Genomic DNA, 144179 nt, shown 5'->3' with positions numbered 1-144179 from the left:
TCGCGAAAGTCATCCGAGATCAAGGCGATGTACTGCGCTTCTTTCATGGCCCTCTCTTTGGATGCGACAAGCGTGGGGCAGTAGTGGTGGTACACAAATAACATGTAAAACAGCTTGCAACGAGACACTCTCCAGCCGCCAAAAGATTCAAACTCGCTCTGCCACAAAGAACTGGCTGCCACTCGTCGAGCCGTCTCGAGGCTTAGAAGCGGCACATGGTATGTTCCTGTGGAATAATTCAACAGTGCCCCGAGGCTCTTCTGACAAGCGGCGTAGGTGTGGAATAACTTGGAAGTAGCTGGGCTCCATTCGTGCTTAGAGAATATGTCTTTCCAAAGAGCATCAGCCAGCGGGAAACCAACGATGGCCGAGGGAACCACTAGCTCATCGCTTGCGTTAAAAGTAGATATGGTGTACGCAGGCACAGGTATCACAACGGTGTCATTGATTACATCGATTTGTCTCATACTCGCTGCCTGGTACAGATCGTCTGTAATGCCCGGCAGTAAATCTTTCCTCTCGTTTGACCACCCTGTTTGGAACAAGGTCAACAAGTTCCCCACGAAATCACCAGTAACACTGGGAATTTTTTTGTGGGCGGGCAGTAAATCTGTTGGCAACAAAAGTCGGAGGTTTTTCTGGTAGTTCAGTAGCCTGGTGTGATCAGTTAACGGCATAATGCTCGCGGTTTGCGCCGCAATCTCCGCCAGGATTATCTTGAAAATACGATGAAATACGGCGGCATGCCCCGGGCTGTATGCTTCGATAGAATTCACCAGTGTCAGAAGGGAATGCTCGTACATAATGCTCTTGCAGTACACAAAACGTAGGTTGTACCGAACGCCGACGCTTTCCTTGAGCATTTCGAGTAGGAAATTTGTGACCGCCTTGAAAATGAAAAAGACGAGCGTCGCTGTCCGCCGCCTTTCGTCCAGGAGCACACTAAAGGTCTTTCGAAGCGCATCCACGCTGCTGTGGTAGAGCATTGCAGGAGGATCGCTGCCGCTAACGTTCCTCACAGCCCAGCTCCAGTCGGCCAACGTCAGAGACGATGCCAGTTTGGCCACGTCATGGAAGTTCGCCAGGACAGCGTTTCCAAAAGTGAAGTCTTTATACTCCACACCCTTTCCAAAAGTGACGTCAAGATCGCGCTCCAAATCTTCTATATTCTTCAGGGTGACGCTTAGGTTCAACATACGGTTAATGGTATGAAGACAGTCCTGGCGTAACCGCTGGTACCGGTCCGAGAGGTCGCCTCTTATGCTCGGCACTGTCCTTGTTAAGAGGAGTACAGCAAGGACCCCCGGCTTCCTCAGGAGGTGCATGTCCTTGAAGTATACCCCGCGAGGAAAGCCACCACGGCCGTACAAAGCGACGACAGGATGGGAGATTATGTTGTGCCTCACTGCCATCTGGAGCAGGAACAGCAGAAGGTCCCGTTCGGACCTCGTCACAGCGGTGTTCGGCAGTAAAGCCCCAAGATACGTGGCCGCGGTTGAGCCCCCTAGTTTCTCTATGTTACCCATCGCGCTTAGGCAGGACTGGAACAAACGGTACACCGCTATCCCTGATTTGCGGGCAGGCGGCCAGTACAGTTCTCTGTCCGAGCTGAAAACGGGGTCACCCAACGCCGGCGGTTCTCGTTGTTCGCGATATACGCCACAAACGTAGTCGTACAAGAAGATGCATGGGTTCAGGGAAAAGTTGACGTGGTAGAACAGCCACTCTGTCTCACGGAGGCAGCAGCTGGGAGGGTCAGTGACGGAGGCGCGCTGCCTCGAACTGGACAGGCCAAAGACAGTCGCCGCCACCAGGAGCAGGAGTGCGGCCACCACGAACTCTGCGACGATTGCTTGGATCGTGCAAAGGGTGGCCTTCCTGGGAACTTGGACGGTAGACGCGTTCTGTGTGGCGTTCGCCGGGCTTGGTGGTGCATATTGCTCAGCATCCTGCATCAGATAACAGGAAAATCGCCGGTTTAGCTATGGTGACAGCGCTTATAACGGAAACCGTACTACCTCCTTGGATTGCTCACCTGCTAACCGCTTTTTTTAACACAAAGGTGTACTACAAACGTCGAGCGTTTTTCCATGGATGCGGAAGTTCACCTTCCTTTGAACACAACTGCGACACACCCTTGCAGCGCATAACGTGACGCACCATACCCGATTTCGGCGCTGCGCACAGGGGCTCGCTTTCAGTTAGTTTAAATTAAAAAAAAATGCCCCCATTTCCCCGAAGGGAATCGTGAGGAAGTGCGAATGCATTTCTTGCGCCGAGAGTACACGGCGTAGTAATTCTGACATCGCCTTGAGAGGCGCCCAGCCAGCGAACGGTCTAAACTGGAGCAGAGCGAGCAGGAGACTGTAGCGAGAGAGCGCGCGCGAGCCGACCCACGGAGGTCTGGCGGTTTATCGCTGCATATATAGGGGGGTACGCCGCGCCGAGCGCGCCGAGCCAGGTAGCTGCGAGAGGAGGCGGGCGCGCGAGAGAGAGGGGTGCGCGCGCAGCTGCAGCCAGCGAGGAGAGAGGAGGAGTGAGCGAAGGGGGAGGGACGCGCGCAGCGGCACACGGCAGCTGCCGGGAGAGGAGGTGGGGTGCGTGACGTCACGGCGCGGGGGAAGGAGAGGGATGCGCGCGGCGCACACCGCCGCACCGCGAGGAGCGGTGAGGCGTGGCGTCACATGGGTGAGTGACGTCATGCGCCGTTGCTAGGGACGCTCCTCTCCGCTCCGCGCCGTTGCTAGGGGAGAGGAGGACTGCAGACGCCGCCGCCGCCGCCGCCGCCGCCGGCGGTGGAAGGTTTACGGTCGCTTATAAAGTGCATTGCACTTAAAAGCATAGGCGGCTGCGGCGGGAGCGGCTGCTCAGCTGATAGGCAGCCGACCACCCCCGTTGCCTCGCTGTCTGGCAGCTGCTGGCACACGTATGCGCTGCTGGGCGGGCAGCGCACCGGCGGTGCTCGTGGTTTTGCCATCGTCCTTTGTGTGTCTGCGCTACCAATTCTTGTTGATAACTGAGGAAGAAGGCCACGGCGGCGTTTTTGTAGCGTGAGCTACATTGGCCGAGGTTGAGCAGTTTCGCGTGGCTCCTGAAAAGCCGTGCTGCGCATGCGAGAGGAGCAGTGACGTCACACGGCGCACAGAACGTTGTTTGCTGGCCGGCGTCTCTCATACACCCCACGCGCCGAACGTCTTCGCCGACCTCCGTTCCGCACTTGGCGGCTCGGTCCACTTCATTATCATGCGAGGGGCGGCCAAGTGCGGAACCGATGGCTCGTGCATTGAAGCAACACCGGCGTGCGCCTGTGGAACCAGCTTAGCTCTGGGGTGATTGGTGATGCTGCGCCGGAGCCGCTTGATAAATATACATGTGTCACATAATGCGTATACCGTGAGCGTGTCATTGAAGCAGCAGTAAGCATGATAATCAAGCTATCCTAGAGAACCAGTAAGGCTAACAATAATCAGCTGAACCTTAGCTCAGGCTACGTATATAATGGCAGAGCCCAGCTAAGTCACTGCTAATTTTCTGGTGAAGGCGGCAAGCGAAAGCCCCCATGTGTACAGGATTTCGGCAAACGTTTAAGATCCCGAGGTGGTCGAAACTCTTCCGGAGCATTCTACTACAGTGCACTTCATCGCCTGTGTAGAGTCGCAGCGTTAAACCTCATAATCAGTCAACCAAGGCTGAGAAAGAGCGAGCCATTAGGCTTAGAAAACGCCAGCTGCGGGGCCACAACCGTAGTCATAGGCAGGCTTTGGACAATCAGTATTAAAAAGGTCAAATAAAGGCAAACCGAATTGAACCAAAACTCCACTAAGATAAGCATTTCATTGCATATCCAGGGTTAGCTGAGCTAATCCTCAATCATTTTTACTTCTTTCCGTTGCCACTTAATCATTGTTTTGTGGCCTAGAAGAATGAAAACTTCTTCAGAAAGGACGGGCGATGAGATTCCGTGCGAGACCTGCTCGTTAGATACGAGAATAAAACGAAACCATTTCAGCCGTTCCACTGCTAGGCTGGGACACTAGCGGAGTCGTAAAGCTACAACGAGAAGGCTCCTTAGATGAACAACCATATACATTTTATCCCGCGACAACAATTGCTCTGCCGCAGTAACATGGATCCGGAAATTCGGTACGTAATAATCAAAAACAGTTCCTTCAAGCTCACATAACAAAGGCCACCGTCAAGCGTGTTGAAATAGGCAAATCCTCCCGCCAGACCCGTTTCGAGCATCAAAGTGTCAGCCCATGCTTGATTGTCTCCCTTTGCCTCCTCACAGGGGGCGCTGCGAGTTTGAGCCACGGGCATAAAATATTGCTCGGGCACTTCAACCTGTTGACGTGATTTCGAAGGAGCAAGTGTAGTGATGCTTATCAGGGACTGTTTTCTTCTGCATCATGTTGGCGTCTCTGCGTTCGCTTTCATTTTTTTCTTGCCTTTTGGTATGAACCTGCTCGCCAGGCCGACTGGTGACCCTGTGAGCGACAGCCTCTCGGTAGTCAAGGCTGTTTGTGACATGGTGACATTCTTCTGCTCACTCGTCCTTACGCTCACTTGCCACGCGGGCGCCGTAGGGTACCCACCGTGGTAGCTCAGTGGTTAAGGCGTTGCGCTGCTGAGCACGAGGGCGCGGCTTCAATTCCTGGCCGCGGCGATCGCTTTTCTGATGGAGGCGAAAGGCAAAAACGCCTTGTGCGTACGAGATTTCGGCGCGCGTTAAAGATCCCCAGGTGGTCAAATTTCACCCGGAGCCCTCCACTACGACGCGCCTCATCGCCTGCGTTGTATCGGCGCGTTAAACCTTACAATCAATACGTCGAACTAGGCTAAACTTTCTTCAGCCGCTGGAAATATACTGGAATATCACCATGAACTTGTTTTCTAATCTTGAGACGACGGTTAGTGCTCACACTAACCCAATTGTTTCATTTTTAAATGCAGAGCATTTGTATAACTCACGATGTCACCCGTGCGTCGGCGTCCGCAGCAGCCAGCCTCCCCCTACACTATAAAAAGAAAAAGAAATAACAGTTACCGGCGCCTGGTTTCGATCTCACGACCCTGCGGGCGGAACGCAAGTTACATGGTGCTCTACCCACTGCGCCACAAAACGACACAGAATCAAAGGCTACGAACGCGCCTTATATCCTTGACTCATTCAAACTACGTCGTCAGCGGCGTGCGTTGGCGACTCAGCGGCGTGCTAGCGGCGTGTTAGCTGCGTGGTGTACACGTGATAGCACCAACCGCCCAAACACTAAACGTTACCGCAATACAACCACCCCCTATAAAGCGGGTTGGCGCGGGCTCCACTCCAGTCAACTCCTGCGCTCTCTTCTCTTGCGTTCGTCGGCGGTCACAGTTGATAAGCGATGGAAGCAAAGGCGCGCTGCCGGCGCCGAACGCAAGCGTCGTAAGCGTGCCGCCGACGCCGACCTTCGTGAACGAGAAGCCGCGGCCAAGCGTCAACGTCGAATGACGTTACCTACTTACGTCTCTCTCTCTCTCTCTCTCTCTCTCTCTCTCTCTCTCTCTCTCTCTCTCTCTCTCTCTCTCTCTCTCTCTCTCTCTCAAACCCAACTACCACCACCAACAACTACCACCACCATCACCACCAACCCTACACCACCTAAACGACCCGAATGCTCTGCATTTACTCTTGTCCCTCGCGCGGGGGCATGTGACGGAAGATTTTTTTTCACTACTACGTACATACTATATACCTGTTCACTATGCGACGTGCAGACATTGCCCCGGCATTGACTGCGTGCATACCATTCATTCCGCTTGCGTAAAATCCCTGGCCGTCAGAGGACAAGCACACGATGACCTTCCCGCCACCGCTACGATGGTGGATGCCTCACGTACGCGCACGGAGCGCTTTCTCTTCTCACGCAACCCGCTGAGGGTATCAGAAGGCGCCCGAAGAAGCCCCACGATCGCCCTCTCCGCCCATCGCCGACCATAGCTCATACCACAAGCTACGTGCAGCACTGTAGAGGCTACACTGTTTTAACAGCCCGCCCACTGAGCACGCCTAACTCACCGCGAAGGGGGCCTTGAAAGAACGTTTTCTTCTCCCCTCACGGAAGGTGGAACCGAGAGGCGCCGGCGCCTTTTGTCGCTTCCTTCACCGTGAGTTAGGGGCCCACCGTGGACGTACTGTAGCCAACAATGAAGCCCCACATTGCTGCACGCACATTGTGGTATGTACTTATAGTCCTGCCGCACGAGCAAGCCGTCGTATGAGCCATCCGATCGCGCGCCGATGCATTCCGTCAAGATATCGTGACGAGTTGATGGCCACCTCCCGCATCTTCCAGCAACGCGGATCCGCGGGCCCGCAGCTGGCCACCGTAATGACCTCCTTGGCCCAATAGAGCCCACGCACCCCGATTCGAGAGTTCCAGTCCCGGCCCAGCAGCGTACTATCGCGCCCAATTTGACCCGCAACAGGCGAGCGGCCGCCGCCCCCCGGGAGGCGGTGGCGCCTTGCAGCGCAGCACTCGAGAAGTAAAGGGAGAGGGGATCCGCTCTTCCGATAATCATTAGCAACTCCCGAGTGCTCTGTAGCCTTTCGCGCTGTGAATGCGATGCGCGTGAAGCTGGCCGGTGTATTTCAGCTTGGCGCAGCCTTGCGACTCCAGAATTGTGACGCGTGATCGTTTTCGTTGCTATTACTGCGAAATGAACGGTAGCTTGGATATTGTTATGGAAAGTATTTTTTAAAAAGCTTTGTTGTTGACCAGCTTAGAAATTAACATTAAATTAAAAATTAACGATGGCACCTTTAGGGATCCATTCAAGTTGGCAACACCGCGGTCAGTTAACGATTTCTTGACACTTTTTGCGGTGTGCGCAGGGGCCAGGTCTTCTGGAAGAGGTAATCGCCGTCAGGTAATGGGCCGTCTAGGGCATATGGGATCATTACATATTCCAGGATTTCGAAATTCTTCTTTACAGTTACGGAGCCTTCGATTAGGTGTAGTGCGCCAAGTCCATCTCTAGACATGACGGGCTACACGTTTTACGGTGGTCCGTCCGCTTGAGGCCGCTTCTTGTATGTATTCCGTCTCGTAGCGAGTGTTCACAGGACGCCAGACGCGATGTTTCTGGTCCCATCTTGTGGTAAACGTCGATTCGTCCGAGAACACCGCCGGCTTCCAGTCGTCAACGCTCCAGGTGCTGTGCTCAGACGCAAAACTGAGACGTGCTGCTTTGTTGTTGTTGGATAGAAGAGGCTTTTGCACGGCGACACGGCTCCTCAGTCCGGCTTCTGTCAACCTTCTTTTCACAGTAGTCAGTGAAGCTAAAACACCTGCTAGTTCAGCCTGCTGCAGCGCAGTGCCAAACAGATTAGCATAAGCCGCGGCGACCAAAACTTCGTCTTAAATGGTGCTGGTAACGCGAGGGCGACGATCATGAGGGGGGTTACAAATTCTCCCTTCGTTTCTATAAGCGTGAATAATTCGGTTCACTGTGTTCGTTGATCGGCCGGTTAATGCAGCGATTTCTCGCTGCGTAAAAGATCTCAAGCATAATTACAATGCAGCCGAAAAGGGCATTGAAAGGGGCGTGTAAAAACTGGCATCAGTGCTTTGTGCTCTCATCTCGTTTTAAGCGTGAAAGTGACCCTGTGAACAATATAAAGCAGTAGGCGATAACGGTTCCTTGGAAGATAGCGTCACGCATATTTTCTTTTCTTCTTACCTTATTGTTTGTAACGGCACTTATAGATTTTCATTCTGGTAAGGCAAGCATAGCGGCGCAGTGGCCATCAGTGACGTAGCCGAAAGCATAATAGTGCACTTCGTACCTTGATGCATTGTCAGTATTAGAGGCAGAAGCAGTAAGTAAAAAAAGGCGGTCAGCCAGTGTTTCAGATATCTTTGCGTGGAAGATTGAACGTTATCGATATTTCGCGACACCCCGTTATTGCCAAACTGGAAGGCTTGCGCAAATGCGCATAAGAGCATTGCAGCCAATGATAAAACTTATCGCTGGCGATACGGTAAGCCACCCCGAAAACTTCTGAGGTAGCGACCTTTACCAGTCGCAAAGAAAAAAGAAGCCAGCAATGGTACACACGGGGGATACCGATGGGTATTGGAACAGCTGACCCCTCTCCCTTTATTTCTCGAATGCTTCGCTGCAAGGCGCCACCGCCTCCCGGGGAGCATCGGGGGCCGCCGCTCGCCTGTTGCGAGTCAAATTGGGTGCGATAGTACATGCGCCGCCCATGCACCCTGGCCCGAGAGCGAGGGATCCGGCCTCCACAGCACAACAGCAGCCGCAGTCCTGCCCCATCCTCACACAAATCAAACCACCTGATGTACGCCGATGCTGCTCCTTCCTGAGGATTGGCGACGGCGCCGGCTGCGTCCAAACTATGGTCAATTAAACTTGATATTGAGAGAGAGGGGTTGTCCCTGGAGACCGAGTTTATTAGCTTCCTAGGAGAACGTTCCTAGGAGAACGAGCTTACGATGATGATGATTATCCACAGATGCTAATGACGGTGGGCGGCTGACTATAAGTGATCGAGGAGCATACCCCTTGGTGACCAGGATGGATGATGATGATGCCGGTTTCGCGGCGAGTATTCTGAATGCACATTCGTGGTACTCACATTTTGCCCCCGTGGCTGAAAGCGAGCGCCAGACCACAGAAGGTTTCGTTTGGCGACGGTTCAACGGTTTCAAGGGGGAGACATGCACTATCTCTGTCTCACGATAGTGAAGGTGGGGGATGGATTAATTGGTGACACGCAATATTTGAATGGAGAAATCTGGTCAGTGACGACGCAGGGGCCAATGTGCCGGTGCAGGAACTTCTCGCAGTGTTCTGGTGTTCAAACAGGCGTCCAAAGCACGACATCTTCGCCTTTCGAGTACTAAACGGCGCATTGGGTTTTCTGTGGGCATATCTGTATCTGTGGGCATTGGGCGTATCTGTGTTTTGTTACGCCATACGTCGACAATGGGCGATCCGATCAGAGAACTGCTCATGAATTGGCTAAGTCGCGGAGAGTGAGGCAGAGAAGAAAGCGGTGTCGAGGGAACAAGAGTGATGGCAGCCGAAAGCGAGAAATAAGTGCAAATAACCAGGTGTGCGCTAGACAGCGGTATTATAAGCAAATGTAACGAAGCGCAGGATGACGTTCCAATGTCGGTGGTCAGGGAAGACGTACATGGAGATCATATCAGACAGCGTGCGGTGGAAGCGTTCAGCAAGTACATTCGTCCACGGATGGTAGCTGGAATTTTTGTGGATAGTGTTGGCAGTGCGAAGAACTTCTGCAAGCCTTTGTGAAAGAAATATCTCGCCGCGGTCACTGAGCAGAACCCGAGGCGCTCAATGTCGCAGGATGATGTTGCGCAGGAAGAAGTCGACGACTTCGTGAGCACAACAAGACTCTAGGGGAGCGGTCTCTGCGTACCTGGTCAAGTGATCTTCAGCAGTCTCTACACAGCGGCACCCAGTCGATGTTGAAGGTAACAGCCCGTACAGGTCAATGGCCAGTGTGCCAAATGGAACAGACGGGCAAGGATATGGGCTGCAGTTAACCGGCAGGAGCTGATGTACATCGCTTGCGGTGTGACACAACGCGCAAGAGGCGTCGTACTTAACGGCGGTCGTAGAGAGGCCGGAACAGAAAAATCGACTCCGAACCCTATCATAAGTCTTCTGGAACCCAAGGTGGCCAGTTGTCGTGAAAAGCCACGAGTATGCGAAGACGGAGCTGACAAGGAACGACAAGCACCAATTTATGGCCCGCAGGATGATGATTCGCGCAGTAGAGCACGCCATCCATAATCCAGAAGTTGTTCGGTTGGTGTCGCGACCGGCTGTTGGGTGCCATGAGTAAATGTGACGGCCGTGGCTAAGAAGATACAGCTTTCGACGGGGAGGATAGTGGGCATCGCGAAAGGGCATTCGCGTCCGGATGCTTTTTGTCGTACTTGAATGTAACGGTGAAGTCAAGTCAAGATGTCGGAGCGGCATTGGCAATCTTCCCCAAGAGCAGGATACAATTACACGAAAAATACACCAGAAAGTGACAGTAAGTATGGCCGCCGAGAGAGTAGAGTTCCTGAGACGCGTCCTGCCGACTGCGCGTGTTTCTCCCCTTTTCTTCCGAAGATCTCAAAATGTCGTTTGAAAAAAACACGCCGTGGTGGCTCAGTGGCTAAGGCGTGGTCTTGCTGTGCCCAGGGACTCGGGTTCGATTCCCCAACTTGGTGGCCGCTGTCCTGATAAACGCGAGATCGCTCCTCTGCCGAAATTTCGGTGCACGTTGAAGATGCTCAGTGGATCACAATTGATCCGGATCGCTCCACTACCACGCGGCTCATAGCCAATGTGCAGCTTCGGCGCGTTAAAGCTCGCAATAAAATCAAATTCTTAAAACCGTATAGCTACGTCTCCTATGCTTTCCTCGCCGTTCTGGAACAAAAAAAATGGCTCCAGTCCACGCTGTGAAGGTGGTTGGAAAGCAAAGCTTTAACCGACACCCACAACAATTACCCATGCGACGTCACTTGAATGCACATCCGTCGATCTACAAAGAGTGAAACCCGAGATTCTGCCAGCCGTTGCGTGGGACTCGCGGGGGCAATTACCTGAACACAGCAGCAGCGTGGGCCAGGGCCGGGATAGAGCGGTGGACGCCGCCACTGTAGCCCGGCCGTGATTCGGCGGGTAGAAAATGGAGGAGCGTCTTTGGAAGGTTGAGACAGCAGAACTCAGCCATCGTGATGTGCTACCTTTGGGCTACACCACTGCACTACAAAAGCCCATACACTGAAACAATTCCGCATGTGAGCTTAGTGATTCCCATTTATACCGATTTAAACTATTTAATTTAGTAATTTTGTCAATTGCGAGAAAGCTGAAAGAACTTTTACAATCACTATTCATTAGGAGTAGTTGCAACTTTCACCTTTCGCAATAACTCTTAAAACACAACCGAAGTGGTATTCACCAATTTTGAAAACTGAGTCGCATTCGTGGCAAGCAGTGCACAAAAGGCAGCGTTTCTCTACCGGCCAGATATCGGTATGTGGTTTGTACATTTTCTTTTCCCGCTCTGCAAACCAATCCTTAATGTATGTTTGCTCTACCATGGCCACCGCGATCACCCGCACGCATTTTGCTCCGGCCGTACCAATCAGCCGGAGAGAGCGTAAGTTGAAAAAGGGGGCGTGGCCGCGTCTTCCGGTGCGGCACGGCGCGATTTTCGTAAATTTCGCAAATTCGCAAATTCGCAAACATTGGCAAATTTGGTACTGTGGATGAAGCCAGAGGCCCAAGCGGGCCTAGAGGTAAATCAGAGGGCAGTAGCCACAATGGCCCTAGGGGCTCACAGCAAAACTACAAAGGAAGCGGTACAAGGGGATATGGGCTGGTCGTCTTTCGAGGCCAGGGAGGCGCAGAGCGAGATAGTTTGAGCAGCGACTTCTTGACATGGAGGACGAAAAATGGGCCGCGAGGGTATTTAAGTACCTGTATATGAAGAGCGTGGACACGGGGTGGAGACGGAGGGCCAGACAGCTGACCAAGCGGTACGGAAAGTCGGTAGGGGAAAGTGGGGTTTACACAACAGTTAAAAAACAGGTAAAGGCAGCAGAGACCACGAAGTGGGCACACAGAATTTAAGCGGAAAAAAACCTTGAGACTAATGGGGCAGAGAAACGGAAAATTAAGGACGAATTCTATGGCAATACGAGAGGCAGTGGTTTGCTCTTAGAGGCACGGGCAGGGTGCCTAAGAACTCCGGCATACACGGGTAGCTACAGGCAGCAGGATGAAACATGTGCATCCTGCGGCAGTGATCGGGAAACTATAAACCATATCGTCAGGAGTTGCACAGAGACACGACCACCACGGGGTGAGGTGGAAGCGATGCTGGTGGAGGCTTTGGGGTTTGGGACGAGGGGGAACCTCAACTTCAAGGCCATAGAGGTGACGAGGAGGTGACTGGAGTGGTGGTGGAGGAAAAGTAGGGAAGGGATGAGTACGCAGGCGGAGTAATCATACGGGTGAGAGTTTAGAACAGCGGGGGAAGAAAAAAGGGGGTGCGGGCGATGAGTTTAAAACAGGGAATAGGGGTAGATGGGAGGGAGGAAGCCAATGTTTTAGGTTATATGGGAGTAGGTCAAGTAAGCGTAATAAAACAGGCAAGTCGGTTGCTGACAACCGACGCCCAGATTTAAAGGGAGAGCCACTAATCATCATCACCACCATCATCATCATCATCAACTATTCCGCTGCAGCTTGGCACAAGCGAGGAAACGGGCGTTTTCGCAGCTTGCAGTTACATTGGGTCGAGCCGAAATGACAGGTACAAGAATTTAATCAACAAATTTATCATGGTTAACTTAATAATATGAGGCGCGCGAGTTCAAAGTTTAAGCAGCAATCATACGAGCGAAGCCCAGTCGGTTTTGGCACTCTCTGCTGCGATTTCGCGTGCATATTTAATTTTCCGTTGTTTATTTACACGCGGTACCTTTCAAAAACCCATCACGTCCTCACCCAACATTATTCACGAGAGTGGCGACTTGCATAAGCGTCTGTCGCAGAAATGCAATATTAAGATTGTTTCTGGTTAGTATGCATGTCACGATAGATTTTTGGCCGCGGCTTTGTAAGGAAAGCTTACAAAATCGTAAGCATGCTAGTCCGACACAAACCAACTGTGATACATTCAGACACCACCGTTCATTGCAATTTAGTGCCAGTGAGTATTTGCGAGGTTTTACTAAGCGCGCTTTGTGAACTAGTATAGCATATTTGCGGAGCAGTTAAGAAAAGCTCATCATGGTATGTAAAAACTACACGCTACATAGCAGCATATAAAGCTGCATAATTATCGCGGGATGCGCGACTTATTATTGCGGGATGCGACTTATTCTGCGACTCTATTTTCAAGTTTCATTGGTCTGCGTTTGCAATTGAGAAGGCCTTTTGCTTTTATACCTGTGCCCGCAGATGGCTTAGCTTGATTGGTGTTTGTTTATAAATTCCAGGAATAAATGCGGAAATTTTGGTTGCCTTCTCTATTTTCAAGGTTCATTGAACTAATTAGGTCAATTGACGCTATTTTGTAGACATTAAACATCTTATCGAACGTGCCAATTATGCACTTCTATGTAAAGGCAGGGGTTCAAACGGTTGGTCGTTTCCACGTAAGTTTTGTACATTTTTCCTTAGTTCTTTTGAATGCTGTTTTTTTTAGTCTTCCTATATTGGAGGAGGTGTATTAATTTTCAATTTTTTTATTTCGTAAGCTTGCGTTTATAATTCATTTTCTGCTTTTTGTTCTTTTAGGATTCCGTACGAGCAATCGTCTCCATTCACACGATTATAACGAGTAATCACACATGTTAACTCCGCCAATTATTCATTTTTAGCGCAAATGTAGGGCGTTACCCTTTGGTCAGTTTTCATGATCTTGTTTATTTCTGTTCGCGTCGTTAATTTCGTCAGGGCTTTTTATTATTTTCTTGATAGATATGATAGAACTCAATAGATATGATAGAACTTAGATTTCTTTCGAGGTTTCGTATTTTCTTTTTTGTTTAGAACATCCCGTTCGGTCGATTATCTCTATTCACGCTGTTATGCATTTCTGCGCAAATGGAGGGCGTTACAAGGTTCGTCTGTTCGCGCGATTATTTATTAGCGGTATTTTCGCTGCTCCTTTATTTTTGTGTGTTTTGTGGGGGAGCTTATAAGGTTTGTATTTTTTAATTTGTTAATATCGCTTCTATAATTCTTATTTTCCTACTCTCTGTATTTTGTTTCTAAATCACGTTCCACTAATTATCTTTATCCACGCTTTGTAGTGGTCAATTATATTAACTCCGCCAATTTAGATTTCTGCGGAAATGCAGGGCTGCACATAAGGTGCCGTACATGGGGCACTCGACGGTTGTGTATACGTTCGCTCTAGATTCAACCAACAACGATAGGCTGCTCTTTTTATAGATGCGATCGTATTTCCCATGGCATAAAACGATTATTACAGTTATATGTTCGCTTTCGTTCCGCGGAAGAGTACGAGGGAGCAGTGGTGGGGTCCCTTTATGAATGAATAAAGATCGGGGGGCTCGACCTGCGCGGTGGCTTGTGCCTCGAAGCTGCCTTTTCCAATGAAGGACAAACCCATTGCAGGTGTTCTGTGTCAGAATGGTCGCAGGAGCTGAGCACAAGTGCAGCCAATAAATTCGCAAATACACTCGCGCCAGAACCGTTGACATGCCCCGAAATGCCGCATGAACAGCGGCCCCATGGGCTGAACGATGCATTCGATCCTTAGGAGCGCACTGCCGCGTGGCGGAGAGCGGGGGAACCAGCACCCTTACAACATTTTGCTGGGGCGCGCTGCGATTAGGACGGCCGGAGCAAAACGCGCACGGGGGAATCAAGGAGGCCATGGCCGTAAGACCACTTAATTCCGTCTGTAGCGGGTTAAACGCAAGGTGTAGTCGAACAAGTTAATCAAGCCGTGCGAAGGGAGCGCGCAATGGATGCGAAACGAGCCAAATCAGGCAAAAAACAACCGTCGATAATGCTGACGAAAAGGCCGTGCCGCCGCCGCCGGCAGCGAACAGGCACTTCTGCGCGGGGAACGCTGGGTAAATTCGCCGCGCTGTCTACAGAGTGCTCCGTGAGTGAAACCCTCCGACCCCTCCCCCCCCCCCCCCCTCGCCACCGCCTCCGCCGCGTTTGAGTTTGTTGTCCCGCACTCCACGAAAGAACCGCTCGGTGGTGGAGCTAGAAAGCTTGCTTTATAACGCCAGCTGTGGCCTTCTTCCTCAGTATACAACAAGAACTGGACGCGCAGACACACGAAGGACGAAAAGAGAACCACGAGCGCCATTACCGGGCTCCCGGCCCAGCAGCGCATGCGTTGTGCCAGGAGCTGCCGGGCAGCGAGACAGCGAGCGTGGTCGGCTGCCTATCAGCTGCGCGGTAACTCCCGCCGCAGCCGCCCTGTTCTTGAGCAAAGCTGACTGAAAACGAGGCCTTGTGCGCAGCGGTGAAAGCGGCCGTGGTGAGTAACGTTATGCGCCGCAAGGGTGTGTGCTCCGAGAAGGAAACCCTCCCACCTCCCTCCCGGAGCGGCCTCAGCCTCGTTCTGAATTGCTGACCCGCACGCTACGAAAGAACTGCTTTGCTTTACATCAGTTTGCTTTTCTCCAGTACTCTGGCTGGAAGAGGTCCTGTGAATTCTCTGTACATGTACAGCGAAACAGGTACAGTGAAACAAATGAAATGCGAGCACGAAAATATTCTTTCCATGTAAGTCAAAAAGACAAGCAGCCTAATTACAAAAACAACGGTGAGAAATGTGGCTTTCCGGATAAACCAATAGTGCGCCATTAGTGGGTCTCCACAAACACTATTATTCAATTCTTCGCGTTGTGGTTCGTACTTCTGTGTTCTTATTTCGTTGGTCCATGACTGTACGTTTAAAATACGTATGCACATCTCACCGTCATCGGCAGTTACATTATGTTTTGTGGCGCGATATCTTAATTGAGTTACACTCGTGCATTTCACCGTCCCTATCCCGAATATATCGCGAGGTTTTACTCTTGCGGCCCCTCCCCTTTTTTATCTCTTTCATCTTACTCTGATACCCCCATCTGGAATAGCAATGCCTAACGTCAGTGGAGCGGATCTCTTTGGAATTTTATTAAAGATTTTCTCTTTCTCTTTCTGCACTGATGTCTCTCTTTTCCGTTTATTATCAGCCTATTTTCCACCGCACGATGAAGTTCTCTCGCATTGATTTCCAACTGCTCCAACTGGACGCATCGGAGGGAGCTCATAACTGGGCGCTGTACGAGTAGAAAATCAGGCGCATGAGGACGCAGAGCAAGTGCGAAAATGAGCTACCGTTGCATTCCTTTTTGGTTGCTGGGTAGCGGATGGGCTCACTGGCTTGTTCTGGTCCTCTCTTGCCCGGAGGTCATGGGCATTCTTTGGGGAAGCCTCGGCTTGCTTTCTTGCCTGCAAACGAACCCGCGCGACATGACGCAATGAGACATTCCTCGATGACCTTTACCTTAGGCAGCACACCAACAAAAAAAAAACACATGACCATTACGATACTCTCTAATGCGAAATTTGTGCGCAGCGCCAACTGCGGTCTTCTCAGCCACAGCGCGTGTCTGTTGCGTCTCAAGAAGCTATAGCGTGAATAGCGAACGCACGCCGGCGCTCGCTGCTCTGCCGCTATATCCCAGCACGTAGTCGCCGCCGAGCATGTTGTTAATCGTGTGGGAACCTCCCCTGCAAAAGTCACGTGGTTCAAATGAACCACGTAACGAGGACGATCCTGAAAGACTGATGTACGGGCATTAATCATGCCGTGCTAGGCTTCTGTGGCGCCGCCTCGCCATACTGCCTCCCCCCACACTTTCGCCATACTTTTATCCTCCGCTTTCCTGCGGGCTCATAATCGGTGGCGTCTTCGTACTTTCGGTTATCTCGTAGCGCGTCGCCGCCGAGGAGCGTTTACCGCCGCCTCGGCATTCCACCCTCCCCCTCACACTTTCACCACATTTTCCTCTTCTGTTTTCCTTCGGTGTTCGGTGTTCCCTTCGTTCGCTCGGTTACTAGACCGGCTACACCGCCAAACCACAGCAGCGGACGGGTAAGTTCTCCGCACTAAAATGCCCTTCCGCTGCAGCTAGACGACGCGAGTTAACCTGGCGATACGTGACGCAGGCGTACGCTTACCGTGATCGGGGCCTCGCGCGTTTCCGGAGACTGCTGATGCGCCGAGTGGGGTCGCCGGCGGGGTGCCCCGGATTGTGTGCCCTTGTGTCTGACTTGGGGGCCTCTGTCTGCGGACATTGCGGTGACAGTAGGGCAGTTGGATTCGTAGCCGGAAACCTGCGAAACAGGTTGACCGTTGATCTTGTCGGCTATAAAAATGGACGAGAGAGTTGCGGCTTGCAGTGGGTAGGTGCCTAGAAGCGCTACGATGGCGTCTATCGCGTGTTCTCGGTCTCCTCGCGCACCCTTCTCGTGATGTCTCCTCTTCCTTCTCTTTCCCCACGCAGGATGATGATAATTACTGTGGTGATGACTTTGGCTTCGATGATAGAGCCCTGTTACCAGAGAAAAAGCTTTGGTCATACCAAGTCCTAATTTGAGTTGGGAACAGAATTCGCTTGAAGAAGAAGGAGAAGAAGAAGAGAAAACAAGGCACCGGAAAATGTATATGGACATGGATTACAAAGCCCTTAGAAACCAACGTGAGTTGGTGCACACAACTGCGTTTGAGCAATTCAGCAACTCAGCCTTTTCCCGGGGCTCGCAGTTGGATCCCCCAAAAAAAAAGAATAAATTACTTGAATCTTCCCACTGACATCCTGTCAACCGAGGCCCCCTAATCAAAGGTGGCGAAATTATTTCCGCAAGAGAATATCATCGCTGTTACTATTATCATTGCTCTCGTACAGCAACGACAACGCAGGAATATTGCCCTCTACCAGTTCGAGCGGGCCGTGCGACTGCATGGGCAGGGACGCGATATTCCAATCCGTGATATATGCACAAGCTACGCACTTCCTGTGTGAAGCATAATGTCCATTGAGTGGATTGATATGCCACATAGGCGGAAAGTTTTCGCTTTCCCGGTGACTACGAAGCCGAGAAAAAAATTCAAATGTGCCGGGAAGAACGGGACCACAGGGGGAAAGGCCCGATGAACATTTCATTAGTCGATTTCACCGTCATTTCTCATAACTTCCATTTTCACTCCTACAATTTTTTTACCCAATTACACCTGGTCCAGTGGGAAGCAGAAGGCCCGAGATCAGTTTCTCAGGCCTGTCCTCTTCTCCTTTGAATGAACGTTTGCTGTCTCACACCGAGGTATTGTTCAATATGGTGGTTTGGCCAAAACAAATTTCTCGGACCCGCCGCGGTGGGTTAGTGGCTAAGGCGATACGCTGCTCAGCACGTGGTCGCGGGTTCGATTCCCGGCCGCGGCAGTCGCTTTTTCTGATGGAGGCGAAAAGCAAAAATGTCCATGTGTACGAGATTTAGGCGCAAGTTAAAGATCCCCAGGTGGTCAAAATTAAACCCGGAGCCCTCCACTATGGCGGGCCGCGTCGCCTGGGTTGCGTCGGCGCGTCAAACACTACAATCAATAATCAACTTCTCGGAACATAATCCGTGACGCCCGACAACAGTCCGTGCCTCCTATTCGAACAACCCTACTGGAACAAAGTCAACACGTTAATGACGTAACCACTGGTTATATTGAGACTTATTGCAGTGCTTAAGAAAATACCGGGGGCATCGAAAGCCTAGCTCAAAAGCCTGGCGTGGTCATGTCATAAGCAACCCTCCCCCAACGCCTTCAAACGGGCATGTGCTGAAAACCCCCGAAGGTGCATGTGCAGAAACCCCCCAAGGAGTATGTCCTTAAAAAAGGTACGAAGTGTGCCAATGGTGAACTTCACGGGGAGATAAAGAGCAAAATGGAGGGGGCAAGCATGGGGAAAGGAAGACGAAGAAGAAGACAGGCTACGCTTCTGGACTGATATCTTTTTGCTTAGATTAGGAAGTTTTTTGCCGATCGGGAATTCTTTTGCACAAACGGTAGGCTATTTTCAAGACGATTTCCTGAAAGTAGAGGGGTGCTTCAACGATTGGTTTTACCGCCTGTACTTTTGAGCATCCTTAGGAGCGACATTTCTCTACTCCCTGGTGTAACAACCTACGTTTATGCTGATGATAGAGTGTTCTTTGTGGCTGCAGTCGACATTCATTCGCTATATGACAGTTTTAAGGCCCATGTATCTCTGTTGGAGACATGGCGTGACAGATTTTTTTTAACGTAAATGTGTCGAAAAGTGCTCTACCTGTCTTCCCGGTGGCAGGAACAATTTCAAGCCATTCCGCAGGTAGATTCGCTGATGTTCCTTGGTATTACATGCACTTCTTCTCTTGATTGGCATACACATATTAATGCATCAGTCACTAAAGCGGAGAGAGCATTTCGTCGCATGAAAAGGCTATGTCGAAAATGAGTAGGAATGCGCGGGGACCCACTTTTGCTGTTCTACCGATGCTACGTACGGCCAGTCATGAAGTTAGGCTGCATCTTGTTTTGCAATTGCCCTATTTACAAACTGCGATCGTTACACCTGTTGGAGAGGCGCATCCTTCGATTTTGCCTTGGCCTACCCCGGTTCGTCTGGAACCGGGTTTTGTACTTGGAGGCACGCATTCCTGAACTCAATGTCCGATTTCTCTTGCTGACAGTACTTACCTGCGCATGTACGAAGCCCCCTCTGGAGCTGCTAAGCCTGTGTTTATATATATTTGTGATTCGATTTTTTTTTTACTTCTCCGTGGCGGAAACGTATTCCACCCAAGGGGAATTCGTTCAAACATATCTTGATTGCATTTCGGTTAACTTATATGAAGTTATCCATTATCTACTATTGAGCCAGAAACTGAGTTTTTGTTACAAAACCCTTTCCATTTGGCTGCAAAGCTTCTCACACGCCATTTATTAACTGCTCTTTTAAATGAGTATCTATACAGGTATCCGGCTTCTCCGGTGATTTAAAGTGGTATACATCTCATAGGGCGAGAAAGCAGACATAGGTATTTTTTCAGCCTCTAGATTGGAGTTATTGGCTACGAATCCCGGACTATAAAGCCATTTTTATGGCAGAATTTTTAGCAACAGCTCTCGCCCTATGTAAAGTACCGCAGCATGTATCAGGATTCATCGTACTATCCAATTTGATGTCAGTTATATCGGCAATAACTTTTTCTTCCGACTCTCCCTTGTAGAGCACATTACTGCTTTGTGTTCCAAGGTGCTCAAGGTGGTACGTTTGGCTTGGATCCCTGGCCATACGGGCATGAAGGTGAACTAGCTAGCGGATCATTTAGATAATCTCGCTCTTAGAGCTCCCATTCAATTCGGCGTACCGAATCTGGCTGTTTTTTTTGCATCGTCCAGATTACGACGTATTGGCATTTAGACGCTACTCGTTCAGACGCACGAGTTTCAAGAGTCGTTTCAAGAGTATCAACATTTAAATTTCGGGTGGAAGGTTCATTTTTGTGGTTCTCACCAATGCGAAGTGACCTTCACCGAGCGGCGCTGCAGGATTCCAAGTCTGAATTTCTATCTGTTTAAAACAAGGCTTTCACCTATGGAACTATGTGTGCGGTACCAAACAATCGAACATTTTTTTCTCGCCTGTCACCGCTTCTCGGCTGCAAGACAGCTACTTTTTTAGCACCCAATTGAGTGTTTGGAGTTGACTTTATCGGTCCCACTTATCTTATCTATTGGCGAAATAAATTTTGTGCACGCAAAAAGGGATATATATATAATTGTATTCAAGGTTTTGTTTCAGCTGCAGATCGCTTGAATTGCTGAAGGGTAAGAAATAATGGGTAATTCGGGTTTTACTCAAAAAGAAGTTTCATTTTACGGCCTCACTCTTTCCGGCAATAAATGAGTATTCTGAGGTCCTCTGGAATTTCAGCAATTGATTTAGCCTTGGCTGATCCCCCCTTGTGGGTACGTGCCAAAGCTTTGAGGGTATCATCATCATCATCATCAACTGACCCCAGCGTTTTCAAGCCCTTGCGACGCCTCAGGCCTACTGGCTGCAGCAGGGGGAGGAGGAAATACTTTTCTTCAAATTGCTGCACGGCCCAAAGGGCGGTTCACGGGAGTGGTTCCTTCTTCACTGGAGCCCATATGCAGTCCATGCCACCTTTTCTCTGCCCACCAGCTGAAACTGGGTGGGCAGGGAGGGGCTGGACAGCAACATCTTCCATTGCTTTTGTTGGTTAGTTGACGAGAAAAGAGGAGGGTGCTCAGGACTAAAGTCGCACACCCCGATTATGTGGCGGAGTGATCCTACTTCTCAGCAAAATTTACATTCAGCGTCGTAGCGATTTGGGTTCATTAAGTGAACTCGCGTCGGGTTTGGGAAATAGCCGGATTGCATAGCCGTAGGGTACTTTGTTGTTCCCTGGAAAGGTCAGGGCGAGGCGGGGGTAGTGTCTGTCTCTGACGGCAGTGACGCTGGGTTGTGTCCCTGAACTTGACAAGCGGGGGAGTTTCCGAGTGCAGCTCAATAACCGGGTGGGTAAAAGCGCAGGATTGTTGGTGGGCGTATAGGCCTCCTTCGCTGGAGTTTTGGCGACATGCAGCGCCCCTAGCGGACGATGCCTCTGGGTAGTACAATAGCAGACGACCCTCGCCGCCCTCCATGTGTTTTCAATTACAAGCCAGAGGGAAAGTTGGTTGTGGCGCTTTGTGGCGTGTTTAAATGACTGCATACTGTATGAAATAGCCCTTAAAGTAGTTGCAGAGTCTAAACAAAATAAAATCCGCTAAAAGAAGCCGATTTGTAGGCTTTCTTTCGAGCGAGCTGTCGCGGTCGTCGCGGCGTGGGACAGTACCGCCTGCTCGGGTGGTTTAACTGTTTGACGACAGTTACAGTTTTTTTCTTCTTGCGTGCGGTCGACAAAGGAAAGTTCACGAGTAGCATAAACACAGAACGCTGTTCATCCTATATCCTGAGGTAACTGCAAAAGGTTGCTTCAGCGGGAGCATGCAAGCGAACGCAATTGAGAATTGCGCAGCCGACTCAGCTGACACTGCTGGTCTGGCAACGCCTTTGAAACGAGTGGAAGTTTTGTTTCGTATTTTCGCAAACTAAATGATTCTTGCGTAACGTTTTACGCCGCACGATTTACGAACGGCAGGGTACATGTATACTGGCGAGTAGGTGGGGCAATAGCACCAAATAAACAAATTAAGCGCTATTAAAGGACGCAAAACATGCACCAAATCACACGCCCGCTGCCTGCAGAGATGTGTACTTCTATAACATGACATAACACAGTATAACATAACACAGCCGCATACACGGCGCGGGGCCCCGAATATTTACATACGATCATCACCGACTGTGTTGGTTTTCTAGTGCAGGGGTCGTCGAATCTTAACGCCGACAGGCCAGTTTTGACTTCATTTGGAGTTACACAGCGAGAAAAGAACAGAGAATTGGCGTCCTCCAGTAGAACTGCCCCCCCCCCCCCTCCCATCTTCACACTTCGCCAAATTATTGTCAATTATTATTAGAAATTCGCTGAATTTTTTCTCTTTAAATTCAAACCCCCCTCCTGCTCCCACCCGATTTGCCGTCCAGCCCTCCGCTGTGTCGGCTGCAGGGAACTCGGCCGTTGCTGACCCTCATTCTAGGCTATTAAGTGCGAACTCGGAATGTATGCTGCAAGAGCGTAATTAAGTAAAGTGAGAGCAAACAAGAAATGCGAGCGGCCTCTTAGCTCGCCTGACCACTTTGTTTTACGGCCACTAATTTCGGAATCGCAAAACAGATTTCAAGCTTCTGAAGTTCGCGGCATTTTGTCACTGAGACACGCAACAAAACGGCAAGCTAACGCTGCACCATGTATTCGTAACGGCGACGCAAACGAGCACTGTTTAATGAAAGTGCACGCATAGTGTGCAGGTAGGCAAACGAGCGGCGCACCGCAGCAGGCGAGCCTGCGGTCCGCCGGATTCGCTGGTTAAAGCACGATCATCGCTGATTGCGTCACTCTTCTTTTTTGATCGGCTGTTTTTTGAGAAGTCTTTGTCACCTAGAGTATTAGTTTAAACTAGAAATTTCACTTAAAATTTCACTTCGTACGACCATCGATCGGTGAACCTGCGAGTAGCAGACGCCGTCACGGTCCCGCCACTTTCGTCGGCGCTGTAAACGTGTTTAGCGCTGCAAAGATTTTTTCCCTAATGCCAAGTTGATCGCTGAAATAGATCGGACGCGTCGGGAATGAGCTGGTGACCACGTCGCAAAATAATCGGGAGCGTCGAGCTCATTTTGCTTCTGTCAACACGGGATCCTATGGGACCCGCGCAGCTTTGTACTACCCGGAAGTACTGCCTGGAAGCCGCTTGCGCAGCGCCCCCCGGGCAGCGCAGGAGGCCTATAAATAAAACAAGCTGCCAATCTCTGAATTTTTTCAAGCTTTTCTTTATTAGTGATAGTGTGGGGGTCCCAGACAATGCTCCTGTATTCCAGGGTGGGTCTTACAAAGGATTTGTATGCAATGAGTCTAAGCGACGAGGGGCATCACCTAATTTATGCTTCAGAAACCCTAACTTCTTTCTCGCGGAGGAACATATGTTATTTATATGTGTTGATCAGTTAAGTCTGGACGTCAAGGTTAACCCCAGGTACTTATGTTCCTCCACATGTTTAATCTGGTGATTGCCAAGGCTATACTTGAAATGAAATTTATTCTTCTTATTTGAGATGCACATGTGAACCGTCTTGTCGAGATTTATAAGCATATCCCATTTATTGCACCATTCCGTTATTGCATGCAAAGCATGGTTAAGAACTTCCTTGTCAGCGGCAGACACTATGTGGCTAAATATGATGCAATCGTCGGCAAACAGCTTGAGGCGTAGAGGGGGCTTTACAATTTGGCCAAGATCATTAATATAAATGTTAAACAGAACCGGTGCCAAGACCAAGCCCTGTGGGACGCCCAAGAAAACATCTAGAAAACGAGAACAGGCACCGTCAATTTCTACATATTGCTTGCGGCCAGTTAGGTATGAAATGACCCAATTGACGTCTTGTGATGGGATGCCTAAGTTTTTCATTTTTGTTATTAGTTTCGAATGTGGAACTCTATTGAACGCTTTCGAGAAGTCTATTAGAACTGCGTCAATCTGTCCGCCCTCGTCAAGCACCTGTGCCATCTCATGGACGGTAACTACTAATTGAGTTCCAGTTGAAAACCCTCTTCGAAAACCGTGCTGTACGTTAGTAAGAAGATTATTATTGTCAAGAAAATCATTTAGGTGAAAACCGTGCTGTACGTTAGTAAGAAGATTATTATTGTCAAGAAAATCATTTAGGTGTTTAGCAATTACGTGTTCAAGAACTTTACAAACTGTGCAAGTGAGAGATATGGGTCGGTAATTACAATAATCGGTGACAGAGCCTTTTTTAAAAATTGGTTTTACTCGGGCAACCAACCATTCAAGTGGTAGGCAACAAGTTTCAAGAGACTTAGAATACAATTGTACCAAGAATCTAGCCAGCAGCTCTGCATATCTTTTAAGAAATGCGGTGGGAATGTTATCAGATCCTGCGGAGTTTTTAGGATCTAATCATAGGAGCAGCTCAGTAACACCTTCGACAGTAACATGGATATATTTGTTGCTATCGTTGACGTAAGGCACATTGCCCAGCGTGGTTGGCCTTGAGAATACGCTCTGGAAATAGGAATTACGCTCTGGAAATAGGAATTATACCGTTAGTTGGGCCGACCTCTTTAGATTCCGTAAAAATATTTCTTTCTCTCTCTAGACTGATTTCAATATTTTCTGTTTATTATTAGCCTGTTGGCCAATGCATGATGAAGTCCTCTCGCATTGACTTCCAGCTGCTCCAACTGCGCGCATCGGATTGAGCTCATAACTGGGCACGGTAACACTAGAAAATCCGGCGCATGAGCACACAGCACAAGTATGAAAATGAGCTACCGTTGCATCGCGTTTAGGTTCCTGGATAGATGCCGGGCGTACTGGCGTGTTCTGGTCGTCCCGGGCCAGGTGTTCATCGACATTCGTTGGGGATGCCTTCGCTTGCTTTGTTGCCTGCAGACGACCCCGCAAGGCATGACACGATTATACATTCCTCAGAAACCCTTACCACATGCAGCGCACGAAGTAAAGCTCAATTCATCCGTAGTTAGGCGACGCGACGTTATCTGGCGATACGTGACGAAGGCGTATGCTTACCGTCATAGAAGCCTTGTGAGTTGCCGGAGGCTGCCGAAGTTCTGCGTGGGGTCGCCGGCGGGGTGCCCCGTACCGCGTGCCCTTGTCTCCGCTTCGTGGGCGTCTTGCTGCGGACATCGCGGTTGCACCTGAGCAGGTGGATTCCTTGTCGAAAACGTGGAAAACTGGTAGACCTTTGATCCTGACGGCTATAAAGGACGGGGCAGTTTCGGCTTGCAGTGTGCACCTGCAAGCGATGGCAAGTATCGCGTTGTAGCAGCCTCCTAGCGCATCCCCTCTTGTTGTTGTTGTTGTTGATCCTGATAATTAATGGCGCATACCCAATCAGGGGATCGGCCAAACAACAGAGGATTGTAAAAATGAATGGTACTCTTATCAATTCACGACACACCTAGGAAGGATAATTTAGATCAGTTGGTTTTGAGAAGAAAAAAAAGAAAACTGGAAAATTAAGGCGATGATGACCAATCTCAATCATAAAGAGAATCGTTTAGAATTTTCAATGTAGCGCAGGAGAGCAGAGCATACATCCCGGCGGCAAAACCCCGTTTCGAATGCCCCGAACGATAGTATAGCCGGCCCTGTTAGTGATATCCCCAAACTCGTGGTGCCTCCTCTTCCTTCTCGTTACCCCCGCAGGATGATGACAATTACCGTGGTGATGACCTTGGCTTCGATGAACATGTCTGCTAACCCCTTAACAAATAGTCGGCCAAATAAAGACCGTGTTTGAGTTTGAGTTGGGAACAGAACTAGCTCGAACAAGAGAAAGAGGGAACAAGGCACCACATAAGATATAGCGACCTGAGTTACAAGGCCCTTTAAAGCCAATGTGGTGCACACACGTACGCTTGTGCAGTTAAGCGAAGCGGACATTTTGCGTGGCGTTCAGTTGGAACCCGAAAAGAAAGAATAAATTACTTGGAGATGCCCAATGACACGCCTCCGTGTGGGAGCCACAGTAGCATTGGGAGATACTGGCACTTACTATTCTTACTCCTGTCGCAGAACAGCAAAAACGGAGAGATTGTCCACTGTGGTTTCGAGGGAGCCGTGCCTCTGTGCAGGGGCGTGATATCCCCTCCCGCAATAGGCACAGGCCCCGCACTCCCGGTACAATGCAGAATGTCAATTACGAGAGCCTATATGCCGTGTCCCGCCCCTAACGTGACCCAACAGACATCGTGTTTTCAGGTCTATTCCAGTGTTTTTCTTTACCCCTTCTTTGAGGGTGCGCACCGCTCTTTCAGCTAATCCGTTGGACTGTGGATGATACGGGGCAGTTGTGAGATGTTGCACGCTGTTTCGGGCCATAAACTCGCGAAAGACAGCGCTCACAAATTGCGGTCCGTTATCTGAAACGATAGTTTTTGGAAGGCCAAAGCGTGCAAACATTGACCTTAGGGCATCAACCGTTGATTGCGCTGTGGCAACTTTCATAGGAACTGCTTCCATCCATTTTGTTTTGGCGTCCACCACAAGCAATACCATCTGGCCGTCTATCGGACCGGCAAAGTCTGCATGTAGTCGGCTCCATCTTTCGCCGGTGTCTGGCCACGCCAAAGGTATCTGGGCGGGTGGCATCGCCGAGGCATGCGTGCATGTACCGCATGATTTGACGAGCCGTTCTATGTCACTATCCAAACCCGGGTACCAAAACAGGGTTCGGGCCATGCTTTTCATGGATGTCATTCCTGGGTGTGTCTCATGCAGCAGACGCAACATGCGTTTTGCCACAGCCATGGGAAGAACAATGCGATGTCCCCAATACACCAAATTGTGGCTAGTGGTTAGCTCCGTTCTCAGGTTAAAGTACTGACGGAGGTGTTCGTGACCCTGTGGGAGGGAAGACGGCCATCCCTCTGCAATCCACTCTTTCACCTTCCGGAGGATGGCGTCCTGATCAGTCAGTTGTGCCACGTCCTTGCGTCCTTGCTCACCTTGCTCAAGTGAGCAAGTTCCTTGCTCACTTCGACCCTGATAAGCCACTACGACTCGAGTGTGACGCGTCACCTGTAGGCATTGGGGCTGTTTTGTCTCACCGTGTCAACGGTGTTGACTACCCCATCGGATTCCGGTCACGGACACTTACAAAGGCCGGGCGCAATTACTCCCAGTTGGAAAAGGAAGCACTGGCTCTTTTCTTCGGCGTCGCGCGGTTTAAGGACTACTTGTATGGACACCGATTTGTGTTAGTGACCGACCACAAACCGCTCACTGGCTTATTCAATCCAAGTAAGGCGATTCCACCGATGGCTGCAGCGAGAATCCAGCGTTGGGCCTTATTTTTGGGAAATTATGACTACACATTACAGTATCGCAAGGGCAGTGAACATTCAAATGCCGATGCCCTCAGTCGTCTGCCATTGCCAGCCACGGAGCCGCGGGACGACTGCCCCGACGACTGTGTTTTGTATACCCAAGGCCTGGAAGAAACGGCGATATGCGCTCGCGACGTGGCACAACTGACTGATCAGGACGCCATCCTCCGGAAGGTGAAAGAGTGGATTGCAGAGGGATGGCCGTCTTCCCTCCCACAGGGTCACGAACACCTCCGTCAGTACTTTAACCTGAGAACGGAGCTAACCACTAGCCACAATTTGGTGTATTGGGGACATCGCATTGTTCTTCCCATGGCTGTGGCAAAACGCATGTTGCGTCTGCTGCATGAGACACACCCAGGAATGACATCCATGAAAAGCATGGCCCGAACCCTGTTTTGGTACCCGGGTTTGGATAGTGACATAGAACGGCTCGTCAAATCATGCGGTACATGCACGCATGCCTCGGCGATGCCACCCGCCCAGATACCTTTGGCGTGGCCAGACACCGGCGAAAGATGGAGCCGACTACATGCAGACTTTGCCGGTCCGATAGACGGCCAGATGGTATTGCTTGTGGTGGACGCCAAAACAAAATGGATGGAAGCAGTTCCTATGAAAGTTGCCACAGCGCAATCAACGGTTGATGCCCTAAGGTCAATGTTTGCACGCTTTGGCCTTCCAAAAACTATCGTTTCAGATAACGGACCGCAATTTGTGAGCGCTGTCTTTCGCGAGTTTATGGCCCGAAACAGCGTGCAACATCTCACAACTGCCCCGTATCATCCACAGTCCAACGGATTAGCTGAAAGAGCGGTGCGCACCCTCAAAGAAGGGGTAAAGAAAAACACTGGAATAGACCTGAAAACACGCATATCTCGGTTTCTGTTCCGATATCGCCGAACGCCTATCAAGGATGGCAAGTCCCCGGCGGAGCTATTACTGGGATATTTTCGTCCGAGTCTGTGTGCGCTTCCGCTGTCATTGCATATGAGCCCTGGCGCCCTTGTCCGCACATACGACGTAGATGCCCTCGTTTGCCGCACCGGTGGCACTCCGCGCGACGGTGTTTGCATTCGTCCTCTGAATGCGATTCGCCACCACATCTTCCACAAGTGTGGCGCTTCTGCTGTTTAGGGTGTGACTTCCATGGACGGGCCGTCTGTCGGGCAAGATGTACCGCATCTGGCTCTGCAGATTGCATGCTTTTAGCGTTCTGAGCCGCTTCCTGTGCTGATACAACAAAGTCTTCTGCCTGCTCCAGTGTGAGCTTTCGTTGCGTCAGTAAATTTCTCCGCACGTCTTCATCCCGCACACCGCAAACAATTCGGTCTCTTAACATGCGCTCCAGTGAAGTTCCGAAGTTACACTTCTCTGCTAGCCGTCGAATTTCCGCAATGAAATCCTGGGCACTTTCACCTTCTTGTTGCGAACGCCTGAAGAAAGCATAACTGGCAGCAATCTCGTTGACTTGGGGAACGTAGTGATCTTCCAAATATCCAATCACTTCCTCGTAGCTGAGCTCATCGACCTGTTTCGGGTGACATCGTGCTTGCACCACTCGCACCGCACTGTTCGTTAGCGAAGCTATAAGCAGTGCTCGCTTCTTCGTCGGCTGCTCGATGCTATGAGCTTCGAAGTAAGCTTCCAGGCGAACCCGGTACGTAGGCCACGTACCTTCTTCGTCGGTGAATTCCGGTGGCCGCCCGGCACTCATTCTTGCGTGGGACTACTCGCCTAGCGCAACTGCGATCCTCGCCGCCACTGCTATATCGCTGCCTTGCGAATACTACTGAGAGCACCAGCCACGAACGACATGGCAAGATGGAAGCCGGTCTTTATTCCACGCAGCTCAAATCCCGATGATGATGATCCCTTAATTGTTGGTGATGATGATGATGACATATCAATATGCCGTGTCCCGCCCCTAACGTGACCCAACAGACATCCAACCACCCTTATTCACAGTAATAATGCGTAGAATTAGGCAGAGAGAACGTCTTGAAGAAACACTGAAGTGAATTTGTCAAGCTTTTGTTTTTGCTTGCATTGTGTAGACTGGCTCAAATAAAAACACTTTGCAGCGTTTATACGGCCGATAAGGCGATATTTATTTTATAAATGCTGAACGAACAAAAGCAATCATACGAGGTCTCCGGCGGCCGCCACTAGCAAAGCAGTGTGGCCCATTCGCGGTGCTACTGTGATTGGACAATGTCCAAGATTACAATTCCAAGCGATTTCGGTTTGGCTACTGTGAAACAACGTGCTTGGCATCCGACGTTGACGTTGGCTGGGCATGCTAGATATATCAGCAATCGGCATACCACGCTGATGTCAAATTGTCGGCTGTAAAATGGATTAAGTAAGCCTGCCAGCACCGCTTTGAATCTTACCGATCACCAGCCGAGGTATACGCAGTGGATGAACGTCCTCCGATTCACAGGAGACGTTAACTTCCGAGTCACCTCACCCCCGACTTTCTAGCTTGCCTGCCTCATGCCTGTATCGTAAGAGGCGTGTTCGCACCAAGCCAAAGGTCGGCTGATTCGGGACTGTGCCCGCACGCACGACTCTGACCGCAACAACACGCCTACCAGCACTCGCCAGGGCGTCAGTGTCAGTCTGCACGCGTTCTGCGAACTCGCTCGAGGTTCTATGAATTAACAGCGCAAAAATGGTGTATTCGGCAGAGAAAACATTGCCCTAAAACAAATAGGCTTTAAAATAACGCTGTAAAATTCCCCGCATTTTTCCGAGGGGAAGAATGTGAAAGTGCGAATGCACGAGTTGAATTTGCGCGGTTCGGTAATGTTGGCGAAAGAGAGATCACACACACACACAACTACAAAGAAAGAAAGATGCATTTATTCACAGACACCTATTTGTGTTGTCGTTGTACTTGATTGCTAGAGCGGATCTCAGCTTTGAAATTTCGTGTCAGTACTCCTTTAAGCGGGTGCATTAGCCCTTCTCACGCCCGATTCCTGGCCAATCCCCCACGTGGGTATGTGCCATGTCAGCGGCCAGGCAGCGCGCGCCCATCTCCCCCCGTTGCCAAGGAAGACGAGGAGATTCCTGGCCAATCCCACACGTGGGTATGTGCCATGTCAGCGGCCAGGCAGCGCGCGCCCATCTCCCCCCGTTGCCAAGGAAGACGAGGAGATTCCTGGCCAATCCCCCACGTGGGTATGTGATGCGGACATCGCCGGTGGACGCAGGTTCAGGGTCGCTTAAGAAGTGCATTGCACTTAAAAGGGGAAACATGCGCTCTCGGAGGCTAGAACGTTGTTCGAATAGCAAAACAACGAATCAAATGCTCCCGAACGCTCGGCCAAAGTCATACTTCATAATGAAGTCGGCCATGAGTCTGCCGTGTCAGATATGGCAATAAAAGGCATTTTGTATAGCCTGTTAGTATTTGGTTTAGTTTTAGGATTCCAAACAACTACCATGAATATTACTTAAATAAGGCTCGTGCAGTGAGCATCCCCTGAATTCCCACAAATATCTCATCTTTGGCAACTGCATTAGGTAGGCACAAAAGCGATCTCAAATTTGTGGTGGTGCTGCTAGCTGGCCGATGTGCTAGTTCATTCTGCCCGAAATGAGCTTCCCACACCTTCGTTTTACGCTGTAACTGAAAGTTTCGGTTGCTTTTAATTCCTTTCTAGCGATATAAACTTCGCTGACCGAAACATTGACATTTAGTGAACTGCCTGGGTGTTTCGCTATATTCAAAGACACGGTACCGTACGTGTATAGCATACAATAACGTGCTCCGACGTAGTTTCAGCAGCGAAAACAATAAGCAGGCTCTGTGATTTTTGTCCTAATCTTCGGATGGAGCGAATTGCGACCCTCTGACGCAAAGCATCAGTGATTTTCCAATCTGATAGATCTGTGACCACGCCCCTAATCAAATCCATTCTGCAATTTCTGGGGTGGGGCTCATAAGCGTGAACTTGGATCTTTGCAATGCTAGTAATCTTTAACTGGCGCTCAGTGAAAAGAGTATAGCGTGTATCAATAGCTTATAGGTTCAATTTGTTATTTGGCCGTACTTGGAGCACACCACCAGAAGCCGCGGTCTCCAAAGCACTTTTCACAGCAACAGGATTGAAACGCCTGACAAGCTTTGAAGGGTCTATCGGTTTTGTAATAACAACGAGACCACTTCTTGGAGGGTGTGAAGATACGTGATTGTCGGCCACTTGCTGACATTGTGAAGAGTTGCGACCGCGGTTATTAGGAGTGTACAGAATTTGCCGGATTCCTCAGAGTCCGAGATCGTGTCTCTGTTTGCCGGTGAAAAAGCGGTGCATGATCCTTCTGGTAGCTGCGGTTTTGCAACAGGTGACGTTTGATTCAAAGCTACAGAAGCCACAACTGAGCTTACGTCACAAGGAGGTAACAGTAGCCCACTGGAATCGTAAATTCGGCTGGTAGGAGCGCAGACCCCGGCTGAAGAGGTGGCAGCAGTGAAGCGGTAGCCTTTGCGGGCTGGTGGTCATGTCCAGCAATTGAGGATTTACTGTGAGACAGGCTAAGCAGCGCGCTTGCTGGCTGTACGCCTGCGCAGGCTGCATATGCCATGCTCACGGTACCGCCTCAGCAGGCTTAGATCTTGAAAAACAGCTTCAAATTGAAAATCGGAGAGACGACAAAAGAGGCTGGCGCTTCTCCTGTTCTTCCTCCTCTTCCTTCCCAATATTTTGAGCATTCCTAAGTTATCTGACCAGCATAGAGCAGTAACTTTCGGCAGAGGCACTTCGCGAACCCTAATCTAAGTACTGGATGTGTTGGTTGAGTAGGGTTTCAAGCATTTGAGATTTCTAAAGAAGTTGAAAAAAGTGTTGCAGGGCCTCTCTAAGTTAGCGCGATGAAAACATTTGCACAAATAAGCCTACATTATGAATTTGTTTTCGTACAGATGCGACAGAGAAACTAAAACACACCACTAAAAAATCAAACACATAAAAATATCCTGCATTTTTCTCCGAAACCGTTTGTACCCCTTTCAACCGTTTCGAACCGGAACGGAATGGTGCTCCGGAACCGAACCTGGAACTGAACCCTAAAGGCTTGAACCCGATCGCTAGAACCCTACTCCTTAACTCTGGTTCGACACTCTGGTCAGAAGATCCCTCGCCTGCCAGGCAACGTTAAGATTAGCCGATAAGCATCCAAACTGTATGTTCAAAGCGCGCCTGGACCCTTCCGTGTGGTTGAATTGTGCAACACGTAAAATTTATAGAAGTCAACCATATGTCCATAAAACAGACTAGAACTGAATATTTCTTTTTCATATTAATGCCACACAGTCATAATTTCTCAATGTATTGATCTCAAATAATTCAAAGTGCCCAGAACGCGACAAATTTTATAATGGTCATTTCGAGCAAACCGAAGGCAGTAAGTAATGACTCACTGAAGTCATCACTAATGCTCTGTGACACGGGAGGCTGTTAAAATTTTGTGCGGACTGTCGTCGGTTTCACAGCTCGTGATGAAGCACCAGTACCCCTCCCACACCCCTCCCTGTCCATAGCACAGAAATTGGCGAGCTGAAAGTTGACGCCTCGAATATACGGCATTTCCGTTTTCCGCCTCCATCCAAAACACAGCCTCCGTGAGGGCAACCGAGACCATTACATAATTTATGCAGTTCGACAGCACACAATCAAGGGCACAATAAAAAAATATGCCACATTTTAAAAAACCCGTCATCGAGAGAGACAGAGAGAGAGAGAGAGAGAGAAAGAGAGAGAGAGAGAGAGAGAGAGAGAGAGAGAGAGAGAGAGAGAGAGAGAGAGAGAGAGAGAGAGAGAGAGAGATGACTTTATTTGATGCCCGAGATGTGATGTGAAGGGTAGACGACGTGGACAGTCTCCCTCCCTCATCCGTCAGCCAGGATTCCTTGGATCCTAGCGGCGGCTTCGGCCATCCGGACTGCTGTCAGTTGTGCCTCCGGTTGGAGCTGAGCGGAACAGTCTCCCATTGTTCTGCAGTCTTAATTTTGTAGCTTCTAAGTGTATCTACATCAGATTTGCTATTACAGCCATTTGATTCGAGCATTTTTTTTCGAACGCTGTTTGGTCCAGAGCCTACCCCTGTGCAGGTGCTGCGCTTCTCAAGGAAGCTCGCGCCATGAATACAACCGAAAAGCCCCAAACAAAAAAAAAATCATTCACTCCTTCGTATAACGAAGAATTTGGTTAAACGCGAAGATTTTTCGTAACTAAGTCTTCGGTTGTCGTCTGAGTTTGGACTGAGTTTCGATCATGTGGAATCGTACTTGTAGTGCCCTTCTGGAACGAATTTATGTTGCCCCTGGAAAGTGCTCCATTGTACGTGATTATGTTATTAGGCCAATACTTTTTCCTCATCACTGCATGGTCTATGCACAGATCGGTCCATGGGGCTGGCTCGCTCCTCGCATCCCTAGGGAACTGTGGAAACTAAACAATAGTAGGCTTCGAAGGACTATTTCAAGGCACAATAGCGGCTTGATTGATAGATACATTGGAACTTTCAAGCCATAGTATTTTCCAAAACTGGAACCTTTTTAAACAAGGCATTCAAAACTTAGCTATAGAGGCGTCAGCTCGGTCATCCTTTTTGAAGCGACTTCACATGCACGAACTCCGCAGTACCTTGATGCAATTACATCAGGCTCAAAGAACTGAGGCCGGGACATTTTTGGATGAAATAAGTAATGTTAAAGCTCAGATGCAGCAGCATATGAATGAAAAATATCGGGGAGCCCTTGTTCGATCAAGAACGCACAGGTTTTTGCAGGAACCACCAGCACGATGCGAATTTGAGATGAAAGTCAGTCAGCACTATAAAACGTTTTAGTAGAAATGGAGTATGGTAGCCAAAGGTATTTTGATACCCGCAGTACACTTGCGGTATTTTGTTCCCATTATGAAAAACTCTTTAATGGCAACACGGGTACCCGTAGTACGCCTGATTCCAATGTTTTCGTCCAGACCTTTCCTAAGGTCAGGGACGATCCGCGGGCTCTTGCAGAACAACAAATGACGGTGGAAGAAGTGAAAGTTGCCATTTCAAAGCTGCAAACCCATCAATCAGCGGGACCTGGTGGCCTCACTTCGGAGTTCTACTAAAAATTCACGAAGCGTTCTGGCACCTGCCTCTCGCACCTGCCTTAGTGGGGATTTACAAATGCCTATGACCTTGACGTTCTGCTTCCTACATATTAGCAAGGTTATACCGTAGTAATCCCTAAAAGTGATAATGCAGACATGCAGAAAAGTTTAAAAGCGTGGATGGCTACAAGACGATGTCCCTGTGTAACACGGATTACAAGATATTCGCGAAGCTGCTGGCACGTAGGCTACAGATCGTAATCACAAGTTTGATATGTTCGAACCAGACTTGCGGGATTCAGGGGTGGAGCATTCAGACAAACATCCCTATTGTTCGTTCAGTATGGGAGTGCGTATCCGATTATGCTCGGCAGGTCCCTCGTTGAAATTCTTGCTAAATCATTTGACAAAGTTAGCCATCCTTTCCTTTTTGCTGTTCTGGAGTCAGCTAGGCTTGGGGAAGCCTTATAAAAAGGCATATCTCTCTGTTACAAAAGCTCTATGACCCGGTTGATCATACATTTATCCCCATTAGAAACCCCCATTAGAAACTCTGTACAGCAAGGTTTCCCGTTAGCACCCCTTCTATTCGGTTTGTGCATTGAGTCCCTGTGTCTTGGTATTCTCCAGAGCAGTGTCATTGATAGTCTCTCCCTGGAAAACTATGAAGTCAAAGTTGTAGGTTATGCGTATGACCTTGCTGTTGGACTTATTGCGTCGCACATAGCAAAGTATCCAAGATGAAGAAGAGGACACGACACGATGACGCCAAGGAACAACGAAGATGAGAAAGACGAGGATCAGCCGATGCCATTCTATTTGCTAGTATTAGGAACCCAGTCTAATGTCAAATACAGCTAAACAATCGTTTTCAAGGTGTCGGACTCATTTATCGGACAATTGCTTTTTTTTTCTACGGACAAGAAAAGTGATCTGGAAGCAATGACGATGACAGAGCGGATTCGCGATCTATGTGGAGCTAAGGTGAACCTTAAAAAATCGAGAGGTTTTTGGAAGGGCTGGTGAGGTACGCAGCCGCGTCAATATGGAGGCATAAAATGGGACTCTGAAACAATACCGTACCTCGGGGTTCCTCTACATCACATTGGAAACAGTGGAGCTCATTGGTCTTCTGCGCTTACTGTAAAAGGCAAGCATGGATGGGACGCGTGTTGTCTACATTTGCGCGGGCAGAACTGTGAAATGTATTTCTCGTTTCCAAATTTGTTTATTTTCCTCAGGTCTTTAGCTGTGCACGAAATAAGCTTCAAGCATTTCATAGAGTGTTCGCTACCTTCCTATGGCGGTCACATTGGGAGCCCATGCAGCGCCATAACCTTTTCCTTCCTTAACCTCGTGTAGCGCCAACAAAACGACAGAGGACACAGGGAGGCGAGGGGCACAAGCGCTTGTGCCCGTCGCCTCCCTGTGTCCTCTGTCATTTTGTTGGCGCTACACGAAGTCATGGATTACCGATACCACTACCCAAACCCAAACTCAAATAAGCTTTTCCTCCCGTTGAGGTCTCGTGGCGTTGTTTGGTGCAATTGTTTGTACATCAGCTCGTCCCGCGGTTCATTTTCAAAACGGCTGATCATTCGTTTTTATGGTTTTTATTCAGCATAAATTGAGAGCTCACTTGCGTTTTTCATTTGCTCTACCCACCCCGAAAATCCTAAGCCGCCTTTGGGCTTTCTTAAAGAGGTTGCTCACACTTTCAAGTCTGTTATTGTGTGTTTTTCTCTCGACTACCTGTACGGTCTCCCCAAGAAGAAATGGAAAGGCGTTTTAATTGAACGTTTATTTCCGGTGCCCATTTACCGCTAACCACATCTGATGATTTTAGATAATGGTGTGTAGAAACGAATAAAGAAAATGTGCATCTTGGCAGCTACAAAAACATTCTTGTTTAAGTTGCACACACCCACGTTCCTTTTTAAAACATGGCTGAATAGTAAAGGTGTATATGTGCCTTGGTGTGTTAACTGTCACTACTGTAACCAGCCTCAGAGTATTGATCACTGCTTTGTTTTATGTCGGAATGCTGTGTTGTTTGGGATGTTCTGCAGCGGACTCTTATAAAGAACATAGACATCACCCCGTACAGCATGCCAGTGATCAAGAAATGTGCCTCGCCCTACGACCTTTTTGCGCTGATCGGATTATTTAGCGTATGGATATGTCGCATGATTGACCGCCATGCGAAGGAACCGCGGGGAACTAAGCAAAGTTTTCGCGAACAATATTCGCTTGTGTACAGTGTTTATGCGACGCAACCACAGCCGCCTGACTGGTTGCATCTTCTTGAGGCGTGTATGTGCCTAGCTGACTTCCAAAATGTGTCATCGAACTTACAGTTATTGTAGTTAGGGTGTGACTTTAAAACTTTTCGATGTCGTCTTTCATGCAATAAAGAAATAAAGGAAACGGAGCCATCGAATAGACGCCAGCTTCACAACGCGAAAGACCTGCAGGCCCAATTCCGGCCAAAGCGTGTATTTCTTTCCCTTCAGACACGATCAATCATCGCCATCGCCAGAGAAAGTTGGCTTTCCTGCATGGCGTTTTCGCGCTACAGACGCAATCAGTGAGAACACGAAAGCTACGATTTGTAAGTCCAAAATATTTTTTTTTGGCCCTGTCTCTTCCGATGCATATTTTTTCTGTAGTTTGCGCTTTCACCAGATCACTCATCAAGTTACGACGAAGCTCTATCCCACCCCAAACACTCGTAACTGTGCTGTCGATATAATTTAGCCTTAATGGTGCCACGATGGCATGGAATTGAGGAGGCACAAACTTTCAAAGAGTTTCTGTCACCGCCAACGGCTGTTTTGGTTTGATAAGCGAGAGGCTGGGCCTGCTTGCTGTGTGTGTGTCTGATTTTAATACCTTGCATCGGCTGCTGGCTGATCCCCTATTCCCTAATTAAAGCCCCCTTCCATCTGGAACCGGCTTTGTGTCGCTACAATATTTTTGAAGTCCTTGTTTTTCCAATTGCATTTTAATTTATAAACTCCACCATTTTAGCAGACCACAACAGCACAAGGTTTGCATCAAATACTACCACGTGATCAGATTACGGCAAACTGACTTCAACCTTCTCTGCAATATCAATATGTAATAGCTTACCACCTGCTGTGAAATTATACGTTAGCGTGTCGTCATTTAAACTATCCCTAAAAGACAATCTTTTGTCGTGTTAGTCTTTTCTCACTTTCTCATTTATTCCTAATTGGAATTGGATATGCCGATCTTTTATTGTGAGACGTGGACTTATTCCTGTTTTGATTTTTATTGTAGTTTTTAATTGTGATAGTATACCCTTTGGCATACTTTAGAGAGTCCTAAAGCTATAGGCTCGCAGCAGTTTCCCGGAGGACCTCCAGAAGAGAGCAATGGTTGCGCCCCAAAATCGTCGCTCGAGATCGAGGGGTCTCCCCGGATGCAGGCCTGTGCCGCCAAGGTGTCGTGATCTCGCTGCAGTCAGGGAAGGCACTTCAATAAGAGGATTCGTGCAGCGTGTTTGGCAGGAGCAGTACAGAAGGGGACGTTGTTAGCAAACGGGGCATGGTATCACGGTGGCCAGTTACATGAAATGAATTCATCCATTGTATTATTTTGAAACGTCGTACATTGCTGCACTGTTCCTGCCACGTTTGTTGTAATTATTAGCTCTGTATGAACTCGAGGGTCCCGGTACAGTCACTGACATGGGGACTATTGTGTGTGTTGTTTTTATTTATGCACTTCAGACGCACCTCAACTTCTTATTCATCTTAAAACGGTACGACTTCCCTTTAGAAATGGATGAGAGCCGCAGCAAGGTGCTTGGACTTTTCTGCCAGCCATTTTGCGAACGAGCTCTGCTCTTTACGATTTTCGGCTCCCTGCGATACCGAAAGCGAAATGCGATGCCGTTCCACGAAGTTTGCGAGCTCAGAGTGATGACCTACTTAAGGTAATCGGGGAAAATAACGTGGTCTTCCACGGTAAAACAACGCCAGTAAAGTCTGAAATCTGATTCTGTGTACGGCATCAAGCAAAACTGCCTCGGGAGACATGTTTTGCGACGTCATTTTGATTGTTTTTACTAATGTTGCTCGTCCGAGTCGCGGAACTTAAGAGTTGCGAAATAGCCTCAAAATCAATGTACTGCATTTATACCGAAAGCGCCGGCGCGTGCACCCTTTGTCTAAATTTTCTAGGCCAATCCTAAGCCTTCTGGACCACAAAGGCTTCAAAGAATAAGCTTTATCTTGAAATGAGACAAAAATATTTTATGACAGGAAAAAACGTGTTTTCTCTTGCTTTTCGGCATCAAAAGCTTCAGCCACGCACGGGACATCAGCTTGAACATGGAATTTGTTGCGGCCTGCGCGTTTCCAGCTTGGCCTAGAAAATTTTGATAAAGACCGCGCTCAACGGAAAACGAAATTTCGTGCCCAAGGAAGAAAAGCTTCAGCACAGGCCGCAAACAAAAGCCACTTCAGCAGTTACGGGGACTGACCATGAGAAGCAGGAAGTGCCCCGTCTTAACGCATAATCAGCAGACAACCAAGCAAAAAAGACCGAGGAAAGAAGAATATCATATGACACTTCAACAGCTAATGAAAAACTGTAAGCATTAGCCGTAGAATTGCCTTGTGTTCTGTGGCTCCTGCAAATGTAAAGGTTGCCGCTACCGATACCATCGCCGGAGTGGCTGGACCTGCATAGACGCGAATATTTTGTTAGCTATTGTTACCAACGTGCCACTGCTTAAACAAAAGAACTTCGAATAGAAGTGTAATTCTTTTCTCCAACATCATCGGAACGCCTTCAGTAGAAACATTTAGCTCTCTTGTTCCAGTCTGCAAGTCGGTGTCGTGTTCAAGGGTGCTTGACACTTAAACGCATCGCGAAAGTCTTCCGAGATCAAGGCGATGTACTGCGCTTCTTTTAGGAACCTCTCTTTGAAATAGAGAGGTGCGGGGCAGTAGTGGTGGTACATCAATACCATGTAAAAAAGTTTGCAACGAGACACTCTCCAGCCTCCAAACGATTCAAACTGGCTCTGCCACAAAGAACTGACCGCCACTCGTCGAGCCGTCTCGATGCTTAGAAGCGGTACATGGAACCTTCCTAAAGACTTGGTCACCACTGTCCCGAGGCTACGCTGACAAGCGGTGTAATTGTCCAATAACTTGGAAGTATCTGGGCTCCATTCATGCTCAGAGAATATGTTTTTCCAAAGAGCATCAGCCAGCGCTACACCTATGATGGCCGAGGGAACCACTAGCTCATCGCTGGCGTTGAAAGTATATATGGTGTACGCAAACACGGGTATCACAATGGTGTCGTTGAAAATACCGATTTTTCTAAAACTGAATTTCTTGTACAGATCTTCTGTAATGCCCGGCGTTAACTCTTTCCCCTCGTTTGACCACCCTGACCGGAACAAGGTCAACAGGTTCCTCACGAAGTCACCAGTAAGACCGGGAATTTTCTTGTGCGCGGGCAGTAAATCGGTCGGCAACAAAAGTCGCAGGTTTTTGTGGTAGCTTAGTAGCCTGGTGTGATCAGTTGGCGGCATAATTCCCGCGGTTTGCGCCGCAATCTCCGCCAATATTTCCTTGAAAATACGATGAAATACGGCCGCATGCTCCCGGCTGTATGTTTCGATAGAATTCACCAGCATCAGAGGGGAATACTCATAAATAATGCTCTTGCAGTACATAAAACGTCCCTTGGACCGAATCCCGCTGCTTTGGTTGAGCATTTCGAGAAGGAAATTTGTGACCGCCTTGAAAATGAAAAATACGAGTGTCACTTCACTTCGCCTTACGTCCAGCAGCACACTGAAGGTCTTTCGAAGCGCATCCACGTTGCTGTGGTAGAGCACTGCAGGAGGATCACTCACGCTAACGTTCCTCACAGCCCAGCTCCAGTCGGCCATCGTCAGAGACGGTGCCAGTTTGGCCACGTCAGAGAAGTTCGCCATGACAGGCTTTCCAAAAGTGACGTCAAGATCGCGCTCGAGAGCTTCCATATTCTTCAGGGTGACGCTAAGGTTCAGCATACGGTTAATGGTTTGAAGACAGTCCTTGCGTAACCGGTGGTACCGGTCCGAGAGGTCGCCTCTGATGCTCGGGGCCGTCCTTGTTAAGAGGAGTACAGCCAGGAACCCTGGCCTCCTCAGGAGGTGCATTTTCTCGAAGAACACCCCGCGAGGAAAGCCACCACGGCCGTACAAAGCGACGACTGGATGGGACATTATGTTGTGCCTGACTCCCATCCGGAGCACGAACAGCAGAAGGTCCCGTTCGGACCTCGTCAAAGCGGTGTTCGGCAGTAAAGCCCCAATATACGTGGTCGCGGTTGAGCCCCCTAGTTTCTCTGTGTTACCCGTCGCGCTTAGGCAGGACTGGAACAAACGGTACACCGCTATCCCGGATTTGCGGGCAGGCGGCCAGTACAAGTGCAGATCATTTTGCGGGTTGGAATCGAAATCACCCAACGCCGGCGGTTGTCGCTGTTCGCGATATACGCCACAAACGTAGTCGTGCAAGAAGATGCATGGGTTCAGGGAAAAGTTGACGTGGTAGAACAGCCACTCTGTCTCGCGGAGGCAACAGCTGGGCGTGTCGGTGACGGAGACACGCTGCCTCCAACTGGACAGGCCAAAGACAGTCGCCGCGACCAGGAGCAGGAGTGTGGCCAACAAGGACGCTCCGAAGATTGCTTGGATCGTGCCAAGGGGAGCCTTCCTGGGAACTTGGACGGGAGACGTGTTCTGCGCGGTGTTCACCGGGCTTGGTGGAGCATATTCTTCAGCATCCTGCATCAGATAACAGGGAAATAGCCGGTTTAGTGATAGTGGCAGAGCTAATTATAGAAACCGTACAACCTCCGGCGATTTCTCACCTAGTAACAGATATTTTCTGAAGCAAAGCTATACTACTCTCGTCGACCGGTTTCGCCAGGGATGCGCAAGTTCACCTTCATTTGACCGCAGCTGCGACACACCCCTGCAGCGCATAACGTGACTCACCTTGCCCGTTTCAGCACTGCGCAGGAGGCCTCGTTTTCAGTCACTTTTGCTGAAAAGAGCAGCGGCGGCTGCGGCAGGAGCGACTGCTCAGCTGATAGGCAGCCGACCACCACCGCAGCCTACCTGCCCGGCAGCTGCTGGCACACGCGTGCGCCGCTGGGTGGCCAGCCCGGCGGCGGGCGCTTGTGCTTTTGCCTTCGTCCTTCGTGTGTCTGCGCTGCCAATTGTTTTCGAAGACTGAGGAAGAAGGCCACGGCGAGATTTTTTGTAGCGTGAGCTACACTGGCCGAGGTTGAGCAGTTTCTTGTGGCTCTTGGAGAGCCGTGCTGCCCATGCGCGAGGAGCAGTGACGTCACACGGCGCACAGACCCGCGCCCAACGCCTTCGCTGACCTCCGTTCCGCACTTGGCGCCCCGGTCCACTTTATGATCATGCGAGGGGTGGCCGGGTGCGGAACCGATGGCTCGTGCGTCGCAGCAACACCGGCGTCCGCCTGTGGATCCAGCTTAGCTCTGAGACGATTGGTGACGTTGCGCCGGAGCCGCTTGATAAAAATAAATGTATCACAATGTGTATACCGTGTACATGTCATTGAATCAACACTAAGCATGATAATCAAGCTATCTTAGACAACCAGGACAGCTAACAATAACCAGCAGAACCTTAGCTCAGGCTACGTATATCCCGGCATAGCCGAGCTAAGCCACTGCTAATTTTCTGATGTAGGCGGAAAGCGAAAGCCCCCATGTATGCGGGATTGCGGCGCACGGAAAAGATCCCCAGGTGGTCGAAATTAATTCGGAGCCCTCTACTACATCGCCTGTGTATCGCCGGCGCGTTGAACCGTTGAGCCGTTAGGCTTAGAAAACGCAAGAAGCGGGACCACAAATATAGACAAAGGCAGGCTTTGGACAAATAGTATTAAAAAGGGCAAATAAAGGTTAACCGAATGAAACCAAAACTCCAGACTTAGCTAAGCTTTTCTTTGGATATCCAGGGTTAGCTGAGTTAATCCTCAGCCGTTCTTTATTCTTTTCGATACCACTTAATTGTTTCGTGGCCTAGAAGAATGAACACTTCTTCACAAAGGACAGGCGATGAGATTCTGTGAGAGACCTGCTTGTTAGATCGGAGAATGATCATTTTCAGCCGTTCCACTGAGAGGCTGGGAAACCAGCGGATCTGTATAACTACACCGACAAGACTTTTGAGAGGGACTACAAAATACATTTTATCCCGCGACAACTACGGCCCGGCCGCAGTAACATGGATCCGGAAGTTGGTTACGTCAAAATCAGGTCCTACAAGCTCACATAACAAAGGCCACCGTGAAGTGTGTTGAAAATGACAGATCTTTCACCCCGAACCATTGCGAGCGTCAAAGTGTCAGCCCATGCTTTATTGTCTCCCTTTGCCTCCTAACAGTGGGCGCTGCGAGTTTTGAGCCACGGGCATAAAACATTGCTCGGGCACTACAACCTGTTGACGTTATTTTGAAAGAGAAAGTGTAGTTATGCTTATCAAGGACTTTTTATGTTGCATCGTGTTGGCGTCTTTCTGTTCGCTTTCATTTCTTTGTCTTTTGGCATGAACGTGTGCGCCAGACCGACTGGCCACCCTTTGAGCGACCGCCTCTCTGTAGTCAAAGCTATACGCCTCGAGCGCGGCCTGTAGGGGCGCCACTGAAATCCCCCTAGCGGCCCGTTTCAAAAGCAGGCGCGGGAGTCCCCGGCCCGCTCCCCCCTGTCGCCGTTGCTTTCGGGACTCTTTCAAGACAGCGATTTACCGTTTGTCCGCGTTCGAAATACCGAATAACGTGGAGCGGGCACTCTGTTTGCAAGCGTGGTGTGTTCACGAGAGTATAAACGTTTATGACGCGATCTTAGTGAGATCTATATGAGCGCCGGGCGTGTGTCACAGGCTGGCGTCCCGAAGCCAGCATTTGCATGCACCTGATTGCAATTCCGCTGCCCTAAAATTTAGTAGCAGTGTCTTGGTAAGCAGTGTTTCCTCCGATGTTCATGTTGCGGCCATACACACTATGATGTAAATCGACTTATGATGTAAATTACAAAATCCAGCGGAGCGCTCCACTCATACCTGACAGCACGCAAGTTACGCCTGCCAATATCACATATCAGATAGTGATCAGTACCATGAACAATCCAATGCGGCATAAATTTCAGAAACGGTACCAAAGAAGTATGATGGATAATGCAAAATTACACTCCGGAGTCAGCACACGACGACAAATTTAATGCTGTGTCGTCTTGTGCCGAGGTGAGCGCTCGCAAAGATTCATCTGTTACATTTATCCTCCACGAGAAGCGCGAAGATGGGCTTATAGAGTAATCCGCGTCCGTGACCAAACTCTTCGAAACATCGTCATATGACACAGGGAGACTGCAGAATCTAGCATAATCCGAAATCAGAGACCCTTATCAGATACGACACTCTTCCAACAAGCCCGTGTGTACAAGACTTCGGCGCACGTTAAGGATCTCCAGGTGGTCAAAATTAATCCGGAGCCCTCCACTACGGCGTGCCTCGTCGTCTCCGTTGCGTCGGCGCGTTAAAACCTGCAATCAATCAATCAACTCTTCCAACGACACGTCGTATCGCTTGTGAACTGCCTACCCTGTATTCTTCAAAAAATGCGTCCGCCGAGTGATCAGCCGTTCGTTGAAGGTGAAAAACAAACGAAAAGTGAACACACAGCTTGTGTGTGTGATTACTAAAACGTTCATTCGTTGATTTCGCCACGAATTTGTAAGCAACGATAGCTGAGCGTCGTCCTCCTCCTCCCCCCCCCTCCCCCCAATGTCTAGCGAAATAGTGCATTTCGCATCTAGTTGGTCTGGTAAATACTACCTTGCTCAAACAAACGTCTTTAGCATTTCAGAGGCTGCACTCAGTTTTTTTGTTCATTCCTGTACGACTATTCTATTTATTCCTGACTTGCAGACCATTCATTTTCCCGTGGTTTCATTAACATATACCTTGGTTCTTACTATAAGGCATGAGTGGGCACAAATCGGACAATGCACAGCCTTTGAGTGTACTTAACATTTCCGCGTGGCTTATATTCCCATAAAAGGCACACGTTTTTGTCAGCGATTGGATTATCACATCCCCAAAACATTTTTCTACGACGTACATATTCGAAGCAAAGCCGCATTGGTTGTCTGCGCTGCAAAACGAACCAACCACTTACAGTGCCAATATCACGTCTAAACGAGGCGACAATAATAGAATTCACTTGTGCTGACGTGTTCGAAGGTGACCTCGGTGATATGCTGCTGCCGTCGCCGACGCCCGCAAGAGGCCAAGAAGAGCGCAGAACCGCCTCCCCGGGTAGCTCTTGTTGGCGTTAGGGCGCTCTACCAAGAGACGCAGCTGTTTTTTTTAAGTGCCCTAAACGTGCAGTTAGCTTACAGACGTCACCATAACAAGTTGTTTAGTGCGCGGAAAGGCAAAGAGAAGCGAAAGAGAACCAAAACACTGCATGACCGCCTATCAGCCACGCAGCGCTAATCCCGCAAACGCCGCGGAGAAGCGGCGGCAGGCGGCGCAGCGATCGCGAATCTCGAGGCGTATATGTGATGAGGTAAGCACTTGTCCTACTCTTTCGTCCTTACGTTCTCTTGTCACGCGGCCGCAATAGGGTACACGCCGTGGTGGCTCAGTGGCTAAGGCGTTGCGCTGCTGAGCACGATGTCGCGTCCCAGCCGCGGCCGCCGCTTTTCTGATGGAGGCGAAAAGCGAAATCGCCCGTTTCTACGAGATTTCGGCACACGTTAAAGGTCCACAGGTGGTCAAAATTAATCCGGAGCCCTCCACTACGGCGCGCCTCATCGCCTACGTTGCATCGGCGTCTTAAACCCTAAAATCAATCAGCCGCAGTAGGGTAAACTTCCTTCAGCCACTGGCAATAGACCGGGATATCACCGACCATTTCATTTCTAATCTTGAAACCGGGGATCAGTGCTCACACCAACCCAATTACAATTCATTTTTTTCACTACTACGTACATACTACTTGTTCACTATGCAACGTTCGGACATTGCTCCGGCCTTGACTGCGTGCATACCCTTCAATCCGCTTTCGTACAATGCCTGTCCTTCGGGGGACAAGGCCACGCTGACCTTCACGCGCCCGCTACGCTGGTGGAGGCCTCACGTACGCGCATGGAGCGAGCGACGACCGAACGAGCCTCCTTTGTTCCGTAGCGCGCTTCCTTTTCTCACGCAAACCGCTGAGGGTACAGAAGGCGCCCGAAGAAGCCCCACGATCGCCCTCTCCGCCAATCGCAAACAATAGCTCATACCACAAGCTACGTGCAGCACTGTGGAGGCTACACTGTTGTAACAGTCCACCCACTGAGCGCGCCTAACTCACGGCAAAGGGGGCCTTGAAAGGACGTTTCCTTCTACCCTCACGGAAGGTGGAACCGAGAGGCACCGGCGCCTTTTGTCGCTTCCTTCATGGTGAGTTAGGTGCCCTCAGTGGACGGACTGTAGTCAACAATGAAGCCTCCACAGTGCTACACGCAGATTGTGTTATGAACTTACAGTCCTGCCGCACGAACAGGCTGTGGTAGGAGTCATCCGATCGGGCGCTCCTGCATTCCGTCAAGAGATCGTGACGAGGGGATCGCCGCCTCCCACATCTTCCAGCAACGCGGATCCACGGGCCCGCAGCTGCCCACCGGGATCACCTCCTCGGCCCATAAGAGCCCACGCACCCCGATTCGAGAGTTCCAGTCCTGGCCCAGCAGCGTACATGCGCCGCCCGTGCATCCCGGCCCGAGAGCGACGTATCCGGCCTCTACGGCACAACAGCAGCCGCAGTCCTGCTCCACGCTGATGCTCCTCCTTCCTGAGGTTTGGCGACAGAGCCGGCTGCGTCCAAACTATGGTCAATAAACTTTATATTGAGAGAGAAGGGTTGTTCCTGGAGACCGCGTTTATTAGCTTGCTTGCTCCGAACATTCCTAGAAGAAAGTGCTTACGATGATGATGATTATCGACAGATGATAATGACGGTGGGCGGCAGACGGCGAGTGATCGAGGAGCATACCCTTTGGTGACCAGGATGGATGATGATGATGATGCCGGTTTCGCGGGGAATATTCTGAATGCACATTCCTGATGCTCACATTTTGCCCCCGCGGCTGAAAGCGGGCGCTAGACCGCAGAAGGTTTCGTTTGGCGACGGTTCAATGGTTTCAAGGGGGAGGCATGCACTATCTCTGTCCCACGACAGCGACGGTGAGTGGAAGGATTAACTGGTGACACGCAATAATTAAATGGAGAAGTCTGGTCGGTAACGACGCAGGGACCACTGTGCCGGTGCAGGAACTTCTCGCAGTGTCCTGGTGTTGGAACAGGTGTCCAAAGCACGGCCTCTGTGCCTTTCGAGTACTAAATGGCGCGGCGGGTGTCGTCATATCGGCCATTTCGGTCCTGCTGGCTCGCATCTTTGTTATGTTACGCCATACGTCGACAATGGGCGATCCGATCGGAGAACTGCTCATGAAGTAGCGAAGTAGCCGAGAGTGAGGCAGAGAAAAAAGCGGTGTCAAAGGCAAAAGAGTGTAGGCAGCAGAAAGTGAGAAAGAAAAGCGAATAACCGGTGGTGCGCTCGACAGCGGTATTATAAGCAAATGTAACGAAGGGCAGGATGACGTCCCAATTTCGGTGGTCGGGGCTGACCTACATGGAGATCATATCAGAGTGGTGGAACCGTTCAGTAAGTCCATTCATGTGTGGAAGGTAGCTAGAACACGTTTTGTGGATGGTGTTCGCAGCGCGAAGAACTTCTGCAACTATTTGTGAAAGAAACATCTTGCCGCGGTCACTGAGCAGAACCCGAGGCGCTCCATGTCGCAGGATCATGTTGCGCAGGAACAAGTCGGCGACTTCGAGAGCGCAGCCAGACTGTAGGGGAGCGATGTCTCCGTACCTGGTCAAGTGATCGACAGCAGTTAGTATCCAGCGGCATCCAGTCGATATTAAAGGTAAGTTCCCGTACAGGTCAATGTCAACTGTGTCAAATGGAACAGAAGGGCAAGGAGCCGGCTGCAGCAAACGGCAGGAGGTGATGTATGTCGCTTGCTGTGTTGACACAACGGGCAAGAGGCGTCGTACTTGGCGACGCTCGTGGAGAGGCCGGGGCAGAAAAATCGACTCCGAACCCGATCATAAGTCTTCTGGAACCCACGGTGCCCAGCTGTTGGTCATCGTGAAAAGCTACGAGTATGCGAAGGCGGAGCTGACACGGAACGAAAAGCACCCTTTTATGGCCCCAACGATGATGATTGGCGCGGTAGAGCACGCCATTCATAATCCGGAAGTTGTTCAATTGGCGTCGCAACCGGCTATTGGGTGGTCGCGCCGAGCCACTCAGGCGGTCCAGTAAAGTTCGGCAATGAGTATCGGCCCGCTGAAGCGATGGCAGCTCGGTGGCCGCCTCTATTGGAGCATATGGTTGTGGGGTGCCATGAGTAAATGTGGCGGCCGTGGCCTGGAAGACACAGCTTGCGACGGGGAGGATAATGGGCATCGCGAAAGGGCATCTGCGTCCGAATGCTTTTCCCAGGACTTGAATGCAACGGTGAAGTCAAACTGCTGCAAACGCAGCATACATCGGCCAAGGCGCCCAGATAAGTTCTTCATCGTGGATAGCCAACAGAGGGCGTGATGATCCGTAACGATGGTGAAATGACGACCGTTGAGGTATGGGCGAAACTTTTGTATAGACCAGACGATAGCTAGGCATTCCTGTTCCGTGATGATGTAGGTCTTCTCAGTTGGCGTCAGTGAGCGACTAGCATACGCTATGCCTCCTTCCCGAAGCTGAGCATCGCGCTGGAGAAGAACGGAACCAATGCCACACCCCCTGGCATAAGTGTGCAATATCTAGGTGATGGGTCGTCAAAATGACATAGGACGGGGTCAGAGGTAAGTGCATTTTTCAGAGCTTGAAAAGCGGCTTGGCAATCATCCCGACATTACCGCGTAAGAGCTGAAGCAGGGGAGATGCAAGGATGGCGACGTTGCGTATCAAAAGCCGAAGATATGAGGCCAGGCCAAGGAAGCTTCGCAGGTTTTTTTGTTGAAGGGGTCGAGGAAAATTAATAACGGCAGCTGTTTTGTCAGGATCCGGGCGTATTCCGTCTTTGGAGATGACGTGTCCGAGCACTTTAATACTCTTGCTGGCAAAATGGCATTTTTTGGTGTTAAGTTGAAGTCCTGCGTTGAACAGACAAGGAAGTACCTCGTCAAGTCGCTAAAGGTGCTGTGAAAATGTGGACGAAAAAATAACAACATCGTCTAGATAGGATAAACACGTTTTCCATTTTAGGCCACGAAGCACAGTGTCCATCATCCGTTCGAATGTAGCCGGAGCATTCCAAAGGCCAAATGGCCTTATATTAAATTCGTCAAAGGCCATCGGAAGTGCTAGATGTGGTTTTTTTCTTTGTCAGCTTCATGCATCGGGATTTGCTAGTACCCGGCCGAAGGTCCTGGCTCGAAAAGTACTCGGCCCCTAGCAGACAATCTAAGGCATCGTCTATACGGAGCACAGGTACACGTCTTTCTGAGTGATCTTATTGAGTGCCATGTAGTCGACGCAGAACCGTACAGAACCGTCTTTCTTCTCGACAAGTACCACTGGGGAAGACCAGGAGCTCGTCGACGGTCGAATAATATTGCGCTTGAGCATGTCATCCACGTTGTCTTCGGTGATTTTCCGTAAAGCCGAGGAGACGCGATATGGCCTGCGGCGGATCACGGCTGACTCATCCGTTTTAATTCTGTGCTCCGCTGCAGATGTTTGGGGAGGCTACAGGAGTGTGCATCGAAAGACGCTTGGCGCTTTCTTAGGACGTCCAGTAATAACTTTCTCTGATTAGGCATTAGGTCATGACTGATAGTGGACACAAGACCCGACATATTACCAAAGGAGCCGAATACGTACTTGTTGGAAAGGGGCTCGTCACCGGAAACTACGGACGCAGGGGCACGGTCGGCAACTGAAGCTATAGTGGTTCCTTCGGCCAATACGACCGCCCCATTCGTAGTGTTCAGCCCAGCAAACACCGCACACCCGCGCAGAAACCGAACAAGGCAGGTTGGGATGGTGATTCACGGATGTATGAATAGTGTAGAGGGCACCACCACAACATCAAAAGCGTTAATTTCGTCCCAGGATGCCGACAGAACACCCTCAACACCAGCTTCCAAAACATGATCACCTTTCAGCTTGAGTGTGTGCTGTGGAAAATCTAGACAACTGAAATGTTCAATATCATCAACACGGACGGCGGTTTCACGGCAGGAAAGAACGGCAGAAGCAGAGGAAAAAAATTTCCATCCGACGATAAACTGTTGAGCACAGGGCGAAAGAACAGCAAATTGAATAGAATGGTGGAGTTCTCCAATTAATACGCGCACGGTACAATAAGCGGAGGGCCTGATGCCTTGATTTTTTGCGGCATGTAAACAGGGATCGACCGCCATACGGAGTCTTGACCTTTCGTAGACGGGAACCCAGATCACCATGAATCACACAAATACTGTAGCTCCGGTATCCACTAACGCTTCCACTTCAATTCCTTCGACGAGAACAGATAGCTGGTTACACGCAAGTTCGGGAGCAGTTGTAATCGGTCCAAAAAAATGCAATTTTCCCTCCAAAAACGGCATCGTCTAGATTTCCTGCTGTTGGTTGGAGACATAGGAGTTGGAGACAGGACGGAGAGGCGTCAAAGCACGACGGAAGGGTGAAGGGGAACGGCGTCGTGTCGGGCGGAAACCCCGAGGGAAGTTCCTGGCGTCATGAACGGGCGAAGGTTGGCGCGGAGGTGGCGAGTGCAGGCGCTGACGAGGGGCGTATGCAAAGTAGGCGTCGCGTTCATACGGTGCGTAGCCTCAGGGCTCGTCTAGCTGGCGTCGCCAACAAAACTGCGAAATGTGCCCTCTTATGCCACAGTAATAACACACTGGCCGGTCGCTAGTCGGACGCGTTGATCGCCACGCTTGGAATGGAGGCGGTGGAGGCGAAGGCGCAGAAATAGCCGTCAAATAGCCATGAGTAGTCGGAGGGGAAATTTACTCCATGGGGAGGGATGGTCTCGCAACAGCTTCGGGGTACGACTGTACATGCGTAGGAGCAGGACCACAAGGCTGTGAACGTCAGTCATGCACGCTAGCTCCTCTTTGATCAAGTCACGCAGCCCATGGGCGTCTACGTGGGTGTTCTGGGAGCAGGTAGTGTCACGCTGCTGTAGCTCCTCTCGTATGATTGTTCGGATCAGAGTACAGAGCTCGGAATGCGGAAGGGAGCAGGAACGCGAACAATCATGTTGGAGGTGAAAGGACCGCAGGTGGTCCCAACGCTGACAGATCGTGCGTACATCAGCAATGGTGGTAGGGTTCTGAACTGTCAGAGCATTAAAGACGACAGCGACGATACCTTTCATGATGTGGCACATTTTGGCGGTTCCCGACATATTCTTGTCACCTTGATGGCACAGTGGGATGACATCTTCGTTGTACGAAGAGTACGCCTCGTTCGGGAGCTCCACACGGACCGCCAGTTTCCTTTTCGCTCCATCTGACCGATTTGAGGACGTCCCAAAAATACGACGCAGTTCTTTGTCAAAGCTGGTCCAATCAGAGATGTCTCTCTCATAGTTGAGGAACCAGGTCTTCGCCTCTTCGGTCAGAGAAAATGAGACGTTCTGAAGTTTGAATTTATTGTCCAATCCGTTGAATGCGCTTACCCGGTTGTACTGATCAAGCCACTTTTCAACATCATCAATGCGGATACCAGAGAAAACCGGAGGATCGCGCTCGCGGCCGGTGAGGGTAAACGCACGCTGGGCCGGGGCCGCAGCGTTGCTGCCTGGCTGGCTGCTCTCGTGCTGCATGGGGGTGGTGGGCAGAAGCAACCTCCAACCTGAACAGAGCTTCAGTGGTCCGACCGCGAGAGATAGACGGCAGGATGTAAAGCACCCTCCCCCATTTGAGGGAGACGGGTTGTTCCTGGAGACCACGTTTATTGGCTTGCTGACTTCGAACGTTCCGAGGAGATCGAGCGCACGATGATGATGATTATCCACAGATGATCTCGGTGACCAGGATGGATGATGATGATGCCGGTTTCGCGGGGAATATTCTGAATGCACATTCTCATGCTCAAAATATTTGGTAATGCAGTCTAGTCCACTTATAACGATATCCAAGTGCCAAGGAATCCCATCGTTATAACCGATATTTGTTATAAGCGGGTTGCGAAATAAAAGACGGAACAGAGCTCAAAACATTTTATTCGCATGCCAGCAAGGTCGCACTACTACTAATTTGCGGAAAAGAAGCCACAGTCGGTCACCTTTGTTTGCCGCGTGTGAAGCTAGCGCAAATCTTTTCCAAGGGCATCTATAGGTGCTTCACCTAGCTGAGGTAAATGTCCTTGGCGCAAACAAAGTCCACGAGGGACTGTGTCACCCATTGGGCTTCCTACGAGCACACTACCTTAATAGGCTGCGCAACGGCGTCGTTACAGCCATCACTGTTGCACTTTTGGTGCCCAATATAACCGGATTATATCGTTATATCCGATATCGTGGCACTGGAGCATTGTAATAAGCGGTATATTTTACCATAAAAAGAATACAAAACTTGACTGTGCGATAGCTGTTCATCGTTATATCAGATATATTGTTATAAACGGTATCGTTATAAGTGGACTTGACTGTATCCGTTCGCGTCTGTGTGCCTTTTCCTGTTAACTCTGCATGGAACCACCCAAACGAGAGGCACTGACAGAGCCCGTCAAACTTTGATACAACATTGTTAATTATGAATTAATGACTAGGCTTTAGTACCTCACTCAGCTTCATTCCACTCATGAAAGACCATTTTAACCAAAAAAAAAGCGCAAGAAGTGTCGAAAAACTTTCAGATTTCGCGCTAATGTGACGTGTCATAGGTAGGAGTAACGTCATGTGGGTCAGCACCGAAAGCATTACTTTCAGTGTTGCTTTCGCAGAAAAAATATTCCGTGATGCCATAGAAAAGTTGCCGGAAGGTGGGTGGAGAGTCGCCACTGCATGGCACGTTTTGTTTAATACCTAGATTATTTTTTCACAGTTTACAATAAAATTGGCGTCATTGTTGTCGGGAGAAAGAAGTATTTGTAATGAGCCAAACTTTTATTTTGTCTTGATGGCCCCTTCAAGGGCTCCTGTCACCTACTACGTGTTCCTCTTGTGTCAATGTACTGTTGTGCCCGAGCGCCCGGTCCAAACCGCCCGTGGCAGACGTGCTCCAACTTGAAAGCGTAGCAGAGTCTCCTCTCCTTTCCCCTTCGCAACAGCTGGGACGAATCATGCCTCTGCCAAACGGCCCACGGCTGTTGCGCCTGGAGACGGCGCCGCTGAGTCACATTTCCTTTCCCCTTTATGGCGGCTAGGATGATGCAACCGCTTCGCCTCCATTCATCGGATTCAAACTTCGGCCAGCGAGAGTCCTGATTGGAGCGATTTAAACCACTCTCGGCTGCAGCAGACTCCCTGGGTTATAAAACCAGCCCGCGGAAGCACAGCGAGCGCGGCACTTTTTGGAGGTACCGAGTGGAGACGTGCTGTCGCCTTTGTGCGAGCTATGTAACGATGTTTTTACCCTTGTACATACTAGATATAAATGTTGTTTCAACTCTTCGTCGGCTTCAGAGCTTCATCGCTCTGCGCTGCGCCGCGTAGATAGCGGACGGAGCAAGGCAATGTCGGAACATCGGTGACTGCGCTCGGACGGCCCAGTAGCAACAGTACCTAATTTGCAGTTGCCTGTCGCCATGTATCTTTCCTAAACACTTGATTTCAGTGACTAAAGGAACCTAGGGTTTGCAATAGCACGCATACAATGTTTTGTTATAACACCCTAAATGCGAATAACAGGGAAACCGCACTGCGAACAATTTCTATTGCAACCAGGTACCTATCAATTCAAGATATTTCCAGAATGTTGCCAGGTCCTCTCAGGACTGGGAATATATACACCGGGATACAATGGCCCACTACTGGAGCCCCTCCCCCGACCTACTAAAGAATTTATTAATGTACAACCCTTGCCGCGTAATATGCACCCTGAACACCAAAGCGGACGGCGTAAGGCTCGCGCGGAGGCCACTTCACGACAGTATACAGTCAAGATGCTGACGCGGTCTTCACAGACGCGGCAGCATACCCCTCCTACCCAGCATTCGCCTTGGCAGCAAGCCCCGTCCAAGGAGGACAGGCTTATCACTGCCTCTGTCAAAAAACTCACCAGCTGAAGCTGAAGAGGCAGCAATCGCACTAGCCATCTCCTCTACCAGGCCTCCTACTGCAGTCACGGACAGCCAACAGGCCTGCCGGCACTACCAGGCCGGAACGGTGCACCCTGAGGCCCCCGGAATACTGCTCCGCAACCCCCCGGAGCGACAGATCCAGATCGTATAGACTCCAGCCCATCTGGGAGTGAGAGGGAACGAGACGGCCCACGACCTTCCGCAAAAAATGATACGCCTCACGAGGAGTGAAGACGCCGCCTCGGAGAGATTTACTCCCCTGCTTGCGTACACAAGGAGATGACCGAACATCTACGTCAGGCCCGACGCACCCTTCCCCCGCCCTACCGACAGCTATCTATCGAGCAGGTACACCACTACCGTGCCTTGCAAACAAACACCTTTCCCCAGCCAAAAAGAGTCTGCCACTGCTCCGAAAAAATTACGTCCCCTAGCTGCCCCTTTTGTGGAGCGACTGCACTCTTTTTCACATGGTCGGTGGATGCCCCTCACAGCCTCTTCCCAAGCCGAATCCTCACAACTCTCTCGAGCTCTCGGGGCGTGCCCTGTCCAGCCTTTCCGACGAACTTCGGCTGGTGGAGCGGGCTGCCGCGGCTGGCAGGGCATATGGGGTACTCGACTGAGGACTTCACCTCCTGAAGAGTTCGCGCCACTTTTTCCCACAATAAAGATGTTTATCCTCCTCGCCTGCTACAAATATTTTTTAAGTTTAAAGGTGTACCTAATCTGAAATTTATTAATGAGATATTGAGAAATTAGCAATAAAAAGGCATTTTTTTACCCTAAGGTGTTTACGAGAAGGCAATATAGGCAGCCAACATGGAAGGTGCGTATTGCAAGCGTCAATATTACTATAATGAATGTCAGGTGTCCTTGACTTGTATTGTGCGTTTTTCGTAGTTTCCAATATAAAGGTATATAAAGGCGAATTAGGATTATTATAACTTACCATATAGAAACACGAATTACAATTTCAGGAAACACACGCCCACCGAGTGGGAAACTAACCCACAACCTTTTTTACGATTGTGTGTTTTTATCAACTTTCTTTCATAGCGTTTCAAAAAAATAACAGTTATCTTTATTCGTTAACAGTCAAAAACGTTCTCTATGCTGGCTTTTGTTTAAGTTCTCTACCGTTCGCCTTCCTTTGTGTAGCAATTAAAGAAGCCCTTAATTTCTGCTTATATGCATAACGAGGAAATTAGTTGTGGCAGCATCGGCACCAAAGGAGGGTTTTTCGCAGGTCTACTGCTCACGCTGTAGGCGATTAAGTCATGGCCCGTGGGTTAAAAGGAACGTTCTCTTCACCCCAAGATGTCGGAGCGGCATTGTCAATTTGACCCAAAAGCACGATACAGTTACACGAACAAATACACCAGAAAGTGACAGGAAGTATGGCCGCCCAGAGTACAGTTGCTGAGACGCATCCTGCCGACGACGAATGTTTCTCCCCTTTCCTTCCGAAGATCTCAAAAAGTTGTCTCAAAAAGACACGACGCGGTGACGCAGTGGCTAAAGCATGCTGTGCCCAGGGAGGCGGGTGCGATTCCCGGCCGCGGCGGCCGCTGTCCTGATAAAGGCGAGAACGCTCCTGTGCCGAAATTGCGGTGCACGTTGAAGATTCTCAGTGGGTCAAAACTGATCCGGGTCGCTCCACTACCACGCGGCTCATCGCCAATTTGTAGATTAGCAATGTGCAGTTAATTAAGTTTGAGAATTGGGAGAAAGGAGAGGGAACCTTTACAATCGCTATTTATTGGGCCAGGTGCTACTTTGGCCTGTCGTATCTTTTAAAACACAACCGAATTGGTATTCACCAATTTAGAAAACTGAGTCCCATTCGTGGCAAGCAGTGCACAAAAGGTAGCGTTTTTCTAGCGGCAGATGTCTGTATGTGGTTTGTACATTTTGTTTTCCCGCCATGCAAACAAATCCTTAACGTATGTTTGCCGTACGACCACTTAATTCCGTCCGATGCGGGTTACCTTGAAGGTGCTCTCGAACAAGTTAATGAAGCCGTGCGAAGTCAGCGCGCAATTGACGCGAAGATGCGCCAAAACAGGCCCAAAACAAGCGTCGCTAATGCAGACGACAAAGACGTACCGCCGACACCACCGCCGGCGACCAGGAACTTCCGCCCGGGGAACGCTGGGTAAATTCGCCGCGCCGTCTACAGAGTGATCCGTGAGTGGAACCCTCCACTAGTGCACTGCACGGGCTCAGGCCGACCCGAAAGCCCGAGCCCGGCACGGCCCGTGGGCCAGGCTCGGGCCGGGTAGCACGCAGTTTCTCGGGCCCGGGCCGGGCTCGGGCTTGAACCAAAAGTTGTTCGGGCCGTGCCGGTCCGAGCCGGCCCGGGCAGACCCCGAGGCTCGGCGATCCTGTACTGCAAATTCTAAATTCGTGACAATAAAAAGTTTTCTTGTTGATATCTAAGGTTAAGTGAAAACAAAAAAAAAGCCAAAGGCCAATTCACTACGGCGCCATTAAAAGATGTGAAAAAAGTACTATTGCATTTAGAAAGCCTTAACATCAATAAAAAAATGTTTTGGCCCCATCAGCATAGGTGGGAGAAAGCGCGCCAAAAGACAAGGGCACTCCAGCCACAGGCTACAACATGACTGTCTTTTTTCTCTGCTTTTCAAAATAAAACAAAAAACAGAAAAAAACGTGACCTGGACTTCGCACTGTGTGCAGAGTTTGAAGGATCCATTTTCGAAGCAAAGCCCATAATTTTTCGGGTAAGAATTATTTTAAAATCATGATTAAAGGCAAGAAAGAATAGAAGTGCAGATGAAATAATGCAGCCGACTTAACTAGAGGAAAAGACAAAAAAAGAAGTGCTGAAACCTGACGTATCGTCTGCTCAAACAACGAAAGCCGCAATATCTGTTGAAGAATTGCAACACTAAAAAATTATCCTTTTGCCCGGAATCATTTAAGGTATCCTCGGTGTGCCTTGATTTCGAAGACTGGCAAATGAAGTGGCAAATGAAGTAAACGAATAACGTAAGTGCAGCTTGTAAGAGAGAATATTTGTGTTGTACAAAGTTCGGTCCAACTTTAAAGGAAAATTAAATCCAAAGTAGTCGTATTGGCTTTTTGCTGGCGCTTTTAGGGTAACAGCAAACTTCTTCGAGTCTATGTTTATAATGTGTCGATGCGAGCTAGTTGGTACTTCATCATGTAAACAGAATATTTGCCAGGCACAACTGGAGGAAGGAAAACTAACAGGAAAGAGGCGCCTTTTTTATTTTGTTAGATTCTGTCGGGTTCGGGCCGGGCTCATATTTTAGAAATTTGTCAGACTCGGGCCGGGCTCGGGCTCAGTTTTTAGAAATTCGTCGGGCTCGGGCAGGACTCGGGCTTACATTTTAAAAATTCGTCGGGCCCGGGCCGGGCCCGGGCCGAGTCTCTGTCGGGCCAGGTCGGGCCGGGCCTAAAAATTGCGGCCCGTGCAGTGCTCTACCCTCCACCTCCCTCTCCCCTCACCCCGCCGCCGCCTCCGATGCGTTGGGAGTTTGTTGTCCCTTACGCCACGAAAGAACCGTTGACTGGTAGAAGAACCGTTGGCTGGTAGAGCTAGAAATCTTTGCTTTAAAACGCCCGCCGTCGCTTTCTTCCTTAGTCTCCAACAAGAATTGGTAGCGCAGACACACGAAGGACGAAAAAGAGAACCACGAGCGCCGCCGCCGGGCTCCCGACCCAACGACGCATGCGTGTGCCAGAGCTACCGGGCAGCGGGGCAGCGGGGGTGGTCGGCTGCCTATCAGCTGAGCGGCAACTCCCGCCGCAGCAGCCGCTGCCCTTTGGGCAAAACTGACTGAAAGCGAGGCCTTGTGAAAGCGGCCATGGTGAGTCACGTTATGCGCTGAAAGGGTGTGTGCTCCGCGAATGAAACTCTCCCCCCCCCCCTTTCCTCCCGGCGCCGGCTCCGCCGCGTTGGGAGTTTGTTGTCCCGCACGCCACGAAAGAACCGTCGGCTGGTACACCTAGAAAGCTTTGCTTTAAAACAATTTGCTTTTCTCCAGTACTCTGGCTGGACTGAACCCTGTGATCATGTGGCCCTGGCTGGTCCTGTGAGCCCTCTGTACATGTACAGTCATGTACAAATAAAATGCGAACATGAAAATATTCTTTCCATGCAAGTCAAAAAGTTGCCTAGCCTAATTACAAAAACAACGCTGGGAAATGTGGCTTTCTGAATATATCAATAGTGCGCCGTTATTGGACCTCCCCAAACAGTCATTTTCAATTTTTCGTGTTGTAGTTCGTACTTATGTGTTCTCATTTCATCTGCCCATGACTGTACGTTTTAAATATGTATGCACATCTCCCCGTCATGGGCAGTTATATTATGTTTGTTGTAGCGATATTTAAATTGATTTACCTTCGTGCATTTCACTGTCCGTATCCCGAATATTTCGCGAGGTTTTACTCTTGCTGGCCCCTCCCCTTTTTTATATCTTTCGTCTTACAGCTGGTACCCACATCTGGAATAGCAATGCCTAGCGTTAGTGGGGCTGACCTCTTCGAATTTTATTAAAGATTTTCCCTTTCTCTCTCCACACTGGTGTTTCTATTTTCTGTTTATTATCAGCCTATTGGCCACCGCACAATGAAGTCCTCTCGCATTGATTTCCAACTGCTCCGAATGCGCTCATGGGAGGGAGCTCATAACTGGGCACGGTACGAGTAGAAAGTCAGTCGCATGAGCACACAGCGCAAGTATGAAAATGAACTACCTTTGCATTCCTTTGTGGTTCTTGGGTAGCGGACGGACTAACTGGCGTGTTCCGGTCGTCCCTTGGTCGGTGGTCATGGACATTCGTTGGGGATGCCTCCGCTTGCGTTGTTGCCTGCAGACGCACCCGGGCGACATGACACAATGAGACATTCCTCAATCACCTTTACCTCACGCAGCACACCAACAAAAAAAATCACATGAACATTACGATACTCTCTAATGCGAAATTTGTGCGCAGCGCCAACTGCAGTTTTGTCGGTCACAGCGCGTGGCTGTTGCGTCTCAAGAAGCGATAGCGCGATCCGCGAACGCACGGCGGCGCGCGCAACTCTGCCGTTATATAGCAGCACGTCGCCGCCGCCGAGCATGTTTTTAATCGTGTGCGAACCTCCCCCGCAAATGTCACGTGGTTCGAATTAGCCATGCAACGAGGACGATGCCGAAGGACTGATGCACGTGCATTATTAATCAGCGCATGCTAGCCTTTTATGGCGCCGCCTCAGCATACTGCCTCCCCCTCATACTTGCGCCATAATTTTGCCCTCCTGCCTTGTGGGCTCATAAGCGGTGGCGTCTTCGTTCTTTCGGTTATCTCGTAGCGCGTCGCCGCCGGGGAGCGTTTAACGCTGTCTCGGCATGCCGCCCTCCCCCTTCACACTTTCGCCGCTTTTCCTCCTCTGTTTTCCTTCGGTCTTCGGTGTTCCCTTCGTTCGCTCAGTTACGAGGCCGGCGACACCGCCAAACCACAGCAGCGGACGGGTAAGTTCTCCGCACTAAAACGCCCTTCCGCTGCAGCTGGGCGACTCGAGTTAACCTGGCGATACGTGACGCAGGCGTATGCTTACCCTGATCGAGGCCTCGCGAGTTTTCGGAGACTGCCGATGTGCCGAGTGGTGTCGCCGGAGGGGTGCGCCGGACTGCGTGCCCTTCTGTCTGACTCGGGGGCCTCTGGCTGCGGACATTGCGGTGACAGTTGGGCCGAGTGATTCGTTACCGGAAACCTGGGAAACAGGTTGACCGGTGATCCTGCCGGCTATAAAAATGGACGAAGGAGTTGCGGCTTGCAGTGGATTGGTGCCTAGAAGCGCTACGATGGCGGCTATCGCGTGTTCTCAGTCTCCTCGCGCGCCCTTCTGGTGATGTCTCCTCTTCCTCCTCTTTGTCCTCTCAGGACGATGATAATTACTGTGGTGATGACCTTGACTTCGATGATAGTGACCCCGTTACCACAGACGAAGCTTTGGCCATATCACGTACTGACCCTTTCAGTCACGAATTATTATATTCACTGCAAAAAAATTCCATACTTGGAGGTTTAGCTGTGTCAAGTGTCTAGAGGTAAGAAAAAAAATTACTCCCACCTCCCCTCGCAGGAACCCTTGTGTAGATGCGACGCATAGGGGGTTCCGTTGTTGTTTCCGTTAGGTTGATTCTCCCATAGCGTGAAACGTGCCGTGAACCACCTGCCGCGGCTATGACGAAACACAATCCAACACAATCTACTTTAATCCAATCCAATCCAAATCAAATCCCATCCAATTCAATCCAATCCAAGCCAAGCCAAGCCAATCCAATCGAATCCAATCCAATGCCCCTCGCGAGAGAGTGTTCGCTATCGGAGAGGAGAGGGGGTGAGCGGCGGAGAGCGCAGCTCGCGCGGCAAGGAGAATGGGGGAGGGGTGTGGACGGACAACGACAACGCCGTATGGAGGGACAAGGCGAGTGAATGAGATGCCGTCGCATCTAAAGGTTCAGTCTCTCTAGAATACGTATCACACAAATGGCGTTCCGTCCTCATACGGAGACACCATTACTCAATCCTGCTTTTCCTTATAAAAAAGAATAAATGTTCTGAGGCAGTTTACAGACAAGGAGGTGAAATAATTTCTGCACGTGAAAGAGGTGCTTTAGCCTTTGTAAATGATTTACGCCGCAGTAAAAGAGAACTTAGGACGGCAACACACCAGAGCTTCACAAAATGTGGTGGCGTCCATTTTGAAACGATGTTTATGAGTGCGGTTCCGCCATTCCACATCACATGGTGCTACCTTTCACTTCCGTAAGTTTCGAACATCAGCGGCACTGCTCTGCAGCATGAACTCTTTTCGTTTTCACGAGGAAAACGACGAAGAAAGTCGCGCCTCCATACGGAGACACGGTGACTGAAAGGGCTAATTGAGTTGGTAACAGAATTCGCTTGAAGAAAAAAGAAACTCCCATCTCCCCTCGCGGGAACCCCTGTGTAGATGCGACGCATAGGCGGAGCGGCGAAGGGACCGCGTTTTATAGCGCGCATAACGTTGAGGGGACTGCGTAGGCCGGTCCCAGTCGATGACGACGTTGGCGTACTTGTAAAGCGGCGTGGACTCTAGGTGTTTGAGCCAAGCGTGGATGTTGCTTCGCCGGAGAACGGCACACCGGTTATATGCGCAGCGCGCCCGAAGGAGAGGAAACCGCGGAAGAGAGAGTACTGCACATGCGCCGGTCCCAGCGCGTCTACCGCGGCTATGACGCAACACAATCCACTTTAATTCAATCCAAATCCAATCCAAGCCAAGCCAAGCCAATCCAATCCAATGCTCCTCGCGAGAGAGTGTTCGCTATCGAAGAGGAGAGGGGGTGAGCGGCGGAGAGCGCAGCTGGCGCGGCGAGGAGAATGGGGGAGGGGTGGACAACGCCGACGACGACGACGACGACAACGACGACGACGCCGGAGGGACAAGGCGAGTGAATCAGATGCTCTGCATCTAAAAAGAGGAGAAAACAAGGCACAAAAAATGTATATCGACCTGTATTACAAGGCCCTTAGAAACCAACGTGACTTGGTGCACACCCCTTCGTTTGAGCAATTCAGCAACGCGGCCTTTTCCTGTAGCTCTCAGTTGGATCCCAAAAAGAAAGAATAAATTACTTGAATGTGCCTAGCGACATCATGTCAACCGAGGCCTTCTTATACATGGTGGCGAGAGTATCTCCGAAGAGAATATCATCGCTGTTACTATTCTCGTTGCTCTCGTACAGCAACGACAACGGGGGGATATTGGCCCATACGGGTTCTAGCGGGTCGGGCGACTGCATGGGCAGGGAAGCGATATTCCATTCCGCACAAGCTACCCACTTTCTGTGCGACGCAGAATGTCAATTAAAAGGATTCATATGCCGCATAGGCGGAAAGTTTTTATTTTCCCACGATAAGGAAAAAGAGACAGAAATTCAATTGTGCCGTGAAGAATGGAACCAATTCGGGAAAGGCCCGATGAACATTTCATTAGTCGTTTTCACCGTCATTTCTCATACCTTCCATTTTCACTCCTTCCTCTTTTTTACCCAATTACCCCTCCTCCAATGGGAAGTAGCAGGCCCGAGATCAGTTTCTCAGGCCGACCTCCTCTTCTCCTTTGAATAAACGTTTTCTCTCCCGCACCACGGTGTCGTTCAATGCGGTGGTTTGGCCTAAGAAAACTTCTCGGAACACATAGTCCGTTGTCGCGACTACAACGCCTTCGTTAAGAAAAAGAACTGTATTTACATCACATCACAAGCAGAACGCGCCCGACCGCCGCCATTGTTCCTCGTCGTCCTCTTCTACCCACATGTGCCATCACTTCTTTGTCTTCGGGGGAAAAAGTTCCAATAACCTCCCTCCGCGGCGAAAAAATAGTGGTGCGTAGGGGATAGTCCTAGCCCTCCGTCTTTGCGTCTGTATTTCCACCAGCGCTGTCGCTTCCTGTATGGTCCGTTTCCAGTCGTTTTGAGCGAACGGTAGCCCCGCTGACGGTTCTTGCGCCTGTATTTCCAGGTATGCCGAACAGCAGGAGAAGCCTTCATTTGGTTGCCGTGGCCCTTCTTCTTTCTTCGAGAGTGGAAGCTGTCTTGGTCGTGGCGATGACCCCGATGACTGCCAAGCAAGCCATGAGCAACGACAATCGTTTGTTTCACGTTCGTGTATTGGTGCAGAGAGAGCTTAAGAGCAAATCTTGCGGTAGCATCAATGTCTTTTTTATCCCTCCTCTTGACTTTTCGTATTTGTTTCACCAGCGTTCTGTTTGGCAGGTCTTCCTTCAATGCGCCTACATTTAGGCCAGATGGACGCCACAACTGCGTTGGGGACACGTAATTAGTTCCAATGGCTCCAGTTCTGGCTGGGGTGTCGCTCGTTGACGAATCCTGTTCACTGTTGCTTTGTCCATCGAGTTCAAGTACGACGTCGGGATAAGTGCATTTCTCTGCACGCAGACCTTGCGGTTTCTGTTCAAGTTGAATGGTAGCTGCCGGCGTCGTTTCGTGTATCAGAGCTCGGCTTCTAGAGTCCTCGATACGAGCGGATGCAGTCAGAGAGCCGATATACTGACATGTTGGCCCGTGATGCATCACCTGGGCAATTGGAGTTGTGTGTGCTGGCTCGGGAAAGAAGCTGCGACGCAACTTCGCCATACCTAACACAAGTATCATAAAGTTCGCTTCGTGGGAACTGCATCGCTTGCCGTAAGATTGATTTCCATGCCACGATGATGTCACGAAACTCAAATGCGTCCATAAACTCTTGCTCAGCGTGGGCACCAGTTAAAAATGGTTCGATGTTTCGTTCTGTGTTCCGTAGTTGGTCGGACTCGTAGTTAAGGCGTTGGCTAATGGCACAAATTTCTTCGTCCGCTGTGTCCCCTTTCAAAATGGCAGCCTTCACTTGGGAGATCAGTCTCGTTATAGTAGAGCGTTGAACACTTCGTTTTCGGTATAGCTGATCTCTAGTATGCTTCGTTCGTGATTCGGTCATGATGAGAGCGGTTTCAGTTCTTTTCAGGCATTGGTCGCAACCGTTGAGGTTCATACCATCGTTCGTTGATCCCGGGTTTCGGCACCACTATGTCGTGACTACAACGCCTTCGTTAGAGAAAAGAACTGTATTTACATAACATCACAAGCAGAACGCGTCCGACCGCCGCCATTGTTCCTCGTTGTCCTCTTCTAACCACATGTGCCATCACTTCTTTGTCTTCGGGGGAAAAAGTTCCAACAGTCCGTGACGCCCGATAATAGTTCGTGCCTCCTATTCAACAAAGTCAACAGGTTACGTACATGGCCACTGGTCATGTTGGTAATTGTTCGTGTACTTGGAAAAACACCGGCATGCAATGAAACCGGAAGAATCCTGTGGTATACCTCAGAAACCTGGCGTGCTCAGTCGGTGGCAGTATGTTGGCTGTTTGCACCCCAATCTCCGTCAAGATATTTCTGAACTATCGATGAAAAGCGGCGTCATGCTCCAGGCTGTACCTATTCAGAGAACTGGCCATAAGAGAATGGTCGTAAATACTGCCCCGGCGGTACTGGAGACGTTGCATGACCCGGTCGCCGGCACCTTTCTCGAGCAGATCGATACGAAAAGTTGTGACTGCCTTAAAAATGGAGAATGCGAGCACCACTGCCCGTTGCCTTACGTCCAACAGAACACCGGAGGTCTTTCGAAGCGCGCCCACGCTGCTGTGGTACAATTTCGCGGGAGGCTCACTACAGCTAACGTTCCCCGCAGCCCAGCTCCAACCGTCCACTGTCCAAGGCGACGCTGCAGTTTAGCCACGTCAGAGAAGTGCGCCTTAACACGTTTCCAATATCACGTTAACGATCACAATATTCCATATTCGAGATCTTCGACATTCTTCAGGGTAAAGCGTGCGTTTATCATGTGGGTAACGGTTTCAAGACAGTGCCGGTGTAAGCGGTGGTAGTGGCCCCAGAGGTAACCTCTAAACAGGAAGTGCCCGACCGCGTATCTGATAAATCTGGCCGCCTGGACACGTCGTAAGTTCACCTCCTTCTCGCGTCTTATAGACGAATCGAAGAATAAATGTGTTGGTAGGGTACGTACCTAAAAGATATCAAAGTATCCTTATTTTCGACAAAAATGGGTATGGTCCAAAGAGAACACGTGCAGAAAAGAAAAAATGGTCGGGTTAGATAGAGGCATTGTAGCCAGGTGGGGTGAGGAAAGTTGTTAGTGTTAATTCAGCGGAGAGTAGTTGTTTTGTGCTTGAGCAGGTTTAGCAGAGGAGGCGGGAGAGGTTGTCTAAGGATGCGGTAATGCTGTGTGATGTCTTGGAGGGCGACCAGAGGTAAAGTCCAGGCTGGCCTCGGCAGCCCGGAAAAAAAATTGGCTGTGGCTTAACTCAGGTATGCCTGGGTGTTCGTAGCGAGAGGTACGGTTAATGTTATTGCTTAGCTTGGTTCTATGTACGGTTACATCCAGTGGCGCAACTAAGGGGGGGGGGGGGGGGTGCAAGGGGGTACAAGTGCCCCGGGCGCCACTTGGGAGGGGGCGCCGAGCCGAGTCCTCCCAACATGTGCCCGAGGGAAAAAAGCGGCACCGGGTTACCACCGCAGTAGGGCGGCACTGCCGCAAACGCCGCTGCTGAAGAGAGTGCCAGTTTGGGCTAGTTGGCACGACATTGCAGCAAAAGAATAGTGCTGAGGAAGACAAGGACGACAAGAGGGGGTCACACATGGGGCGCAAGATACTGCCAGCAATGTCCCGGATATGGGTGGCTCCGGCTAATTTAGCTAGCTGAGCGTTTGCCCCTGGGCGCGTGCTCATGTCTAGCTATCTATCTGACATCACAACTGCATCAGTGACTTTGTCGTATGTGTAAGTCTTCTTATTAATCAGCAAGCGATCACTTTTTGGGGTTTCGCAGATTCAAGCAGCTTCCTTCTAGCTTGTCATGTAGCCGGCGAGAAGCCTTCGCCAATTGAATAATCTAAACCCTTTAGCTCGTGTGCAGATGACAAGATTAGCGAGCGTTCCCATTGTCTTCTAGAGACCAAAATTAGCACATCCTGAGAAAGTCCTCAAATAAACCTTTCTATGACACCAAGCGCACTGACGTACTGAGGATGTCCTGAGGATATCGCAAAAGCAGTGAGGACGTTCGGACCTTTTGAGGATGTCCTGAGGACATTGTGTGTTGTCTGGGTTGTCTTTAAAAAAAGGTCAGTTTGGCTATTACAGGTCTGATTTTCCCTTGATATTTTCCAAGCCTACGAACTCGCTCAAACTGCGAACTGTTAATTTGAATTTCCAGTTTGTCGGAGCACAACTTACGAATTTTCTTTACAGGCGCAGTCCAGTCCTCTTTAGGCTCATCTTCTATCCCGAAAAATAGTAAATTACTTCGCCTGAGCCCATTTTCTGCGTCCTCGCATCTTGATGTAATTGTAGTGAGCTCTGACACATCCTGCAACATCATTTTTTCTTTTAACTCATCATCGGGCACAGATGGTTTTTTTTTTTTTTTTTTTTTGACCCCAAGGCTAACTCAAGGGCCGCAACTCTAGAATTCAGAGCAACGATTTTATTAGCAGTAGAAGCCTGCTTATTCTTCATGCTTTGAAAATCTGCCAGCAGTTCAGCTTGTACTGCCAGAATTTTCTCAATAGACTGAAGAGCAGCTGCAAACTCCTCCGCCGCAGTTTTCGACATCGGACCGGGGTTAGATTCCACACCCCCACAAACAAGGGGAGTATGTCGAACGTCGCAGAGTTGATAGAACAGAGGAGCGAAACGGAGCGCTTTAACATGTTGCTGCAAGAGCAGTAGCTGATGTTTGTGCATACTCGATGCAGTGCCGTGCCTGAAGTGGACGTTCGCTGGCTGGTATTTGTCCTCGAGTCAGCGGTATCCGTCGTTGTCCCACAGCGCTGCTGCCAGTTGCGCGCGAAGTTCAAATTGCTGATTTGTGCTGGAAGTGCGATCCGGGCCAAGGCGGTGTCGCGTCATCAGGGCGCAGTCTGCACGTGCCGGTAAGCGCTGAGCAAACTGAGTATGATTCCCCAGGATGTATTTGTGTTGCCCGGGTTTGGAGGTCGATATTGTTGAGGCAGGGTGGACGTTCAGTAGGACACAGTTGCGAAGACTGCGTCGCTTCCTCGCGTCCTATCCTGGCGCCACGTGCTGCAGTTCACGGAGCGCTCTGAAATGCAGCTGTTAAACCCGGCTCGTCTCTGAATGTCTCCTTCGGGTGCCAGATGACGTAGCCCAGCTCAGTTGTTTGCAGTCTAGCGACGATGCAGCTGCTGCTTCACCCAACGTTTATAGAACCAAGGTCAGTTGTAAAACTTCGAAGTGTTTCCCGGCGCCGCCGCACCAAGCCGCATTGAAGGCGCTGCAGTCGCACCCGGCTCCTGAGCGGAGCACCGGCTGGCTGAGGAGGCAGCTGAGGTCAGCACGTTCTGAGGGATACACCTGCCGTTGGGCGGCTAGCGTCTCCGCGCGTGCGGGCTTGCGTGCGCGTGCGTGCGTGCGCACTCCAGTTGTAGATGGTTAGGTGAGCACCATGCCGGCGTGTTGTGTCCCCGGTTGCACGGGTGGTTACAGGGGAAACCAAACCCAAAGGCGCTTTTCCCGCACTTCAAGTTACTTCGGCCTTCGTGTAGATATATGGTACCGTGCCAATGCGTGTCTCGACCGAAACCTCTCAGCCAAATCGCGCGTGTGGCGTGAATTTTTACCCTGAGGACATAGCAAAGAGCTACACCCACTTCATTAACAGTGAAAAAGTAGAAACTGAGTGAGGAAAGTGGAGCCTCGTCGAAGGAGCCGTCCCGAAAATATTTCCAAACCTGCTTTCTTACCTATCCAAGCCGCCGGCAAATAGAAAGAAATTGCCACGCCGAAACATGCAGATTGTTGCACAGACCTCGTCTGCACAGAAAGCCAAAACAAGCGCTAACGGTGCAGCCGAAGAAAGTGCTGCAAATTTAGACGTGCTGGCAGCGAGCAGTAAACCTTCGTTGGGAGACATGGAAGGAGTTCGTTTTCAATTGGCGAGCTGGCGAAAGAATGTTGGCAGAGATTACAATAGAAGTTATGTTGGTTTTTTGTTGTTGTTCTTCAGAAAATAGAGGGATAGCTTCTTTTCGTTTAAAAGTTTCAGTCGGGGAAGAAGTAACTATTTCGGTCAGCTGCTGTCTCCGCTGCAGTGCCTAGAAGCTCTGTCAATAAATCTCATTTACCGGCACGAAGTAGACGAGATTATAATAGCGGTATTTGCACTATATTTACAGAGCTACTAGGCACTGCAGCGGAGACACAGAGTTGGTTGGTTGGTTGGTTGGTTCCTTATGTTATGGCGCGTACCCACGCGGGGGATTGGCCAAGAAGCTGCCAGTAATAATTAGGCTGTGACCCGGTTTATTTTAGAAAAAAAAAAGGAGTACGAGAAAAAACATTGAGAGTAAAAAAAAAAATCTTTGGATTGAACAGGATTGTCAGGAAAAAAAAAAATCTTGCGAATGAAGGCATAGCTATCTAGCAGGGCATCCGGCCTGTCGCCGCAACAAAGGAATGAAAGGCGATCACGACATCTCTGTGGCAATATCCTATGACGGAAGCACCCAGGGAAAGAATAACGGTTAAAGATAAAGGGAGATTCAGCCGATTAAACGTGTATTCAAGGTGTGTGCGTCGCATCGAGGAAAAGCTGCGGCAATTTAAAAGAAAGTGTTCTATTGTTTCAGGGGCATTGCAGAAAGGGCATTGAGGAGATAACGCCAGACACAGAGATACGGTTTGTGCCGGGCGCACTGCGATCGTCGTCTTCGTCTTGATTTCCTTCTCGGCCCCATCACCACGCGAAGCTGATACTTGACAGCCTATTCTTTTTGCCAAGAGGGATATCCCGTGAAAATATCTCCTTTCCTTGAAACTAAAAAAATATCCACTTTTTGGTTCTTTTATTCAACCGATAAAGCTTTTTTAACGAAATGATGACAATGTTTGCCAGCCTTCACTAATGTCTCTGCATAACGCACCAGCCACATTTCCTGCCTAGAGGGTTAGAATATGCAGCCGCCTCAACAAGAAACGTAAATTATGTAATGTGAAATGGCAGACGATGCTCCAAACGAACGCGGAAGTGCAGCCACAAAGCCGCGGGGCCTTTGAAATGCAAGCGGCTACTGCGTAATGGTTGTCGCCGATGGAGCGCCGTAGCTCCGGTGACATGTGGCTAGACTTACCACTTACAAGCGTAAATAAAAGGTTATAAACACGGTGATCGGCATATTTCGCGATTAAGCTCGCAACGGCAGTACAGATGCAGCCCGCGCTGCTTTCGCTCGTGCTTCCCCAGCGGCTGAAGGGAGCCGGTTGCGACGGCGACGCCACCTGGCGCTGTGGGTTGCTCGGGCGCCGTATTGCTGGTATGGCGGAGGCGGAGAGTTTTAAAGGGACAGACAACCGATTTTTGTCGCGTGTATGTTCTCTAGCTCATATGAAAGCCAGCGTTTTATATAGCCCGGTAACTACAAGCAATTTTTAAACAAACTGGCGGAAATAATTTTAATTTGGCAGCAAACTTCCTGAAATCGGAAGGGTGGCGGTTCGTAGTGTCGAAACTTGACACTACATTATGTGTCCCTGTCACGTGACCTGCAAACCTAGCAGCTACTGTAACTGCTGAAACGTTTATTTACATATTAAAAACCTTTTAACACAAGTATTTGTACAAGCTTAAATAGTATATGTATTTCTAAACATTACTTTGAAAATCCTAAAGACACGCCGCCCGCCGCCGCTGGGTTGCTCTCAGTGTGGCTAACTGAGCCACCATGCCCAGAATCAACGGCAGCGTTCAGTAAACAGACCCAGCGAAGGAGCTTTGACGATTCTGTCTGAATCAGGGGCGTTTGTTCTGCCAAAATATTTGATTTCAGTCTCCAAATACGCCAATGGCAGCTTAAAAAAAAAAAAAAAAACGTCGCGCCCGGGGAGAATCGAACTTCCCGCCTCCACAACGTAGCCAGATTCTACCTATCGTCTATCCTAACAGATGGCGCATTCGTGCAAAATAGACCCTTGCATTAAAAAAACACACAAAGGAACAGGAAAGCCTGCGATTCAAAGTTTTTTAGCTGGGAACAAGTTTTTAAATATCGTTTTTTATTTCGCATACATACAAAAGTATGTTGCCGAGCTACTCTATGTCATGGTTGCCAGCATTAGTTTTGGTAGGGACACATGCGGCTCGTAGATCAAAAAATTCGATTTAAAAAGTTCTAGAGCGTTATCTGCAAAACCGTTTCTCGTCAAGGTGCTTTAAGTGATGCCCTTTCATTTGGGATAGAGAATATATACTCGACAAAAATCGGTTGTCTGTCCCTTTAAAACTGACCTTGGTTCTGCTGCAGAGTTAGAGCTAGTGAAACTCAACAACGTGTACTGTTGGGCCCAGAGTACAGAGTAGAACCGTTGGCCTGAAAATTAATATGCAGAAAACCAAAGTAATGATCAATAACCTCGGGACAGCACAGCGGTTTCAGATAGGTGGCGAGGCAGTGGTAGTGGTAAGCGAATATATCTACTTAGGCCAAGTTGTGACCCCGGATCCCAACCATGAGGCAGAGATAATCAGAAGGATAGAATGGGGTGGAGTGCATTCGGCAGACATTCTCAGATGGTGAATGGCAGCCTACCACTGTCCCTGAAGAAGAAAGTGTATGACAGCTGCACCTTACCGGTACTCACCTACAGGGCAGAAACTTGGGAGGCTCACTAAGAGGGTTCAACCTAAATTGAGGACGACTCAGCGCGCAATGGAATGGAAGATGATAGATGTAACATTAAGGGACAAGAAGAGAGCGGAGTGGGTCAGTGAACAAACGTGTGTTAAGCACATAGTAGAAATTAAGAAGAAATGGACGTGGGCAGGGCATGTAATGAGAAGGCAAGATAACCGTTAGTGGATCCCTAGAGAAGGCAAGCGTGGCAGGGGGGCAGCGGAAAATTAGATGGGCAGATGAGATCAAGAAGTTTGCAGGGATAAATTGGTCGCAGTTAGTGCAGGACCGGGGTAGTTGGACATTGGGAGAGGCCGTTGCCCTGCAGTGGGCGTAGATAGGTTAGTGATGATGATGATGATGACTGTTGGGCAAGTTGGTAGATCATTTTAAAATTAGCTATGGTGCGAACAGAAACAAGGACACAGAAAAACGACGGGATGAGCGCTGACTTCCAGCCGAATTTACTATGAGAAAGACTTGCACCTTATGCACACGCACTTGGCACAACCTACACCGATACCCAGTTATGTCATACCCGATGTACTGCACATGCCAGAAAAAAAAATTCTCTCTTATTGGGACAACGTGATTGATGCCCTGCTCACACACTTACTGCCCAGTCTTTCAATTTCGTGTGTGCTTCAACTATTTCTTGCATAGTTCTCGCGTAGTTTCTGGTTCGCGCTGTAGCTATTTTTTTTTTGTAGTGTTGTAGTGAATTGTGCCCGCCACACTGAGTCTGGTTCGTGCAGACTGCGCCATTGAATCGCTCCTAGAAGGACGTTTATTGACACACCCTCATGAAAACGCTCAATGGAAAGCGCTGGGAGGAGGCATGAAGCTCTGGGATGCAACGGTCATTGAGGCAGGTTGCGCCGTGTTTAGTGTGAAGACTCTCGTGACTCGCGACATACTTGTCCACGGCCATCCTGAACACTGCTTGGCTGTTGCAGGTCCTCTTAAACAGCATTCTTTCCTTGTTCATGATTTTCGTTTTTTAGGCTCGCCTAGCAGCGCGTTTGAGTTATATGGACTCGGGAGGCAGCCAGTTGCACGCATTGCTTGCCTGTGCATGCGGGACCCTGTGGTGTAAAGGATATCCCCGCAAAGTTGCACACGAGCACCTACCGTTAAAGATTATGCAGGGCGTGGTTTCAATCCACAGCCCTCCGCGTTACGAGCCCAGCCTGTTTAGCATGCGCCATTCTGCCGGGAAAATACCCTGGACGATGGCCAGAACCTGCCCTTGCTATTGAAAGTGTGGCAAGAATGTGTCTACTTTAAACACGATCCTCACTCGAGGCCTACTTCACCCACTTGGCCCCCTTGGAGCAAACATACTGCAGGATCGAGTGGCGAGGCGAACTAATTCCACAGAAGTCGGTCGTCCAACTGCAGTGGCACTGCATTCACTGGAATGGTCGTCCCCAAGACTGCCCTGCTCACCGACACAACAGCCCACCACCTACCAACAGGACACAGAGGCACCCGACACAGTCCACTTGCTTTCAACCAGGCCTTTTTTCTCTTCATAACATTGCAAAACTTCTCTTCTCACATGCAAAAGAGCTCAACTATACTCTCCGTGGTGTTCAGCACTGTTGGCATCCCTTAAGTCCACTCCCAGTTGAGATGAGCTACATGCCTCACGAGGGCCTCACTTGTGTGTGGGTAGGGGGTTTCGGGTTTTAAGCCCCTACTGGCATCAGCATGAAGTGCCCAGCATACAGACTCCCCTCGTCATTAAGAAACTACCCTGCACCTACCCCAGCTAGTAAAGCCACCAAATGCACTCGCACACTAAACAGCGTGGAGGGAAGACACCACAGTGCTATCGTGCATTTCCTTTTATTTGCTATGCCACCACACTATTTATGACGAACTGCCCAGTTGTTGGCGTTTCTTACTGTTGCTTGTGACACTGTGTAGCTGCAATTCAGTCCTGTGTCTTCCCTTTGACCCTGCACACTGGTGCAGTGCTGCAGAGCTTGATGGGCCTGGGCAAGGCCCCTTCCAACTGTGGCCAAATTTTGGCCAAACTGTGGCCAAACCTCATTTCTAATCCTCAGCCTCGCAAGTGATCCACCAGCTAAACAAGGAAGGGGTGAGTCCCACATTGTGCAAGAAAAATAATATTTATTCATCTATCTTCTTGATACCGCCAGCGGCCTGTTGATTGCCAAGGCAGGAGTGTTTGCAAAATTTGTACACTAAGAACTTCACGTACACGTTGAAAAAAACAAACAACAACAACAAAAACAAAATTAAATGAGCACTATTTTGAACGCAAGCATAGAAATCTCTCTCAAGACTAGTACATGCAGAACAAGAAAAAAAAATTTGCTCACATAGCATCATCAACACGTTTACAACTTTGATTGGACCCATGTGATTGGGTATAAAAGAGAAGGGGGAAAAAAGATAGAACAGCAGCCACAACAACAATTGTGCCAGCTAGCACAGCTCGCAATAGAAATCCGTTAAAAATCGCAGCAGTATTATACAGGCTCTGAATCGCCCATACATAAAAAGTGGTTTATAACAGTACGGGCGAATTAGGAGACACAAAGCTGTGAATGAAATGAAAAAAAAAAAAAAAAAGAAAAGAAAAAGGAAAGATTGACATATAAAAAGGAAGAACAAGGTCAATAATAGCATTCAATATTAGACATGACACTTTTGGTTTCAAGAATGGCACTCTGTCGTCCAAAACCACAATGATCAGGAATAGAAAGAAGACGGGGGACAGTCAACTTGACACCTGGAGTGGCAGCACGCAAACAAGGGTGCACACAACTTGTTATAGAGCACCCGACAAGAGAAAAGGCACTTTCAGTTCAGGAATTTGAAGCAACGGCAGAACAGATAAGTCAAGAAGGAAGCCCTGACCATGTGATATAAAAGCGCGCTCCAAACCCCGTTCTCCTTGTAAAATAAAAATGGTGCGCATTTATTTTAGCATCAAGGACACAGTTGTGCTGCTTCTAGCGACAAAAATTGAGCCTATTGTGATCCCCTATAACGTTTCCAGATGCATTTTATTTTTTCTACTGAGGCTAGTGTTGAGGGATCGGACCTGCTGATGGAAATGACACACGAGCCTTAGCCCTTCTGTTTGAATGCTCTTGACGGATGCAGTGCCTTTTTTTTTTTTGCGCTTGGGTCTGAGATGACGCCGCGTGCATATTCTAACAAACGACCAAGCAAAGCATCCCTTTGGGCGAGTTAATAATCGGTAAACTCAGACTGGAATACTCGCGCTGCTTAGAGCAGTACAAAACGCAGACGGAGACAAGGAAACATGACACAGGCACAAACTATCAACCGTTTGTTCCTTGGAGTGCACAGCAACCAAGCATTCGAACCTAAGTTCAGTGAGTGACCCACCGCATCAACCAGAATAGGGGTCACGAGCCGCAAGGGGGCCGCAAAAGGGCCTTCCGCAAGTGCTGCAAGAGGGCCTTCAGTAAAGACCCCACAATCACGCTGGTGGCCATTACCTGCAAAGTGACTGAGCTTGCACACCAAGAAGTCTGAAAGGCGGTTGGCGCATTTAAAGGCCAACTGCACTCGAAATTTACACCTCTTTAAGGGGGGACGTGGCTTTCAAAATCAACTTTTTTATTTCTTTGTGGATTTTGATGAAAATTGGCACAGCAACTGGAAATGCTTCTGTGATAACACCATAAAAATTTGAAGTTAATATATTGATAACTTTTTTATGTATGAAATTTTCTTTCTGTTCCGCTTGTACCGAGCTTGAGCGGCTTATAAAACACGATAGAAAACTTGTTCGAAGTGCTTTGCATTCCCAAATGAATGGACGAGGTCGTGACAGTTTTAGAATTTTTTTTTTACAACACAATGTTTTTTAGTTTTCATTTTTTTAGAGGTTAATGTGCAACAGGCATGTCAACTGTGAACGATTATTTGAATAAAAAAATTACAAAAAACAAATCTGGAAAACCAAAAGTGTCACGACCTGAACAGTTCATCAAGGAATGTAATGCAAGAAACGGAATCAAAATAGACCCAGCGGTCACGAAGAAATCCCTGGGACAAGCGACACAGGTGGCAAAAAAAACTGTTTTGAGAAAACGGCTTCCGAAGTTGCAACATAGGTTTCACATATCAAAAGTCGTCACGGTTGTAGCCTTTCATGTCCTTTTGAACATGGGGCTTCTGGAAGGCCTTGCCTTGAAATTGGAATGCTTTTTCAGCCTTTCTCTTTCCAGAAAACATCATTTTCAGCTCCTCTGTGAAGAGTACATACCCCCCTTTGCAAACCAAACGGAGGGGAGAAGGGTTTCAATGGGCTTACAATGCAAAGTAGGTTAGTTGGTTGGCTGTATCGCACTGGACAACCTCCTTTTGCAGTGTTGTCACCATGGCAACAAGTTAAGCATTTTTTTTACTTAAATTTGAACATTTTTGGCTTTTTTTTGTTTTATCTTGCCTGGCACAGCAACTTAGTACTCATAGTGCAGGTGTTCATTGCCAAAAGTTTGCATACCACAAGGTTGAAAATGAGCTACTTTGAAGCTTGGTAGAGTATTCTGCATAACTCCCAACTTCAATGTTAGAGCATATTTTTTTTTACTACTTTTGACATTCAAGGCATCCAATATTTCTCGCAGCACAGCCAGTATGCCCTGAGCAATGGTATCAATAATTTACCTAAAAAAATCACTGTTAAATGCTGCCACAGTAACGTACATTTTTAACGCAGAGAGCATATTTTTATTCCTATATTACTAACTCAAACCTGTTTGCATGAAAATTACAAGTGCACGGGAAACATTGCGCAAGAAAGGCGATATGGCTCGCGCGCATCGCAGCGCACGCTTACCGCGACATATCGAGCTTTGATTATACCTGATATGGCTGGTCAGGTCGCTTTTAAGATTAAAACTAACGTCGCAGGCATTAATTACAACTACTGGCGTTCAATCGTAACCGGTTGCCCAGTCATGTGATGCTCCAATGCGCGTCGGCAATGCCGTGCGCGCCGCAGCGTTTGACGCGTCGACCGTTTCTTTCTCAAGGCTAGCGAGCCCACAGTCAAAACACAGCAATAACTAAGCATGTAAACATCGCAAATCCGACTAAAAGTTCACTTCACGAACCGCTATCGCAAGCGCGCACACCGCGTCACCCTCCGCGGTCTGGCGACGGAAGAGTCACGCGCACCACGAAGCGTTCGATGACCTCCGCCTTTCGAGCCACACAACTTCCCGTAATCTGGCTCGTTATCTCTGGCATTCCCATCGCGATAACGTCCGTGTTGAATACCACAGATTAAACAGAAACTCGGCCGAGCGAAGCGGCGAAAACGCACTCAATCCGCTCGCTACGCAGCTCAGGCGGCCGCCATCTTGCGTTGCGCCCGCGACATCCAATCAGGAGGTCGTTGTTCTGCGCCCCGACCGGAGGACCAATAGCGCTTCAGCATCTATTTCTAGCTTCGTTTGTGCGTCGTTTCTTTTCTGCCGTTTGTGCGTTTGTGAATGAACGAAGATAAAAGAGACGAGCGGAACCGGAAAGACGATCGCTCGGCCGATCTAACCATATCAAAATGGCCGCGCCCGGTGGCACCGTTGCGGAGATAGAGCGCTCCGAAAATTGCCGTTTTTTCGCCCTTTTGCGCTGATAGTTTGTCACCGCGCCTGACAAAAGTATTTTTTTATGCCACTTTGCGACGCTTTTCAGCGTAAAAACTTTGCAGACGCACAGAATAGGAAACATAGAAGCCGAATATGTGGGTTTCAAAAAAACGATGTTTTGGTCATTTTTCCGAAGTTGAAAGCCGCGTCCCCCCTTAAAACCTTATTTTCATACAGTCCGCCTAAAGAGACTCAATGATACAAAATACTACAGCTCAAATACGCGTATGTACGGCGCAAACAGGCGTCAGAAATAGGCGATTTTGGAACAGAAACTGAGAAGAGCGTGGCCATTACAAGTGACGTTGCAGCTGGCCCGGCCGGCGACAGAGCGGCCACAAGCGGCCGGCCTGCCGGAAGGCACCTGCGCGCAACGTTTCCCCCTCGCAACAGTCCTAGGGGGAAAGGTGCCGATTAGAGCTCGACCGGTTCTCGTGGCTGGTCGAAGGAAAACGCACCCGGCCGGCCGCACTTTTGCTTTATAGCTGTTTTGCCCGTTTCGCCACCAGGTGCAGCGCCGCCTGCGACGGAGCTATTTTGAACGTTTGTAACTCCTTAACAACACATTTCACGGGGCTACTAGTTATGTCCCAGTCGGTTTGGTGGTACGTACTGCACGTTCAAAGTAAATTTGGCAAGGTGAAATTTGAGGGAAGTTGGCCTTTAACCCTTTCAGGGTCACGGACGTACATGTACGTCCTCTGCAAACACCTTCAAAATGGTCAATAACGTACATGTACGGCATCGCTTGTATCTTTAAAGAGTGCGCCTTTTTCGCCAACTTCTCCTGCTTGGCATGTGCTGCCATACTGCGGAAACACGTCAAATTATTTTCTTGCGCCGATGGCTCTTCTTTTTATTTTTTTATGTTTTACTTCAGCGGCACGCCGGCTATCGCTTGCGCATACGGTAACGAGGGGGCGTGCTGGGTATCGCCCACCTAAGGCCCCTTACACCCACTGGGAGCCTCTCGCTTCTTACGCCTGCTACAGACCAAGGGCGCCTGCGAAACTGATGAGGCTCTTTTCTCCTTTTTTTTGTATTTTTTAGGAGCGGTGCGCCGACTATCGCTCGCGTATCCGGCGGCGCCTGCGGGGGCAGCGGCTGGTTCCAGTATCGTCCTCCGGGCGCTTCCCGATTTTTGCGCCCACAAAACTGATGTCTATCTGATTTCGATTCACTCAAAAGGTGCCGGCTTGTTACTCTCTTGTTTTTATTGAGAATTTTTCTTGTGTTACTCATGAATAAACCACATGTATGTAACAACACAAACAATTTTTTTGCCACTTTATGGTCACCCTAAAAAATTACGATAATTTTTTCTCAAAATAAATTCATCCGAAGAATTTAAACCAGCAATAACAAAAATCGACCCTGGGGGGGTCGCATTTGGCGAAAAAATTCAACCCTCAAAGGGTTAAAGCCATAGGTTTTGGGTGTGCCATTTTTATAAAGCTTAAGGGCTTTTCCCCATTAAGGGAAGTTCCAACAGCTCTGATCAGCAACTCGAACCGACGGGAATGCCAATGCCAGAAATTAAAAAAATATATATCTATTTCAGGGAAGCCTTTCTGCAGAATTCTTGTTGTCAGCTTTTTTTTTTTTTTCGCCTCAAGCTAAACTGTCAATTCTATATTGACGGTTGATGTTTGGGCCGGTTTATACTGTACCAGATGAGTGTATGCTACGAGTTTTGCCAGTGTTCAAAACAATGTTTCAAGAACCAGAATTTCTAAGTGATACCTCCTTAGTCTTTAACACGGGATATCCTAAAGTTTACTCTGTACAAATTTCTATCGCAATATTAAACTGAAACTTGAAAAACTTAAACTTAAACTATGCTGGTTACAAGGCACCGAAAGATAAATGAGATGGTTCGGTCAGGCCTAGATATTGACAACTTTGTTACATGTTTGTTACCTGGTGCAACGATTCCTTTTTTCTTTTCTTTTTTTTGCGGGATGGTGATTTGGGTGGAACGCTCAAAGCAAAATAACCGAGTGACCTGAGGACTCAATGGGTGCGAATGATTTGTCATGTGCAACAAGTTGCGTCCTCTTTGGGGCCTTGTTTTTGATCTGTCTGCAATGCAGTAAAGTTTTGTCATGGACACATATTGATCATCAATGTGTTGACCTCTAACCGACAGAAATCACCCCTCTTTCTGGACGTGTTCCTCATGGAGACAACACATGAAACCTATCCTGGCTTGTTTCTCTCAATCACTGCTGTTCACTTTTGCGGTTAGAGCACTTCTCAACACGAATGAAAAAAAGAAAAGGGAACAGAACAAGTGGTTGTAAAAGCAATGGCCCGCAATACTATAGAAAGAGCAGGAGAATGGAGAAATGTCGATTGCCCCCTCCCACACTCTTAGTAATGCTTTCGAAGTATCCGTGGAGTGTGTGATTGATTTTGTATGGGCCCTACCTCCACCTGCCACCACCGGGTATCCCATGTTCTAACTGACTCCTCTGAGAAGAAGGATCGGCCCTAATGTTTTCTTTCGCCGCATGTTCCCAGTGAAAGTGCCCTGCCATCATGAGCATCTCCAGGCCACCAGAGTGCTGGTCTGTCCTTGTCTGTGTCAGTGCTACCACACTTTCACTAAGTCCAGCGACCCCTGGGAATGTGCACTCTAGCGTAACCATGGCTTAACACTTCCCCTGCGGTAGAGTGTACTATAAGGTAAGGTGTGTCGTGCGGGGGAAGAACCAATGGAGAGCGCAGGTCCCTTTTATGATTAAAAAATGTATGGAGCACAGGCGTTCCCCCAGAGAACTCCTGTTGCAGGCAGCGCCCCCTATAAGTTTTTAAATCAAACCAACAGTTATTTTACGGGTTTCATAAAACTTTATACCATAAAACGGAGAAATAAGACCATCTAGGACCATAAAAAGGGATTAATTTAATAAGTAAAACTTCTGAAACCAACTAGTAGCAGCGGCCACCAGGGGCATTGCTAACAACCGGAGGTCCTCAGCAGAAATTTTCATCGCAAAAGGGCCCCCCCTAATCGGCCTTGAACGACACACCTTTGCCTTCGAGTTCACTCTACCTGTAGTAGTGAGAGCGTGGGTCATCACACCTGCTGCTCCGAACCCAGCAGCACGTCCCGCAGATGTGCCAGTCCCCCCTGCCCGTCAGCCTGGTGCGCGCTGCCGGCCAGGGCCAGTGCCCTGTCGAGGCGGGCACGGGCCTCCGAGCGCAGGGCGGCCGCGATGCGCTGTTGGCCTCCGCTCCCCTTGCCCTTGGCCGGGTCGTGCAGCAGGGCCTCGAGCAGGTGGGGCAGGTGGTGGGGCAGCAGGAAGCGCTTCTCGGGCACCAGGTCCAGCCGGTCAGGCAGCGTCGTGTAGGGCAGCCGGGCCACCAGCAGGTGGCAGTAGTCGCCCAGGGCCTGCGCCTGCTGGCTCAGCAATGCCGCATACGTCGTGTGGTACAGCTCGTCCACGCTGCTCTCGCTCGCCACGCCCACGTCCTGCACCGGGGGAGGGCAAGGGCGGCACTGAAGCTGCACCGCTCTCGCCAGGCCCTGCAGTGGGTGGCTGCCGCCTGCTATGTCCTTCGTCAACAACCCTTCACAGGACGATTTGGTCTTTGACACGTGCCAAATTATGATCGAGGCTCAACAAAAATACCTGAACGTGCTTGCTGCCTACGTATAACAAATGGGAGACAAATGCACATTGACGTGGATATGAACAACAACAGGCAAGGTAACGGCACTAAATAGATGCCAAAGCCTTCACAACTAACCCTTAGCGCTCAGCTGCAAATTCCCTTGACTGTTACCCGGCAGCAGAAATGATGGTTGGGTCAAGGCTTGTAGCACCTTGGTGGTTCCAAGGCAGCAGCATTTCCCTGACTTCAGGGCATGGGTCTCAGAGGGATTGCTGGGGAGTAGTGGTTTGTTGTCTCGCAACAAGATATTAGGGCTGCTGTTTATTGTTCACCCTCCATCAACCATCTCGCAAGCGGGAGTAAGAGAGGTGGAAAGTCGATACACCCAGCAACGCGTTCAGCGACCTTTGTACAGCAAAGATTCATCATCAGAGCTCACTAAAAATAGAACCTCCACCTCCTCATCGCTCGCAAGCCTCGATCTTCATTTCATGAGACTATCTATCCAAGTCAACCTCGACTTGGAACAACCAACCCACCACTCATGTAACCAATCCGTCAGACAAGATTTCCCCGCGTTCTTGTGCCAATTTCTAACCAACACCAAAGAATGAAGGAACAGGACCTATGTGACTCATTCACCTAGTCCTCATGTCAAGAATCACCTGTTGGCTACGACATTGTCCTGCTGAGCCCAAAAACGCGCGTTCGGTTCTCGGCCGCGGCAGCCACTTTTCTGATGGAGGCGAAAAGCAAAAATGCGCGTGTGTTCAAGATTTCGGAGCACGTTACAGATCCCGAGGTGGTCAAAATTAATCCGGAGCCCTCCACTGCGGCACGCCTCATCGCCTGAGTAGTGTCAGTGCATTAAGTCCCATAATCAATCAGAATCACCTGTGTAACCCATTACACTCATTAAAGGGGCCATACAGACAAAACACAAGTTTGGTTCATTCGAAAGATTGCCTCGTTAGAATCGTACTGACACCACTTTTCACGTAAACTTCGCTCAAATAAGCTACCGTATTTACACGATTGTAGGTCGACCATTTTTTTCAAATTTGACAATCCAATGTTGGAGGGTCGACTTAGAATCGAAATCGAACCGTCTACCGCTGGTCACGGCAAGAGAAACGAGAAATCAGGGCTGCTACGAGGTGGGGACAGCTTTGCACCCTCGTTCCCATGGTTATGGTCGAAAGTGTGAACCGCATGTGGCGTTTTCTGCTCGCGAAAATGCGCCGCTGACACTGCAGCGAATGCCACCCGCGCGCGCTACGCGATCGGCGGTGGCAACATGGCAGCGTCACCAGCCACGAAGAGGTCCGCGCAGCTCCAGCGACCGCTTCTAACCGCTCTTTAAGATATCACTGAAGGCACAAACGAAGGCATTTGTGCAGTATAGGAGCTGATAATATGGTCGAGAACGACACTATAAAGCATCATTCGCGCCGCTAGGGAAAGCGCCAATCAAATATCCGCCACCGTGGTAAGCCTAAACGTCTCCGGCGGCGCCAGCCTGCTGTCCCAAGCGCTTTCAAACTGCCGGCTTGAAGAGCGCACCTCCCCATTGGGGCAAGTCGTCAGGCTCCTCCCACTGCCGCGCCTGACGCGCGCGAATCGCGTGAAAAAACGCTGTATGAGGTTCGGCCTTTAAAAGCAGTAGAAGCTGCCGCGCGCGCAGAGTCGTTGACGCAACGCCGACGCGCACGAATCGCGTGCAAAAACGCGTCAAGAAGCGTTTTATTCGTATATATATATATATATATATAAAAAAAAATGAGCATTAGCGAATCCCTTGATTCAATGTGCGGCGCTAATGTAGCCGCCATGTTTGTTTTGGTATCGCGTGGCAGTGGCCGCTGCCGGTTGCTTCAATGGTTGTCATCTCGCAGCGAATGCATTCTTCCCGCTCAACCTACAGCGCATTGTTATTCCGGGTGCTTATACAAAAGCTTTTCTTTTTTAACATCTACCGCACATACCACGAGCGCACGGCTCTTGTCGAGAGCCGCCGTTTCGGTTAACGGAAGAGCTTTTCTTTGTGATACTATTTTCTACGCGGCGCTCGCATTTTTTTTTTTTTAGAGATGTAATTTTTGGGGGTCGACCTACATTCGAGTCAACTTACAAGCGTGTAAATACGGTATATATATATAATTGTAAAAAAAGGGAATGGCCATGCGACACACTAGGTCATCTCCCACAACAGAACCTATGATGTCATAAGCCCTGCTGTGCAATTGACTGAGGCTGGCAAAAGCAATAGTATGTATATGCAATACCAGTCAAAGTACCAACTTTTGCGCTCGCATTACCACCCTCCCCCCCCCCCCCCCCTTCCCCCCCATCGGATAATGCATACTTTGGCTACAGCAGACGTTGTTTTTTTTTTCTGGATTTTAAGAGGGTCCGTTGCAGCGGGCATTGACTGTACTTGACGAGTTGAAACCTGTGGCGGCAACAGCGGGCGACAGCAGCTCTGCACAGTTCTCATGCCCATTTGCACTTCTGTTTGGGCTGACCCTTCTTCAATTCCCGCTCTTCCTCCTACAAGCGAACGACGTGCGTCCACCAGCCCATAGCAAGTTTCTCGTTTCACCACGGCCTCCTCTGGTTGCACAGGCCACCAGAGGCATGGGAATGGACTTTTCAGCGGCGGCGAGGATGTGTGCTGTGAGGAGTTGGGTAGCTTCTTCCATGTGTAGGTGTTTTATGGATGTGTGGTGCAGTTTGGATGTTTCTGTAAATGTACTCCAGTTAGCTCTAGCTTCATTGAACCTTTTATGGGAAGATGAACTGTTTGGGCCTTTATCTAGGTATGTTAATGTAGTTGGAAAGTGGTCACTACCATATGGGTGAGCGCCAACATCCCACTCAAGCGATCGAAAGAGAACTGCAGAGCCAATAGCCAAGTCGGGGTGTGAATATGTGTTGTGTCCTATATTATGGCATGTAGGCTTGTTTTTGTTGGATAGGCATGCTCCCAAAGATGTTAGAAATTTTTCTATAAGGCGACCTCGGGCACTCGTGTGAGAAGAGCCCCAGAGTGCATTACGTGCGTTGAGGTCGCCTAAAAGGATAAATGGTGCGGGTAGCTGATCTACACGGCCCTCGAAATCCGAGCTCAAGAGCTGGAAATCAGGGGGGATGTAAACGGAGCATAGTGTTATTAGCCTATTGAAAATTATGGTACGAATGGCAACAGTCCCAAGGATGGTCTGTAATTGGATAGTGTGACACGCCAACGACTTTCAAGCAATGATGGCCACACCCACCGGAAGATGTATCACCACCATCCCTGTCCTTCCTAAATACCATGTAACTATTCAAGAAATTTGTATGTTTGGAATTTAAATGGGTTTCTTGTAGGCACATGACACTTGGCAGATTGGAGTGCAGTATCTCATACAGATCGTTCAAAGTTTTTAAGAAAACCTATTTAATCGCGCGTAAGTAAAGCGGGAACATTCCGCAACGCTCTTCGCAGCCCGCCTTTAATTTTGTCGCTGATCCGACTCGGAGACCGACCCTGCCGACACAGGCCTACCGTTAGGCCTACGTAGGAGTACGGCTCGGGACCGCGGGAGCACAACTGACAGCACTATCGGACAGCGTGTCTACTAGCGTTCTGAAGTGACAATATGTGCAACTGCTGTTGAGAACGCACGGTACCGCATCCAGAGAAGCCGACATGGAACCAGACAAGCGTCAACTTTCACCGACGACCGACCAGCGACGCTTACCCAGCGCGGCCCACCCCGGCGATTTTCAAGCGAGTTGGTCATCACGCGATCCCAGCGCGTCGGACAACGGGGGTCTGTGGGAGAACGCAGTTTCCCGAACGCAACGCAGAGCAGCTAGGAAGGCCGACGGTGAACCAGCGTCCCCCACGAGCCAAAGACAACGGACGGAGCTCGGCACGTACGTACTGCGTGTCCAACCCACGGTGCGCTGCGACATGACCATCGTCGACCCCGAAGACTTGAACCGAGCGATTAGCTCGTTTTCTGCGGACGCTGCGCTACTGCGACACCAGATTCTGAGAGTAAGCAAGTTGTCGAACTCCGTCACACTCACAACGTGCGACCCGATTCAAGCGGGCTGCATTCGCGAGATGACGGAGCTCCCGCTGCAAACAATAGACCCAATCCCGGTACGGGTGCACCAAGTACCGAACGAGGGCATGTCGCGAGGCGTCATCTACCGTTGCAGGCCGAATGAGCCGAAGCAAAAACTCGTGGAGGCACTCTACGCCGATGGCGTGGAAATTCTGGCGGCCCGTCCCATGGGCTCCCGGGGCACCGTGCTCCTATGCTTTGCATCGCCACAACCGCCTAGGAACGTGCTCTACTGGGGCTTTCCGTGAAGGGTTTAGCGCTACGAGCAGCACTCGCTGGTGTGTTCGCGCTGCCACAACCCTGGACATAAGGCGTGCGTGTGCCCGGCCAAGAATCCTGTGTGCAGCACTTGCGGCCGATCTGAACACTCGCCCAGCGATTGCCCCAATGGGGAGCGCAAATACTGCGTCCTCTGCAGGCAAGATGGCCACATGGCCATAGAACCAACTTGCCCTGCCCATGTTGCTTTTGAAGAGAAAGCCAACAAAAAACATCCCACCTCCACACGCCAGCGTAATAACCACAGACGCCGCCGAGGGCCTTCCGACCGTCTGTTCACAGGCGCCTTGGCAACTGATGCAGGCGGAGACGACACTAGGCTTGCCCACAACTACCATGCAAGCCACGCACCCAGCCCAACAAGCACTGCCGCACCGGGTGTGACTTATGCGAGCACGGTGACACGCAGTGCTACAACACCCGAGGCTGAGCTAACCAACATTCAGAGAGAAATGGAACAGGAACACAAGGCTTACAAGCAAGATATGCAGCGCCTCCAACAGCAGATCAACTGCCTACAAAAACAGGTAGAAGACACCAAGAAACAATACGCTCGGAAACAAAAAGCACGCGAGGAGCGTGTGAAAATGATAAGTGCTAACATCGCTGGCATGAAACAAATCGGGCACGAGTTGCCGGAGCAGAGTGCGGGACAACGGCCTTCTCCCGGCAGGAAGGATGAGCAACCAGAGCTGCACGACCTCCGCCCCTCGGACTCAACACAACAGCACAGCAAACGGCCCGACCAAACCCCAACAACACAGCATCCCCCTGACCCCAAAAGTCCACCAACATGGCAGAGCACCACCATAGAAGAGCCAACGTGGCTGAAATCCTTTCAGGACCAGCTACTACAACAGCACCACAGCCAAGAGCGACTGCTGCAACAGCACATTCAACTGCAACAACAACTAATGCAGCAACTCATGCAGATGGCCATGCAGCCTAGCACAGAGAGACTTAGTCACGGTGAACATGGCCCGGAACAGCAGCACACAGCCCTCTCCGCCTGAGCGACCCCCTGACGTCTTGCAGTGGAACTGCCGCGCGCTGCGACAGAGCGCGACCGAGCTCAACGAGCTCTTCCGCCTCACGGGGCAGCCAGCTGCACTTCTTCTGCAGGAGACCAGGGGCACTGAGCCGGGCGTGACCGGCTACAATGGGTACTTTCAGCCTACCATTGAGCACGCCAGGAATAACAGGGGGCAGCAAAACAAGGTTATCGAAGCTCAGGCCGCAGTTTTCGTACGGCGTGACATCCCGCAGGCACAGATCGACACGTCGGCCTACTGCAGCTCAGTGCAGGAGGAAGTAGTGGCTGTCCGCTGCACTCTTGGCAAACGCAGACTCCTCATGGTCTCGTACTACGGACGGCCTGAACCCAGTTGTTCCAGGCGTGGCTTGCGTGGCAGAGTGAATTTTCAATGGATGGCAGACCTCCGGCAGCACTACCCAAAGGACTACATTCTCATAGCAGGCGACTTTAATGCGCAACACCAGGAGTGGGGTTACCAGAAAATAGATGCCAGGGGCCTGCAGATCAAGCAAGCAACTGAGACGGCACGCTTGATACTGGCCAATGACACAGATTACCCGACACGCTGCAGCCCCCGAGTGGACCAGCGGGACACCACCCCAGACCTCACCTGGGCTGACAAGGGCCTAGTGACGGAATGGAGACGCGGGGCGGACCCAATGGGCTCAGACCACTACCCGCTCTGGCTGGAGCTGTCTGTGGGTGGCTGCACAGGCCGCCCTCGCCGATCCAAAGCAATAGATTGGGATGCGTTCCGGAAAGCAGTGGCAGAACACGACAAGAGGGTCCCGGTGACCCGACGGCTCCTTAGATCAGCACAGGAGGCCACACGACATCTGATGGTAGACGAGTCAGCTCCTACCCCGGATAAGCACTTACTGAACCTATGGACCACACGGGAGAGCCTTCACAAAATCTACCTGGCCAATGGCCGGCAATACGGGGATCTCCTCCGAGTGCGCAACAAAACTGCTCAGGCTCGCCGATATGCCAAGCAGCTTGCCCGTTCGAGGTGGTTTGAATACTGCGAAACCTTTGACAAGCACACCAGCACTCGCAAGTTATGGCAAACCCACCGAACCACGTCCGGCAAGCACAAGACACAAAACGCGGCACTCAACATACAAATGGCCTTAGACCTGACGCCAGAAGAATTCGAGGTGGCCGCCGCTGAGGCATTCTTTCCACAACCGGCCATCCCAGCAGACCCACGCACCTATGAACCAAGTAAACCAGCCAATGACCTGGGAGCTGAGGCACCATTCACTCTGCAAGAGCTGACCCTGGCCCTGGATGCTGCCAACGTGCGCAGTGCTCCAGGCGGGGATGGTATCACTTGGCGAATGCTCCTCAACCTTGATGAACCAGAGAAGCTCCTGCTGCTGGACGAGCTGAACGAGATTTGACAAACTGGGAGCATCCCAGCAGAATGGAAACATTCTATTATCTACCCCATCCCAAAGTCAGGGAAAAAACCCAACAGCATCAAGAATCTCCGACCGATAGCTTTAACGTCAACGCTATGCAAGCTCCTCGAGCGCATGGTGCTGACTCGGCTCACATACCACCTCGAAGAGGAGAACCCAGCTTTTTTCGATCCAGCCCAGACTGGCTTCCGACCAGGGCTGTGCACTCAAGACAGCCTTCTGCTACTGCGCCAGTTGGTGGGAGGGGGCCGTCGGGGTCGCCTTAAGGTTCCTGGCATCCTCCTGGCAGTAGACTTGCAGAAAGCCTTTGACACGGTGGCGCACACAGCGATACTGAAGGCTCTCGATGGGGCTGGAGTTGGCACACGAATCATGAACTTTGTGCGATCATTCCTGGTGGCCCGAACTTTTGAGGTCAAATCTGGATCGGACCACCCAAGGACATTCTCAAATTCCAGAGGTGTGCCGCAGGGTGCCATCTTGTCTCCAGTCCTCTTTAACATCGTGATGCGAGGACTGGCTGTAGAGCTACGGAAAATTCCGCACCTGGGCTTGACATTCTACGCAGATGACATCACGCTGTGGGTGGACCCCAAGGGCACGAACTTGAACGCAGCAGATGTACAGGGAATCATGCAGCAAGCCTTGGACACCATCGACAACTACCTCCCTTCCACTGGCATGCAGCCGTCACCGGAAAAGACTAACCTCCTCCTGGTAGGTGGCTACGACTCTGAGCGAGCGAAAATAAGCCTTACACTGACCGGCAAGACCATCACCCAACCAGCGGAGCGGTGGGTGAGGATCCTTGGGGTTCCCCTCAGTGAGGTTGGTGGACCAAAGGAATGGATCCGTCAGCTTAAGCCAACGTGGCGCCGACACCTCCACCTGATCCGCCGCATAGGCAACCACTTTGGCGGTGCCGGCACACGCACCATCAGGACATTATGCCTGGCAACCCTCACCTCTAAGGCATGCTACGGAGCAGCTTGCTTCACATTGAACCAAACCCACTACGCACAACTGGAGGTCCTCCATCTCGAATGTCTCCGCGCAATAACTGGCCTGCCGCGTCACACGAGGACTGAAGAACTCTACAGGTACTCCGGCCTCCCTCCCCTCAAAGCCTTTATCGAGGCACACAATGAAGGCCATGAACTACGACGGCAAAATACAACTGCGGGTAGAGGACTCCTCACCCTCACAAAAGAACTACCCCCCGATGCACCCAAACTGCCACGCCTGCTGGAGCCTTGGCTCGATGTGCTCCTCAAGCTTCCCAAACCACTCTCCAAAAAGTGCCATCAGCAGGATCATGAAGCGGAACGTAGAGCAGCAGCTGCCTGTACTGACAGAACCCGGAACTCTGTGTTCACGGCAGCCACCTGGGACCCCATCACGCGCAGAGCCAGGCTAGCTGCGATCTCCCCAATCGGCACATGCAGACAAATCCACGTGCATGAGCACCGACCCAGCCCAGACCAGATTTCACTGTCCGCCATCCTGTGTGCAGTGGACGGGGTTTGTGGGGAGGCCCGTCGAGGACTGAGGCAGACAGGGGAGATTGTGGTGATCTACACAGACAGTAGAGAGGCCATAAAAATCCTTGGCCGCACCCCCAGGACTGGCACGCTTGCTCACAGGATCAAAATGGCAAGCACAGTGCTGTACCAGCAATATGGGGTGGAGGTGAGGGTGGACTGGGTACCAGGTCACGCCGGTGGCATTGGCGATGGAGCCGCACAGGCGTTGGCGAGCGAGCTAATGGACGACCGCTCCGCCCTGGTGACCCAGACTACGCCCGCACCAGACGACCCCGACCCAAGAGCCAAAATTCTGGCAGCCAAGAGGGAGCGAAGGCACGCCCTTTGGCAGCACATCCCCACCAACCACCACCCACTGCCCCGAGGACTGCCACGGGGGGCTCAGGTCCTCATCCACAAGACACGTGCGGGGGCTGCACTAACAGCAGACGTGCTCGCCAAATGGCGGGCCCACCACCGATGCAGGCCCGGGGCTGCCGACGACGACAGCGACGACGGCGACCACGAACAGGGCCCCATAGTGAGCTGCTCCACATGCACCATGGAAGTGTGCCCAACAGTGACCCACATGCTGTGGGAGTGCCCTGGCTACCGGGACCTCCGTGCCCAGTACCTGCCACCGCACATCAACACTCTGCAGCAATGGACCACCCCCAACAACAGCCGCGACACCCTGCTCTCCCTCTGGGCGTTCGCTCACGAGGCAGGCATCGATCTCCGCATGTGATTGCAAATGTATACCATGTACACGCATGTGTGTACGCACTTCTTTCTCTTCTTTCTTTGTTTCTGTCTCTTCTCCGACACTCTTCTTCCCCCCCTATTAGGCCAAAGAGCCATTCCACAATAAAGACTTTTCATTCATTCATTCACCTATACAGTTCCATTAAGTTATGTTTTCTCTTCCCATGAGAGCCACTTGAGTGTCTATGTTTGTGTGTTGTCTTTCGGGGCTGTGACTCTCGTCTTTTTTAGCTTGTCGGAAGGCTTTGGTGTCGGGACACGTTCTTTGCGCTGTGTTGCAAGCAAAAACGGTCCGTTGTCCTTTTCGTCGTCGCATGTGCTCAGAGTGCCCGAGTGATCAGGCTCCTTGGACCGCGCACCCTTTGGGCGCGGTTTGCCTGGCCCGCAACCACCGAGGGCTTCAGGAACGCCTCGGATGGCACAGGCAGTGCGGCGGGGGTGGGAGCTGCTTCTGGTTCCTCCGTCTCCATCTCCTCCGTGCCCTCGCGTGTGGTTTGGGACGGTGGAGCGGAAGTGGAGGATGCAGCACCACTCCCAGCAGACATGGTTGTCTCCACAACCGCTGCTGGCTCAGCAAGTGGTGTGGGGACGAAATGGGCTGCCAGAGGCAGCCCAGGGAGGGAGGGGGGCGGAGGCGGGACAAAGTCTGACTTACAGTACTGTGTCGCCATTGAAGCCAGACATCGCTCTGCCCCCCTGGCGAGCTGCATCGGTGTACTTCTTCCATGCCTCTGGGAAGGTGATGTTCTCCGGGACCTTAACATTGATTATCTTTTTTTTTTTTTTTCAAGTTGAATTTTTCACACTTTTGAGAGTATGCAGCACGTGGTCCCTGGCAGTTTGCACAGGTGAGATTTTGTGAAGGACAGTTGTCTGAGGGATGATCATGTTGTGCGCATTATGCTCATGTTAGTCGATTGTGGCAGGAGTTAGTGCCATGCCCAAACCTCTGGCGTTTAAAACAGCGGCATGGGTTGGGGATGTATGGTCTGAGGGATGTATGGCAGATGGGCTCTCTGTCTGTTTACTAGGCAGGTAGCTCTGGGACCTCTTCGCTATCGGGGTAAGGCTGACGAGGAAAGTACCCCAGTCCCCTGCTTCATTTACATGCCATATGATATCTAAATGTTCTAAATCCAAAGATCAGCGGCCTAAAAGGGGCCGCACCGAAGTAACCATTCCTCCATTGCCAACCACGAGTTTCCCAAAGCCGGACAACTATCCTAGGCTTTTGATAATGGAATCTGTCGACACATCGAACCCCTTGCCGTGAAGTCCGTCTTTCTCATCTCTAAATATCTTGAGGACATTGTTGGTAAATCCTACAGAGCCAAAAAACTTAGAACTGGTGAAGTTCTTGTGGAAGTTAACAACAAGCAACAAGCTACAGATCTCTTGACTCAAACTCACATCACATCACATCAAACTCACACCCCACCGCAGCCTCAACAGCTCCCAGGGTGTGATCTCTGAGCCAGATCTGATGAACAAAACTGAAACCGATCTGCTGGAAGGCCTTAGAGAGCAAGGTGTGACAGCAGTGAGGCGCATCATGATTCGTCGAGGTGGTAAGGAAATTCCAACAAAGCATGTAATATTGACTTTCAACCGTTCCGCTTTTCTGGAATCAGTAAATGCAGGCTTCATTCATTGCCTCGAGCGGAACTCACCTTGTGCAGGCGGTATGCCTGGTGCTTGAGCAGTGCGCCGTCCGACTCGAGCACGAGCATCTTGACCCTTCTTCCCCCCTGAGGGGCCTCGTTGAAGCGGGGGCAGGGCAGGTGCGCCATGGCCAGCGCCCAGTCGTGGGTCACGTGGGCGGGGCCTGTGGCCGCCTCGTCAAACTCCACCCGCACGCCCAGCTCCGACTGCAGCAGCGCACACAGCTGCCCCACGGCCGCCACGTGGGCCTCGCTGTCACGCGAGTACACCACGCGCACCTCCACTGCGGGCAACGGGGAAGGAGAAGGGGGCAGTGCTGGGGGGTGAGGACGCCCCCGAGGGGGAATAACCATCCACTCCAACCTCCCCACTTGTCCTCTCTCTCTCACAGCTCTTAACATCACAGCTGTCAAGAGCTGTCGATGATAGTGCAAATGCTGCGGAATTCGCGCCCCCATTCACACTTCCAAAATGCACAGAACAACTTACTCGGGTGAGAAAATGTACCAAAACAGAGACATAGGCAAGAAAGAGATATTCAAACAGCAATTTGATTGTTAAAGATTAAAGCCGTTCCACTGAATGTGAAAGCTGACGGAAGTGCACAGAAAGTGATTAACCATAATGGTCTGTAGCACTATTATCTGCTCAGTGCACCATCCAAAGCAATTCAAATTTCCCGCCTCCGTGATATCGCGGCCCCTAACTGAAACTGCGCCAGCGGGAGTTCTGTTCTTTTTGTGCTTGCTTTTCCTCCCACACGTGCCGCCGTTGCACTGCCACTTTTTTCCGCTTACTATTGTAAAAAACAACCCAACAAGCGTTCCTAACTAAATGAACGCGGGCGCTGCCGGTTAATTATGTATATTTCGCATCAAATGTACCTGCAGTTTTTTTTTGCGCTAAAGAACGGGGAGGTGTATGACAAGCGCCAGCAATTCACAAGTTTCGAATGGTTCCAAGTATTTAAACCGCTTGGTTTTCGAAGCCTCTACGGGATGCCCTACGACGGAATGCCAGGACCTACTTGGGTCCGCTATCTCGCGGCACCGCTCGATTCCGGCAGTCGTTTGACATCGACCGTCACAGCAAGCTACGATGACAAGGCGAGCTAAAGTGCTCTGCACTTAAAAATGGCTCTGTAACATACATTGCTCGTCAGCACATTCATAGGGTGCTGTGCGGCCTGCTCGATGGCTTGTGCATCCCAAAAAGAAAATGGCCAAGGGACTCAAAGAGCAGACCAGACTCGTTTCTTGAGAGCATAACTTCAAGGTAGACGTGTGCGAATATTCAAAACTTTGATTACTTTGCAAGTAGCACTTGCTATCCCATTCAATTCACAGTGCAGTGTTACCATTCAAACTGTTCAAACTTCGAGAATATTTGGAATCAATGAACAGGGCAGTAAAAGTCGGCTCCACCACGTCACTTGTAAGCTTAGGAGCTTTGAAGGTTCACTGCACGGTACACTCCTTTGGGTTGGTTTTCTCGCATGACACCAAAGATGTGCGAGAAAGCATAACATGGGTAAGCCCTGCGTAAACTACAGTGCGAGTAACGGGACAAGATGAAGAGCCAACAACACGATCATACCGTATTTATTCGAAAATAGGTCGAGCACGAATATAGGTCGACCCCCTAAAAATTGAAGTCGCCGAAAAAAGAAATAATATATTCGATTATAGGTCGACCCATACTTTGAAGAAAAAAACTTGAGGAAACCTTTTAAAACTCCCATTTATTTACAACGCGGTCACCTCACTGGTCGGAGCCACACACTGCGTCGTCGTCGGAACTTGCGCCGCAGTTCATTACCCACCCCCGCCCCGGACTGGCTTTGAAGGCTGAACGGCCAATCCCGCCTCGCAGCGCTAACTGTTGAGCTTTGGTCTGAATATCTTCGCAGGACACTCGGTGTCCTTTCGCACGCTCCTCTTCCACGTGCAGCCGGAGTTTTTTCTCGAGAGCATCGTGCCTCCCACCACGAAACGCACGACGCAGTCCCCTACAAGCAAAAAGTTCGTCGTCCCGCTGTTTCCGCCATCCCCTGATCAGCTTTTCATTAACGACTAACTCTCGCTGAGCGGCGAAGTTGTTCAAGTTCTCAGCAAACAGGATCACCCGCCGCTTAAAGTCCGACGTGACATCGCGAAATGCGCACGAGAAAAACGTTGTGTGCGGAAATCACAACGAAGCAAACACAAAGAAAGCGCATGAAACGGCGAACGGGAGATAGTAGAGACAGCGAGCGAAGCAGGCAACGCCGTTCCGTTCACGAGGTGGCTACGCTAGGTGGCGAAAGTCACCTTACCCCCACCTCGCGCTAGCCGCTACCGCGGCTCCGAAGACACCAAGCCAAGCCAATCTAGCTCTCTAGCCAGTACGTAAGCTCGCTCGCATGCTCGCTCGTGTCCGGTTCGGCCGCAGGTAATGCGCGATAGCCGGCAGTGACTGTGGGTGGTTTTCTTACGCTGATTGTTTTGTTATTTTTTCCTTTATTTTCTTGCCTGTCTTTGTTCTAGATGCTCCGCGCTACCGCCTCAAATTGAGGAGCGCCGGGCGCGACGGAGAAACGGATCGCTCGGTGCGCTCGCCATTTTTGATCACGACTATAGGTCGAGGTTCTTCGGTCACGATTATAGGTCGACCCTCAATTTTTAAGCACATTTTCGGAAAAAAAAGGTCGACCTATATTCGAATAAATACGGTAAGTGCCCGGTGTCCAATTACCTCGTGCTTGTTTCAGAGAATATATTTTGCATGTGTTTTAGAATGGCTTTTCTCATTTTCAACATTAGGCAATTTCATGTATCCCTGTTCGCTGAAACAACTGTCCTTTGTGTTTATGAACCTGGAAATATACTTCAAAAATTGTGTGTGCTTTTGCATTCCACACATCCTGTGCCTTTTCTCCCAATTATACACATTACAATTGTAATCCTCTCTTTCTGTTCCAGCATTACCATTCCTGCACAAGCTCAAAAAGCCCCAGCAGAATCTGCACACGAATAAAACGAACAAAACACTTGCAACTACACACCAGGGGTGGAACAGCTGAATCAGATTTGATAGCAATTTTTGGAGCAGCGAAACCTCGAATTTGTAGCAGAAGAACAACATTTATTATGTCACCTTAGGAGCCTTTTTAGAAATCAAATTTTTGGCAACTCCAGGGAGAAAAGTGCACTTTTTATCGGGTTTGAACGTACATAACACGGAAACAGCACTTCAATAAAGCTTTTGCTACTGCACTACCTTTTCACAAACCATTTTTAAATTCTTAGGCTCTATGCATAGATAGCATGGAGCGCCGTTGGAAATATCGAATTGAAAAATTAAGCAATGGTAAGGCATTTTTGTTATCAAGTGAATGCCGAAATTATGATTTTTGTAATCCCAGACTCGGCTTTACACACAAGTGCAGAGTCATGGCAAAAGTTGTGCAATGCAAGGTGACAGTCGTCTCACCCCACCAGCCCTCCCATTTCAATCCCCAAGGTGCAGGTGCACTACGATCGCAATTTGAGTAACGTTGCTATGTTTAGTCACTCCCTTTTGGCATTAAATTTTACTTCAGATAGATGAACCATTATTACCAACGTGCAATAATAGCCTGTCCCAATATCAGACACTGTTTGAACATTTTCGGCGATGTAGCCTGCGCCGCCGCCACTTCTGCAGTGTTGATCGTCCCATTCTCGTCGCTCACAAGCTCGCTGTCAAAGGCAGCAATAGCAGCGTTTTATAACACCGCAATGAGTCCGAAATTTCACTTCAAGCATGCACCGCGCCTCATACTCAAGGCCGAAACACGGCGAATTTGAGGGCCTAACGCTGGTCTTCATGAACTCCCGTCTTTCAAGTTGTGCAACTTCCCTCAGCAACCCAGCCACCCCAATAACCAAAACCATGGTAGAAATCGGCGAAGAGCATTCTGCCTGAACCACGAGTAACTGCTTCGCCCGGCGGCCATGTTTTCCAATCTTAACCACACCAAGATGGCGGCGCCCAGTAATGTCGTTACGGAGAAACGGCGCTTCGAAAATTGCCCGTTTTTTCATCAAATTGCAAAGCTAATTTGTCACCTCAGTACACATAAGTATTTTTTCTACAGGACTTTGCAATGGTTTCCGATGAGAAAACTTTAAAAACTCGCAGAATGTTACATGTGCAACCCGACATTGCGACTTTCGAAAAAACGATCTCGGGGACAATTTTATCCCGTTTTTTTATTGAATGACCAATTGACTAAACCTTTACAAACAGCATCACCTTGGAGGTGCTGGAAAATTATGCCGTCAGTAAGCACTTTTCCCCACTGAAACTGACGGGAGCATTAAAATCCTTTGCTCTGAGTATTTTGGAGCAGTTTGGCGCAATTTTTGCAATTTTCAAGCTTTTGGGGCAGCCTGGCGCAAGAAAACAAATTTGTATCAAAACTGCGCAATATGCACAGCTGTCTCACCCCTGACACACCCTCACTCCGGCGCATGTGGCCTGTATTGGCGGCAGGCCCAAATGGTTCGCATGCTGCCTTCTCCCGCACGTTTTCACTACCGACATAGGTTAGCCATGTCTAATGCACCCCGCTCCCTGTTCTACATGAGGGCAGTTGACCACCCCCGCCTGTGGCCAAGTCTGCTCCCCCCCTGTGCAAGCAAGGCGGTCCACTGACCTGGTGGCTGTCGGGGTGGAACGGTGCCTGGGGGGACTGGCAGAGTGGCCTTCTTGGAGCGCGCAGCCAGCCAGGCCCGGTGCCGAGCCCACCAGACGGCCCCAGCCATCACCAGGGCCGAGGCCACCAGCAGGGGCACCAGCAGCAGCCACAGCAGCCGGCCCTCGGGGGCTCCCCCTCCGGAGGGGCGGCCAGTCTGCTGCGGGACTGCAGGGGAAAGGGGAAGGGGTGGGCTTTGTACAAGGAAGGCACCACACCAACGGGCACTCGTGCTGAAAGTGAAGACAAACAGACCAGGATACGCGGCGTGGCCAACTTCAAAGTTTCCCGCCTTTCAACAGCGAAGCTGTTTGGCAAATGCCGAGCGTGGGCACGCGAGAGCAGGCCTTGTGGCGACTGCCCGGCAGTTGAAAAACCCAAGAAAATGGACGACTGCCCAGCATCCCTGGCGCACGCTTGTCAAGCCCAGCATACTCACTAGGGGAGATGGCCAAGATTGCCACCCCCCCTCTCCCCAAAAAAGAGAAAAACTCAAGCATTCGATGTAATCGTGGCAACACTTGCTCGGAACAAGAACGACACGTCATAGTGTCCGCACCTCCAAGGCAACATCCAATAATTATCACTTCCAAGAAAATGAAGAGAGCTCACACTTATGGCAACAATGTAAAGGGCACTGCGGCAGCGAAGGAGAAGCAAATCGGTTGCGATTGTGGACTTAAACCATCATAATGGTTGGGAATGAAGGTTGCGTACTGCTTTGCTACCTTCCAAGTATTGCGGGTTAGTGTGAGCTTCTTTCATTTTTTTTACTTTGTACAGGATCAACAGCATGACAAGGTCTCTCAACTTCACAGCTTGGGTAATGCTGTCCGCCCATAATTCCATTAACCTTCAAGGAAAACCATGCACACGTGCGAGAATTAAAAAGTAGAGACATTTCGTACTTATAAATCCACGGACAGTCACCGCATCATCGATATTTGACCCATCTAGTGATCAGTGGTTCTGCCCAACCAAGATGATTGATTGTAGGGTTTAACGCGCTGACGCAACGCAGGCGATGAGGCGCGCCGTAGTGGAGGGCTCCGGATTAATTTTGACCACCTGGGGATCTTTAACGTGCGCCGAAATCTCGTACACATGGGCGTTTTTGCTTTTCGCCTCCATCAGAAAAGTGGCCGCCGCGGCCGGGAATCGAACCCGCGACCTCGTGCGCCCAACTAAGATGAGGGTAACCTGACTGGAGCAAGAGGGCAGCCACAAGACTCCAATGTCACAACCAGCGAGCGGAACCCCACCGTACTTGTTCCCACGAATTCATAACAGTATCATTGAATGCGCTCACCAACTGTTTTCTATGCCTGCATTCAGGACAGTTTGGTGCGGCTGTGAGAACGATACGGAATTACAGGAAATTGTCAAGTGGTAAGAAAAGAGGGGGGGGTTAAACTGTAAGAGGTTTGCAGCAAAGCCAATGAGCGATCCCATCAACCAAGAAACAGAATAACTAAATGTGAGCTATTCAGCGTCATTGGAGTTGACTTTACAGGACTTTCCAGTTGACTTTACAGGAGATAGCGCCAAGGAACACTACACTGTCATCTTTACCCGCACTGTCAAGTGAGCATTACACCTCAAGCTTGTTTGCAGTAATACTGCGCCAGACTTCCTGGATGCATTTCATTGTTTTATCGCAACAAGGAGAATTTGCAAGACAGTACGTACGGACAATAGCCTCAGTTTTAAAAGAGCTTCGAAAGACAAAAAAAAAAAAACATTTGGAACACTATAAAAGACGAGAAAGTGCTCGAATATATTAGAGAAAATTGAAGTTCCTAGAATATTTCTGAGAAAACCAAATAAACTACAAATTCAACTCCAAACAAGCCACCTGGTGGGTTAATACGGGGAAAGATTTTCGAGAACTGCGGAAGTTCTTGATATTCTTGATATATATAAGTTGAAGCCATTGTGAACTGTCTGCCGTTCACTGCCCTGGCAGCAATGTTAGAGGCACAACCCCTAGATCCGCCCATTTCTTAAATGGCTGAAAACCCGCCGCGGTGACTCAGTGGCTGAGGCGTTGCGCTGCTGAGCACGAGGTTGCGGGTTCGGTTCCCGGCCGCGGCGGCCGCTTTTCTGATGGAGGCGAAAAGCAAAAACGCCCGTGTGTATGAGATTTCGGCGCATGTTAAAGATCCCCAGGTGGTCAAAATTAATCCGAAGCCCTCCACTACGGCGCGCCTCATCGCCTGCGTTGCATCTGAGCGTTAAACCCTACAACCAATCAAATCAAATGGCCGAAGACTAATGTGTGCCCCTAAGGGGAGAATTTAAGAGATTTGGAACAAATCATCCAAGTAGGAATTTCAGGCACGATGGTGACGACGACAGGAATGACTAGATGCCTTTGAGCTCTATCCAGAATACATCCTGCCATGACTGGCTTCATTTTTTCTTTACGCAAACAGGAGAGACATTTTTTTACTTGAACTGGCTGCACTGGTGGTGCAAGCAGTGCAGCTTAAGTTCATTTTTTTTTTTTACTAATTGATATTCCCAGTAACACTTTGCACTGGTCTGCACGACACTGCACTAATCTGCACCAGTTAAGGTAAAAAAAATGCCCCTAGTCTGTAAAGTACACCACCGATCCCTACTCTTGTAGGAAGGAGACATGCTTGGTAAGGTCTTTACAGGGTAGAAAGACGCGGGTGGTATGCCTGGAAGGGTTCTATGTGGAGACGAGGAAACGTGGCCCAAGGAGGGTAGTTTTCGCGATTGGGGAAGCAACGCGGTAGGGCAGGTAATCTTCTACAGGAGTGTACGCCCCTGGTAAGATGTTCAGAAGGTGCTGAAGTTGGGCCTGTTTATGCATGTGAGTATGTTCCTCGATAGTGTTACCTATATATGCTGGTCTCGATAAAATGGGTAGCGGGTGTGTAGTGGGGCACACCAAGGGCTATGCAGTAAAGCTTACAGATAGCTGCCCCTAGTTTGGTTAGTTGGGTGGGCGTGGGATGCAGGTATGGCGGCATCTACAGTATGCAGGACATGGTAAAAGCATCTACAATGCAAAGGATGTGTTGCTCGTGCAAGCCACACTGGCGATTTGCAGGAGGTGAGTCACTTGCTCAATTTGTGTAATGAATGCATAACACAATGTGATAACATGAATGCATAACAGATTACCACTACACTTAGAAGGGCAGTGATAAGTAAGACCAATAATTTTAGTGGGTCCGTTTCGGGAATTGGGATATTATTGATAGAGATGTTGATGAGGTCATGGTCAGGGGTTCTGCCGTTCTTGCTAACGATAATGAAGGCCGATTTGCAAGGGGAGATAGAGACCTATGGAGCGAACATGACTGTTTATGACCCAGGGTTCGCACAGGTCCTTGAAAACCTTGAAAACCCTTGAATATAGAAGTGTCAATTTCAAGGCCTGGAAAGTCCTGGAATTTTTAAATGGTCCTTGAATACCCTTGATTTTTCCGTAGAGAATCAATGACCCGGCCTTTTCACAAGAATTTAAAGTGTTTGTCATGGATTTTAGGTGTTATCAAATATAAAGAAACATTGTAACAATCAAGGTTCAGTGTATTGCGTGAAATTACAAGTTTGGTGGATGTTCATTATTACAAGGCAACATTGGGAGCAGGCACTCGTCAATCCAATCCATATCATGATACAATCCAGTGAAAGCGAGCTTGTGATCTCTATCTTGCATCTTCCATCTAGTCGGTGCCTGATACGCTCCATCTACGTTTGCTTTTACGTGCAAATGGTGGACGTGCACATAGTTCACCCTGCCTTGAAGCAACACTTGCTCCAGCTGATACTCAATCAAACAGCCCCAGCAAAACACAAAGAAAAAAGAAAAACCTGTAAATACCAGCCATGAAATAAAAAAAATAAAGCTGGGGGAGCATTTACGAACCTGTTAGCACCAATCTAAATGTGCACTAAGTGCTTAGGTATTGTGCAATAAAAAACTTTTGCGTTGTGTTTGAAAGGTTATAAATAATCCCAGATAAAACATTAGATGGGAACCTTGAAAATGTGTTTTCTGGTCCTTGAAAGTTCTTGAAAATCCTTGAATTTTTGCTTTTGAAGCCTGTACGAACCCTGATGACCATACATGCTTATTGAAGAGCTTCTATGAGTTTGGCTGGGCTACTACGTGGGGACCAGAGTGAAATATCATCGGCATAGATGGAGCACGAGAGGTGGGGACAGGGACAAAGAGGGGGATCAGTTGGCCTAGTGCCAGGTTAAAAAGGGATGGAGAAAGGACTGAGCCCTGTGAGGTGCCAGGGGCTAAATAAAAAGGTAGAACTGATGATCCCGGGACGGTGGGCGGTTTGAGAGAAAGGATCTGATACAGTTGTACATTCAGCTCATGGTCGCATGTAATACTGAGTCAATGCTTTGTGAAGGTTGAGGGTGAGGAGGCTGTGAAGTTGGGAGGAGCTCAGGAATTTGCAAAGCTGTGTTGTTCTGAGGGAAGCCGGTTTGGGGCAGTGGAAGCACAGTGGTGTTCCATGCGCCCTTTGAGGCAGGTAAGCACTATGCATTCTAGGGGTTTGCCTATTCACGAGGTAAGAGGAATGCGTCCAAGATTGTCTTTAGTGCAGGTTTTTCGTGTTTTGGGATGAAAACAATGTCAGAATGTTTCAAGGACGAGGGGGTCAATCCAGTGTCCCAGACATGGTCGACAAGAGCTGGAAGAGACAGTTGAGAGACTGAGTTAGGGTTTATCAGGATCCTGCACGTGATTTTGTTCCGGCCAGAGGTAGTGTTGTGGTGCAGAGAATCAAATGCTCGTTGGAGCTCCTGAAAAGTGAAGGCGGTGTCTATGAGGGACGGGGGGAAAAATTGCTCTTAAAGCTTGCTTGGAGGGTGGTCTGCGCTACTGTGGAACTGTAAGCTGCAGATAGAGTCTGCAACACCGGTAGGAATTCCTGTGTGGCAAGTAAGAGCCTCGGAATCGGATTGAAAACTCGACGAGATGAAAATTCCGTGCCAAGCATGAGGACAAGGCACTTGACGACCACTGAAGTGCTGTCAGAAGACCAGGGTGACAGAGGTGGTGGCAAAGCCTGGTAAAGAGAGGTGCGCTCACCTGGGGGCAGCTCCAGCACTTGGGAAGTGAGGCTCAGGCAGTCCGAGCTCTTGTTGAGGCACGGGCTGGGGCAGCCCGACATGTTGCACAAAGGAGTCACCTGGGGTGGGGGGAGGAAGAGGGAGAGGGTGACCAGTTGTCCGAGTTGCTGCAGCACAGGGGCGTCACCTGGGGCAGCAGGAAAAGAGGTGAGGGGGGGGCGAGAGCTCATACTGCCCTCCGGTACCGGTAGCATTTCGGCTGGCGTACCCACAAAGTTTCCCGCCATTTTTTCGCGGGGCTACCATGGTTGCCAGACCAGGAATGCCCTTCCCGCTAAAAGAGCGGCTGCAGGCGGTCGCCAGTTTATGTGACACCGTCGCCTAATGTACCAAAGCTTTTTCTTTCTTTCTTTTTTTTTTCTCTTTTCGTTCGCTTTTCTTTCTTCATTCGGTAGATCAGGTGTCCGAATGACTGGGAACATTGCCTGTCACCGATCTCCACTCTCTTGGAACCAAGGCCGGATCTCGCTGAGTGGGAAGAGAGAACATCTGGGTGGGGGAGCGGGGCAGAACGTCTTGTAGTATCGAGAGCAAAAAAAAAAAGAGAAAAGAGAAAAACGGGGTTTTTTAGCTGGTAGCGCACTGCATATGCACAAAAATAATGGCGGCCCCAAGAAATTTGGAGTCCGTTTGTTGCAAAATATCCGCAATTTTTTTTTACATGCGCAAATAACAGATACTAAGTTTTTCGGTAGCGTGCGTGTGTTAGCGTTGTGCGCCAGCGAGTGTTTGCTCTTTCAGCACCCTGTTTTCTGTGAAGTGTAGGCGTTGTGGCTTTCCCCACGGCCTCCGCGATTGGCAGCAGCCGATCGTGGAGGCCCTGCTTCCCCCTCGGCAGTTCTAATGACTCGCGGAGATGGCACCCATTCTCCGACACTCCTCTCAAGCCACAGCACTGCTACAGACCGCACCCTGCCTTCGGTGTCGCCCTCCGTCACACTGCGCCCCCTTCATCACACCATGCTTCCCTCGTGCTTCCTTCTCGAAGAGGAAATGAGGCTGCAGGGCACGAGTTCTGCCTGTATAGCCTCGGCTGCAATTTTCAACTGAAACGGTGATAGGGTCCCCTGGCACCTGGAGAGCCACCAGTACAGGCACATAATGCCTCGTTTGAGTTTTTAGATGCGACTGCATCTCATTCACTCGCCTTGTCCCTGCATCCGGCGTCGGCATTGTTGTCGGCGTCCGCCCCTCCCCCATTCTCCTCGCCTCGTGAGCTGCGCTCTCCGCCACTCACCCCCTCTCCTCTCTGATAGCGAACACTCTCTCGCGAGGGGCACTGGATTGGATTGGATTAAAGTGGATTGTGTTGGATTGTGTTGTGTCATAGCCGCGGCAGACGCACTGGCGCCGGCGCGTCCCCTCACCGTTATGCGCGCTATAAAACACGGTGTCTGCGCCGCTCCGCTCCATCGTTCCAGCGCCGTTCCTCCGCTGCCCAACGCTGCAACGTGAACCCCCTATGTGTCGCATCTACACAGGGGTTCCCGCGAGGGGAGGTGGGAGTACTTCTTCCCTTATCGATGGCATGACTTTGACAAAGCTAGCACGTGATGGAGCATAACACACACACACATGACGCACTTTAATGTGCGAGTTATACGTTAACAGTAACATTAACACGCAACGCACGCACCCTACTGAAAAACAAATCCGATACATGCGCGCGACAAAAATTTTGGGGATATTCCGCGATGAACAGATTTCATTTCTTGGGGCTGTCAGAAAATGGTCACCAAATGGTTGGTTTCAGCGTTGAGAAACAAGCTACTCGGTACAGCCCGAGCCAGCGGCGCGAGAGCGCAGGGGTTTGTAAGCAGAGCGGACTGACAGATCCGTATTGGGGCCTTTACGGGCACCAATACGTTTGCAGTACCCGCAAATGTATGATGCGAGCTAATCAACACAGCCGCTGCTGGAACCGGCGTGCATGAATCTTTTGTAGCTTCGAATGTGATAAAAACAAAACAAACAAACAAAAAAACAATAAACACAGCGAATGCTGCGCACACGCAGGCCTCAAACGCGCGCGTATTACGCGCGGTGAGTCGGGCGGAGAGGAACCGGCGGCGCCGGGACAACAGAAATAAAGGGAGAGGGAGGGATGGCGGGAGGAAGGAGGCAGCGAACGAAGAGAGAAAAAAAAGATAGAAAACGTTTGGTACATTAGGCAAAGGTGTCACATAAACTGGCGACCACCTGCAACCGCTCTTTTAGCGGGTAGGGCATTCCTGGTCTGGCAACCATGGTAGCCCCGCGAAAAAATGGCGGGAAAATTTGCAGGTACGCCAGCCGAAATGCTACCCCGGTACCAACACGCAGCCACACTGCCTGCCGGCCTTCCCATCCACGAGTCCCCGTGACTGAGTGAGACCCACTGGCAGCCCCTCGTTTCACATCTGTACTCACCATGAGTGCCACCCTCCCCCAATCATAGGCCTTCCTTTCCGGCTCACTTTTAAAGGGACACTAAAAGCTAAATGAAAATTTGTTTCAACTGAAAGGTCACACGTTTCGCAACTCTTTCAGCTTTTGTGTCGCCAACCTCCCAAAAAATATGCACCCAGACCATCATGAGGGGAGGAAAAAAAGCCAGAGCAGCGGCCCTCGACAAGCGGTATTCTAAAGACTCCACAGCAGTGTACACTGTTGCCGCCCCATACCAGCCTTACCAAGGAGCAGCGGTTGCAGTGGTCACCTCAAGGGATCAACCACTCACCAGTCTCACAATCAAGACCAGTTCCATCCCGGAAGCGGAAGAAGTGGCGATTGCCTTGGCCATAACAGAACCAGAAATAGAACAGAAACCACCGCGATTACGATAATCACCGATTGTCAAGCGGCATGCAGAAGCTACGCGGCTGGTGCAGTTTCTTCAACAGCACTGCGACTCCTGAGCAAAACCCCTCCCTCTCGCACGGTCAGAATCGTCTGGACCCCTGCCCACTCCGATCTCCCGGGCAAAGACACAGCCCACACATTGGCCCGTGCTCTTACTAACCGGGCCCCAGAGAAGGAGCTCAGTCCAACGCCGATTGAGACTTTCCAGGAAATAACGCAATATTATAGATTAGGTAGAAGGACCTTGCCCCCACCCAACGCAGTTTGTCTAAAATGCAGGAAAACAAATTAAGACGAATTCAAACAAACACATTCCCAAATCCAGTACGACTAAATCACCCATTCCCCACACAATACTCCCCGGAGTGTGCGTTTTGCAGCAATTCAGGCACCCTCTACCACATCGCCTGGGAGTGCGACCGAAACCCCGACCTTCCTCCCATTCCCAACCCTTCCCGTGAGCAGTGGGAGAGCATGTTGTCCAGCTCAAGCCTCGACGACCAGATGATCTTGGTTGACCGAGTGGACAGAGCCAGGACTGCCCATGGACTTCCGGACTAGGAAGCCACCGCACAATTTATTTTGGCTCATTAAAGTTTCTTCTCTCAGAAGAACTGCGAGCTGGGCGTGTTGGTACATGTTCACGGTGGGAAAAGCGCTACAGTAACAAGGACAAGTGAGTACACGGGACAAAGCGCTCTTCTCTTTCTTCTCTCTCTCACTTTCTCTCAGCTTTTGTTCAGTGAGGAAGGTTGTGTTATTTGCTGAGAAATAAGCAAACAAAGCTAGCATTTCTCTTGCCCGCTTCCCTTTCATTTTTTTGTGACGTAGCCATTGCGTCACAAAATGGGAGTGAAGGCTCAATGCGGTCTAGAGCATAAATGCTGGCATCGGTAGCTTTTACGTCTCCAAGCCATGGCCGACTACGGCAACGTTTCTGTGGCCACAGAGGCTGGCTTGGACTTTTATGATTTTCCACCGACGGGATCAGAAATGGGTTTGGTTCCTCAAGCGGCTGGCGTGCCCGCCTACTCCGGCATCCCAGACCCCAGTGAGCCGCTCCGAGCATGGAGCCTGGAGGACTGCGACAAAGCCAATTTTGAAGTAACAAGCGCCATTTCGAATATCAAGTGCAGCGTCCCAGCTGGCGTCGTTCAGGAGGGTGCCCTCCCTTCACGTCGTCTGGCGATCACAGCCATCCCATATTCATTTGCTCTGCCGCGGCGCAAACCTAGTGTAAAATAAACACTCTTCACCGCATTCCAGCTGGCTCAAACATAACAACGGAGAGCGATGCACGCTTTACGGCAGCTTGAGGTGAATGGGCGGATCGGTCAGCTAGCCACTTGCAGTAGGTTCATTTCAGGGGCGATTATGTTCGAACCAGACACGCTTTAGGGATATCAATATTTTAAATAAAATGTTACTCATTCCCTACCCCTCCTAGCCCACGTGCGAAGAAAAGGAGATTGGAAGCTCAGGCGGCTCGCTTAACCACCTGCAGTTCATCTTGTTCCTTTTACTGCTTCTAATCAAGGGAGCTGCTTCCTGCAGCGTATATCGCTTGCAGAAGCTCGGGCGCTCACAGTCGTAGGCTATCGACTTCGCTAGTTGCGCACCAATGCTTTTCGAAAACAAAAATGAAAACATTAGAGCTGACTAAATAGCGAGGGAAACAGCCTGCCTTGCAGTGAACAAAAGCTGTAGTCTGTGTTTTTCAGGTACGATGAGCTCACGGAAAGCCTTGATTTACATTGATTCCGCGTGTCCAACCACTTAGAAACTGTTTATTTTAGAGGAAAACATGTATAGATGCTTCTCCAATGAGCTCTCGCCGTTCACCACTTTTGTGACGTCACCAACGGTAGTATCTAAAAGCGTACAGGCAGTCGTCCGCTGTTTTCTCGTTTCTTGCATTTTCTGCCCGAATGAACAACTGCTAGTTGTGAGGAAGTTGTATTTAGACTCTTGGTACTGCAATCTATTGATACAAGCCAACTTGTTCCCACCCTTTAGTGTCCCTTTAAGCATGCTGCCCACCAAGCTCAGGTTCCCAAACTGCCCCAGTTGTACGGCTTTTCCCAAGTGAGTAAGCTCCATTTAACTAAAAAGGAGAATACAAGGTAGGGGCAAGTCGAATCGAGAGCAAACTGAGTACCCTGGGAAGCACTACAAAACCCAGTGTGCGTCGCATCCAATTTGCTTTATATGTTGCCTTGGCGCCATGCCTCGGCAAAGGTAGCGCGGCTCACTCAAACTCACTCACAAATTTATTTTCGAATCACCCCTCACTCAAACTCAGACTCATTGCTGAGCAGCACATCTGCGCTCACTCAAACTCAAACTCACAGTGAGCGCAAAACTCAGAACTCACTCGGACTCAGTGCTCAAAATGTACTCAAACTTAAAATGTACTCAAAACTGAAAATGTACTCCAACTCAAATTGTACTCAAACTCAAAATGTACTCAAAACTCAAAATGTACTCAAACTAAAAATGCACTCAAACTCACAATGGAATCAGAACTCACTCGGTCTCAGGCGTACTCAAACTCAGTCGGGCTCAAACTCACTCAAGCTCAAACTCACCATGTCACACTAGCCTCACGCTCACTCAAACTCAAACTCACATGTGAGTTTGAGTCCATATGAGTCTGAGTGAGTGGACTCCTGAGTGAGTCCGCCGACCTCTGCTTGGCGCTGCTGCCAGATACAACGTGCGAGAAAGTGATGCCGGTGCCTGTCGAGCAACCCTTCCTCTCAATGCCCCGCGTTGCCTCGCCGATGGAGTACAATGGCAAAACAACCCAGCTGTGGGCGCAGATTGCCACAGTTCAAACGACCTTTGGATTGTTGCCTGTGTAATGCCCTTCACGGTGGGCCAACTGCATGAATGGCATCAACCAAGCAAACCTAGGGACAAGCAGCGCTGCATGCATCCACCAACCAAAGCAGTTCCCTAGCAAAGAGCCTCATGCTGGCATAGGGCTTCTTGGTGTTTTTTTTTTTTTTTTTTCACCCTTGCATAACATGAATGCATAAATGAATGCATAATATCAACGCACTGGCTGGCTGTCGCTAAAGGCTGGCCACTAAAATGCATGGCACATCACCATTGCAACGCTGCCCACCTGGCCAATCGTTCTTCCAATAGAGACAGCTCACAAAGCCACTACAGCTGTGGCGAAAGACCATTTACAATTGTTCCACTGAAAGGCACAGCCCTTGTGGTTCTGACATGACTATGTATTCCAGCAGCTTTTTTACAGGTCGGTATCCATGTATATTATACTGTCAGATCTTATTAGCTTGAACTCGAGGGGGGAAACTTGTTCCAATCCAACGAAGCTCATTGAACACACAAAGCGGAGATGGGGCCACAGCATCAGCATGAATCATGCATGTTCGACATCCACCTCAACGCAGCTGTACGGCTACAAAGGAAAGCTGCACAGCTTTCTCAGAAACTTCGCAGTTGAAGAAAAATTTGTCCTGGTCCAGGATTTGAACCCAGGACCACCGCGTAACTGGGGCATTGATTTGATTTGATTGATTGAAGGGTTTAACGCGCCGACGCAACGCAGGCGATGAGGCGCGCCGTAGTGGAGGGGTCCGGATTAATTTTGACCACCTGGGGATCTTTAACGTGCGCCGAAATCTCGCACACACGGGCGTTTTTGCTTTTCGCCTCCATCAGAAAAGCGGCTGCCGCGGCCAGGAATCGAACCCGCGACCTCGCGTAACTGGGGCAGTCACTCTACCAACTGAGCTAAACCAGAGGCTAGCCATTTGTAGCGTGAGGACGAATTGATCAACAACTCGAATTGATTCGAAGCGGTGGTCCCGGGTTCGAATCCTGGACCAGGACGAATTTTTCTTCAACTGCGAAGTTTCTGAGAAAGCTGTGCAGCTTTCCTTTGTAGCCGTACGGCTGCATTGAGGTGGATGCTGAACTTTCCTTCGCAGAAACTTACCCCACCTTGGGGATTTCCCCTAAACCTGGTCGATGTTTGAATTAGCCAATGAGGAACGGCCGTACAAGTTGACAGGGTTTCTTAACGCAGGGGTGGAACAGGGTACGTGGGTTTGAGAGCAGTCCTGGGAGCAGGCAAAATTGCCTTTTGTAGCAGGCTTGGAGCAGCCAGAAAGGCCGTTTGGCAGAGGGCTGCCACGACAGCCTCTGCCAGCCCCTTACAGCTAAGTTTAATTTATTTATCTCGGGGATCCTGGCGGAGAGAAAAGCCAATCTTCCGCTGAACATCAGGACCCTCCAGGAGAGGGCATTGCCTCCTCTGGGCCGGACCACCCAAAGAGACCATCATGTCCTTGTGGACTTTCGCAAAGCACCATGGGGATGCACAAAAGAATGTAGACGTCCTCGTTTCCTTCACTGCTTTTTCCATCCATGACAAGACCTTCAGTTACCCCTTCAGAATAAAGAATTCTTATAATAATAACAAGAATTATAACAACCATAATTATAATGATATAATAATAATAATCTACCAATCTACTATATTAGGCGTTCTACCGTACACTGGAACCTACTCCAAACCAGGAACGAAGTTGTTGTGCTATATCTGGAAATTTACAATATGCTGAGTTATCTAGCTTAGGTCCCACAGACACTGCATCGCTTTATCACCGTTCAAAGGGTAAACCTCAAGCGCAGAGTCAAAGGTGATTAGATAATAGGCCTCGCTTCCATGTCCGGTAGACAACAGTGTTAGGCAAACTGACAGTGGCATTCCGCAAAACTATAAGCGTTTGCTTGCATTTTTTTCTAACAAGCCACAGTTGGAGTGCGTGTGAAGCAGAACATAGCTTTGCCTTCACACGTCATGGGGTTGCCAGAGTCGATGAACAAACGCCGTATAGACCAGAGTCCCAGAGTTACTTGATATAGTAGTTGCGAAACTCCCCATAGGCCCTATGCATCAAAAAGTGATTCTGGTACGATTGGTTCACTGTTTAGGATTTTTTCTGTACAGTGGCGCCATCTGTTGGTGACAAAATAAACTACACAGGTGCCTCACCGCCCGACGACCTGGGAAAAAAATGGTAATTGGGAGCTGACATAAATTTGTTGTGCTGAAGGAGCCTAATTTGTTCAACCTGCAAGTGTTTACCATGCATTCAAAGCAACAGTAGTAAAAAAAAAACTGCGGCCATGTGGTCGGCGAGATGCATTCCTTATTGCGCAGTCGTCTACTGCGCATTATCTGCGGTCTTTTGGCGAGAAAAAACAGTGTTAAAAATTCGCTTCGACAGCTTTACCGAAACTTGGAAGGATTATTTAGAGCCACATGATCAGCTACTGGATTAGTTTTGACATACAGTGTGCTGTAGGCCGAGTGACAACTGCAAATTTCGTACTTCCCGTTGAACCTATGTCGTGCTGGAGTGCCCGCACAAGCTCCAATTGTTTGAGGCAGTTGTGCAAATGCAGAACGAATTGCAACATAAAAAAACCGAGTTAGGAAAGCAAAGAATAACTTTTTGAAAAAGCAATTCTTGAAAAATTTTGCAACTGCAAATGGCACTGTGGTCGACCGCTGTGCTGTCTTTCGTGCGGAGAGTTGTGCGGAAGGCAGACTAGCTAAATCTCTAGGGGCCATAGCTTTCCCTCATTCCCTTTCCAGAAGACTTGTCACACAGGCCCCAACATCGGCCAACCTGGGAAGCCCCGGCACTCACCCGGACACAGTAGTTTCCAGGGGACACGTCCTCGAAGCGCACGTCCGCAGAGTGCTCCTGCATCACAGGCACAGCAGTCATTGTGGTGCACACATTCAAGGCCGCTTCACGGCTGGCGGCCAGAGCCCTTTTGTGGGCCCTCAACAACTTCCTGCCCCCACCAGGCTGACTGACACACCAAGTGAACAAACCCCACAGTCAAGGGTGGATGCCACAAGAACCTGTCGCTTCAACAGGGCACTTCAAGGGACACTGAAGTGATATGTAAACATTGCGGGATTACGTGCGCAAATTGTAGTCCGGAGTCCCCAGGCCATGTTACGACCACTCTGGGCGCGTTTACGCGATTTAGTAGAAAAATTAATTCGAAAATGCTGTCCTCCTCTCTTTACGCTCGCCCATTTTCTGCGGCGTTCTCGTGTGACGTCGCGAGGAGCCGAGCTCGCAATTGGCTGTACTACTGCACGGCTCCCCGGCCTTCAGACAGAGTCAGTAGGCCCAGCGTTTCGTCCGCCGGCCGCCGACGGGTCGTCGCAATTCGTTCGCTCAGTTGAAACGAAGCCAGGACACGTTTGGGAATGGAAGAATGTGCCTTTCTTTACTTGGTTAGTTTGTACACTGTATCTAGCTCCAAGTCAAGGTCGCTTCACACAAGCGCTGCACAAGCGCACATGCGACGCTTCGCTGACTGGTACGCCAGTAGGAAAATATAAGGCCTTTTGAAGGCGGGAGAAGAGTCAGCGAAGTCAATATAGGTACTAAGGAAATAAAATCAACTGATATTTTTACCGTACAGCGTAAAAATAGGTTGCGGGAAGCACTTTTTTGCGCTGGGCGAACAAGCACAGCCGTCAGCAGCACGACTACGCATCTGCGAACGCTTTTCCGTCTACGAAATGCAATTGCTAGATGTGAGCTATTGTGGAAACTCGGGGGACGCTTATTGCACGAGCACAATACAACAAATAGTCACCTAAGTTGCTTGAAATGCCAAAACTAAATAAAAGTGTAAACTTGTTGTAATATATGTACTTGATATTACCAAGGCCGGCGGAGCCCGTCCCGTGGCCGAGTGGTCTGGGAGGCTAGGTATGTCACCGCAAGTGCTGTGCAAGTCACAAGTTCGAGTCCCCGCAGGTACTTGCTTTTTTTTTTTTTTTTTTTTTGTAAGTTAACTTTTTCGTTTTCTGCCGATGTTTTCTACATTGAGTTCACCTTTTTTTGGGCCGCAACGTTCATGGCTCCACAAACTAGTTCACAGAACGCGCGCAGGCTGGCACTGGCGCGCTAGCGAGTTCTCGTTGGCGTGCTGTTGCCATAAGCACCGACTGCTTGCGGGCAGTGGGCACAGGCCAGAATGAACAGTCCCTTGGCCTGGTGCGAACACGCTTTTTACGGTACAGGCATGAGTGAGGCAAGCTCCAAATATGGGGGAAAAGCGCATGACATTTGGGCGTCTGCGGGTATGCGGAGGGCGTCCATGCACCGCGTAGGCCTCGGCTAGTGAATGCTACGATTCCAAGCCGTCCTGGGAGGCTTATCTTTATGCATTTTTACAGCTGACAACATGGCAGAAGCGCGGTACGATGATTACTGAGTTATTGAGAATGCCCATCCAACAACGCCACCGGTTGTGTTTTACAGAACCGAAACCGAAACCGAAACTTGTTTGGTTACTCACCTTGGGCATCGTCCAATCACGGTGCCCGCTCCTCCTAACGTCACAGCTTTAGTTGGTGCGGCCGCCGCAAACCGCGCATGGTAGTTTTTCTTCTTTCGCGCTTTGTAAAATAATTACCGATTTGTCAATCGTAAAAACGATGAAAAGTGTGCTAATTTGAGCCAGTCTACACAGTGCAAGCAAAAACGGGAACTTGACAAATTCACTTCAGTGTCCCTTTAAGTAATCGCCTTCGTTATTTTTTGTGCTAGTAATGTGAACAGTAAACTTACGCTTAGCGGAAAACCATATTGCTCCGTTGTTGAATGTTGAGCTTGTTGCACGTTTCTTAAATTTCATTCTATTTCTAGCTGTTAAAAAAGGGACACGCAGACAAAACGGAAGTTTGGTTGATTTAAAAGATTGCCTCGTTAGACTAACACTGACACCACTTTGAACACAAACTGCGCTCAAATAAGCAACATAATAAGGGCAAAAAGAGAATGGCCATGAGTCCCATTAGCTCATTTCCCGCACTAGACTCTATGACGTATTATGGACAGCTGTGTTACTGGCTGAAGCCGGCAAAAGCAAACGCAAGTTAGGCGGGGCTTACAGGCTTGCAGAATTGGCACTTAAATTTAGTGCAAATTCTTTTGACAGTAGAAAGAATGGTGAGGTAAACAATGGAAGTTACAAACGCACACGTAAAAATAGAAGCAGCAGTGGGCACTGCGCACACTGTGCTTGTTATATCCGCGCAGCCGTCAGGCGCGTTGAGCTTGTGGGGATCGCGACTTTCACGCGAACCCCTTTTCTGGCTAGCTTCCCGTTGCGGCCGGCGTGCACACGCGCCTCGCTCACGCGACGGGAACCATACGGGAGGGCGCCAGCGACCGGACGGTTTGTTTCCGCCCTGGTGGAAGCGTTGACCCTTTTCTCCTCTGCCTTACCCGAGAACCAGTTCTTCCTCGATACTAGCGCCACCGTAAGGCGAAGTCTGGTGGGACGTAGCATGACGAGGGGACGCTCTCTTGTCTTGGGGATCCGGTAGCGCGCGGACGTTTCGGCGCGCGGGTCCTGACCTGGGGAACGCGCCACAAAGGACGCGTTCGGACGAGCTGGGAGACTGCACCCGCGCTCGCACGAGCAGCGCTCCGCTGCTCCGGTATGCAATCGGTGAGTCGAACCATCTCGATCTCTAGCGTTGTTTAATGCCTCGCTCCCAATGTTACCGTTATGGCCTACGATTAGTCTGTATGCAGTGTATTTGATTTGCACTTTGCAATAAATGCTGCCATTGATGTTTTGCCCTCGCCGCCTCCTGCCTTTGTCTGTCTCCGCAAACAACGGACCCGTCCGCAGCCGGCGCTCGCAAGGCATGTTTGCTGAGCGCGGATGGCTGCGGTGTGGGAAATAACTAGTGTGTGAAATGTAGAATCCCACGTTTGGCGCCCCAACGTGAGGCCTTGTTTGCGGAGACGAGCAGGAGGCACGGCAGCATCTTTTGTTCTGGCGTCGGACGATCCGAGCACAGACAACAGACTTCAGGCCTAACTGATTGGAGCGAGTTATTAGCAGAGGCCAACTTTCCTGAGAGTGAGGCGAATTATTTATTGCTGCGGCGTTTTTAATTTGTTAAGCGCCGAGTTTGCAGCAATCGTGTATATGGCAGGACATCGCTGCCAGTTAACACGTGGTCTCCGACTTTTTGTCGGGACGTTGTTGTTTATGGAAACAAGGGTTTCCGAGTTTGCATCCACGCGAGGCCGGGAGCCCGCGCCGTTGTGTCAGCCCGAAGTGAGTGTGTACGGAAGCTGCAATTTGGGTCCGAGTTTTTCTTTGTGTTTTGTCGACTCCGGGAGTCGAGGCTCTGGGAGCCGTGTGGCCGGGCCACGTGTGCCGCAAAAGGCTAGCTGGTATTGCAGCCTGGCACGGGCGCTCCGATACCGCTGAATGCGGTAGGCGCCGTTCGCTCATAAGCTGCTCGTGTTGCAGCGAGCGAGTAGGACCCTAAAAAAGCAGATGTCTCCTCACGGCTGCACGTACGGGCACGTTCAGGGTTTCTTTCGTTTGGTCTGTTTTATTTTGTTGTGTTTTTGGATGCGGGTGGTTTGCCGAAGTGAGTGACCCGAAGGCTTTCACAGCCGGTCCTCCCGGAGAAGGCACGACCTTGGGAACAATGCGAGGGCGCATGGAGCGCTCCCCCTCTTTTGTTGATCGCCTCGCGCGAGAGAAAGGAATCTCTCCCGCCTCAGGAAAGACTTGCTTTGACCCCTGGCTGCTTGAAAAACTGCTTTCCGCAGCATAGTTGTTTTTGTTGTCGCGCCACGCGGGCGACGGGACTGAAGGGGGGCCTCATCCCTCTTCCACTGACGGGGAGAATTACGCGAGGCAAACTTTGCGCCCGCTGATTGTAAAGTCGCAGGAGCCCTCTTGTTCGGCTCGAGAGACCAAGCTCTGTTCACGTAAACTCAGCGCCAGTGTGGTGAAACGTATTTCAGCATTTTTACGCAAGCGGTGTTCATGTGTGTGAACATAGGGCTGTCGTTGGGAGCAAATACTGTTTCCGCGTTCATGTGTATGAATGAAGTGTTACTGATGCGAGCAAATACTGCTTTCGCATTTGTGTGGTTAAGCATCGCGCCGGGCGGTCGATGCGACCGTGTGTGTTCTTTGTGCCCTGTACCGTATAGGGTTAGAATAGGTTCTAGCTCTGTGGACATTTCCAGAGCGGTTGCATTGCTGAGAAACTTAGCAGCTGAACCATCGGATTGTGTCACGTTATCGATGCAATCGAGTTCGTATTTTCCCTACCCTGCACGCTGCAGGGTTAGGACAATTTGGCGTGCTTTGTTGACGCTAACAAGCTGGTAATTATGCCGAAGCCTTGGCAGTTGTGATATTCGACATCGAACCACATGATCGATGGGATCAAAGGGCTACTGCAGCCTGTTTTTTCCAACCCTATACATTGTAGGGTTTGGACTATTTATTGGGCTTTGTTGACATTAACAGAGCGATGGCAATGCTGACAACTCGGCAGTTGTCGTTAGGATCGCGCCACAATGGCGGTGCGATCGGAGAGCTATTTTTTCTGCCGTACACTGAAGGTGCGGGGAGTTTCTTTGTGCAGCTAAGCCACCCCGGCTTGGACCACATGACGGAGCGTGTTTATGCTGCTGTCTACTGTTCCGGGCGAGCTGCCGAGCCTGCTGAAGGGGTGCGGTGCGGCATGCCGTCACCAGCCTGGCTGAGAGAGTCGGCAGTCTGGTCGCTCGGCGGCCACGGGCCATCACGGATGTGCTGCCACTTTAGCAACGCTTGCTTGGGTTGGATGGTGCGATTCTTCCCGGAGCTACCCGCCTGCAGACATCAGCGGGCGACGACCGGGCCTGCTGGTACACTACCAGCGGTGGCATTGGACGAGTGGAAGCCGGCGTAGGCAACACGATGCAGTGACTAACGATTTAATCGACGAACGAACTTTTCGTCGCCTCTAGTCCTGTAGTCAGCTCTCACCGGCGTACGCAAGGAATTTAGGAGGGAGGGATGTGGGGATCGCGACTTTCACGCGAACCCCTTTTCTGGCTAGCTTCCCGTTGCGGCCGGCGTGCACACGCGCCTCGCTCACGCGACGGGAACCATACGGGAGGGCGCCAGCGACCGGACGGTTTGTTTCCGCCCTGGTGGAAGCGTTGACCCTTTTCTCCTCTGCCTTACCCGAGAACCAGTTCTTCCTCGATACTAGCGCCACCGTAAGGCGAAGTCTGGTGGGACGTAGCATGACGAGGGGACGCTCTCTTGTCTTGGGGATCCGGTAGCGCGCGGACGTTTCGGCGCGCGGGTCCTGACCTGGGGAACGCGCCACAAAGGACGCGTTCGGACGAGCTGGGAGACTGCACCCGCGCTCGCACGAGCAGCGCTCCGCTGCTCCGGTATGCAATCGGTGAGTCGAACCATCTCGATCTCTAGCGTTGTTTAATGCCTCGCTCCCAATGTTACCGTTATGGCCTACGATTAGTCTGTATGCAGTGTATTTGATTTGCACTTTGCAATAAATGCTGCCATTGATGTTTTGCCCTCGCCGCCTCCTGCCTTTGTCTGTCTCCGCAAACAACGGACCCGTCCGCAGCCGGCGCTCGCAAGGCATGTTTGCTGAGCGCGGATGGCTGCGGTGTGGGAAATAACTAGTGTGTGAAATGTAGAATCCCACAAGCTTACACTGGCCAACTGGCATAAGTGACATTGTCTTCTGTGACTCTGTTTGTCGAGCACACCCACTGTTTCACAAAATGAGTGCCATCAACCATAACAAACATTATCCCGGTACAAATCCGGTGAAAAACAAAGGAAGTGCGGACAGCGGTCTTGGGCAGTATTGTGGCGCCATCTGGGAGGACGAACGATAAGCAAGTAAAAAAAAAAAGAGAACATGTTTGGCTGTTTGCTGCAGCCCTAGTCTCCGTACCAGCAATTGCTTCAAGTATCTGCTCTGGATACGTCATCGCAGATTTCATGAAACACATGATTTACTGGAGATCTAAGATTTTGCCTTAAATTGTTTAATTTCTCAGAGAGTACAGCATCGTTTGCTGCTGGACAAGCGCTGGGGGCACTAAAAAACATAAAATCTTTTGAACAAAACCAACTTGTATTTTGCCTGCATGGCCCCTTAACTCTTTCGCTACCGCCGGAAAATTGACTAATTTTAGGGGTCCAAGAAAATATTTTTTTTCCTGCTAAAAAATTGGTTAGGCACTAATTGCAGGAACACAAAATGCAGATTATTTAATGGCATTTCCAATAACACCGATTTTTTAAAGGTTTTTATACATCATAGTTGCGAAAAAAAATATCAAAACCAAAATTTTTGTCACGTCGAAAAAAATGATAAAAAAGGAGTTGTGTATATCAAACCACCGGTAGTAGAAAAAAATTAGAATATACATTTTGTAGGGAAACATTTCAAAAACACGCCCTAGAAAAAATGTCGACTTGCGCCGAACAGTTTGTCAGATATAAAAAAAAAATGTTAGCATGCACGGTGATCGTGTCATGCGGTGAAGCCCAACCTCCAATTCGAAATGTGCAATTTCGGGTGGTTTCCTGGAATAAATCTGGCGGTTTGTCATTATCAGAGGCACCAATTTGCCCCCACATAACGTAAAAACATCATGTCAATGGCTGACTTTCCATTTACAGCGAGCACAATATTTGGGACAAGCACGCGATGTGGAAAAAAACATGCATGAAGTTGAAAACGGAACGCCGTGGTTGATGCTTGTTGTCGTTCACGGTCAGTTAACTCTCAAAACATAAAGCTGAGCTTTATTATCATCTTCTTACTCGCAATTGCAGCCTTGCTTGCAAAAATGAGGTACGATGAGCTAGAATCGTGCCCTGCGATCTTTGGCCGAGTAGCAGTTGCGCGATGAAAAAGATCAGCACAACGAGCCTCCTCTATTGCAGCGCCACCTAACATTTTTCAAGTGAAACAGTACAAAAACTTCTTGGAGACTCCGTCCGAATAGACAGTTCAACTAAGCAGCAACATTAGACACCCGGATATACCCTCGCATGGAAACGAAACTGGAAGTCGAACAGCTGGCAGTGTAAGGCCGGTTTGAAGCGCTGTCCTCGGCGGAACAGATATCTGGCGACTGGGTGTGATCTTTTGACTTGCATCTGAAGTTCTTATCGCAGAAATCGGGTTAGGGTGGGGGGAAATCAGGAGCGCCGTGCTTTGTTCGAGGATCAGTTGCGGACGCTCCAGGCGCCATGGCAGGTAGCCTTGAAGTTGGGTAACTGCGTAGTAGCGCTAAATATGAATTTCGCGATGCAGAAACAAAACCGAAACTGTTGTAAACTGTTTGCGAATGGTCCTGGGGTAAGTAGAACTACCACAGTACTTAGAACAACGTGCGCAAAGGCAATTAAACTGCCTAAAATCATAAAGTAGCTTTGCAACCAGGCACTGCTTGACATTTTCAGACGACTTCTGGGATTATTACTGTCAGAGCGCGAACCGGACGATTGAAAATCGTTTGCTAGTTCCCCATTACCGCCCTGATAGCAAAAAACAAGCGCTGGTGCAGAGTTGCACGCATTCTTCGTTGGTAGCAGTGATGCGCGATGACCACGCCCCTTTTCCACACCCAGGTGATTCAAAAGCGTGTCAAAAATCCCATTTGCGTAGCAAAAATGAAAGCAAAACTGATTTTGAAAGGCCATTTTCTGATCTAACTCCGAACAGCTTTACTTGTTCAAGAAACACGTGGAACGCTATGAAAAGGCGCTCCCAAAAGTATTGAAATTGATCGATTTTGATAGGCGCGGTAGCGAAAGAGTTAAAAGCAGATATTACGTGCCCACTGAGAGGAAACGCCCACTGAGAGGAAAAAGGACACATTCAAGAGGGCCACACGGCCCGCCCGCAAATCAGCACCCAGCTGCAGGCCAAACGGAGGCAGAATCTCCTTGCTCTCATTTGGAAATTCCCAAACCAAACGCAACGCCAGGACTCTTGCCTGGTGCTGCCGACAGGCATTTGTCCTCACAGGCAGTTGAACTTACTGGCAGCGGTGCGTACAGCTGCTGCGATAGCATGATGTCGTGGACACAGTCCCCCTCAGCCGCAGCCTCCGCGGTGAGATGCCACAGGGTCACCCGCAACTGCTCGCAGCCAGGGTCGACCCGTGGCTCCACGTTGGCCTCAACGGTGTGCCTGCAAGGCATGCAAGGGCCGGAGAGGGCACTCACACCCACAGCCTGGGACTCACCGCACACTGTCCGAGAAGCAATTCCCTATGGTGGACTACTCACGGCGAGTCTAACCTAATCCCTTTGCGACACGGCATGTACAATTGTGCCCACGACGTTTAAGAGCGTTTTTGGGAGTTACAATTGTCGCCATCCCCACATGAACCGCTCGGCTAGCATTGACACTTCCCACTCTAAGGAACGCTGCCGCCACGATCTTGTGAATGCCGCGCCTTTACCATCCACGAATGCTTTGCCAATACAAGAGAGCAAGATGGACGCCTCGGCGTTCTATGGCGCATCAAGTAGGTCTATTCTTGGTGTTACCTTTTCTGTCGAGTTAAAATGTTTATTAAAGCAAAACTGAAGCTGTTACCTTAATACCGTACTTACTCGCATAATGATCTCACTTTTTTTCCCCTAAAATATGATGCGAATTTAGGCGTGCGTTCATTACGAAAGGTAAATTTTTTGCGAAAAAAGTTTCAGCGCAGAAAACGCAAGCAAGGTGCAGGTTGGAATTTTTACAATAGGCCTCACAAGCATAATAAACATAATAAATAAAAACATAATAAGAACTCCCTGGACCACCGCCAGCCGCGTTGCAAAATGACGCAAAGCAGTGTTTTCATGTATTCCGGTACGCGCTGGAACAAGTTTGCTGTGAGGTGAGAACAGGTCGACCAGTAAATGGCTGCTGCTGTCACAGTGCGGGACATCAAAACTGTAGACACGGCTGCCGACGCAGCAAGCTGAGGGCGTTTTTTTTTTTTTTGTCTTGTAAGTTCATTACATGCATTTAGGGAGAGTTTCTTCCGCACCAATAATGAACTCATGTTTGTCGATATCGCTAATATTGGCAAGTCTGCAGCAATAACACAGCCACGTCCGCGTTGAAAGAGGAGCAAGCATAGGTAAGCACAACCACTGACAGATAGACTTGGCACACGTACGACATATGGCTGCGGCAAGTTCAGGGTGCAATCATTGCGTGGGAAATAAAAAAAGTCGTATTTTGACGACGAACTTCAGGGGTGCGATCATTACGCGGGTACGATCAGTACGCGAGTGCGATCATTACGCGAGTAAATACGCTATATAAGGGCTACAGATTACAATAACATGTAAACATTTTCTATTGTAGCAATGGTTAGGAAACGGTGGCCACGTTTACGATGGTGTTTTTACTATCAGGACACGACCTAATTTATTAATAACTTATGAGATCGGGTTTTCTGTGGCTTTTAAGTGAAATTTCGGTTATCAAAAGCATACACAGGCAGTTACAAATTTTTCTGACGGCTACATCTTAATTTGTGCCACAAAAGGCCAAGAGCCCCATTGTCTTTGGGCGTTACTCAGGTGCATGCTGCCCATGCAGGCTGTCACTTGAAGCCCCCCAAGAAACATGCTTACACAACCAAAGGCTGAAACCTCACGCCCCGTGACGGGTTCGGCAGTGAACAGGCAGAAAGACAAGAACTCACAGGTTGTAGTCTCCCTTGAGGGTGACCACGGCGCTCCACTTGAGGCACGGCGCCACGTTCACTTCGTCTGGAAATGACCAGTCGGCCTGAATGGGTTCCTTCACCGGGTTGGGACCCATGTCTGCAAACACAACCAACAAGACCCTGCCACACCTTTTTACACCCTCTTTTTGGGCACAAAATGCAGCGACAGCTGCCCTTTTTATTAAAGGGACACCAGTCTCAGTCAGTTCTTGCTTTAAGCCGAAACGTCACACCTTTCAAAGCTGTTCCGACTCTTTTGTGGTGCCAAACGATTGCCCCGTTTGTCTAGAAATGAACAACAAAAGCTGTCAGCCTTTTTCTAATTTCTCTCCAATTTCTCTATAAATTTCTTTTGCAGCACAAAAGGGCACGTTACACATTGTGAGGAGGGTGCTACCGCGTGGGGGAATGAGTAGGAAATGCTGGCGTGATTCCCCACCATGGCCGTCGTAGACCAGGGAGGTCGCAGGGCCATTTCCACTAGAAATCTCGGACTTTTGCCATTGCGTGTCATGTAAAAATAGGCACTGGCAGTAGTCGCACAGGGTAACAGCTCTCCCATTCATTGACAAAAACCTTGCAATTGTACTTGTATCACAATGCAAAACACTTCACTGAAAGTACGGGCAATAATGTTTGAAAACAGGTGGTTGCAGCTTTTGAAAAAACATAGACTCAGCGGAAATTCCTGTGACCTACAAACTCTTTTGTGTAAAAAAAATAAATAATAATAATAATAATAACGGTAATAAAACACTGGGACAAGCCCCCACTAATCTGATTGATTATGAGGTTGAAACTCATCCGTCTTGCTCCTTCCCCCTCCCCCACCTTCAAACATGCCATTATTTTTTCAGTTGGTCAATTAGCTCCCAAGATAATTTAGGGATAATTAGCCAATTTTGGTCAAACAACAGACAAAACAGTGTTGGTCATAAAACTGTAATCTTTACATTTTCCAATGCCATACCCTGGTGAATGGAATAATTGAAGCAGTTTTTTGATCCACCACTTGGAACAAATTTAACACATTAAACTTTGGTCTTTGAAATGAGCATTCGAAATGGTTCTTTGCCACTGGCGCCACCGAGGCTAATAATGGCCGGAGGCTGCCAAGTCACACACATTTGCTTTTTCCCCACAGCACCTCCATTCAGAAATAAAAAGGAGAGACAGCGACAAAAAGATGTGGTAAAAAAGAAAAGTTGTTCTTAATGGGAATTCTTTCATTTGGAGGAAGCACGAACACTGCTCTGCATCAGGAGAAGGGCAGCGGAAGCCCTTGATGACATCTGCCACAGTTTCATGGCCTCCGGTCGGCACCTCTGACCGTGTTGCACTGTGACCTTTGCTTCTAAACAGCTCTCGGGAAAACCATTCCGACAGTCAGAAACAGTAGCGAATCCAAGGAGAAACAGTGCGGGGGAGCTAGCAGCATGCCACAGCTTTGCCCCTGCACCCTGATAGGTGTTAGCCACCTTTGCAAGGTGCCAATGTATGCCCAGTCAGTCACCGGCATGCAGCTCTGTCAGTGGTTTGTTTGCCTGAGCATGCAACTTCGATGTGCAACAGGACGCCAAGCAAGAACCATTCCAGCGAATGCAGCGATGTGAGGTTCAAGAAAAGTCCCTGGTTACGCAAGCAGCTTACAGAGGCTACTGGGCTGTAGTTTCCAGCTAAGCGCTGGCCCCTTCCTTATCTTAGCTCAGGACTCATGCCCGCACGTTCCCATGATTTGGGCAGCCGTCCTGTTTCCCAGATCAGGTTCAACAGGAAAAGGACTGCTTCAGCTGTGTCTTTGTGCTAGCGTTTCATCATCTCATTTGTTCGGACAGCCACGTGTGGGGCTATTCTGGAAGGTGCGAATAAATAGTCCTCAAGTGTGGATGCAACTGTCGCATGGCGTTTCCTCGTTGTGATGAGGCACCACAACCTCTTTGCGTTGAAGAAGTGCAGTGGTGCAGTGGGCAGAGCTGCTGGCTCGTTCAAAACGCTAACACAGGGCATGTCCCCTCTAACGATTGGGAATGTGTGCCCTGTCCACCGCGTACACTTGACCCTCACCCCACCCTGTGCGCTTCTTCAGTGGAATTCACACATGGAAGGCGCATGTCCAGCCTTCCATCTTCGTGGCACACGGGATGCATCCACCTCCAACTTTCACGCCCCAACCCGTACCCCGTGAGCGCCTGCTCGCACGAGGGCTCTGCAAATGGCTTCCCACCTAGTGTAGCCTTGATTTCAGCTGGCCGCAGCGACGTCAGGTTCTCTCCAGGGGACACCACCTGCACACAGAGGGTGAACGTTTCAGGGCCACTCAGGTGCTCGGCCCATGAAACTTGACCTGTCTGCCACCCCTTCTCGGCAGGAAATTTAAGGGCTTGGTGCAGTCACCTTGCATGCTGCAAGGCATCAACTGCAAGATGTTGAAGCAGCATTCCACCCCACCCCCCCTGCGGCAGAAGATGTCCTAAATAAAAATGCACCCATATGATTTTTGTATCGGCAATCAAGCTTTTTAGAATTTTAGGTACCGTATTTTTTGGTCTATAAGTCGCACCCCCCTCAAAACAGCAGTTTAAAAAAAGAATGTATATAAGTTGCACCGCAGTACAAGACTCACCGGTGAACGAAACACACTTGTTAATCAGGTAAACTTATAGAGGATCAGTTTGTTAGAACGTGCGGCGAAAGTACATGGTTGCGGCGGCCACCGCCTCTGAACGCATCCCCCGGTAAGCAGTGCTAGACACATGCATCTACCATCCAAAGTCTAGACAGAACTAACTTCTCAAAAATGGTTCACACAGATGGCATGTACTTACAGACGGTGTTTAGGCAAAGCCATCAAAGCCTTCTTCCTCCAACTCACTAACAAATAATTCATTCATTTAGACCATTGAGCTGTGTCTCTTAACATGCGCTGACGTCATGCAGCACACAGGCACCTTTTCAAGCGCGGACCACACGCAGCCGCTCCCTACCAAATTTATTCCATACATGAGTCACACCAGTCGATAAGACGCACCCACCAAAACTTCAGGAAAAAAAAAAAACGAGACTTATATACCGGAAAATAGGGTAATTCCAGCATCCCGTCCCCAAGTGCAGGATACTCAACGGGACAGTTCCCTGGTTAACCTTTCCACCTTTCCTGTACTGTTCCTTCCTTTATTTCAGGCAACGTCCTTTGTTGTTATTTTTTTTTTTCTTTCACTCTTTTCCGCGTCAACACTCGCCGTCAGGGTACGCATGCCCCAAAATTAAAGCTATTGCTTAGCCCAAGTACTAAGAAACCGCAATTACAGTGGTCAGCATAACTACCCATCTCTGGAAAAAGCTGCGAAGTAATTAGGCAGGGCATATTAGCAACTTACCACATAAAACCTGCCTTCTAAGTTCTAACTTCTAAGAAAGTAATGTTATACACACATGGACCACCTTTAGCCTAGATACTGAAACGCTTGAAGAGTTTGACGAATGCAACTACCTTTGGTCAGTGCCGATCCCAGCTTTGAGAAAAACCTGAGAAGGGTTGAAACTTGGGCTGCTTCGTACATAACTTTGGAAGAAGCACAGGCGCTTGTCTACTTATGTCTACTTATCTTCCCATCCCATTTATTGTGTTGTCGCTTCCTTCTGAGAAAACAAATTAGCAAGAAACCTGCACTCTCAACTAATGAGCATTAAGCTTTATCTGTCACTGAAAAGGATGGTTATTGGTATAGATAATCGATGTGTACTTAAATATTCATTCCTGCAATAAATTATTTATTTATTTATGAGGTAGTTAATTATTCATTTATTTATTTATCAGGTAGTTATGGCACAGACATTGGGGGGCTAGAACTTTAAAAGAAAACGTTTGTTCGAGAGAGTAAACTGCTGGGATAGTTGGTTCATAATGTACTTAAAGTGGAACCAGGGAAAATGATGCACAACAGGAGGGGAAGGCCCCCGCACAACCAGTGCGTGTGGGCCTTCTCCTCCTGTCCTCTGTCCTCTTTTGCCGGTTCTACTGGTTCTATGGCCTGATGAACCATAGAAAGAATACTGCAACACTCAGGGACCAGAAATAAGCACCTCAGATAAGGAATCAACCTCGATTCAAAGACAGCTTATCTTAAACTACGACAAGGAAAGGGGTTGGGCAGGACATGCAGTGCAGGGAACTGGCAACAGGTGCACCACTAGGGTAACGGAGGAGTGGCTACCAACAGCCGGGACTGGAAGTAGGGGAAGATCGTTAACTCGATCGAGGGACGAGATCGGGAAAGTTTGGTGACAAGGGCAGGAGCAGATGCCAGTCAGTGGGAGAGGCCTTCGTCCCAAAGTGGACATGATAACATGCATACCTAGCATCTTTCCAGTCATTTTCAAGTGTATGTCTCGCTGTGCTAATGCTGCACCAAGCACAATATTGTCTTGGGACACATAGGCTGGCAATGTCCCACGCTGCCATGACTTAAGACAGAAGAGGACAATGAAGATGGCAAAGAAGTGGCTGTGTCCCCGCGCATGCTGTCTTATGGCCGCCATGTGCATTCTGTAAATACGTCCATCCCATCTGCTTGTAACCAGATCACTTCCCATCAATCACAAATCGCCTCATCACTTCTGCTGCGACCTAACAATATTTTCCACTCCAAAAAAGCGAGACGCTACCCTCCATTTCTCCTGTGCATAAAGACATCCTTCGCAATCACAGTGTGCGCTAGAAGTAACCACTCAGGAATACCATCGCTAGTTATTTCTGAAACGATTAGGACATGCATTTCAGTCGAGCGCAAAATCTGCAAGCAACACCGACTCAGTATTTGCAAGGGCCAGCCTGGAGACAGACTGAGGAAGAAGCAAAAGTGCAGCAGAGATGTGCGCATTATGCAATGACAAGTGGGCGATCGGCCCAAAGACCAAAGCCACTGGCACAGCTCAGCTCTGCCTATCTGCGGCTTTTGCTCTTGCAGATACTAAGTGCATGCCTGCAATGCTGCTCCAAAGGAGTCCGGACAGAAGCCGTCATGTGGCCTCAGAACCACTTCCTTTTCGTGATTTGGTGGCCAAAAAGGTGCAAACTGAAAGCATGCCAAAGGTGGGCGGGAAATCATTCTGATATCCGCATGTCATTGGCTGCAAATCTGATGTGAAAAAAATTATCGTGAGTTTGAATGCCATAGTTTCGCGCGTATAACCCGCACCAAAAATGCGGAATTTCAGTTGTGAAGTAGAGCTGCGGATTAAATGCGAGGTATTTCCTTTAGTGCAGCTTCACTGCAATGCGCGTTGGGTCGTGATACCCCTACAGCAGTAATAGCGACTAAGCTACTGTTATCCGACTGACAGTGCTTATTTTTCACACACAGCTCAAAAATATACCCCCTGAAAAAAATGTATGCAGCAAGTCCTCTAGTTACGTAGTCAGCTAGGTAAGTGCTTTTGCATAAAAAAATGCAAAATGTTGCTTGAGTAGCAGCTTCGGTCCATCCTTCTACGTTTAAAATATGCGGGCAATACGCGGGGACAGATTTGTTTTCATTCATCGATGGAAACAAGGGGGTGCGGGTTATACGCAGGGGCGGGTTATACATACGCACGAAAATATGGCATTTTATGCCCGACCTTGCATTCCCTTGTTTCTTTGCGGCCACAGGACGTGTTCACAAGGGCATGCAAGAACGGTTGCCACGTACAAAACGCAGCGTAGTGTGCAGGGACACTGCTGAGAGCACCGCGGGAAAGCCTGAACTTGACGGCAGCCCATTGAGATGCACAGTTAATGTTACGTGCATACATGCGTTCAAATTTTTTTTTTCAACTAAACAGAAGACGGCAGATGCACAATTACACGTCTTTTTCCCCCTCTCTGGTCATTTCAGTCTTACCACCAAGTGTCGGAAGAATTTGTTTGCAAGCATCGTGCACAGCAAGGAAAGATAAACGACCATACGTGTGTGCCTTTCACCGATCACGAGTCAGCAAAGAAAACAAGCACAGGCAGGTGCTGTTGGGAGATTCCCCGAGATGTGCCGAGGGACAAAGATGTGGGGGAGGAGCTAACGGGGAGCTGGCAATGAAGCGAACTGGTTAGACGGGGAACTGAAACAAACAACGGTACGGGCCAGTGAAGAACAAAAAGGCGGGGTAAAAAAACAAAAAAAAAAAAAAAGCAACACACACACACACCTGTGACACTACACACGCGAGAACAAAGCAATTAAGAAATGACAGATAAGGCGCCTCTATATGTCGTTCCTTGTCTTTGTTGGTCCTTGCCTGTTTAGCCTCACAGGTTTCTTCTTTGAGTCATGCACCAACAAGCTCAGCAACAAGTGTTGTTAAACTGCCTTCCACCATTTGCCCCAGAAAACAGGTGACGCCCTGGTTGGCGAACAAGCTAGCTGAGCGTGTCGACCCCAGGCCAGCCCAGCTCACCACTGCACAGTAGAGGCCAGGCTCGAGTCCATCGGCTGGGAAGAGGATCTTCTGCTGGCCAGCCTGCAACATGGAGAGAAGGAGAGCCAAAGCGGTGTTGCGCACATCCACACGGTGAAGAAGGGGAGCTCGTGCATATTTCTTCACTAGCTCCGTTTCTCGAGTGGTTTCACTTTCTACAGCATGCATGTGCTGCAAATCAAGTTAGCATGAGTTTTCTTCCTACACTGCCTGTTGCCCCGTAGCAGCTCAGGACATAAATCACTACACTAGTAAAGCGCAGATGTAATGCTCGCCAGAAATGCTTTTTACAGTGTAGACCGCTTATCACGTGTGTGCACTACAAATGGTACCACACTGTAAACAAAACATGTGTGAATCCAAACATATCGCACGCTACCTATCAAACATTCTTTGTTTATCTTCACTCAAAAGAGAGCCACTTGAAAAGAGAGGTACGATCCCCTCTCTCTCTCTCTCTCTCTCTCTCTCTCTCTCTCTCTCTCTCTCTCTGTCTGTCTCTCTCTCTCTCTCTCTCTCTCTCTCTCTCTCTCTCTCTCTCTCTCTCTCTCTCTCTCTCTCTCTCTTTTTTTTTCGTATCAGACGCTGCTGCTGCATGGTTTTACAAGCCGCGAGTGTGGCCTTAACTTATACTTCCTGTTTATGTTTTGAGAGATCTGCATTTCTTAGCAACCAGAAGAACGGATGCCGCCGCAGGGGTGCCGCATTCTTATCTCGTTGTCTCGCCGGCAGCAGCCCAGCTGCAGCCGGCGAGACAACGAGATAAGAGTGCAAGTGAGATTTTTTTTTTTTCGTCGGCGTCTTGCGTCGCAATGCCAGTTGTGGTTATCACGCATGTGAAACAGAACGTGCAAACTGAAGGGTGCCTATTTTTTTTAATTTTCTGTGTCCAAGTTAGAGGGCTGCGTCGAATGGCTGAATCTTGTCTCTTTCTTTTTTCGGACCCTAAAGCAATGCCTCAGCTGCACCGTTCGATCAGCGGACCCGCCAAAAAGCCGCACTATGAACGGTATTGTGCTTCGGACAACTGCATTGTAAGCGGTGCGCTTATGCATTGAGTTCTATGCGAGGCCTACCGGTGGCCAGGAAAACCTGCATTATATCCGGACCTGCACTATAAGTGGTTACGTTATAGTTGGTCTACACCAGTGTTGCGGAATGGGCATCCCCATTCCATTCCAATTCCATTCCGAGGAATTGGAACTTGTCGTGATTCCATTCCTTTCAATTCCTCGGAATGGCAGAAGTTAGCCCATTCCCACTCCTGGAATGGACTGGAAGTTCAATTCCATTCCTTTAATTCTTCAATGTAAAAACTGCCTCAGGTGCTCTATCGAATTGCTGAGGAACGCAAAATGAATCTGACGTTACCATACGGGTTGAAAACTGCAAAAGTATTCAAATGTGTCACTTGTCACCGAAGTTGAGCGTCGGTAGCAGGTTGGTTACATATGTCGTGCATAACTACCCAATTAAAAAAACTATCGTCCCTTCCTAACGAAATCCGAGAGAAGCGCCAAAGCTAAAAGTGCTCCCAACTTTCGCTGAAAGTGCGTCTACCCAATCTACAAACCTTCAAACACCCAAACAGGAAGCGAAAAACGAACCCATGCGACGATTTTTCGCGCACTAAGTAAACGCAACTACGAATGGCATAAGTGTACACCGTTACGTGGTTTATGGGAAAAAGGTATACCATTGTGGTCCTTTATGATCGACGCGTGTGTTTTTTATTTAGAACCGTTCGTTTTTTTGCGATTTTCAAGTAAGCGTTTTGACACAATGGAATCCCAGTTTCAGAGAGAGAGAGGGGGAGACATAATTTGCGGTCCCCGGTTTCACGCACGCACCGTGTGTGCAGAGACCTTGTCAGAGCTTTTCGGTCGAGCAACTGGTGTAAGGGCGAATGCATTAGTTTTTCGACAGAATGCGATCGGTCCCACTAAAACAGCTTTCTCTTTGAAAAGTCGCAGCGTCACACTGCCCCTTTTTGCATAAGTAGCAGGATCCCACTACTTATTGTAGTATTTGCATGTTAGCATGTTTTAATGTTTTTCTTGCGCGACGCGAGATGAAGCAGCTATTACGTTGATGTCGGCTTTTTTTCGTTTTACTGCACAGTCTGGGGTTTGCTATCTTGCTGTCTGCTTTGCGTACCGTCATACCAGCGTAATTAGTATGATGTGGATAACTCACAGGCATGTCACGCGGAGCTTGCTCACATGTACATTCGAAATGCTTAATTGAATAATTTCCGGTGAATCTACAGAATTGAGCCCTTTCGCTACACTACAACGCTAGAGACGGGAGGGCAGAGTTACAGAACACCATTTACAGGTTTTGTATTCACTATAGGAAAGTCGCCACCGCTTCCACGTTGACCTCCTTTGCGATTGTTTATTGACCTGGCACTACCGCAGCTCCATACGTCCAATACCGGACATTATTTATGACACCCTCATTTAAAGTGACAGAACCATATCGTGACGGGAGCCCTGTCAAAGTAAAGAAATGTGGTCAGACAGTTTGTTTTCATGAATGCGCAACCATATGATCGAGGACCTGATCAAGATTTTTAAATGTGACCTCCCTTCCTGAATAGTGCCGATGCTCCAACTTTCGAGCCGACGACTAAGGCTTCAGTAATCAGGTACGTTTGTACCCAGGCGCAACGGCCACATACACAGAAACACAGCAACCAAAGCACGAACAAAGCACAAGTTTGGCACAATTGGAGGAGAGGGCCGCACATTCAGATTGAAGCAAAACACGGTGTCGCACTCCTGAGAGCCGTCAAAGCACTCGCAAAAAGGGTGCTATTTGAGCCAGAACTGTTATTAACAAACGCCTGTCGACAGCTGTGTTCTGCATTCTCTGATGTAATTGTATATCCCATCTGCTCACTACCGTAGCCTCCGTAGCAGAGCGTGGAGGTAGAAAGCGCAGTAACATATTCGAAGCTCGCTTCTTACGCTTTTGGCGGGTGCCTGGCCCGCAAATCCCTCACCCACAATTTTCTTTTTGCTGCCTTGGCATTGGTTTACTGGAGCCCCGCGGCCGCTGCAACACACGGTCAACAGGTTGGCGTCGTATTCCCGCGTGATGCCTACCAGGTCGGCTTGCGAGCTACAACGCCATTCATTGCTCGCCGGGGGAAAGCGCTTTGTTGTGTCATGTGCGAACGCTTTATATTGCTGGCTCCAATATTTCTCAGTATCAACTTGTGGTGAGAAACACCGCTGCTTCGGATGCACGCCGTTCGTTGCGCGCCGACGTTGGTCTGCCATCGGCGCCACGGACGGTTCTACAGAAAAAGCTATGCCTCAAAAAGCCTACCGAATCACGAAGAGCCGACCTAACGGCGCCACTGGCCAGACGAGCTTGCGCCGCTCGAACTTCAGTTGCATACGCGCTGCGTGGAGTCAGTTGCTCGAAATGCCGAGTACGCGTTCACGCTTTCGTCGCCGGTGCTCCCTTTGAGATATACCGACGCAGTCGTCGCCACACACGAACTAATTAAGTAGCCGGAAGGCACCAGCAATGGTGACGCCGCCGTCTAAAAATCCTGACTCCATTCCCATTCCATTCCGAGCATAAGGTCCTTAATTCCACTCCCATTCCATTCCTACAAGCGTTGTTCTCATTCCATTCCCATTCCATTCCGGCATCTCAAAAAGGTGGAATGAATCCGGAATCATTCCAATTCCGGAGTGGCAACTCCGCAACACTGGACTCTACACTGTAGTTTTCTGGCAGCATCTCTGGGGAAGAGGACCGAGGAGGATCTCCAACCTCTTCCTTTTCCCACCGGGCACAAAATAAAGTTGTTCTCTCTCTCTCTCTCTCTGGGCAAAATCCTTAAATTGTATTTTTTTTTTCGTTTGTACGGGTAGCATTTGTCGGAAAATACCAATTCGATGTATTCAAGGACACCACAGATAATGAGGAATTTGTAAAAACACCCAATTTACTGCCAAATCCAGATTCACCACACATAGTTCGGTTAGGCTGAAACCGTGGAACTACTTATTAGCAGGGGTGTGCAAATATTCAAAACTGTCCTATTTTATTCAGCTTCGAATGAAATAGCAATACTTGAAAATTTAAAATAAATTGTCGAAGTACTTCGAAGTTTAAAAACATGCCCCAGTGTTCTTTGCTGCTGTGCACTTCCTATCGGCGAGGGGCTTCCCCGTACCAATGTGGTGACGTGCGGCTAACGGCAAAAAAGAGGCGCTTTTAGGCAGTGTCTGTTTTCTCCTTGGCATTACTCTGTAGAAAGGAAATTCCAGCTTCGTATTGCCATAGTCCCTCATGCTGCACCAATTAATCCTTTTTCCCAGCGAAGCTGTCTATGGCTCCTTTCTCAAAATTGTTGCATCCGTGGACAGAGTCGCGTAAACAAGGAATTTGGAATCTTGCGGCAGGCAAACCCAACTTTCTTGTGAATGTTCTGTAGCTCTAAATTTAATGCAGGTATATGGAAAAAAATAAAATAAAAAAAGCATACTGAAATTGGCTGCTAGGGCGACTCTATTATTGCGTCGAGTTCAATTTACTTGTGATAATTAAATCACAGAGAAGGTGTAAACTTTACACGATTCCAGTCTGCTGTCAATACATGGTGTCCACAGAGGGAGTACGGTATACTGTTCTAGATCGCGACTGTAACTCTTGTTCAATTGGAGTTACCCCAGACCAAGTTATACGACAAGTAGCCGCTAAAACGACTCTAAAGTTGCACCAAATTTCATTTACATTTCGTAATTACAAAGTTCGCAGTGAGGTGTAAATACTGCGGAATCCCTGCCTGCCGTCAATACTTTGGGCTTCTACGGGAAGGAAACGGACAGCCCCATGTTCGTACGCTGAAACAAAACTACACTCCATCCAAGTTTTCCTTCAGGTAATTAACTAGGAAGTGTGCTCAATGACAAATTACAAACAATCGTGTTTCGTTTCGTGTGCTCGTTGTACTGTGGCCAGCTTTACTGGTCACTTTTCTTCACACAGCGGAAGAGCACTGAATTTATTGAAGCCTGTAACGTTTCCCTTCTTTTCTAATATGGGACAGAAAACAGTGATGAGTTTGTGTAGCTTCACACTTCCAGACATCGAGATAAAGCTTCCTTGAGAAGCCGGAATTAACATTGCGGCACTCACGAATGCGGTTTGCCAAGCACATTTGTCCTCGCACAGCCACATTTGTCATCATGTGCTGGCACTGATGTTGATGTCAGCTTTTTTGATATGTTTACAATACCATACCAGCCAAATTCGCAAGCATGGCACTAGGGAGATCTAACCGGGATGTCGGAGGGGGGTGGGGGGTGCTGAGGGGTGGAAAGCTCAGTACCAACAGAATGGAATAACTTACCCGCGCTTTTATTTTGTTGCACCAAAGCAGGCACTGAACTTTTTCGTCCAAACTACTAACAAGCTGCACTAGTGGTCAGTCGCTAAATCATCGAAGTGGCGGACGCCACAGTTTGGAAGAAGTCCTGAGATGACAGTAGAGCTTAACAATGTTCGCGCCTGCGACACTTCGCTAAAAGAACGCGACTGAGGTTTGTGTCAAACATGATTGCATAGAACTTGGTGCAATTTTCATTTACTATATTGAACTGCCTCTCGCATTTAGCGTTCCTGTGGTACCGAACAGTTCAACTTATGCGCAGGGCCGCTTACGCTCTTCACAGATAACAATGCCAATCGGTGTAGGATTGGATTGCCTTGCCAAGTAACTCCGGCGGGTGCATGTTCGGAAGATTTATGTTTCGGCTGTACAATCATACAAAACTATAAAAATACGGGCGCCTCCCGGACAATTCAGGAAACCTGGCAGATATGCATTACGCATGACTTGTGGGTGCGTGCAGATAGTGTGACGCAACTTCTTTTTGAAAACAAAATTTATTGTGTTGTTAGGGCTTGGAAAGGGAACCGCGAGCAAGTGCAATGCGGGGATATCATCACACCATGAAAGTATGCAGAAGGCAGACGAATCGGCAAATTTTTTATGCCTTACGATGCCCCAGTGTTTGTGAAGCTCTTCAGCAAATCGAAAGTTTTCATGTTCGCAATTAAGAATATCAAGAAATTGCTGAGAGAGCACACGTAAGCCCAGGTGACCGCCCGGCAGTTAACAAAACCAAGCAAATGCCTGGCGCTTGCGTGTGCGTGCCTCGCGACGATTGCCCCGCGTCCCCTGCCCACGTGTATCAAGCCTTCGCGTCGCAGGCCGCTCATATTTCAGCCAGGGTATTCTGTTGAGTGAAGGAAGAGAACTGTGCCATAATATTAACGCCGAAAATTGGTGTCAGTACTCCACAAAGTAGTACTGACATGAAAATTTTACGTTCCACTTTTGTTGCTTTTATCGATGCTTAATGGTCTGGCGAACCCAAAAAAGCACTTTAAATACTCCAGCGCGCGATAATTAATTACATTGAACTGCCTTAAAATCGTTTATTTCAAATTCCCGCGCTTTCATCCCGAAAGGCAGAATCCCGGCATGACTTCACCGCTTTGTGTGGACGTCAAAACACTGCAGAGGCCGGTGGGGGCGTTGTTTCGACCACACCATCACCGGAGCTGAACGGCTGAGCTGCCTGAAGGTGCTAGGCCTACCATTGCGGCGGAAATTCGATGACCGCTTTCAATAAAAGTCCTGATGGCGACTTCTATTGCGATTCCGGGCTATATTACCGCTTCCTTTCCCGTGTGTGGAACTTTATTTTTGCTTACAGTGCCTTTCTGGGCACCAGTTATGCCGGTAGCTCTGGTTTCGTGCACACATTTGTGAATGCGCCAGCGCCCAGTCACCGCTCACGGGGCCGCGCGCGTGTAGTGACGTCACGAATGTTTGACGAGCGCTGTTGCGTCACTTCTTTTGGCTATCGCAGGATGATGTCACGCTGATGTCCATTTGCTGAGTGCCGCTCCATGCGCTGCTCCGTCGGCGCGATAAATGAGATCCAATTGAACTATGTTCTTCGCGTCGCAGGCCGCTCATATTTCAGCCAGGGTATTCTGTTGAGTGAAGGAAGCGAACTGTGCCATAATATTAACGCCGAAAATTGGTGTCAGTACTCCACTTAAGGAAATTGGCTAACATTGACAAAAATAATAATAATAAATAAATAAAAATCCAGCGTTCACTGTAATCGTGGCCACATTTGCTCGGAACAAGACAGACATGTCATAGTGTACAACCCTCCAAGGTGACGTACATTTACAGTTGAACCCCTTTATAAGAGACACGTACCCGGAAGCAGTTTCTGTCTCTTATACGAGATGTCTCTTATAAGCAGGGAACCATGTTTTCACTTACTAATCAGGCCATAGTTCAATGTGGGCACCGTATGACTAAAATAAGCTCAAAAGAACGCTACAGCATGTTGCAATAGATTCATTCTAATTTATGTTTGCCCCCAGAATTTATGAAACAGTTCTGAATCTTTGTTTGCTTCATGACTGCATTTACACTGTTTTTTACAACCGATTCTACAAGCTTTCTTTCCTTTCACTGTTTGTGGAAGATGAATCGTAGATGTTGAGTTCACAAGTCTGATGAATAGCCAGAGCGCACAGCTTCTTCCGCTGTCTGCTCAGGTTATTCATTACGCTTGCAGGACTCAACAAGTGCGATGCCTCTTGATTGGGAGCTACGCACGTGGGAGAGCCCGCATGTGCGGTCGCGCTCCAATGGATGGCACTAAGCTTCAATCACTTCTGTAAGTTGCATTTCCATTGGCGGGGCTTCTCATCGTCATTTCATAGCTGACTGAACCACTGTGTGTTTGCTGAAGTTATAATAAATAGCGACTGCAGGCGTAAGTTAAAATGTCTGTTACAAGCGAGATTATTGATTAAAGTTCAAGGATGACTTGTCCTTCATAACCCACTGTCTTCTACATCCGATGTCTGTTATAAAAGAGGTCAATTTAGTGGGAAAGATAGGGCAGCCAGCCATGTGGGTGGACAGTGTCTCTTATACCCATTTGTCTCTTGTATCCATGTCTCTTATAACGAGGTTCAACTGTATTATCTTCCCCAAGAAATGAAAGAAGCCAACACCTATAGCAACAATGACAGAGTAAATGTTGTTGCGGCAGCGAAAATGAAGCAAGCCTGCTGCAATCGTGGACTTTAATCGTCGTGTGGTCGTGAAGGTTGCACAGAGCTCCACTACCTTCAAGTCTTACGCGTTAGTGCTTCCTTCATTTTTTTTTTCATTTTTTTTTAAAGCCTCTGTGAAGATCCATAAAAATTTCAACTACATGCCTTGTTCATAAGGAAATATACCGTGGTAATCAAATAGCTTGCCAAAATATATAGGGTGTTTCAGCTAACTTTAGCCAGAGTTTAAAAATACTATGCCGATGCCCTCCAAGATGACGCGACAAAATGCATGGTCTATATTGCATACATAGTGTGTCACATTGTTTTTTATTTTAGTAAATTGAATAATGAGTCAGGATTAGGTAGCCTACTTCTGAATCAATGAACCTAGGAAAAAAAATTCCAATTAAAAAGTTGCAGACCGGTTTGCAAAACGTCCGAATAAACTGTTTCATTCTTTCTATCTATAAAGTATTGGTGTTTTTCAGCATAGTGACGGTTCCCGCAAAATTAAAAAAGATAAGAAAAGAAAAGAAAAACACGTGACATGCGCACTTGCGCGTCGTGACTGCAGTCCTCTCAAGCGTTCTGCACACAATCATAGGAGCGCAGCCGCTTAGCTGCTTCCGGCAGCACAAGTGATAACTGCTGCGTCTTCTTATCGCTATAATGAACTGTCGCAAGGGGAGCACATCGGTGGCGTAAGTGGCACAGCCAATGCTTACGTTGCTGCCCTGCCGCCTTTTAACTCTTTCGTCACGGCGGAAAAACGACCGATTTTGAGTGCTTCCACAAAACTATTTCTTTCTCTTGAGCTAGTGGATACATTTAGCATTGCTATGCATGGAATTGTAGCTTATAGATTGCTCTTACAAACACATAACAGCAGTTTTGTGAAAGGCACAATTACTTACAGTTTATTAGTCAAATAATCAGAAAAAAAATGCACAAAAAGTATGCACACAACGTATATAGGCGATTGTAATGAGCCTAAAAATTATTTTAGAAATTCTAAGATATGCAAATTGTTCCCACATTTCTTGGCTATGATTCAATATATATATATCAATGCTGTACACCAAGTTTTGTATTTTTGTGGGCCCGTCAACCTAGCAGAACTGACGGCTGTGCCCCTCCTCGAAGCCACTCGAGTGTAAGTCGGTCATGCATCCAAGCACACTTTTTTGTGTTCTGACACAAGATCCTTTTCGCTTTAGTGGTAAAAAACCAGAAAAAAAATCCAGCACTCTTCAGAAGTGTCACGCATCGCTCCGTAACGGTAATCTGACACGAGTGTCAGGCTATCATGAAGGTGATAACGCGATATGACGCGGCGCATTTGGCAAAATATTCCCACCGCACGCTGTCCAGACCCTACACATCAATGTGCAAAGCCGCAGTCATCAGATAGGAAGCCCGTTTTGTTTATAAATACAGCCCAAATACAGCGGACGCTGTTTTCACACAACTCGCCACTATCGCGGGTTTAAATATCTCTCTTGGCGCAGTCTCTGCACGCGAAATATCAACAAAACATAATAAAATCGTCCGATGGCCTATGGCGCCGTAAGGAAAGAGTTAAGTTGCAGCGTGCCTACAGCTGTTTGTATGCGGAACACTTGGGAGCACTGCAATTACGACGTGTCTGCGAGAGTGCCACGTGTTTTTTTTTTTTTTCTTGTATTTTGTGGCCATCATCAGTAAGCTGAAAACACAAATACTTAACTCTTTCGCTACCGCCGGAAAATTGACTAATTTTAGGGGTCCAAGAAAACCTCTTTTTCCTGCTAAAAAAATGGTTAGGCACTAATTGCAGGAACACAAAATGCAGATTATTTAACGGCCTTTCCAATAACACCAGTTTTTTGAAGGTTTTTATATATCATAGTTGTAAAAAAAATATCAAAATCGAACTTTTTGTCAAGTCGTCGAAAAAAATGATAAAAAAGGAGTTGTGTATATCAAACCACCGGTAGTAGAAAAAAATTAGAATATACATTTTGTAGGAAAACATTTCAAAAACACGCCCTAGAAAAAATGTCGGCTTGCGCGGAACAGTTTGTCAGATATAAAAAAAAAATGTTAGCACGCACGGTGCTCGTGTCATGCGGTGAAGCCCAACCTCCAATTCGAAATGTGCAATTTCGGGTGGTTTCCTGGAATAAATCTGGCAGTTTGTCATTATCAGAGGCACCAATTTGCCCCCACATAACGTAAGAACATCTTGTCAATGGCTGACTTTGCATTTACAGCAAGCACAATATTTGGGACAAGCACGCGATGCGGAAAGAAACATGCATGAAGTTGGAAACGGAACGCCGTGGCTGATGCTTGTTGTCGTTCACGGTCAGTTATCTCTCAAAACATAAAGCTGAGCTTTATTATCATCTTCTTACTCGCAATTATAGCCTTGCTCGCAAAAATGAGGTACGATGAGCTAGAATCGTGCCCTGCGATCTTTGCCAGAGTAGCAGTTGCGCGATAAAAAAGATGAGCACAACGAGCCTCCTCTAATGCAGCGCAGTCTAACAGTTTTCAAATGAAACAGTACAAAAACTTATCGGAGACTCTGTCCGAATAGACAGTTCAACTAAGCAGCAACATTACACACCCGGATATACCCTCGCATGGTAACGAAACTGGAAGGCTGGCAGTGTAAGGCCGGTTTGAAGCGCTGTCCTCGGCGGAACAGATATCTGGCAACTGGGTGTGATCTTTTGACTTGCATCTGAAGTTCTTATCGCAAAATCGGGTTAGGGTGGGGGGAAATCAGGAGCGGCGTGCTTTGTTCGAGGATCAGTCGCGGACGCTCCAGGCGCCATGGCGGGTAGCCTTGAAGTTGGGTAACTGCGTAGTAGTGCTAAATATGAATTTCGCGATGCAGAAACGAAACCGAAACTGTTGTACACTGTTCGCGAATGGTCCTGGGGTAAGTAGAATTACCACAGAACTTAGAACAACGTGCGCAAAGGCAATAAAACTGCCTAAAATCATAAAGTAGCTTAGCAACCAGGCACTGCTTGACATTTTCAGCCGATTTCTGCGATTATTACTGTCAGAGGGCGAACCTGACGATTGAAAATCGTTTGCTGGTTCACCATTCACACCCTGATAGCAAAAAACAAACGCTGGTGCAGAGTAATTACAAGTGGCACGCATTCTTCGCTGGTAGCAGTGACGCGCAATGACCACGCCCCTTTTCCACACCAAGGTGATTCAAACGTGTGTCAAAAATCACGTTTTCGTTGCAAAAATGGAAACAAAACTGATATTGAAAGGCCATTTTCTGATCTAACCCCAAACAGCTTTACTTGTTCGAGCAACGCCTGGAACGCTATGAAAACGCGCTCCCAAAAGTATCGATCAAATTGATCGATTTTGATAGGCGCGGTAGCGAAAGAATTAGGTAATAGAAATACAGAAACTGTTTATCCGGACATTTTGCAAACCGCTCTGCAACTTTTTCACTGGAATTCGTTTTCCTAGCTTTGTTGCCTCAGAAGTTGGCGGCTCATTAAAATTGACTAGTTATCAAATCAAGCAAAATACAAAAACAGTGTGACACACTACATACAAAAGTGAGCAACATGCATTTAGTCGCATCGTCTTAGCGTGCATCAGCATATTTTTAAACTGTGGCTAAAGTTTGCTGAAACACCCGGTATAGTTATACCCTAATTACACTAATACGCTGAAGCACTTGCGGTTGAAGTTACCACAACAAGTCGAAGCCTCCCTCATGCGATATATCAATAAAGCTAAGAGCACCAGGACAGCTTCTTTGTGCTTGTTTTATGCGATATAAAAGGTTTAAGAAACTGTCTAAACAAGCCTTTCACGTTTCTTAGGCTATAGTCACTGAAGCATGCTTAATAAAAACTTGTAAATTTCAGTGTTCTTATTGGAAGTCACTCAAGATCTGCTTTTATTTGTATACCGATTCAAACAAAATCATTATTCACATTGTATTCTCTTCAAAAGCAAAAATTGCTAATTGCACACCCCTACTCTTCAGACATTTGTACAGGTAACACTTATTAAAACAAAAAAAATTTGATATCATATACGCCTGACGAGGTATTGAAAAATTCCAATAGACAAACCAATCGCTATTTTGGTATTGTTCTGAAGCTGCATTGGTTTACAGGCCTAGGCCTATACACCAATGCAATTAGGTGCACTGGTATCCCAGGTGCATTGGTATATTAGTCTGGGCCTATCCACCAAATTTTTTCCAATGCTCTCTGGGCACTGCCATTTTCACATTGGTGCACTGATACGCGGGCATTAATCCTGGGGGACGGCAGGAAGAGCAGCCGCCGCCACTGCCGTCGCTGTGCAGGTGGTTGTTTGGCTGCTTCACCTGGTTTGAAAATGGGCAAGCACTTTTAAAAGGCCAGTCAGCAATCCACAGTTTCACGGTGTAATACGTATGACAGGGCGTTCAAGGCGGCCAAGTCTGGGTGTGCCGCCGTGTCTCTTGCTGCAGCTGCTCAAGAGGGCATTTCCGGCCCGAGGCGGTGTTCCCTGCTCACCTGGATGGTCTGCTGCTTCACCAGGGTGGAGGGGCCCGCACAGGGGAGGCCCCCCTCCTCCCATTCGGTGGCCCGCACCACCAACAGGTCCCAGCCGGGTTGCGCATCCCCGACGTCCACCTCCAGGCCCCCGTCCGCGTAGTCGATGCTTGGGGGCACACACAGGACTCCGGCCACCAGGGCCAGGGTGAGCACCGCCACCCGCAGCATGCCTCCCTCGCACAGGGTGGGCCACACACTGCGTCACAGAACGGGGGACACTCACACAGAGCACCTCCAAGGTCCCACCACGGCAGGAGATGAACTAGAAACAAGCTCCCTCACGCTCAGAGTTCAAAAGAAAGCGCGTGACCCCCACCAGTTGGACACAGGGTGGCTCTGACAATGGGATCGAGCCGGAAGGGACAGGCACGAGTGCTCCAAATGAAATGGGAACCTGAACAGATAGCAGAGAGAACCGTACACAGCACAACACAAAGTCAAAGCAGAGGAGGTGGTTCCGTCTGCATGGTGTTAAAGAAGAGCATGCAAGAGTCTGAGGCTCTGGCTCACGCAAGGGGGCCCTCAGTATGGCCTCGGTTCTGAGGGGGTCAGAGGTTTTGTCCAGCATAAAAAAAGTGTTAAAAATTCTGTCATAAAGGTATGACACAAGACGCGCAGTTGAAAACACTGGCTGATCGCCTAAACACAATGAGGGGTTTAACGGAATTGGATGCTTTCATGTCAAGGAAAGTGCCGTCATCTTGCGTGGTTCTAAGCAACACACTGCACTAAAGCGTTGTTCAGCCATTCACAGCACCTATTACAAGTTGGTGTATGTCTGCCATTTAGAAAGTATGAGTGTGTGAGCTATTTTAAGTCTGCAAACGGATACCACAACGAATCTGTTGTTTTTAACAGCCGCGCTGTTTCGCTTACAGTTCCGTCGTACACTGTTACCAGAAAAAAATACAAAGGAAAATACTGAGCGCACGTGAGCGTGTGCCTCGTGAAGAGTGCCCGGTGTTGGCCAGGCTTGCGCGTGGGCTTGCGACACGTGCGAAGCTCACAAAATAATTAAATAAATAAATGAATAAATACATAAATACCAAGCGCATGGAAGTGTGTGCCTCGCAAGGAACAGCTGGTGTCATTCAGGCTTGCATGTGGGCTGGAGCCATGTGAGGAGCTCAAAAAATACAAAAAAAAAAAATAATAATAATACCGCGCGCGCGTGACCGTGCACCTCTGGAGGAGTGACCGGCGTCATCCAGGCTTGCGCCTGGGCTTTTACCACGTGAGGAGCTCGCAAAAACGATACCAAGAAAAAATACCGAGCGTACAGAAGCGTGTGCCTCGTGAGGAGCCCCGGTGCCGGCCAGCTCGAGCTTTGAGAACACTCTGCCCAGCATTCTCGGCGTGCTCTCTCACGCAGTCGCAGTCTTCTACGTGCCAGTTCACATACGTTCACACCTGAAGTGGGGAGCACAGAAGGCGAGTATTCGAAGCCGGTTGCCGCAGGTTCTAGCGCATGCTAATGCGGTCGACTTTGGGAGAGATGTGAAAGGCTGCGGACAAAATGATCCGGGCCTGCCAGTCACGGAGAACTTTCAGCGGCAAGTTCGGAGATTCATGCGAGGTGCAGCAGCCAGGTCTCTGACCGAAGGAGACGGGTCACCAGCTCTGCTGATTTTCCAGCCTTGCACAATGAGTGCAAGCTGCGAAAATACTTTGTTGCGTATCGTACTAAGTGTGGTTTTACCGTGTGCAGTTTGTTCCTTGTTTGTGTGTCTCGTGTTAGCTTCCAGTATTTACAGAGTCCCCTTCATATCAGCAATTTCACGTCGACATAGGTACCCATGGTATGCCTGCGCTAGTTGTGCTACTACAGAGGGCTGCCATAGCCACATTACGGTCAGCGATTTTGCTGCCCAAAATGCCACTGTGTCCATGAACCCAGCAAAAAACAATCATTTTCAGTTGTGTGTTACAGACGCAGAAATTAGAGCTTTAATAAGGTGTCTCAAGACAGCGTTTTTAGGACAACGTAACCATATTAAGAGAGTGCGTAACGATGATGAATTCTTGTATTTTGTCTTGTGCAATGGATCCACTGCAACTACAATACCATACACTTCTGCCATACAAATACTGCTATTTTCACTCAATGTCCCAGGGCTGGCAAAAGGATGGCACAAAGGTGAGCGGGGAAAAGGGCCATGCATGGAGCACTTTTTGATAAAAAAACGCTGTAATATTAGTTCTCTCGGAGCTTCTCGCTTGTCCATTACTTTAAAAGACACGGCCTCGCACTCACCAGCACCGTTTCATCTCAAATAACTGATGTTGTTGTTCGTCATGTGTCATCTTAGACGCCAACAATCACACATGCATTGGCTACAGTAACTGCTTTCTTGGATATGGCTACAAATCGTTAATCACTCTCCCCTCCAGATTGGTTGCTGGCCATGCAGGCACTTTAACTGACCACATATTTTTGACCTCCATATCACCACGGTGTTCTAGATGCTAGCATCATTTTCTCTATATCCAATTTTCTTTGGTTGTTCATGTCGTTTGCTCAGTTCTAATCAACCTTTTTACACACTGAGAACTGATAACATAATGCACGCTTATTACCCACATAAAAAGCGTACACTGGTCCAATATTTTAGCATCTAATGATGCAAATGATGCGCATGATCAGTTTATTAATAGATGCCTAGACGAGTCTTCAGTTGCTACAAGTTGCCAAAAAAGTTTCCTGCTCCCCATAATTTATGGATCATAACTAGTTTGCTTTTATTAAAAGCATGCATAAAAAAGATAATTTGTATAAAAATGGAAAGCGACCGCAGAATATTAGACTCAGAGCTCACTACACTAATATTGCCGTGAACAATGCCTCCTGGTTTGTTTGCTTCTGTGTTTTGTTTTAAGGAACTTGCTTTTGAATAGAGTTAAGTAGGTCAGGGAGCTTTCATGGTTCTTAAACAAAGTTTGAGCAGCATCTTTCACATTGAAAAACACACGCTAGAAAGTTTCTTGGACGTCCCACTCGTTGAAGATTCGGACGCGCTTCAGCTTCTCCGAACACTCTTCTGGGTCCTCAGTGGGGGATCCCCGGAACGATAATGGTTAAAGGAGTTATGAAGAGAAAATACAACTTCGTTTAATTTGAAAGAACTAGGATTCAGTATCTCACTAAGCTCGATTACAGCCACAAAAGATGTTTTTTTAACGACAAAAAAGCAAGAAGTATTTAAAAACTTTCAAATTTTGCACCACAGTGACGTGTTATGAGCAAGAATGATGTCATACGGGCCAACAATAAAACAATTTTCAGTGCGTTAACTGCATGTTAGCATTCAAGTGATGCGGTCAAATGGAACCAGAGGCCCCATTACAGACGCCCAGTCGTGTGTCGTCACGACAGGTCAGTGAGGCGGCCACCAATCGCACAAACAAGGTTCCGTGACGTCATAGAAAAGTTGCGGGAAATTGGCTATGGGTTGCGACTGCTTCACACGTTTTCTTTAATATCTTCATTATTTGTTCGAGGATTGCAATGATATTGGTATCATTGTTATCGGGACTAAGCAGTCTTTCCAATAAACCCAACTTGTATTTTGTCTTCATGCCTGCTTTAATGACGGTGTTGCAGAACCATGGGGGACGGACTTGCAGGCTTTGGTCACTGTCGCTGTCTCCACTTTCATCAAATTGTCTTGAAGAAGACCATATTCAGGGGGAAGACCTTGGTGTCGACAGCTGGCACGGGAAGGGTTTGCTTGGCAGCTTGCCTGGGGCTTAAAGTTCATGCACCTTGTACCTCCACCAGATGTCACGTTGCAAAGGATGATGCAGATTCTTGGAGAAAGAAAGCTTATTGGAGAGAACTTGTGCTCCACAATGAACTTAAAGAAGGCGTCGAAATAGCTGTCAGCAGAGTAATGTGCACAGATAAGAGTCGGCGAATCAAATGCTGAGGTGTTTGCCCTGCAAAATTTTTTTATCTCTCCGCGTTATTCTTTCTGGAACAATCAAATTTGATCGAGAACACCGGTGATGAAAGAAGAGCATTGTGGTGTAGTGACAACAGCGTGAACCACTCTCCCTATCAAAAACAAGATTGCCTGTGCGGCTTACAAAAGAAAGAGAGGGAAACACGTGCTACGCTCCGAACAAAGACAAGACAACCTGGAGCAGACAGATGCTGCCAACAAAACACACAAGTAAAAAAACCTGAGAGAATGGCCTGCGGCAATATTGCAACGTACGAAATAAGCAGTTAAAAGAAGCGAAAGGTAGAGATTATGAAGCTGAAATTCTGCAAGCCAGTTATGATGCAAGGAAACAAAGAAAAGTAATTACCTCATATCTGAATCATAATCATGAGGCACCTATTGTTGAGCTTCAGTCATTCTGTATACAATCACCCCTTAGATTTCGTTAACATGCCCAATGCATTCCTTCGTTATATTCTCGCCAGTGAGTCTCATGCAGCACCACCAGTGATCCTCACATTCATCTTTCCTGTTTCCAACCAGCCCGGATGAAGTCATCAACACCATCAGGCCTCAAACAAATTCGCCCTTTGAACATTAAATGAATCGCTCCTGCGATCGACAACCACTAGCTCACATTATTAATCTAGTTTTCGAAATGGGTGCATTTCCCATCCAACTAAAAGAGCCAAGGTCACACTGGTCCTCATAAAAGGGGACCAAACTTTATTTTCTAATTATGGGCCCGATAGAAAAATGCATTGAGCGGCGTTAAGCAAGTACTCATCAAATGTCAACATCTTATCAACCCACCAGTTGCGTTTCCACGCCGGTAATCCCTCCAATCTTGCTTTACTGTCTTTTCACTGACAACATTCAACAGGCAACTGATGCAGAAAATTATGCTGGAGCCCTTTTCATTGATCTCACCAAAGTTTTCGATTGGATTAATCCCAACATTTTTTTAACTAAACTAGCTGCAATAGGCGTTGTCCGTCCTGCTTTGCCCGACGGATGAAATGCAGCACTAGATAAATCTTTATACACCAACTACCCCAACAACTGAGCGGCATATCCGCTTTCCTTGGTTTAACGTTGCTTTAAAATGCCTCAACAATGACAAAAGCATCTGTTCCGTTCAGCTAAATCTACAAGACTGCAGTCTGAATGGCGAAAAGACTGCACTGCTGCCAAAGAGTATGATATGCTAATTGCCGAAAATAAGCCATCATGGTCAATTTATGCCGATAATGACACGTATGAATGCTTACAAATACTCTTTCCTTCGTAAAACAATAGAAGAATAGAACCTTTTGCCGCAAGAAATCGTAAATGCAGAAACCCTAAATCAATTCAAAAAATCTGCGTTAAACCATTTCTCAATCGAAACTCAACAGTTTTTAAAGTTCACCTTCCAGCCCTCTGCTCCCCAGAACGGACGGAATTTCACCGTACTTTCCTTTGTAGTGTAAGTGTGAGCCTCGAGTTTTTTTTTTCTTCCTGTCTGTGAATCTTGAAAATTAGGTAAGGTCTGTGCATACGGATACTATAAATGTACACTTAAACGGGTGACTATCGATGAGTACCTTGAAGTGTTTTCTTTTTTTCGTAGTCTTGCACGTTGGCAGCACTGTCTCTCTCCGCGTAACGGGTGGGACTATATTTGACATTATTATGAGTATTGTTGATCAGTGTTTCACACATGAAGAACTGTGTGTTTCCAAATGTCGATGTGTGCTTTTTTTCTTCAATGTATCTGTTTTCGAAGTGCCTGTTTTGAAGTGTTACTTATTTTGTCAGCTGCATATCCCAGCGTCGTTTATTTTTTTTTTCCACCCTGTATCGGCCCTCACGGGCTAACAGTATGAATAAATAAATAAAATAAATAAGCGGAAGTTCTACTTGCTATTGACATCCCATTGCCATCAACGCTGCAAACCGACCCAAAACGATTTTGGAAGACAATTAACGCCGAACAATGTAATCTTATCTTAGCTGGATCGCTCCGGGTGCCTTCTACCAGATTGTAGGGTAGCTGACATCTCGAATGCTGCCTTCTGCTCGGTATTCACTAACGAGCCTGCTGGTGACCTTTTAGAGTTGCCAGATTTCCTACATTGTTCCTATACTAGCATCACCTTTGATCCCTCTGGTATTTATGCTTTTCATTTCATTATTTTTTTATTTTTGTGGAGTTTAACGTGCCGCAGCTACACCTTGGCTATGAGGCGTGCCGTACTGGAGGCCTCTGGATTAATTTTGACCAACTGGGGATCCTGGGGAAACATCATACACCTGCGTTTTTGCTTTTCGCCTTCATTAGAAAGGCTGCTATTGCAGCCAGGATCGAAGCCGCATCCCTTGGCCTTTGGTATTGCTAAATTGACGTGCTACGAAATCCTTCGTCCTCTGGAATTGATGGTATCGAAGCCAAAGTGCTCAAAAACACTGAATATACGTCCTCAATTATCTTCATATTTCAGCAATCCTTAGACGCAGGAATTGTTCCATTAGATTGGCAAACCCACCCACGTCTTCAAGAAAAGAAACCGATCACACCTTAATTACGACCCTATTTCTATCACAGTGTGTGCACTCTAAAGTCACGGGATATATCGGTTACCCCAATGTTGGCAATTTCCTATCATTGGTAAACTTCCTTAATCCCA

At 49.1% G+C, this 144179-nt stretch overlaps 1 protein-coding gene across 1 annotated transcript; it reads right to left on the bottom strand.

Moving 5' to 3' along the window:
• Positions 1 to 72111: 72111 nt before the first annotated feature.
• LOC144166529 (uncharacterized) lies at positions 72112 to 137794 on the bottom strand. The gene is made up of 10 exons (XM_077696036.1): positions 137525 to 137794; positions 124845 to 124907; positions 120637 to 120697; positions 118389 to 118509; positions 116716 to 116866; positions 108480 to 108536; positions 99902 to 100001; positions 94771 to 94977; positions 90101 to 90375; positions 72112 to 79136 (listed from the first exon to the last, which is right to left on the bottom strand). The coding sequence occupies exons 1-10, from the start codon at positions 137732 to 137734 to the stop codon at positions 78741 to 78743; spliced, it is 1641 nt and encodes a 546-aa protein (XP_077552162.1). The 5' UTR covers positions 137735 to 137794; the 3' UTR covers positions 72112 to 78740.
• Between the last annotated feature and the right edge of the window lie 6385 nt (positions 137795 to 144179).

This window comes from Haemaphysalis longicornis, unplaced genomic scaffold (genome assembly GCF_048455015.1).
Source record: "Haemaphysalis longicornis isolate Haplotype H1 unplaced genomic scaffold, Haemaphysalis longicornis Haplotype H1 scaffold_179, whole genome shotgun sequence".
NCBI lineage: Eukaryota > Metazoa > Arthropoda > Arachnida > Ixodida > Ixodidae > Haemaphysalis > Haemaphysalis longicornis.
Note: the sequence above shows the minus strand (reverse complement) of the source record. Positions and strands in the feature narration are given on the sequence as shown.

Bases quoted from the DNA above. Each gene is read 5' to 3' on its own strand.
- LOC144166529 (XM_077696036.1), bottom strand. From the start codon at position 137,734: ATGCTGCGGGTGGCGGTGCTCACCCTGGCCCTGGTGGCCGGAGTCCTG. The intron at 118,510-120,636 runs GTGGGAAGCCAT...TTGTGTTTGCAG, and splicing joins TGAAATCAAGGCTACACTAG to ACATGGGTCCCAACCCGGTG. The intron at 90,376-94,770 runs GTCAGTGGACCG...CGTTGCCCGCAG, and splicing joins TCCACCCCGACAGCCACCAG to TGGAGGTGCGCGTGGTGTAC.